Here is a 144179-nt window from a genome sequence, read left to right on the forward strand (position 1 = left end):
CAATGACGTGTGGCGCTGGCGAATGGCCGAGTCGGTACGACGGAGGAGCGTGGGCAGATGCCGTGGCTTGTTTAGTCGTTTGAATGCACATCCGCTGCCGACGGTGACTGGGATTTCCTTGAGATCCGAGGGACAGATTTCCTTCGCCTCTGTTCCGTGTTACTCAAAGTGAATGGAGTCGTCGAATTGTTCCTTGGTGGGTTCTGTTCACGTTAATAGAATACCCGAGTGCACTGAAAACAATCTAGATTGTTTCAGTTACTTGTTACTCTATTTGTTCTGGCCGCCTGATATGATGACACGCACAACAAATAGACATGAAGCCGTGCTCAATACGTAGCTAGAGGTCATGCCAAGTAGTACGTCAGCCTGTGCCTGACGTTCAAGAGCGGGGCGAAATAATTTTTGCTATTCCCCTTTTTTTTATGTTATTTCTTTATTTGTTTGTTCTAGAGAATTGGCTAATCAAATTTTATGAGCCGTTACTGGGCAAGTGGTCCCATAGGTTAGTTCTGCTTGGGTTCATTTGTACCGTGTATAATTAAAGGTTTATCTATAACCAGTTGGGCAGATATGTTTGTGTATCTGATGCGCCAGATTGTTGAGTGCCGCTGATGTGTTTATGTTTCAGATAATTGGCAGTGGTCGTCCAGAGCAAACTCCGGTCGGGGTATCACGGTGTTAGAGGGAAATTTAAGGACCGGGATCAGTGTCTGTGGTTACGGTTGTTAGTGTCCTGCAATTCCATCTTTTCAGTGGAGCGTTGTGGTTTGCTGGAAGCTTGATCGTAGTTCAAAGTTGAGTATAGTTCCACTTTACCTTCTGGTCTATCTGTATCTGGTAGAAACTTATAGTCTGCTTGCGTCCATCACTAATTTTCAACGTAAAATTGAAACGGCTCCATTTTAACACTATTTAATATGCTATTATTATATTCTGGCCCTGAAATGTATGTGAACCTCGTGCCTGTGAGTAATACTAAGGAGAAGTTTAGCTGAGTATATTAATTGATAATACTTTTAATTTGTTACAATTGCTTAAGATCAGTCCACAGAAGATGGCTTAGTTGTTGGAAGCAGTTTTAGAATAGGATATGAGTTATGTGAAAGGCAGTCATGAAGCATTCAGTTATGTCAGTTAAATTTGATAAATGGTGGTTTAATGAACATTGTTGAAATTAGTCAAAATTGGTTGAGTAAAATTTGAAAGATCTGTGTCTATCGCACTTAAATGCATTATTGTTCTAAACTGAGTACTGCTGCTGGGTCTGTAGGGCAGGTGCCTTTTATTATAATCGTTGTTAACGTTGGTTTCATTAACAGCATGTGTTTGTAATTAAAAAGTGTATGGCAACTACAAACTGGTTGCGTGTTTAATTTCGATGTGTCAAAAGGAATAACACATCAACTAGTTTCAGGCCGAGATCCATTTTCAGATCATCCTATATTTAGAAAACCAAATTTACAGTTACGCGTTATACAGTTATTACCAAATTATTAAGAATATGCCAAAGATACAGAACATATCTCTTTAAACTTACATAACAAAGTCGGCAATGGCATTTCCGAAGATGTCAAATACGTGCAATGAACATTCACAGTGCAAACGGATAACTGGCAGTTTACTCCTTCCGCTGTCTTGAGGGAACCTCAGGAAGGGGGTGCCCTATGAGGATAGAGGAAATCTTTTCATTTATTAAAATGCTCTCCAGCCATTAAGAATACAACAATTCATACAATAACTGCACAATCTGAACTCTTTACTGTGGCTTAAAAATATGGATAACGCAATCTGAAATTATCTAACACTGAATAGACTTCGGTGGATTTATTCTACACAGAATTTGTACTACGTTGATGCAACTGAGGAGAAGTGACGCGATTGTGATTCTGTTTGCCTTAACAAGCTGGAGCAGCAATACAGTACCCCTTTCCTCGATGCGTGGCGCTGTCTCAGGTGATTGCTGTGGTTCAAGTATCTGCAGAGCAGCGATGTGCAGCACCTGTAATTCCCCGTCGCGGGCACGAAATATGCAAACTCGTGGCTGGTGGTCTGTTAGACGGATCGCAACTACTCCCTACTGGAGCCCTGAAATCTACGTAGACTCCGGCGTATGACTCGCGTTCGCCGGTCATACGACAGACAAATTTAACTGACTCATATGGCTGTGCTCACAAAGAGATCAATTGTCAAAGCGACAGACCTGTCGCGAATAAGATTCCCCTTCCCACAGCGGGTTGTCCGAGATGACTGAGGTATAAACTGTTGATGCAGCTGTCCTTCAAGTCAGTGCTAGTGCGAATTCAAGCCGAGGATAAGTGTCAAAAGAGCAACCCAATCACAACAAAAGTTAAGGACAGAATCCTCTCCACCTTGGAGTCTGATTCAGAAGACCACTCCAGACTGGAGTCTTAATCAAAAGACCAAGTTTCTACTGTCCTCACTATCCATCAATTCCTGGTAAACTCCACAAAAGCACTCCCACAACCACCCCCCCCCCCCCCACCCCCCAAGGATTTCGTGCCAATCACAAGACTCCATGAGCTTCATGTCTTCACTCTAAATCGTCTGTTCCACTCATTGGCCAATCCTAATCAAAGTTAACAATATTCTTCCCGTTTCAGGAGAAGCGGCGAATCTCTAACTCGCATAATCCCACACAGAGAGAAGGAGGCGTTGTGCTCTGGACTTGTTTTTTCCCCATGGCCACTTCAGACAGCGTGTTATTTTTTGTTCCCATACAGCTCTAAACTGAACAACACATTTATCACGGAGATCATTTACTGGCCTGCCTGAACGTTATTACGTGTCCGACCAAGATCCCTGGTTAAATTAAGAGAAGTGCTTTTGTGTCCCAACATCATTTCAGAACCGCCATAAATGCTGCATTCCGTCCAAAATTGTTTTGAAGGCCTGAGGCTTCCCAAGAAAGTTTGCAGGCCGAGGGGCAAATCACGTGATACCTCTCTCGATAGCGTCCAGTCCACAGTGAATGCAGAAACTCACCAATTTTTATGACCGCCATCCCTGTTCACAAAGGGCGTTTACGACACTGTCGTAACGTGTTGACCAGGCGATCTAAATTTCTCCCACGCCCCCTGTGCCTGCTGTGACAAGAGGCACCTAACAAGTAGAATCAGGTACACCGTTTTTTTCGCCTCTATCTTAACCACTTAGGCTATCTGAGCTTGGTTTCCATCCAACCAAAATTATCTTTTTGCCACAAGCTACGCGTATAGTGTACACTGTCCATTGTCGTCATTGCTCGCAGCTGCACTTGATACCTCAGGGACTATAGTGTAGTGCGTATTTGCAATGTAGGTATCATTACTCGCCGTTGGCACCACGTATAGTAACAGGCATCCCTTGCATAGAGAAGTAACTGAAATTCAGAATTAATAATTCACCATTTGCGGATGGAATCCCAGTTCGGATTTACATAGAGTATTCTATAACATTGGTTTGCAGTTATTGCACATCTCTCACCCTGCGAAAAAACCTGAGCGACTGGAAAAAAATCAGGTAACTGCTGCATATCGGAAGAGTAAAAGAACGGACCTGGGAATTTACTAAACAATATCTGATAAGTTACAGTATTGGTAAGCAGGGTACGTGGGCTGCTGGAGTGGAATGTTGTCCCCATTTGAGGACACAAAAATTTGTTTTCACCACGTTAATGAAAACAGAGCACTGGTAACAACACAATGATTAATTATCATTTGCAAATTGCGGTGATCTACACCGATTATTCAGTTGTATAAAAGCGATGAGAATATTTCAAAACATTTTAAACGAAAAACAGCCTTATGGCTCCAACTTGAAATTAATAAAAAATTACTTTACATAAATATAACTTTAACATAACCGCAGATCTGAGCTCACTAGTTGTGAAATAAAGTCAATTATAAGGCCTTGTGAATATGAAAAATAATAATTTGTGAAAGCTATTAGGTTTCAAAAATACTCAAATAGCAAGATCTCATAAATACATGAATTAACTATTATGGAAAACATTCGGCAATATGATGTTATGATAGCCTGAAAGATCTACAGAGCATTCAGCACATTCTCGACTTTTGGCGTTCACATCGGGCGCGCGTCTTAATTCCATTCTCGAGAGCTGAAGTGACAGAAACAGGCAGGAGGGCGCGCGCACACCAATAACGGCTTCTAGAACACACAAACCCAGTATTAACACACAGTTCACTAAAATACTAAAACCAACAGCCAAGCATTGGGTAGCGCCAAACGCAGGAAGAAATATGAAACGTTATAGTGTGAGGACCGCAGTTACTACGAGGCTCGTCCACAAAGTGAGTTTCGTTTCTATTTCTATTCGCGGCAGCGCTACTACCGCAGTTCCGAGCATGCGCGGCAGTTACTCTGACTCAAGGAGGAAACATGTACGCCGTTTTCAGATCGATGCTGCCGATGTGTGTTCTGTAGTGCTTCTTTATAATGTCAGCCGTAATTGAAAATGCCGCCGCGTGTGAAATCAGATCTGTAATTCCTTTTCTAAACGCAAAGAAAGTTAAACCAAACGAAATTCATCGGCAAATCTGCGAGGTTTACCGACGAAATGCTATCAGTGATTCAGTGGTTAGAAGATGGGTCAGACTGTCCAATGAAGGACGTGATCAAGTGCACGATGAAGAACGAAGTGGACGCCCGTCTGTGGTTAGTGATGTACTGGTTCACACAGTTGAAGGGAAGATTAACCACAACCGTAAGTTTACACTTAGTGCCCTTACTATGGAAGTTCCGCATATCTCACGATCACTATTTCATGAAATTGTTACTGAAAAACTGAAATTTCGAAAACTTTGTTGACGGTGGGTACCCAAAATTCTTACTGAACAACACAAAAAACAACAGATGGGCAGTGCACTTCAGTTTTTGACACAATGAAGAAGGCGGTGGTTTTCTTTCTCGGATAGTCACAGGAGATGAAACTTGGGTACCATCGCACGACACCCCTGAAAGAAAACGGCAATCAATGGAATGGAGGCACACTTCATCCCCAACGAAGATTAAGCCTAAGCAATCTGGACACCTCGAAAAGTCATGTGCATCGTTTTTTGGGGCAGAAAAGGCATTTTGCTGATTGATTTCTTAACACGCGGCCAAACAATTACAATGCACATGGTTACTGTGAGACCATTAAGAAACTGCGCCGCGCAATGCAGAACAAGCGCCGAGGATTACTGTCGAAAGGTGTTCTTTTATTCCGCGATAATGGCCTACCTCTCGCGGCGAATGTGACCAAACAACTCTTACGGGAATTTCATTGGTACGCGTTTGATCATCCTCCGTACAGCCCGGACCTCGCTCCTAGCGACTTTCATCTCTTCTCTACACCTAAACTCTGTCCTTGGTGGTCAGCACTTCAACGATGATGACAAGCTGAAAGAACATGTTACCACATGGTTGAAAACACAGGCGGCAACCTTCTATGTAGAAGGCATACAAAAACTTGTGCCACGCTATGACAAGTGCCTAAAAAATTTCGGAAACTATGAAGAAAAGTAGTCTAACAGTTGTAGATGTTTGTACAATAAATATTTTTTATTGTGTCTGTACACGCTTGTTTTCTATAACCAAACGGAACTTACTTTGTGGACAACCCTCGTATTAAAGCAAAAGTTCATTACACAGTCTCCAATGACGTGAAATTTCACTTGATAAGTTTATAAATCACAACTAGCTTACGGTGAAAATAAGCCGACAATTCGCACACAACCTTAAATACCAAAGCACCGTTTGACGGCGCAGAATTGTTACTATTTTAGTTGCCAACAAGGAAGAAGTTTGCAATTCCAATTTAAATTGGCGGTTGAAGTTTCATACAGAGAATAAACTTCGATTCATATAGCTGACCACTTAACATATTAACAATGATAATACAGAAAGGAGTCGCCTAATATCGGCCACAGCTGTAATTCCAAATAAATTAAACTGATCCAGGGCACAGCTCAGTAACATGGACTTGCAATACGTAGTATCCCGGACCCACATCCAAGTGGTTTTAGGAATGACTAGCGAAAATCAAAGTGGCTACACTTAGCAGTCACATCCAAAAGTTCCACCAAGAAATAGCTCACCATTTAAAGTTAGTCCAGGAGCTCGCTGTTAACGTGCACGCCAGGATAAACACATGCACTCTCCTCAGGCTTCGAGATATACACGACTCTTAAACAGAGCCATGTCCACCGGTGACTGCTTCCCCACTCCAGTTCCGCTCGCCGCCAGACCCAGGCGCCGGAATGTCAACACTGTGCGTCCTCGTAGTACACCAAGCGCCGGCCGGAGTGGACGAGCGGTTCTAGGCGCTTCAGTCTGGAACCGCGCGACCGCTACGGTTGCAGGTTCGAATCCTGCCTCGGGCATGGATGTATGTGATGTCCTTAGGTTAGTTAGGTTTAAGTAGTTCTAAGTTCTAGGGGACTGATGACCTGAGAAGTTAAGTCCCATAGTGCTCAGAGCCATTTGAACCATTTAGTACACCAAGCGCCGACTGACTACTCGCGATGCTCCGTGCACTGTCTTCCATCTGTCACTGCCGCTGACTGAGCCTCACCTCGCGAGCGTCGGCCGTCCTAAATAGAGGCGCCAGCCAACCGGGACACCCAAAGCGCGTAATTTCGACGGAGAAACTATCCTGCCAAGAGCATCGCAGGAAGTCACGGCTCAATACCCTCAACATCGATTTGCTGCAGAAAAAATGGTTCAAATGGCTCTGAGCACTATGGGACTTAACAGCTATGGTCATCAGTCCCCTAGAACTTAGAACTACTTACACCTAACTAACCTAAGGACAACACACACATCCGTGCCCGAGGCAGAGACTGTTGAAGAATGTACGAGCATACAGAGTAGGTTCCCAGATATGTAAGTGGCTTGAAGACTTTCTGAGTGATAAAACCCAGTACGTTGTCCTTGATGACAAGTGTTCAACAAAGACAAATAAGAGAGGGCTTATCATACTCCTCTTGGCACATTCCTTACGATAAGGAGTATGATAAGCCCGCTCTTATTTGCTATAAGGGTGGTCCATTGATCGTGACCGTGCCAAATATCTCACGAAATAAGCGTAAAACGAAAAAACTACAAAGAACGAAACTTGTCTAGCTTGAAGGGGGAAACCAGCTGGCGCTATGGTTGGCCCGCCAGATGGCACAAAGCGAAAAAAAGTGGTCCAACTAAAACATTCATATTTCTTTCCGTACTACACGAATATGTAATAAAAAAAATGCGGACTCCTATTTAAAAAAAACGCAGTTGATATCCGTTTGACCTATGGCAGCGCCATTTAGCGGGCCAACCATAGCGCCATCTGATTTCCCCCTTCAAGTTAGAAGAGTTTCGTTCTTTGTACTTTTTGTTTGATGCTTATTTCGTGAGATATTTGGCCCGGTCACTATCAATGGACCACCCTGTATACATAATGATCGTACAGACAAAATGAGTAGCAAATTGCAGCTCTTTGATGATGACTCTGTGACGACGGGAATGTGTCGTTGTTGAATCACTGTAGCCGGCCGGAGTGGCAGAGCGGTTCTAGGCGCTAAAGTCTGCAACCGCACGACCGCTACGGTCGCAGGTTCGAATCCTGCCTCGGGCATGGATGTGTGTGATGTCCTTAGGTTAGTTAGGTTTAAGTAGTTCTATGTCTAGGGGACTGATGATCTCAGATGTTAAGTCTCATAGTACTTAGAGCCATTTGAACCATTTGGCTTGCAGTGCATGCACGTAGATGTAGATGTAGGGAATGACAGAGCCTTGATGTATATGAGGATGGTGGTGAGGTGGGAACAGAAGTGAATTTGATACGGAGTTTTGGTACCTGAAAGAGTGGGTCTGTTGCACATTGATGGGTAGTGAGTCGTTTTATTTTTAGTAGCATAATTAAATGAATACTTAGGGGGAAATTGTGGGGTGGCTCATTTAGTGAAGAGTTTAGGGGTTTCAACAGATATGGATATTTGTGTTATATGGGCAAATGAGGGTCATTTAGAGGGTCATCGCACGATTCGTCAAACGAAGAATAGTGTGGTAAATGTGAAAAGAGAGTGAAATGCTTTCGAGGGTGTAAAAGAAAGTCCATTTTATTCGTTTGTATATCATTACAATGGATGTACACTGTGGTATGATGTTCATCCTCTGTGTCCTTCACACGGTATCCCCCTAAAATCGAGTTGTGATCTATGGCAGATGGAACCACAGTCATCATGCGAGCGTCCACCCCGGCATGCGCGCCAGGTGCTCGTCGACGTGCGGGTCGAGCCTCAGCGAGACGGCCGGCCCGCCAGCCAGGAGCGCCGCCCATTGGCCGAAGGTGCCGTAGTCGAGCAGCGACTGGTTGCAGGCGGCGAGCAGCGCCAGGTCCTGCTCCGGGGAACCCCCGCGCGCCACCAGCACGTCGCGGCTGGCGCCGCCGTCCGCCAGGTGGCGCTCGCACCAGGCGGGGTCGTCGCTGGCCACGGCGAACAGCGCGCGGCCGCCCTTCCACAGCCGTGCCCTGGCGCGGCACAGCGCCATGCCCGCCGAGAAGTAGGACTCGTCTGCCGGCAGCACCGGGCAAGCACACACAGTAAGTCCTCCACCAACCTGCTCGCTAGTACATTTCCACTAAGCTACGCTTGTCAGCAAATTTCACTACCCCTCCAACTCCTCACTTGTACCTAGTAGATTCTCAGCCAGCCATGGGACAGTCAGAGTACTATTCAGAGATCTTGTAGAAATAACCAGACTCGCCGAAGGCGCTGCAGGCGCAGATTGTTCTGAACCTTCAGCTGGACATTTCTGTAAAATTTCCATCAGTGGAAGTGTGCTATGGTCTCTAAGGGCACAGATCGAACATTATACAGGGTTTTAAAGGGGGGGCTCCATATGGTTCCCAAGCTGTGCAGCGACTGTAAACCATAAAATTACCAAATAAGCAACAACCAGTCGCAAGATCATGTTTTCTTTATTTACTTTTGCAAATCGATTTCAACTGATTAACAACCACCATCGGTGCTACAAATACAAGAATAAAAATAAAAATAATTAATAACAGTGACCAAATGAATAAATGTGCATAAAGCAACGTAAAACCAATTAAATGTATGTAGACGCATTAAACCATTTAAAATGCACATACAAATTCACCTTTCTACATGTATGTTCCCTGAGTAATAACACTGTCTTAAACAGACGTCAAACATAGAGTGATACATAGAGAATTGACTATGACAACGAGAAAACCGAAAGGGGGCGCTGCATGGCAAACCCGCCCTCTGTGCAAAAAATATAGCTAAAATAAAAATGAGAAGAAGAAATTACATTCAAAGTGTGGTAATATATAATGAAAAATTTACATATAGTACAGTTATATACGCCATTTTTTTTCCTTCATTGTAATTTTCATACCTATACAGTTACATAGGTAGGCTGGCAGCAGCATCGTACCCTGCTCTTCAGCCTTCGATCTTTCAATGAGAAAAAACATTAAGAAGATACATAATAGATAGAGTGACGGGTAAAAAAACAGTAGACACACAAAAATACAAAACACGGAGCAGTTCACACTCAACGTAAATTACACTGAAACACGTTGGCACTGGGCACAAACACTGATGATTCGACAGCACAGGTGAACGTAAGAGTGCGACGGTGAACACTAACACAAACACGACAGCACATACACGAGAAACTGATGGCGATGATCTCCGGCGCGCGAATGTCCACGTAATGTGTGCGAGTCTGGGGACCTGCCAAGAAGGGAGAGGGGTGAGGGGGAGGTAGAGCGGAGAGCGGAGAGCAAAGATGCCAGTGGCACAGGAGATGGGAGGAGGAGTAGAGGGATGGGGGTAGGGGAAGCCCGGCGGAGGAGTGGGGAGAAAGGGAGGAGGGATGGAAGGGGGAGAGAAGGGAGAGAGGGTGCCAAAGGAAACAAACACAGGGAGGGAGGATCAAAGTTGGTAGGAGGGGTAGATGGAGGGGAGGAGGGCATCATCAGGGAGGGGGAGCTGGCGGAAGCAACCTTGGGAGAGGGTGCGGAGACTGGAAAGATGCAGAGCGGGTGGAACATGGAAGTACAGGCACGGCAGTGGACAGGGGCGGGAGAGGATGGGAGAGACAAATGGGTGAGGAGGATCGAGTTTGCAGGAGGTGTAGAGGATCAGTATCCGCTCGTGGAAAAGGAGGAGGTGGGGGATAGGAATTAGGTCATACAGGATCCGCGTGGGGGAGGGGAGACGGATGTGATAGGTGAGGCGAAGAGCATGGTGTTCCAGGATCTGAAAGGATTTGTAAAAGGTAGGGGGAGCAGAGATCCAGGCAGTGTGGGCGCAGCAAAGGATAGGGAGAAAGGGATTTATAGGTATGGAGGATGGTAGAGGGGTCCAGACCCCAAGTTTGGCCAGAGAGGAGTTTGAGGAGACAGAGGCGGGAGCGTGCCTTGGCTTGGATTGTCCAGAGGTGGGGGGTCAGGAGAGGCGATGGTCAAGGGTGACACCAAGCTACTTAAGGGTGGGGGTGAGGGCGATAGGACGGCCATAGATGGTGATGTAGAAATCGAGGGGGCGGAAGGAAGGAGTGGTTTTGCCTACTATGATCGCCTGGGATTTGGCAGGATTGAACTTAAGCAGCCTCTGGTTGCACCAAGTAGTGAACCAGTCAAGATGAGATTGGAGAAGGTGTTTGGAGCGCTGCAGGATGGGGGCAAGGGCAAGGAAGGCAGTGTCATCGGCGTAGTGGAGAAGATGAATGGGGGTTGAAGGTGGCGCATGTCTGCCGTATACAAGAGGTACCGAAGAGGGGAGAGGATGGAGCCCTGGGGCACACCGGCGGAGGGGAAAAAGGTGTAGGAATCCATGTTGTGGATGGTGACGTAGGAAGGATGGTGAGAAAGAAAGGAGCTGATCAGGCATAGTTAATAGGAAGGGTGATGATTTGGATCTTGAAGAGGAGACTGGAATGCCACACGTGGTCATAGGCTTGTTCAAGATCAAGGGAGAGAAAGATATTGGAAAGACGGGAATTAAGCTGTTCAGAGGGGAGATGAGTGAGGTGAAGAATAAGGTCATCGGAAGAGAAGGATGGCCGAAGGCACACAGGGATGGTGAGTTCAGGGGTGGTCGGAAGGGGTCGGGCCTTACATCTTTGGGAGTAGGTGGGATGTGGGAGATTGCAGGTATTACAGGAGGGAGGGGACTGAAGTTTAGGGCACTGCCGGAGGAAGGCGGGCAGGTGGGGGCCTCGCGGCACTCAGCTGTTCTGTGCATGTTGTAGCGCAGACACCTCTGGCAGCGAAGGGATCGAGGAGGGGAACGGGAGGGGTCGACCTTGTATCGCTGGTGGAAGAGGAGGGCAACTTCCTTCAGAAGACAGTCAATGGAGGGGGCGTCCTCTGAGAAAACGCGCATAAGGCGGTTGGGGCTGGCAGAGTTAAAGATGCGGCGGACCGCCCGCACCTCCAGTGAGGGATGCGCCTTGAGCTCCGTCAACACCTCCTCCTCCGTGATCATCAGACTAAGCCGAGTGATCATGGCGGTGAGGGTCGGCGGGCGACGTGGGGGTTGGGGTTGGCGGGTAGGAGAGGGGGAAGGAGCAGGAGTGAGGGATGAATTAGGGCCAAAGTGGGTGATGGGGAGGCGGGAGAGGATGCCAGTATGGAGGGTGGGGCTGGGGGAGGAGATTAGGTGTCTCTTCTGGGAGTGAGGAGGGAGATGGGGGCTCTAGGAAAGTGTTGGCGGAGAAGGAGTGAGAGGTTCTGGGCCTCGAGGAGTGAAGGATCGGGATGTGATATGCGCCAAAAAGCGATTGTACAAATAAGTAAAAATAGGTACAAGCATAGGTGAGACGCACACCACATAAAAATTTTTAAAAAACTTTTTAAAAATTTAAATTTAAATTTAAGTTTATCATATTATTGAAGAGCAAAAGTTAATCATAATACCAAACCGTAAAAACGGTGTTGGCATCCATCTAGCATGCAGTAACTGATATTCAGGAAGATCGGATTCTTTTTTTTCCCCAGCAGATGGCGCCACATTGCTGAATGCACATGTAAAGTAAACTAAGTTGAGATAAGAAAATTACGGACATGAACGAAACAAACTTATTAAAGAAACAAGACCAAATTTAGAAATAAAGTGCTAGCACATTTCATACATGGGAAAATTAACACAGGCTCTATAGGATGAATTGAGAACTCGTAGGGGCTCTTACGGAGTGCTCGTATATCATGAGACGTAGAGCCACACCATATGTCTTGGTTTAGTCGACAAAGACGACAAAAGCCCAACTAAAGGGCGTCAACGCAAACTTAGTCACAATAATCTAATTCAAATTACCGATTTGTTTATCTACCGCCCCACCCCAACCCCCAATCACTCTTCCCTCCTCCACCACTTCTCGCTTTTCGTTGTCCTATCATTTCCATTCCCATCTAGCAAATGCTCGGCGAGGCGAATAACGCATTTATTCATTTGGTCACTGTTCTTAATTTTTAAAATTTTTATTCTTGTATTTGTAGCACCGATGATGGCTGTTAATCAGTTGAAATCGATTTGCAAAAGTAAATAAAGAAAACATGATCTTGCGTCTGGTTGCTGCTTATTTGGTAATAATATTATCCAGGGTGTTAGCGGTGAAGGTGGAGAGTTCCCGCACACACAGCACATCATTTGCTACCTGATGTTTTCTGCACAGTAGTAACAGTGCCATGAATTGGACTACACCTGTTAGTATAGACCATCCGTTTCGCGTCCACGTGTCCACACCTTAATACCTCACCTGCTGCCCAGCGATATGTAAACTTTAATAACTTGCTAGTGTCGCAAATACTTGGAGGTACTAATTATCCTAAAAACCTACGCTTGTAGCAGCTACAATTATTAGTCTGCAAATGAAGTAAATACTGATGTAACGTTGTTCAGTACTCTCTCCTCTGTCAGCAATAGAAACATCTGTACTTATCCTCCAACAACTGCGCATATTGAACTTCCTGGCAGTTTAAAACCATGCACTAAACCGAAACTCGAACTCCGGACCTTTGCCTTACACGGGCAAGTGCTCTATCAAATTCATTTTTTATCAGAATCACTTAGTATGTTTATGAACATTCAGATGATCATAGTCAAAACTATCATTTAACGTGAGCTGCAAACTCAGAAAAAAACTGAAGGTGATAATGCAAGAGAAAAAGATACTGAGTGAACAGGAAACTAAAGCACAATCTGTTGTCCACTATTTTATATTTTTTTCTATTTTTTGATTTTTGATTTTTTTATTGTAAGTGAGAAAAGTGAACAAAAACGGCCTTCACGTGATTCTGCATCTGGAACAGGGAGAAATCAAAGTCCACAGGGGACTGAACCAACACCCTGTCAACTAAAAACAAGAAAAAGCATTATATAAAAAGTTATCGAGTTACCAACCAAGCCAAGTAATTAAAATTACTCGAGCTTAAGACTAAGCAGTCCTTCGCGATAGTCAATTGGTGTGACTGCCCTTATATACACTAGCTGCATGCTGCGATGTCATTGCTGCTCACACCATCGCCATATACTGGTATATTTTGACTCGGAGTTCGATCCGCCCGCTTCTACCTCGCGATCGTTGGATCCCACGCCGTCCTGTTCCTGCAGGCCACCGTCTTTATTTATGGTGTTATTGGTGATTTTTATTTCAATGGCTTCTTTAATTACACGATGCCGGAAGTCATTTGTGCGAGCCACGGAGGAATTTTTCTTAGATTTTGTCTGGTGTCCGTTTTCTAAAGCATTCTCAGTAAAGAAGATTCCTTCGGATAGCGTAGATGATAAAATCTCTTCGTGCGTTGTTCTACAGTGCATACTGTTTGTCCAACGTAAGACTGGCCACATTCGCAATTTATCTTGTAGACCCCTGTCGTTCTGAGACCTGCTGCATCTTTATGTTACGGCGTAAAGTCAACTGCCTGCACGGCAGTCAGGAACGAAACAGACGGCTGTGAGAAGAGGCTAGCCAATCGCACGCTGACCGACCCCTCTCCAGGACGACAACGCGACAGCCACGGCCCATATGCGAAGAGGACATAAGTGCCATGACCGACTGGTGATTACGCAGTTCGATAGCAGCATCAACTCTAGTCTCTTTGCTTGTACTCTCTATGTAGTACAGACTTGGGATAGTTTATACTGAAGGAGACTGATTATATTTCAGCTGTGGTGTGAGCGGCGTCAGTGGTTTCCATTGGAACGTTTCTACGTAACACATGCTTTGTATAACCTTTAAATCTAAATAGAGTAGAACGGCTGACCGAATAAAGTGAACATTTCAATTCCAATGTGTTTTTTAACTACCAAAAAGAATCTCACATAAAATTGGCAGACGCCACTGAGTCAAGATTATTTACGAAACACTGATTACATAAAATCATAAGTAACTTAATAAATCATTAGCCAACGATCTCCCATAAATATTGAGAAACACTACTCAGTCAAAATATTTAAGAAACTCTCTCACTGCATAAAATCATTAAGAAACTAATAAACCACTAGTTACGATCTCATATAAAAATTGGCAGAAGCCGCTAAGGCTGAATTAGACCATAACTTTAACAAAATAACTCTAGTTCAGGCACATTATTTAAGACCCTTTCAGTTCCGATACTTTAACATTACATGTAAAATAACAGTGGACACACAACCTCAATTTAAACACGAATACTTAGAACATATTTATTAAAACGTAGCTTTGGCAATCTTGCAAATTACTAGACTACAGAAACTTGCAGAGCGAACCACGAAATTATTCAAATGCCCATTGGTTTTTTACGATGGGCTTTTAGGGCATACGAAGTTACAACTTTGTACAATCATAAATGTGTAACGACTGAAGTAAGGCCCAAGTTTGTAAGGCCGAAGTTTAACCACAAACGGTGGAACCGACTGAGGGAAGTAATACTTAACTTCGAACCAAGACGTGGCTCCGTTTACATTCCCACATCGAGAAGGCCACCGAAATGTGAACCCAGCAAACGCTACCGAAGGGGAACACATGAGTTCACGCGAAGTCCACCGCCTGTAAGCCAAACTTTTAATCTAAAGGGAAGCTCTGCGCTTTGGTTGCCCGCTGCCTCAGCTCACTGAAACGCAGAGCACACCCGCCAACAGGAAGCCAAAAAAAATTTTCTTTACTTTAACATTCAAGATTGACCGGTAAATTAATACTACAAAATCAAGGCTGAACCTCAACTAATTATGGAGCTAGACTATAGGTGGTTAATCTCCCATAAGTTAGGTAATGAGGTATTCAATTCGTAAGCGTACATTAGCTCCACAGGAGATGCGCGAGTGGCTTCATGCTTGGCCGAATTGAAGGCCATAGCACCCGAGACCAAACGCGAGAATTGGAGGCGCGCGAGGAATAACATCCAGATCGCGCATAACCGACAGGCAGCGTGTTAGAAACAGAGGGAGGAGACCCTTTACTGGCAAGGTGGGGGACCGCGTGTACATTAAAGCTCTTGTGGGCGGCCTTGACAAAGTAGCTAGTCGCAAGCTGACACCACATTTCCGGGGACCTGGCTGGATAATCAAGGTTTTGAGTCCAGTAAATTTAGTGGTTAAAGAGATATCCTAAGGCAAGCGTTTCCGGGCTCACCTAAGTCAAATAAAGGCTGCCTGATCTCTCCCTCAGTTCATGGTTCCTTCCTTGTCTGTCCTGCTAGAAGACGGTCCGGGTGGAGGGACAGGGGTAGTTCGTGTTTATGGGGGAAAGACTGAGCCATGGCGGGACCGGTGCCAGTAGTATCTCTGACATGAGTACGATCGATTTGCTAGTACAGAGGTTTGTCTTGGGGCTTGGGCCGGCCCGGGATACACGCGAGTTGCCGACCCCGAGTAACAGGAACAACGCTTTGAGAACAGTAGGCGACATCTCTACTCTAATTACTAAGAGCGGTTAGTTAACTGTGATTGTGATCGCTCTTGGTATAAAAAGACATTGCCGGCCACGTAATGTTATGTGTGTTCGATTTTATTTGATGCCTCTTACTAAGCGTGTGCTCTGCTTCCGCATAATATTGATGTATTTGCAGAATATTAGTCCAATACCTATTATTAGCAAGTGTTTAATTTTCTTAAGATATCTGTTAATCCATGTCAATATGTCCTCTGCGGGTAATCTGAGTTTTTATTTCTAAAGGTTACCGTGTTGAGCTTTACAGGCCCACTTAAGGTGGCCAATACGTGTGTCGTTAAGTTCTAGTGAGTGTCGGTTCTCGTGAGCCAGTGCATTTTCCACTCTTAGCGTTTGTTTATCAGGTACTGTTTCACTTAAAGAAAGCACTAGCGAGTGAAATTAGTTGTTTTTTAGCCTTGATTTTGTAGTGTTAATTTACTGGTCAATCTTGAATCTTTAAGTTAAGAAAAGTTTTTTGGCCTCCTGGTGTCGGGTGTGCTCTGTGTTTCAGTGAGTTGGGGCAGCGGACAACCGAAGCTCAATGCTTCCCCTTAGATTACAAGTTTGGCTTACGGGCGGTGGACTTCGCCTGAGCTCGTTTGTTTTCCTTCGGTAGCGTTTGTTGGGTTCACATTTCGGTGGCCTACTCGATGTGGGGTTGCAAACGGAGCCACGTCTTGGTTCGAAGTTAAGTATTACTTCCCTCAGTCGCTTCCACCGTTCGTGGTTAAACTTCGGCCTTACAAGCTTGGGCCTTACTTCTGTTGTTACACATTTATGATTGCACAAAGTTGTGACTTTCTATGCCCTAAGAGCCCATCTTACAAGCCAATGGGCATTTGACTAATTTCGTGGTTCGCTTTGCAAGTTTCTCCAGTCTAGTAATTTGCAAGATTGCCCAAGTTACGTTTTACTAAATATGTTCTAAGTATTCGTGTTAAAATTGAGGCTGTGTGTCAACTGTTATTTTACATGTAATGATGTTAAATAATGTGTCTGAACTAGACTTGTTTTGTTAAAGTTATGGTCAAATGCAGCCTTATTGGCTTCTGCCAATTTTCATGTGAGATCGTTGCTAATGGTTTATCAGTTTATTAATTATTTTATGCAATGAGAGTTTCTTAAATATTTTGCCTGAGTGGCGTTTCTCCCTGTTTATGGGAGATCGTTGGTTCATGATTTATTAACTTGAATATGAATTTATGTAATGAGTTTTTCGTAAATAATCTTGCCTGAGTGGCGTCTGTCAGTTTTATGTGAGATTGTTTTTGGAATTGAAATGTTCACTTTATTGGGTCAGCCCTTCCACTCTCTTTAGATTTAAAGGTTAAACAAAGCAGGTGATAAGTAGAAAAGTTCCAATATTGTTTGTCGCCCTTTGCTTGCACACATCTGTGAAAATTGACAAAATTAAGTATTGTAATTTTCTTTTTGTGATAAACTCGTTAATTCGACTATTTGATTATTGTGTAGTGAACCGAGTATGCAGGCTTCCGAGACACCACATATTTGACGACGAGGCTGGACGAATACCAACGCGACGACCTGTTCACGTTTCGCACCTAGAGCCTGGCTACCACAACTTTGTTTTGTCGTGGGATTTTGTGCTTTGCTGGGGCCCTAATTCTACCATGTCTTTTCTTTCCGGGGGTGTGTTTACGTGTTATAACAGTGTCTCTTTCAGTGTTTTTGTTAATCAGTGTTTTCAGGTGGGCGTTGCAGAAATTTTCTATGCTTCGGTGCTTATTTTTTATTGCTTGAATTGTCTGTTTATTGCATTTGCCTTTTCTAAAAAGAGCCGCAGCCACTTCCAGTGTTCCGTGCTAAAAGCACTGTGCCCCTAACGTAAGCAGAAAACTTTAATTACCGAAGCTCACGGACGAATTGACCAACGTCAGTTGAAATTAAGTACACATTAAAATACTACTGTCCCTTTAGTGCTTTTGTTTGCTAATCAGCACGAAAGATACACTCATATTATTTGACGTTTTTGTATCCTGCTGTTAGTTGCTAGAAGCTATTATTATAAAATAGGTAATGGTCCACCACAGGCCTCCGTCTTAGCCCCCTTATTATTCTATCTATATCTGCCCATTGCCAGGTCAACAAAGTTCTGCTACGTGGACGATATCGCTCTTGCTTGTAGAACCAAAGATCTCGGACAAGCAGAGACACTTCCCACAGAAGTTCTAGCCGTTATGAGCTCCTATTTCAGAAAGTGGCGACTTAAAGCCACTACAAGTAAAACTGAACAACAGACAAGCTAACACGGAGCTCAGAGTAAAACTAACCGGAAACCCTCTTTGCCAAGTCTGCAGCTCGTGGTCGTGCGGTAGCGTTCTCGCTTCCCGCGCCTGGGTTCCCGGGTTCGATTCCCGGCGGGGTCAGGGATTTTCTCTGCCTCGTGATGACTGGGTGTTGTGTGATGTGCTTAGGTTAGTTAGGTTTAAGTAGTTCTAAGTTCTAGGGGACTGATGACCATAGATGTTAAGTCCCATAGTGCTCAGAGCCACCCTCTTTGCCATAACAAGTACCCTAAGGTGGTACATGTGCAGTTGCAGTGACGTGAGACCTTTCATAGTTTACATACGATTCTGACAGGTGACACACACGTACGTAAGCATCCTGTCTGATCACTTGCACCCATTCATGTCCATTCCAACGGGCTTGGGCAGTTCATGTGGTGTCCTGCCCACTCGACTCTTGTGGCGTGCCTAGGATCCTGAGCTCTCGGGTAGCTAGACGACATACAAGCAAATCACAGTAATGGCTTCTTATTACAATAAAGTAGATTAACAATACTTAACTTTGGGTCGCAAGCAAATGGCGACATGCAAATAATCAGTGTCATTCGATACATATACTATCCATACAAGTAATTCAAACAAGTCATATGGCTCACAAGTTACAGTTGTTCTAATGCTTCTCTTCTAGTCCGGGTCTACTAGTGTACGTCTTCTACTGTCCGGCAGAGGCTGGCAGAAGCAGGGCGGGTAGCCGCTCCTGTCGTGGTGCGGTCCTAGTCAGCGATCTATTGGCTGACGTCGTCTTATAGCCATCTCTGCTGTTGCGTTCTTCATCTTCGTGCTGGAGCTTGTCGTTACGCTGGACACAGTCCAGAATTGCTACACAGTGGCGCCAGGAATACTCTTCTGAGTTTAAAAAGTTCCGCTGGTCACCAAACTCCCCAGACATGAGCATAATGGAGCGTATCTGGGACGCCTTGCAACGTGCTGTTTAGAAGATATCTCCACCTCCTCGTACTCTTACGTATTTATGGACAGCCCTGCAGGGTTCATGGTGTCAGTTTCCTCTAGCACTACTTCAGACATTAGTGGAGTCCATGCCACGTCATGTTGCGGTACTTTTGCGTGCTCGCGAGGGCCCTATACAATGTTAGACAGGTGTTCCACTTTCTTTGGCTCTTCAGTGTATGTCTTTCCTGGACGGGAATATAAACAACGTACGAGTGACGTACGACGACGACATATGGAAGTTTGAGTCCGGCTGTGATTCATGCACGGCTAGCCGAATCGATTAAGGCAACCGCTCACGTAAAGCGAGAAATCTAAATCCAAGTCTAGGTTCGGCACAGATTTTCATTGCTGTCGTTCCAATAGACAGCCGAAGGTGGTTCATATTCGCAACTGCGAATACCTTTCCTGTACTCCAAACTATCTCGGCAACAGTTAGCCGGGCAGTATCCTGCGACAAAATTACGCCTTCCGTCCACATTCCTGGGCTTATTTCAACAGTGGTACAAGTCCATTTTCGTTTATATTGAGATACAGAGTCCTAAAGTTAAATGAGCGCTGAAAAATCTGCAGTTGAGATACCAGAAATATTCAAGCATATGGCATTTCACTAGAGATGATCTTTCTTTCTGTATGTTTGGCTCATTAATTTCAGAAGCATTATAGACAGAAAAGTGCAGGTAATGGACTTGTACGACTATTGAAATAAGCCCTTCATATGTAACATGCCTAATCGTTTAAATATTTAGTGGTAATGCGAAGAAGCGATGTGAAATTGAAAGAGAACATAATATCAATATTGGGAAAGGTGAATGTAAGACTTTGATTTTTTGGGAGGGTTTTGGGAAAGGGCACAGACTCTAGAAATGGAAATTTTTGCTGGACGATAGTGCGATCAATTCTGTTCCTGTTCCACTGTTTCTCAAAATAATACTCATCATAGCAGACATCGAAACAATTTAAGGACGGTGGTAAGAGGTCGGTATAGCCCACATGAATGTGTAAGAGAGATGATGGGGAACGTATTGGAGTCATTAGTAGGAAGACAACATTGTTTTCGTGAAACACTGTTGAGTAAATGTAGAGAACCGTTGTAGGAGGAATAATTTGATATAGTTGTGCTGCCACCTTCGTGTATCTCCTGCAGCATCTTGAGAAAAAGATCTGAGTTATTGGTACGCGTTCGAAGGAGTAGAATTCTTCAATTTGTGACACTACAGCATAGTGTCCCAACGTGTAACATGACATCACTTTTGGGCTATTGAATTCTATGCTTTTTCGTAAATGTAATGTTATAAACGAGTAAAACATATTTTCTAACTTGTTATAACAGAATCATTGGCAAAATCAAGTATATGATTTTGTATGAAGCCTGTGGTATTGTCTGAATAGTAAAAGAGACTCTTTGGAGCGCGGTAGAGACCAATGAGACACTAGCGACCATAGGGGAGACGAGATTTAGCTGCGAGGGGAAAAAGAGGACATGTGTGTGGGGGGGGGGGGGGGAGGGGGCGGGCTGGGGGGGGGGGACTAAGTCGTAGTTCTTATTCGTGCATCAGTGCCGTGTAGCAGTGAGATGCTATTTTCATGAGGCACAATCTAATGATGATTTTCGAGGAGGCTTCAGGAGGAATATAAACGAAGAATACTCTGTTAGACCAAAGTACGGATAAAAAATATTTGCAACGGGAAGACGACGCATGATCATCCTAATGGTGTCTACCGAGCTAATTCGTCGTGGCAGTACGTTCACAGAAAATAAGACTGAAGCATTTCACACACCCTGGTGTGTAAAAGACTTGCCTTGGTTTGAAGGATTTTTTTTATTTGTATAATACAGTACTTGTGTAAGCTTTAATCATAATTTTATAGTGGTCATTAACTAACGTCACTAACAATGGAAACAGGGTACATATCCTATTATTCTGTTAACCCATTAAATTCCGATAATCACGTTATGAATGAGAAAATATAGTATATGGATATAATTTTGCCAGACAGTACCGTTCAATATTCTCTAGAATTACAAGTTCATTTCCATATGTACAAAGATCTTGATTGTGAACTACAATTAGCGTACTTAAATTTTAAAGTAATATTTGTGATGTATCGGGAACTACTGAATCTGCCCGACTGTAAATAGTTTTACCTTCATCTCAGTTATACGGATTCCATTATCAGATTCTGATGTGTTTATGTATCGATGTCTTGTTTGCAGTATTTTGCGAGTTGCTATGTAATTATTTAGAGTCATTTCTGTGTAACTGTTACGTTCTTGAGAGCGAATTTTGAATATTTGGAAGGTGGTTAAGCCCGGGTTCCCGCGTTCGATTCCCGGCGGGGTCAGGGATTTTCTCTGCCTCGTGATCACTGGGTGTTGTGTGATGTCCTTAGGTTAGTTAGGTTTAAGTAGTTCTAAGTTCTAGGGGACTGATGGCCATAGATGTTAAGTCCCACAGTGCTCAGAGCCATTTGAACCATTTGAAGGTGTTTAATCAAAGTCAGGTTATGCTCTGTAATTACACTGACGCGTAATGCAATAACTCATTGTGTTGATTTTTTCTATAATTTCTTTAAAGAACTCTTATGTTTTGAATATATAGTTGAGTTTGACTAGCTAATTTTGTGATCACTGGCCTTTGTAAATTACTTCCCACATGAATAATGAGCGTTGTCTGCCCATACACTTCCTAATCACTGTTGTTAGTGTTACATCTGTCCTAGGTATCATGCCGATGTCACATTTTCGTTATCACCCCCTGGTTTATGAGTCGTGCAGGTCTCTTCACACCATATCCCCAACTCGCCTATCGCAGCTCAATGTCCCGGGAAGATTTCTGTTTCACGGTGCAACAAACCATATCCATGAAGATCAATCGTTGCTCCCCGTAAGTGGTCGGTAACTTGATGTGGAGCCCTTCTTCGTCACGGGCGTAGTCGTCTCTCACGCAGCATTTGCCACACAGCGATGCGCTCATTGGTCGCCTTCAGCTCCTTGCTTAAAAACCTAAAAGAGCTTATTAGATGACGCTGTTCGGTCTACCTACGCGCAAAGAGGAGAGACGCAGGAATACGGTGGCTGTGAACTTAGAATAACTAACTGATGTGATAAACGTTTAGTAAAAGGAAATTACAGATTAGATTTTCAAGACTTTTTCCATCGTAATTCCATAGGAAGGAATATTAGGTTTTATCGTCAATTTGTCGACGGTGTCATCGCAGATAAGAAAAGTCATTCGCTAGTACCGCTGTATCGGCACTCAGCATGTTGCGTATCTAACCGAAATTTGGAAGATACTGTCGGTAGTTTATTACTTTTTCTTTCTCTTAATGAGATGCATTTGTCAAATAATAATGTGCCCAGAAATGGCTTCTTTAGTTCAATAAGTCAAAAAAAAAATTTATGAACTTTTTGATGCTTTTGAAGTACAGTACACAGAGCCACAGGGACAACCATAAGGCAAGTCTCATACCAGACTGAATACTTTACTACTACATTTTTTTGAGTCTGGAACTCATTTGTTAAAATTGTAGGTTTGGTAACAATAAGAATGTGACGGCACAAGAGAGTAATCAGAAGAAAGATGTACAGATGAAGGTCCGAATTGTGTTAAGGGGAGATTGTACCTTCGTAGGGGGCAAAATATTAAAAAAAATTTCCTCATGTACTTTCCTAGGAGTGTATTTTACTAGAGAAATATGTTTGCTAAGGCCATTTTAGCTATTAAAGGCTTTAAATATTCATTTGCTTCCCCAAAGCCACTACACTGGGTTAGTGGAGTACGTGTGGCGTGCACATGGGGCTTTTTAAGTTAGAGACGATTGCCTGATAAATTAGCCAGATGTCCTCACAGAATGTTCCCCGTCGCAGATCAGTGATAGATAAGGTTAATACGATTTCAGTAAACTGCAGGATCATACAGGTTCCCACGATTAGTATTGCTTACTGAAGGTTATAAAGCACAGATAGTATTAGGCGGAAACCGGACGTTAATGAGAACGAAATCATAATTTCTGATCGGAATATTTATCCCGGAGATAGATTAGTCGCCAATAGTGGCAGCATATTTATTGCAGTAAACAATTCGATAAAATGTAGCGAGGTTATCGCGTATTCCAATTGTGAATCTTGGTGAAGTTAAGTATCAAAGGTCTGTCAAAAATGGTAATCGGTTGCTTTTACAGACCGTCTGGATTAGGAGCTCTAGTAGTAGAGCGTTTCAGACAGAACTTTAAGAATATTGTTAGTAATTTTCCTGATCATGCCGTTGTAATACGGGGTGACTTGAACTTGCCAGTTATACATTGGGAATGTCATAGTATCAAAACTGGTACCAGAGACAGGGATTCGTGTGACATTGTTCTGGAAGTCTTGTCCGAAAATTACTTCGAGCAGATAGAGACATAACTGGTGAGTGTAACGTCTTAGACCTCCTGGCAACAAACAGACCTGAACTTACCGAATTAGTTAACGTAGAGGAACGTATCAGTGATCATAAGACTTTGACAGCATCTATGACGACGGATCCTACAAGGAATGTTAAGAAAGGTAGGAAGATGTATTTGCTTAGCAAGAGTGACAGGATACAAATTTCAGAGTATCTGAGCAGTCAAAATGGTTCAAATGGCTCTGAGTACTATGGGACTTAACTTCTGAGGTTATCAGTCCCCTAGAACTTAGAACTATTTAAACCTAACTAACCTAAGGACATCACACACATCCATGCCCGAGGCAGGATTCGAACCTGCTACCGTAGCGATCGCGCGGTTCCAGACTGTAGCGTGTAGAACCGCTCGGCCACCTCGGCCGGCCTGGGCAGTCACATCAAATATTCAGTGATGAGGATGAGATGCGGAAAACAAATGGAAAAAATTCAATAGAATCGTCTAATGTGCCCTGGACAAATAAGTTCCGAGCAAGGTCTTAAGGGATGGTATAATAGTCATGCAACGTAAACAAAGATAACTTCACCTCAGAATCAGGAGAAGCAAAAAACTTAACTGACAAGCAAAAACTGAACGAAGCGAAAATGGGCGTAAGGAGAACAATGAGAGAAGCGTTCAGTGACTTCGAAAATGAAACTTTGTCAACTGATCTGAGTAAAAACCCTAAAGGGTTTTGGTCGTATGTGAAATCAGCATGTGGGTCAAAAGCATCTATTCATTCACTCAGTGACCATACTGGCACCAAAACGGAAGATGACAGAGAGAAGGCCAAAATACCGAATTGGGTTATCCAAAACCGTTTCAACGCAGAAGATGTTATCACGGCCCCTCCTTTCAATCGTCGTACGAATGTCAAAATGGCAGATATTGAGAGAAGCGTTTGCGGAATGGAACAACTACTGCAATCGCGTAGTAGTGGGAAGGCGTCAGGACCAGATGAGATACCTATAAAATACAACAAAGATTGTACGAAAAAACTTACTTCCCTTCTAGCAGTAATTTATCGTAGATCGCTTGTGCAAGGAACGGTATCTAGTGACCAGAAGCAAACGCTGGTCATCCCCGTTTTTAAGAAGACCCGTAGGACAGATGCAAAAATGATAGACCTACATCATTGACTTCAATATATGTTTTTGCACTATGGAACATATTTTATGTTCAAGAATTATGACGTTCGTGGAGAAGGAAAATCTCCTCTATAAAAATGAACATGGATTTCTCAAACAGAGATGCTGCGAAACTCAGCTCTCTCTGTCCTGCAAGAGTTCCACAGCGCTGTGGACAATGGTTCCCCGGTTGATGCCGTGTTCCTTGAGTTCAGGAAGGCATATGGCACCGTACCGCACAGCCGTTTGGTGAAAAAAATACGAACTTATCCGATATCGTAGCAGATTTGCGACTGGCTTGAGTACTTCCTTGCAGGCAGAACTCAACACATCGCTTTTAACGGTACAAAATCGACAGATGTAAACGTAATTTCCGGTGTACCCCAAAGAAGTGTGATAGGACCGATACTGTGTACAACATATACGAGTGATATAGAAGAAACTGTGTGATGCTCTCTAACATTGTCGCAGAGGACGTGGTTGTCTGTGACAAATCAGCAGCCCAGAAGATAGTAACGATTTGCAGAATGACCTCCAGGGAATTGTTGAATGGCGCAGGATCTGGCAGTTGACTCTGAACGTAAAAAGATGTAACATATTGCGCAAACATAGGAAAAGAAATACACTAGTGTATAGCTACACTATAGATAACAAACCGCTGGAAACGGTATTAGCCGTGAAATATCAAGGAGTAGCTATCTGGAGCGACCTTAAGGGGAGCCGGAGGTGGTCAAATCCAAAAAAATTACGATTTTTTTTTTGCTGCCAAAAATTAATTGGAACATTCCTCTTTAATGTAAACTTTGAAATATTGTTCTACTCGCCCTAGAAGTGGAGTTATTACCATTTTCCCCCACGCCTGCAGAGGAAATGGGCGGCCGCTGAATGCATCTAACACCCTCTCGTGACTTCCTGGCGAACTGCTTGGGATTTTCTCGGCCAGTTACGCATACAGCTCCTTATGTTACGCATACAGCGAGTGTGCAAGGGTTGGCTACATTGTTTTCTGTGACGAATATTACCCGTATTTCCTTACAGCTTACTCCTATTTTCCTCAGAATTTCGAATATCTTGCTCCATTTAATATTGTCGTACACTTTTGTTCTGGTTACGTTGCCACGTTTTAGTAACCGTGTATATAAGAAGAGGAAGAACGTAGGGAAAAGAAAATTAACACTAATACCAAGTTGCGATACTACAACGTCTCTTTGCTGTTTACCGTTTCGAATCAGTTTGGTGTTCCGCCTGTTATTGGTAGTATTATACTTCTTGTGTAAAGTGGGTAATATGCAGTATGTACAAGAATCAGGAGGGCATAATAAAACCAATCTTTCATGACTTAGCACAGCCAGAATTGTTACACAAATGTCTACACGGTAAGACGCAGCATCCTAATGAGAGCGTAAACAATTTGAATCCTAAAAGGGTGTTTGTAAGCATAAAGACACTGCACTTTGGCATTTATGATGCAATAGCAACCTGCAACCAAGGGAACAGCGTGAAGTGTGAAGTTCTGAAGGCATTAGGATTTACAGCGGGGGTGAACACTGTACGAGCACTAAGAAATATTGACAGAGAAAGGATAAGAGGAGCAGAAAGAAGAGAAAGGCATATGAAGTATGATGGAACAACAGGCCAGAAAAGAAGACAGAAGAGGAAGCTTTTGGAGGATGAAGAAGAAGACCCTGATAATCCATTCTATAGTGCAGGAATGTATTGAGAAACTTTGATAGCCATTTCCCGTAAATTAGAATTTTTCGAATATAAGGAACATTTTCTCAAAATCCACTCAAGCTAGAGAGATGAAATTTTTATACAGCACTCCTAGTGGTAAAACTTACATTGTGACACAGCCATTTGGCAACATTTTCAGTAGTTTCACTTCAGTTTAATTATAAAGCAATTATTTGTAAAAATATTTGGGTCATTAATAAAAAAAATAATTGGAAGGAAACTAGAAAAGATATTCCAAAATCCCTCTGTCATAAGTGCAATACTAAACCACTCTATATGGAAAAAAAATTCAAATTTTTCTATTTGGTAGTTTATTCATAAATGTTCCTCAAACTTAGTGATTTTAACATGGGCAGCATAGGCACCTCCGGCTCCCCTTAAGTGGAATGACCATATAAAACAAATAGTGGGAAAAGCAGATGCCAGACTCGGATTCATAGCGAGAATCTTAAGGAAGTGTAACTCATCCACGAGGAAACTGACATAAGACGCTTGTTGGACCCATTTCTGAGTATCGTTCATCTGCCTTTGGATCCCTACCAGATAGGACTCATAGAAGAGACGGAGAAGATCCAGAATGATTGCGGCACGTTTCGTCACGGGATCGTTCAGTCGGCACCAGAGCGTTACGGAGATGCTCAACGAACTCCACTGACATACGTTACAAAAGAGGCGTTGTGGTTAAAGAAGACATTTACTATTGGACTTTCGAGAGGGACAACATATTGCTCCCCCCTACGTACGTCTCGCGCAATGACCATGAGGAGGAAATATGAGAAATTAGAGCCAACACAGAGGCTTACCAACAATCATTCTTTCCACGCACTATTCTCAAGTGGAACAGGGCTGCAGGGCTCATTTAGTGGTAGAAAAAGTACACTCCAGCACATACTGTTAGGTGGCTTGCGGAGTATGAAGTAGATGTAGATGCGCATGTGTCCAACTTCTGTGGTTGTCGTTTTTAGAGACATCCAATCCTTTTCAACTGAATTTCCTGCTTTGTCGCAGTACCTACAGCCTTAGAGAACTTCAAACACGTCTCACCACTCCTTAGTAGCTCAGCATCTCACTTCCTTCAAGACTGGTCCTTCCGAGCGATTTTTTAGTTTACTCTTCATCATTACTAAATAGTGATCTGAATGTGTGTATGCTCCTAGGTACGCCTCTCAACCCCTCTCTGATTTCGAAATCTCTGTCTCACCATGTTTGAATCTGGAATCTTCTCATATGTTGAGGTCGTTTCCGAGTGCAGCTCCTCCTCTCGTGATTTTGGAACAGTGTTTCGCCATAACTAGCTAAGATCTGTTTTTGAACTCAGCCTTCTTCCTCTCTCATTCCCCTTGAAAAAAGGGCGTACGGCTTATTTGGCCTAGGATCCACTTCTGTGGGACAACGGACAAAGCCGGTCCAGAGCGGAGAAAATCTCCTACGCAACCTGGAATAGAACCCGGGGCCAGGTGATCGAGATTCATTGACACTGACCGCAGGACCACGAGCTGCAGATATATTTCCCCTTAACTTTGTTCCTTCCCCTGCTACAGCGTTCCAAACCCTCACGATTATTAGATTTTCGTCTCCCTTTACACGTTGTATTATCCGTTCAATGCTCTCAAAAGTGGTTCAAGTGGCTCTGAGCACTATGGGACTTAACATCTGAGGTCATCAGTCCCCTAGAACTTTTTTTTTAAAAAAAAAAAAAAAAAAAAAAACTTTATTAACACGATACATTACAACTCTTTTTGAATACAAAAGATAACCCACCACCTTAATAATTAGTGGGTCTATGTATTATACTACTTCTAATACAGCAAGTTCTACTTTTTAGTATTTTAACTGGCTAACTTATGGACAAGGTTAATCTGTTGGACTATCCTACTATTCTGTTATATTCTGCAGCGATTACAGGTGTGCCAGTTGGTGTTACAAACCTACTATTGTAAGGCCTGCTCACTGAGCTAAACCCATGTGAGCGTGCCCCTGGCACTGGGCTGGCCAAGTCTGTTTATTCGCTGCAGTCCCTATTTCTTAGTGTTGTTAGTGTTCTAAGTTTACTACTACTACTAATGATATTGGTTCTATATCTAAGTTGAGTGCAATTGTCGTAGCCTGATGGGTGATGCACTCGCTGTCCTGGTCCAGTAGTGCGGCGGATTCCAGTCAAGGGAGACTGGCCTGCTCCGCACCCGGCGGTATGGCGAGTACATCTCAGTCTAATCCGGGTCGATATCATCTTTCTTGATTTCTTAAGAATTCTCGCAAAACCTTATGTGATACCTCGTTTGCCAATTTATTAAGGATACTAAAGGTATCGGCACGTCGTATCAGGGCATAAGTATCGTGATCTGGTAATTGCGATCGCAGGTCATGCGCCACATCATCATATAGCGGGCAGTTATATATGATGTGTTCCGGTGTTCCATCTTGAACGCCACAGTCACACGCTGGTGTAGCTCTTTTTCCAAACCGACATAGGTATGTCGGATATGGTCCATGTCCCGTGAGAAAGTGCAATAGTCCCCTGCTTGGCTCGAAGTAGGTCATCCCAAGTCGTTCCTTGATGTTTGGCAGCAACTGAAAGACCCTTCTACCAGCTTCTTCGTTCTCCCAAGATATTTGCCATAACTCTTCCCCTCTTATTTTTATGGCAGGTTTGTTTCCTACCTGAACCCCTAATATGTCCCTTGTCTTGTCTATTTTTACCCTTAGTCACCCAGTACCATGCGGCCTGCTCCCTTATTTTTATGTCTAACGAGCATAATCCCATTAATACCAATAGGGACCCCCCAGGTGTCGTTCTGTAGGCACCTACAGACCGCATTATCATGTTTCTTTGCACCCTTCTCACGGCCATGGCCGGCATCACCCTCGTGAGCCTGTGGGCCCAGACCCCACACGCATAACCTACTATTGATGAAAGGATGCTGTTGTGATATAATTTGATGAGAGCACGTGGCAGGTGGAATCTTTTATGACCAATATTGATAAGGTTGTTCAAGGTTTCTATTGCGCGTAGTGTGATGGTTTCGATATGAGATGTGTAGTTCCATTTTTCATCAATGATTACTCCAAGGTATCGCGCTTCGCGACGCCGAAGAACTGGAATTCCATCAATTCTTACTGTGGGATTCCTAATCAGGCTGCCTTTTAAGAGAAGGTATGTTGACTTATTTGGTGCAACTTTCATTTTGGCTTCTTGACACCATTCAGCAAGTATGTTAATTGCCCTTTCTACTTTTGGTTCAAGTTCTTCTCGGCTACGGCCGCCGACCAACAGGAGGAGGTCGTCCGCGTAGGCTATCACGTCTAGCACGTCCTCACAGAGTTGTAGGTTTTCTAACAATGGCTCTACATTTACGTCCCAAAAGAGTGGCCCCAGTACGGAGCCCTGGGGACACGACTTCGTAATGGTCTTGCTTATTTTGTCACTAGGCGATGATAACCAGACCTCCCTGTCCATGCAATAGCTCCTGAGACAGCCGTAGAGGGGCGCTGGGCACTCCTTCTCACGCAGGCGGGAGAAGAGCGAGGGCCACCACAGGTTGTCAAAGGCGCCACTGATGTCCACCATGATGCCAACCACGTATTTGTGCGGGGCAGAGCCACAGACCTCAGCCGCCAGGGCGATTGCGTCAGACGCCGATCGCCCCGGCCGAAAGCCGAATTGCCTGTCGCTCATCCCGCACAAAGTTCTGTGTGCAGCCAGTCTGTCAGCCAACAGCTTCTCTAACAGTTTCCCCATTATGTCTAGGAGACATATTGGTCTATAGGACTTTGGCTCCATAGGATCTTTGTCCTTGCCCTTCTTAATAATGACCATATTTGCCCTTTTCCAGATCTTTGGGAATTTACCAGTCCTGAGACATTCATTGTATAGCCCTGTAAGAGGTGCTATCAGCTGTGGGGCGAGGAACTGTACCACATCCGCTACTATACCATCTGGCTCTGGTGCTTTTCCCTTTTTTAACGATTTTATTTGTACAGCAATTTCTTCTTCAGAGAAGGGGTACACCCGGGTGTTGTTGGTGTACTCCTGCTGGTCTGCCCTACGGATTTGCTGCTGGGTCTCTGTTTCTCCGTCTTCCTCATCATCTGGAAGCAGAGTCCTCAGGAGGACCTCAGCGGTCTCCCGCCAGGACTCTGTAGTTCTTCCATCCTCTCTGAGAGTGGAGAGGACCGCTGGGGACCTTATCTTCTCCCTGACCAACTTGTAGGGAATTCCCCACGGGTCAGTTTCGAGTTGTCTAAGTACATAATCCTCCCAGCTACTCATTCTAACCTGTTTTAATTCCTTCTGGAATGCTTCCTTTGCTTCTCTGTATTGCTGCAACCAGTATTGTTTTTCGGGCCAGATGGCACATCGCTGGTAATACCTCCTCGCCCGTCGCACAGACTGGCGCAGACGTTCGAGGTCAGCAGTCCATGGCGATGGAGAGGCCGCTACGGCCCTTCTCCTAGTTGGAACAGCAGCTTTTACCGCCCTAACCACTGATCCCACCAGTTCTTCGGCGTACCTATTCACGTCCAGGTCACCCTCGGGCAATGGAGGAATGCTACACTCTCGAGCCAGACGTTCCCAGTTGGTTTTGTTATAGTTGTATTGTATTTCCCACCCCAGGTCCCAGCGGCACTCTTCTTGACTGAGTTGAAAAACAATTAAATTGTGGTCACTTGTGGTGACTTGGTCCTTAACTCTCCAACTATGTATGTTACTGCTGATGTTGGATGTGGCCAGGGTGACGTCAATGTTGGTCCCTAAACCGCCTCCACCTGTATAGGTGGGGGGATTTCCTTGTTTATTGGCCACAACAAGCTGCTGGGCCATGATAAACTCCTCAGCCTTTCCGCCATTTGCGTCTCTGGTGCCGCTGTACCATAGGGGGGATTTCGCATTCATATCTGCCGTGATAATGACCCTTTTTCCTTGCAATACCGTGGTAGTTTCCGCAAGATGGTCTAGGTGGTCCTCAAAGTTCCCACCGTACTGAAAGTACATATTTACTATGAAGACCAGGCCAAGAGGCGTTTGTAATTCCACCACATAACAGTGGCTGTTTGACAGCTGTGTTATTGTTGTTGCTCTTAGCCCTTTATTTGTGATTATTACTACTGCTTGGGGTTCTTCCCCGTTGGAAATGACTTGCCAGGAGGCTGACATGAAGGGGATTTGCCCAGCTCGAGAGTATGGCTCCTGTAGACAGATTACGTCCAGTCTCAACTCCTCCACTATTCTTCGCAGCTCCTGCATGACAAGGCGACTATTGTGGGTGTTAATTTGTCCTATTACAACTTTTGGTGGCATTATGGGAAATATGTATGAAAATTACATTCGGGCCAAGGTTTGCTCCAGTCTGATGCTATCCGCCCATTGGCCAGGACAGACTGTGCGTATATTTCGTCTAGCTCGAATCTTTCCCCTCTCCTTTCAAACACTTTTTTAAGTAAGTCACGCAGGGCTCCGAAATCAGTGGGAAGGTTCATTGACCTCAGCTGTATTCTGTCTACAGCTTCCATTGTGGAGAAAGTGACCTTTCTTCCGTATTTGTGCCCTACGCGCACAACGTGCCGAAGTGCTGTAGTGAGGATGGCCGGCTGCTCCAGGCGGGAAAGCTGCATAGCGAATTATAAGTTTGGGTAGATTCTCCTAGGGTGTACTCCTGTGGGTCTTAATGTTATTGTTTCCAATTGTGTGGTACTTGTAACAGAGCTATCCTGTAGAATTTCTTTAGGGGTGGCGTCTTGTGTAGGGGTGGCGGTGTTTGTGTCTTGGAGTCTTGAATCCTTAGGTGGCGTGCGAGTGCTTAGTGTTGTTGTGGGGGGTTGCCTTGTTGTTACTGATCGGGCGACAAAGTTTGCCGCTTCAGGGTTGAGTGTGGAAGTGACATCTGGAGGATCAGAATTTAAAGGTTCAAGCTGTCTGGTTATGTCTTTTGTGGGAGTTTTTTGTTTGTCTGCTTCGTCTGCTAGTTCTGTTTGTGTACTTACGCTTCTCATAGTTATTTCTTTGATGTTCTGTGTTTGATTTATGAATTGTTTGAATTTTCGTGCTCTTTCGGCATCTCTTCTTTGTTTGCTAGGTGATTTTCTTTTCTTAGCTATCCTGTTTCGATTTACAGCGTCAGCCATAATCAGTTCTGGCTATTAAGCGCTGTTCTAACATTTTGTAGGTAGGGCAGTTTCTGCCAGATGCCCCGCAGGACTTTTTACCTCTACGTGTACATGGCACGCAAACACTTGTTCTGCTGCAGTTTTTTCTTAGGTGATCTTCAGAACCACACCTGGAGCAAGCCGGCTTCCTAGTACAGTATTTGTGTATATGATCAATATCTGCGCAGTTGTGGCAACGAGGTACCACCAGGAAGTCCTTGACATTTATGGCATGAAAGCCAATGTATACCTTGCCCATAGTTGTCAATCTTTTCCAGAGAGCCCCTGAGACCTCCGCCACATGGTGGACTACATCTCGATCCCTCGGTCCTGTCCTAAATCTTAATTTAAAATCCTTCATAAAAGTCTCAATGTTCATGTCATCTAGGTTTTGTTGGTATAAAATATCACAAAGGTCTTCGTTGGTCAGTGAGACTGGAACATCGTATAAGATGACCAGTGGGTTCCTCTTTCGTGGGGGCTCGCATCGGCCTGACTTGCAAAGTTTCTGGTTTGCCAGTATCTTCTCTTTATCCTCCTCTGTGGCGACATCTACGATAACTACATTTTTAGTTGCCTTAACTCTATTGATCTTTATCTTGTCTTTGGCTGGATTTATTGTGGTTGCAAAGACCTCCTGAACTTTCTTAATGTCCTGTCCTGGGAGTGGTCGCAGAAAGACCGCTGTGTCAGGTCGTCTCGACACTCTCGCAATCGTGTGATGATGATGATGCTTTGGTTTGTAGGGCGCTCAACGGCGCGGTTATCAGCGCCCGTACAATTTCCCAACCTTTGCTCAGCCCAATTTCGCCACTTTCCGGGATGATGATGAAATGATGAGGACAACACAAACACCCAGTCATCTCGAGGCAGGTGAAAATTCCTGACCCCGCCGGGAATCGAACCCGGGACCCCGTGCTCGGGAAGCGAGAACGCAACCGCGAGACCACGAGCGGCGGACTCGCAATCGTATCCTTGGTAGATTGTGGCTTTGTTGCCGCTTGCGCTGCAACACCAGCCCATGACTTTGTTGGTTGCTTCCGAAGTCTATCATTTTCCTTCTATAACTCCTCTATCCCCTATCCTCTATCCTGCCCCTAGAACTTAGAACTACTTAAACTTAACTAACCTAAGGACATCACACACATCCACGCCCGAGGCAGGATTCGAACCTGCGACTGTAGCGGTCGCGCGGTTCCAGACTGAAGTGCCTAGAACAGCTAGGCCACACCGGTAGGCTCAATTCTCTCTAATAGTTTCACTGTCTCTTCATCTTCTGCTTCTAACGCCTGAACTGTTATTTTCACTGTTGGTTTGCTTCCCTTTTACTTTACTGGCCCAAATATATTCATACTGAGTCTTTGAATGTCCCTTTCTTGGTTTTCTAGTTTGCCTACTATTTTCAGATTTGACATTCCACTCTCTGACTCATAGAATGTTGCTCTATCGGTGGTTATGCTCTCTTTTTCTCACGATGCAAAATCCCTTGGTGGCCCGCTCCCAGAGATGAAAGAATCTTTTACCAGTGGACTGCTCATAATGATACTTCTTCATCTACAGGCCAAATGCCCAGTGATTACCCATTGCCTTTTGCTTCGTCATGCCGTTTATCATTGCTGACTGCTCTATCTTGTATGGCAGTTTCGCAACACTAGGGTAAGAGAGTGCCACCAATCTCTATCCACTCTTCCCACCTCTTTGACAACACTGCTGGCTGTATGAGGCTGACTAATTATGACAGAAATCATAGCAAGCCGATGCAAACGATTTTTATTCAGAATATAAACAGTGTATGGGTTATAAGCCAGGATCCAGACTGTTCAGTTTTTAAAACCAAGTAAGCTACCCCTAGACCAGGGGGAAGACAGCCAAATACTGAAAAGCAATATCAGAAGTGGATAACATGAGGGGGAAGCGGGGGGGGGGGGGGGGGGAGGGGTGCTGGAGTGGCCACTCTGTGATTAGCTGGCACTCCTCAGTCAGTGCTTACCTAACTGAAAGTGCCATCTGCCCACGAACCACTTTCGTGATAAAACTCACTTCGTATGTCGTGTTGACGGCGTTCACTTCAGCTGAATACTTGGCTTGCTGCAGCTGTGAGGTAGAAGACGAGGAATGTCATCTTCGTACTGGTTCCTACCCTCAAACATTTAAGCCGCAATTACATATTAATTACAGTTGTGAGAGGTTTGTGCGTAGAATTACTATAAGAGAGGTACGTGTTACACGTTGTGAAGTTTGTAATAGCTGGCCGGTGTGGCCGAGCGGTTCTAGGCGCTACAGTCTGGAACCACGCGACCGCTACAGTCGCAGGTTCGAATTCTGCCTCGGGCATGGATGTGTGTGATGTCCTTAGGTTAGTTAGGTTTAAGTAGTTCTAAGTTCTAGGTGACTGATGACCTCAGATGTTAAGTCCCATAGTGCTCTGAGCCATTTGAACCATTTTGAAGTTTGTAATACCTTTTTAATGTTATGCTCACAGCGTTGGTAACATCTGATTGAAAAACATAACTGTATTTAGTCACATTTTTAAATAGTGTGTTCTTAGTTCTGTCAACCCAGTTACAATGTGCGAATGCAAACAAAACTCAAAAATGGTTCAAATGGCTCTGAGCACTATGGGACTTAACATCTATGGTCATCAGTCCCCTAGAACTTAGAACTACTTAAACCTAACTAACCTATGGACAACACACAACACTCAGTCATCACGAGGCAGAGAAAATCCCTGACCCCGCTGGGAATCGAATCCGGGAACCCGGGCGTGGGAAGCGAGAAAGCTACCGCACGACCACGAGCTGCGGACGCACCCCGCTTGCCAACAGCACTCGGCAGACCTCAACTATGACCCATTCAAGAGCTGGCCAAGCCTGAGAGCGCTGAACTTTGGTGATCTGACGGGAACCGGTGTTACCACTGTGGTAAGGCCGTTGGTACAATATGTGAATACAGGGTGGGCGAATGAAAACTGGGATGGAAGATATTTACAGTAATGCGGATGAACGTCACAGAAGAAACTGGAAATGGCCACCGTTGACGTTGATGTATAGGTGTGCTCAGTTTATCAAACTATGACACACGTGTAGGAGCTCTGCCTGAGGGACAGCAGCAACAGCGTTTTCTGTGTTCAGCTGCAGCTCTTTCAATACGTAACGATTATTTGAGTATACCTCATCCTTCAATTTACCCCAAAGGTAAAAATTACAGGGAGAGAGATTGTTGCGATCGTCGTGGTCCAGTGGTTGCACAGCCACCAGTGAGTCTCCTCTACTCACTGGACACTTCAGGCTATCGTGCCAATGTTATCAAGGTGCTGCATGCTGTTACCCGTCTTGCTGAAAACACAGCAGTTCATTTTCTGTGAGCTCATTCACATGTGAAACAAACAGTTTCTGGACATACTGGTCGGCTTTAACCTTTTGGCGAAAGAATCGTGCTACAATGCGGACACCAGTCGTGGCGCACCAAACGCCAATCTTGAGATTATGCAAGAGCTGTTGAAAGTACTAATGGGGTTTTCTGGCGCATAACGGCACATGTTCTGTGATTTCACACGCTCAGCCGGGATGAACCAGGCCTCATCTGAAGATAGGAAAAAGTTATGATGCAGAAGTGCTCTTCCACTTCACTCAGAAATCACCGGCACAACTCAATGCGGGGAACTTCTTTTGGACACTTTTTAACTCACGCACGACACTAAACTTATAAAAACAGAAACGCAGGTCCTTTTTGGTAATGTTTCGATGCGATGATCAATTCCAACTTGCACAGATTGCTTCTAGTAAACTCCAATGGGGATATTCATCGTCCCATTGCTTACAGTCATTTCGATAGCGTCAACATCGACTTACTCATAAAACTCATCGTCACATACTTCTGGTCAGTTCCAGTGGAAGAAGCATCTCCTGTTCCTTTTGTTCGGTTTCAACGGGACGATGAATTTTATAAGCAAGTCGAAGCTGTAGCCTTAGGTAACGTATTAGGTTCTGTAACAATTAATTTTTATATGTAAAAATTAGAACAAACTGTTCCCGCATAACATCAAGCGCCGGCACGTCAGCCTGGAGCGTTACAGCAGAGAGGGCCGTGAGACGGCATCAGCCAATTGTACCCTGACTACGACGACACCACGACTGGAGCGGCATCTACACGAAGAGAATACAAGCAGTGGAAGAAGAGCCGTCATACAAACGCTACAGCAGTGACATGAACTGTTTTGTTTTGCTTGCATTGATATTGTATATGAAGGATCTGCGCTAGCAGAATACAAATGCGGAAAACACAAGTCAGAAAACAATTTATAGGACTCACCAAAACGAAACTATTAACAATCTCCGAAAGTACAACAGACTCGATCCCAACTGCGGATCGTCACAAATGTTGAATATGCATGTTCGGTATGGTACAAGTCCAGTCAAGTCAGGAACGTGGATGTGGCTTTAAAGGAATCTTGCCGGATTATCAGGGGTTGCTTAAGACCTACTTCTGTGGACAAACTCCACTGCCTCGCTGGCATAGCTCCTCCTGAAATCAGCCGTGAGGTAGCTGCGAGATGTGAGAAAAGTATGGCCACAACGAAGGAAGCCCATCCACTACATGGTCGTCAGCCCGCACATCTTAGTGTGAAATCAAGAAAGAGCTTCTTGACAACTACTGAGGTTTCCATCGAGAATCCACATATGCCAAGGAGCTCGCGATGGCGGGAGAAATGTCGGTATTTGGGAGAATGGATGGCTCCAAAGGAAGAACTTCCCCTGGACATTCGGAGAAGCTGTCAAATGCAGGTCTCTCAGTAGATTACGATCAAACACAACGAGATGTAAGACCCATCTGCGGACTTGGGGTTTCTCTGTGGACTCAGTTTTTTCCATTATGGCGTTGAGCAGACCAACAGCCATTTCCTTCTGTGTTCTTCATCACCAACCAACTGCACCATGCAAGACCTTATGAGAGCTACACAAAATGCACTTGAAGTGTCCTATGTTTGATCTTCTTTTGTGTAAAATTATGTCATTTTTCTGTACTTTTGACACGATAAATAAATAATCGTCACAAATGTAAAATAAAAAATAATAATAGGAAAGACCCGACTCTTCACAGGGGAGATCACAATAAAACAATTCTACAAAATGTCACGATGTTCGTCGACTGCACCAAGTCCATCTGCAAGACATCGGCCATCTAGAAGAGGCATCTGGCCGTGGAAGCCGGGATAGCAGCTGGCAGTGCGCCGCCCTGTAAAGCCCGCTTGGCTGATGTATCTGCAGGAACTATTTGCGATTACGTGTCTGGCGTATCACAGTAGTTCCTGGGCTAGCTAAGACCTCTGGTGAGCTATTCTGCAGGCTTCACGAACGGATAGGGGTCCCTGGCGGCGTTGGTGGAGACCTGGAGTTGTGTTGTGGCCGCTGGTAAATATTTGTGTTGACAACACAGACGACGTGGTTTTCCTGGTCAATATACGCCCTGTGATTCAGGCATCCCGTGTTGGTTGGACGTGAAGTGGGATGCCGGTGCAGCAGGCACTACGATGTATGAAGTGGATGGCGGCAGCAGTATACACCGAAGTACACTGATTATTCGCATGTCGCCAATTGCTTGCGACACACCTTTGTGAATACGCAGAGTTAACTGCTGTCGTTTTAACTTACTGTGATAAACTCCATCAATACGATTTGATTGATTTGTTGTCTGGCGATCCGAGAAAACAACTTCCTAGGCACGCTATATTAGACGAGTGGGGAGGATACTACACAAACAGCTCTAGAAAAGAAAATAAGAAATCATATCGACGGTAACGGTTTGTCGGCGATATATCTGTTAATTTGTCACACAGTAAATAAGATTTAGAAGAATTCTTTTGTTTCCAGAATGAGATTTTCACTCTGCAGCGGAGTGTGCGCTAATATGAAACTTCCTGGCAGATTAAAATTGTGTGCCCGACCGAGACTAGGAGACTAGGAGACGAGATACTGGCAGAAGTAAAGCTGTGAGTACCGGGCGTGAGTCGTGCTTCGGTAGCTCAGATGCTAGAGCACTTGCCCAGGAAAGGCAAAGGTCCCGAGTTCGAGTCTCGGTCGGGCAAACAGTTTTAATCTGCCAGGAAGTTTCAAGTTTCAATTCTTTTGTTATTTAAATAATAAATCTAAACACCCAGTTTACAGTCGAAATCGAAAATTACAACGAAATATCCTTTTCGATATTTTAGTTATGAGATAGACTAATCGAAGTTTTGAACATAAAACTTTTCGGTAAGTCAACCACAAGGATAGAGATTTGCGTAAGACCTGCAACCATCATCATCAAGAAAAGACGGGCGCCATTAAAACTCTCGTTGATAGAGGCAAAAGAATTTACACACCGGAATACTTGCACTCGTAACTAAAATATCTTAGCAAGCTTTCAAGGAAAATGGCTATTAATCAAAATAAGCAAATACAGTTCTGAGACCAAATAACTGTAAACTGAAACACAAAAATAAAACATAACATTGGAAGAACTCATTTTTCGCTCCCCTTTTTAAAGAAACGTGAAAACAAATCGGTTTTTAGAGCAACAATGGTAACAGGTCACGCCCTGAAATCTGTAAAGGATGAACGCTTTCCTCTGTTAGCACGTGAGGTATATAACATTCCGTGTACGTGTTGTAACTACCAAACAGATGAGTTTCTGTGGACTTGGGAAAGTAGAAAAATCAGCTGTAGCAGAGCACGTTCTTCAGCCAGGATATTGTGAAATGAAATTTTCCGGAATCAAATTTGTATTATAGTGACGTCCTATTAGCCACTACTATAGAGAGAAGTTGAAAACACTGACAAGGAGAAGGAACCTGTTAAACCATCAGGGAAGCCCTTGAAACTCAGTAATACACTGCTGGAAAAAAATTAATACACCAGGAAAGATAACGTCTATTTTGATCCAAGGACGGCATATGCCAGCTCAGAGATAGTAGATGTGCTGATAATGGTTTCAACATCGAGCGTAGTGGCATAGCTAACAGGACGCCATCTGTGTCTACCCTTTAATAGACGAATCCTCACAGCCAGAAGGCTCAATGTGGTGAGAAAGAGTAAAGGAAGCAGGCAATCATGCCACTGAGGCGCACTCGTGCTTCATCCAACCAATTGAGAGAGTTTGAAAAGGGTCAAATGGTGGTCTTCCGAGTGGCTTTACGGTCCTTCCGGAGAACGGCCACACAAATTGAACACGCTCCGTAAACTGCGCCACAATGCACACAATCAGTGGCCACGTGAACTTTCTAACACCTGTAGAAAAGGTTCTGGACGTCACGCAGCACAGACACCCGCCAGTATCGTCGTATTTTAAGGGCAGCAGTAGCAGATTGTACAGCTACCACAGCACAGAAGAGAGGGTTTGCTTGCCCAGACGTGTCAACACGAAGTGTTGCGAACGGGTTATTAGCAGTGGCACTGTTAGCATGCGCACCTCTAGCCCGTCTTCCACTCACACCACACTATCGACGTGCACGGCTCGACTGGTCCTTTCTGAGGATCACTTGGAAGATGGAATAGAGCGCCATGGTCTGACTGGTCCTTTCTGAGGATCACTTGGAAGATGGAATAGAGCGCCATGGTCTGACTGGTCCTTTCTGAGGATCACTTGGAAGATGGAATAGAGCGCCATGGTCTGACTGGTCCTTTCTGAGGATCACTTGGAAGATGGAATAGAGCGCCATGGTCTTCAGCAATGAAAGATTCTGGCTTCACATAACTGATGACCGTTGCGCGTACGACGTTGTCATGTTGAGCGCTGTCTCGTAAAGTACATTCGTCCAAGACACGCTGAGCCCATAGCAGGCATCATGATCTGGGATACGACAAGCTGCAATTCCCGTTCACCTTTGGTGTTTCTGGAGGGGACAGTAACCAGAGCTCAGTACGTGTAGAATGTTGTTAGACACATTTTTTGCCGCTCTTGCTGTAGGAAGCTGATGTTTTGTTGCAACAGGATAATGATCGCCCACGCACTGCTCATGAAACTCAACGTGCTCTGCAAGACGTGCAGCAATTTCTCTGGTCAGCACCATCTCCGGACTTGTCTCCAGTCGAGCACGTGTGGAATATGATGAGACAAGATGTGACTCGTGCGACTCGTCAGACAACAACTCGTACATAACTACGTCAACAGGTCGAGCAGGCGTGGTACAATGTATCCCAGGACGGTATTCACCATCTGCGCGATCGAATGGATGCCAGAGTCAGCGGATGCACTGCCGCTCGTGGAGACTGCATCACTTACTGAGCCGTGCGCGGCTCGTGTTCATGCCGTTTATTGTTTGTCATCTTCTCTTACGGTACTGCCGTCTCGTTTATTATTCCATTTGTTGGCGTCACTAATTTCCTGCCTTACCTGCCCGTGAGAGGCAGCAGCAGCGCTTATCGATAAGTGCATTGTCGTACCATTTCTGGAGCGACCGATAGTACTTCCGGCTCGTCGTATGTCTGAAGGACATTCCGAGATGCACCAGCAGTTCAGTTGGGACGCAGCAGCACTGAAGTTCAGTCGGGGATGGAGCGCCAGTGAGGTGTGGACAGCCAGTGCTCGCAGACCGCTGGCGACATACATGAACTGTCCAACGGAAGGAGATTGGAGCGGGACGACCGTTGGTTGGTCGTTCGGTTGATCGTCTCATCGGGCTTCGTGTATTAGGTCTTTTAACCGTTTCTGGGCCTCGTCAGTTGGTCAACTTGTCGGACGTGAGTCGGTTCCTTCCTTGTCCAGAGATGTCGTGGCCAGTGGGCAGGAGTTACTTGTGCATGGGTGGGTCCGAGCAAGGGTGCCCGGGTCGCCGTGTCTCCGAATTCCGAACAGACATAGAGTTGGGTCGGGTTGGAGCTGCAGTCAGCTTCGCACAGCCAAAACTCGCCCCACCGTTGTCGACACACGTAACTTGAGTGGGAACGACCTGGGTTGGTCGATCGGTCCGTCGTCTCATCGGACGACGTGTATTTGGTCTCCGACCGCTTGTGGAAACTCTCTGTGGGTCGAATTGATTCGTCCTTGTTGTTTCGCAGTGATTGCTTTTACGATTGTTCGAGTTCTTGTGCAAGTGTGTTTACGTGGAACCGTGTGTAGCTTCTGTGATTTCCACTGAGCAGATGAATGCTGTCTGCGTACTGGAGTAGTCAATCGGTCGGTTGAAATAGAGCAGCGAGTGTGACGGATGGAAGGGAATTGATTAGGCGGTTGGTTGGTTCTTGAGCCGTCCCTAGGTCACGTTGCCACCCGATAGTTTAGTGTTGCGGTTGGCTGCCTGTCTCACCTAAACGGTTGTTAGAGTTTCCTCCCGAGGCCGACCCTTGGAACACTTCTGAGCACCACTGTATGTTGTTGGTGATTGTCATTTTGTTTGGTCGCGGGTACTGTGCCAGGCCTTCAGCCGTGTATTAATATTGTCTGATTTAAGCGTAGTTAGTATATGGGCTTCAGCCGAACTTCATGTTAACTACTTTAAGATTAGGTCTTCAGCCGTGTTTTATTTAAAATTCTTGTTGCTCTTTATTTAGACCTTCAGCCGTGTTTGTTGCAGAATCTGTGGCTTTAATATGTGAATCCTTGTCTGTAAATTTTCTCTTTAATTATCGTGAATTCGTGAAACGGCCTTCAGCCGTGTTCTGTAAATGTTCATCTTAAGGTTGACTTTAATTATTTTTGAGTAATTGTTTGGGCCTTCAACCGACACGATACTTCAAGTTTTCTTAAGATGTTTTTCTGTTGTACTGTGTAAAAATTTATCCTTAGAGCCTCTTTTATTACATTAAAAAAAATTTATTGGGCTTTCAGCCAAAGAATTAATTTTAATTTTCCTTAATATGGCCTTTAGCCGAAATTTGTAAATGCTTGACTTTTAAAGATTTTCCTTAGCTGATTTGAAATATTACTTCGGCCTTCAGCCGAGAAGATATTGCAATTGCGTACTTAAGTAACGCTTTCAGGCGTTTCTCTAAATCCTGGTGTTTTATGGGGAATTATTTAAACTTATTTGGAGAAGTTACTTGGGCCCTCAGCCACGAATTTATGTTTGTTGTTTTAAAGAGAAACTGTGCTTTGGTTTCGAGGAATAAAGTTGTGTATTCTTGTATAACTAACAGTAATTGATCTTGGCCTCTTTCCACAACCTGATCTTCTCTGTCCTGCGAAACCAGATTTCACTTACTAATTTCAGTGTTTCAGCACGGGTCGATACCTGTAACCTTAAAACTACTGGTGTACTCACACGCACTGTTGCAACAATAAATACTGAATGAACTTAACCTCTAAAAGGATGTAAGACTTTTTTTTTTTTTTTTTTTTTTGGCAGTTTGTATGGACAGTAGCTGTACAAAATCGATGCATAAGTTTTATCTTTGTCAGACGATATTTTGATAGATAAGTTATATCTCTTTTATCTCTGACAAGGATTGTTAGTGCTTGTCATGTGCAAACTACTTACACGCCCTTCTCTCGCATCATTTAAGTCGGTCTCGTACGTCGGATCCGACGGTCGGCAAGACTCAGCGGAATCGCGTTCAACTCTGAAGATATCCAGTGCAGCTATGAATGAAGCGTCAGAAAGAAAAAAGTTCCATAGATCATGGCCATATAAGTCGGAAAATTGACCAATAGCTAAGACAATCGGTCGTGAAATCATCCGTTGTACCATATTCGCAGTTCATCTGAATCAACGGTCAGTTCAGTTCATCTGCACTTTTTTTTCTACTCTTTATATAGAAGATAATTATAAGAATGAGACTGAAAGAAAATATTAGCCCTCCTCAAATTCATCAGTTTAAGAAGTTACCAACTGTTCGATTCTTGCCACTGGGGTTCTATAACAGTATCGAAAACACTCAAAAGGCAAATCCATAGATTTTCATACGTTGTGCTCCTTGTATCAGTCCTGAATAACGCAGAAAATATTCTGAAGACTAATATTTATCTTTTCGTCTATGGAATTCATAGTTTCTTCAACTGTATCCAATTTGGAAATCACCAACGTAATTCCGAGTTCAGAAATTCTTACAAAACGAATAACAGAAATAAAACTTTCATCTATACAGACGGTGTATGGTAATTAATGGCGAAGACTAACGCGGATGACATTCTAAGATATAGCTAAACTTTACCTAAAGTTCCGTGTTTACTCTATACGGGGCAATTGGACCCGACGGAACGCCGTGCCAACCTCTGCTAGTAGCGTCATTGAATGCGCTATGGAAGGGCTTATGGTCAACTTACAGCTCTTCGGATTGTTTTCGGGTTTCTTGAACGTGGAACCGTCGAGTAGCCCCTCAGTTGGCCACACAAGGCTGAGTGCGCCCCCTATCAGTCGTCCCACCAAGTACGGGAATCGAACCCGGGTCCTCCGAATGGCAGTCAGCCGCACTGACCACTCAGCTAATAAAAGCAAAAACTTTCCCATAAGTATTGGTTTGCAAACTAGGCGTTTTTGAAATAACTCTGAATGCGTAGTTTCGAGCCTTTAGTGACTTCGCTACAAAATTTAAGCTTTTCAGTTGTCTTCATCTAACAAGGCTCCAATTCCACCCATGACCCATGGTTGGGTAATGTGGTAGTTGCATGATAGGGCACCAGCGAACTCTGCTGCTAAGATAAGACGAAATCAAACGTGCCAGGGTAATCCAAGATGGAAAGGTCGAGCAAGGATGGTATCCTGATCTCCAGGATTACGTGACCTCATTGATCCTGTTTATTTTTCTTTGTTTTTCCTTTTTTTAATCTCGTGTCATCTTGGAAGTGAAGTGTGCATCCGTCGTTGATTTTGTTTGTGAACTGAAGCTTCGAATTTTAGACTCTTGTCAAAAGTGACGTTATTACCTGGGGAGTACGAAATAATTCCCAACTCACTTCACAGACGAGTGTAATATTTGCAGCCGTAACGCTAGGACCAGTTGCGGAACACGACCTTTAATAGATACGAATGTATGGGAATTCTGTGGAAATTCTGACTTGTTGCGTGCTGGAACAATATTGTATTTCTTGTTAAGATAGCCACGGGTGAAATCTGAACCCACTTACGTAGTTGTGCAATCTAAAAGTTTAATTAAGCTCAATTAGGGCAGACTTTCAAGCTGAAACCAGTCGCTGGTCGTAGCCATATATGAGCAGTTATCTCGCAAACGGTTCGCTTGTGGACGCGATGTTTACGTGAACACGTTTGCTCTGTTATCGTATATTTTCACTCGTATCGGTTTTCAGTGTTAATTACGAAACCTGATCATACCAGAACTGACGCATTGCGGGAAAACGAGTTTGTATCTCCAGAGACATACTATCATAAGTATCAGTGTACCTCAACGAATAAAAGCACAAATCAGTTTATTAATAAACAGTTTAATATTCAGACTAAGTCGTATTCATTTACTTCTCCTACCAGTCCTCTTGTCGCCCACCCTGTCTCTTGTGAACATATGGTATGTTGAACTGTGTAGCGTCCTATGTCAGTGTCAGTTCCCGGCCGGAGTGGCCGAGCGGTTCTAGGCGCTTCAGTCCGGAACCGCGCTGCTGCTACGGTCGCAGGTTCGAATCCTGCCTCGGGCATGGATGTGTGTGATGTCCTTAGGTTAGTTAGGTTTAAGTAGTTCTAAGTTCTAGGGGACTGAAGACCTCAGATGTTAGGTCCCATAGTGCTCAGAGCCATTTGAACCATTTGAACCAGTGTCAGTTGCAACGGGTTACGGCTCGTTTTCCTTGTCACCCGATATACCGGGACCACACTCGCACCTCTGCAGTTCATTTTTTGTGCAACTATTTGTGCTTTTATTTGTTGAGATATTCTGAATGTCGTCGTGTTATGCTATGAAGATGACAGCTTTTTCTTTCGAAACGTGCCAGTTTTTGTACTACAATTGTTGCATATTATCAGTACACCAGTTTTCACTGTCAGTCATTTTTTTGTTGTAATACTACACATTTCGATGGTCACGCCGTTATCTTCAGCTTATGTAGTTACATTCTTTTCGGGGTAGTGCAGAGCGCATACATCTTTTACAACAGCTAAATGAATAACAGATTGCGTGTAGTCTTTTGCTGGAGATAAAATGATATTTTCGGAAATAGAGGTGCTATCGTTAAAAATATAAATTATGCGAGATTTTTATTTTGTTTTAGTTTCTCTATAAGCTTACACTGCCAATGGCCTTGCCACAGTGGTAACACTGGTTCCCGTGAGATACAAACTCGTTTTCCCACCATGCGTCAGTTTTGGTATGATCAGGTTTTGTAATTAACACTGAAAACCGACATGAATGAAAATATACAATAACAGAGCAAACGTGTTCATGTAAAGTTAAGCGTGGTCGGACTGGGCTAGCACTTAGATGGGTGACCATCCGATCTGCCGAGCCCTGTTGGCAAGCGGGGTGCACTCAGCCCTTGTGAGGCAAACTGAGGAGCTACTTGATCGAGAAGTAGCGACTCCAGTCTCATAAACTGAGATACGCCTGGGAGGGCGGTGTGCTGACCACATGCCCCTCCATATCCGCATCCAGTGACGCCTGTAGGCTGAGGAAGGCACGGCGGCCGGTCGGTACCGTTGGGCCTTCCAAGGCCTGTTCGGAGTTTAGTTTAGTTTAGTTTATAAGCGTACATTACTCTTGAATGACTTCCGGTTTTAACTGTACCTGTTCTTTTTATGAAAAAAACTTTTTTATCGTCAGCAAAATACGAGACGAAACCTTGGTAGGGTATGTTTGTTTCTGGACCATTAAGAGCTAGACGTTAGTGTAGCGGTGCCGCGGGAGTAGCCGTCCGGCATGAGGTGCCTTCCACGGTTCGCGAGGCTGACCCTGTAGGAGACTCGAGTCCTCCCTCGGCCATGGGTGTGTGTCTTGTCCTTATCGTAAGTTAGTTTAAGTTAGTTTAAGCAGCACGTAAACCTAGGGTCCGATGACCTCAGCAGTTTGGTCCCATAGTAACTTACATGCCACCACCAACATAGTGGTGCGGCCTAAAATATCGGAATATTAGGCGTAAATGAACTACATGTGTACGAATGAAATTATGGTTATGCTTGTAAATGCTTAAGTTAAGTGACATTGTGGTATCCAAAAAGTGACTCGTTACAGTATCATATGCACCCAAACTATCAATTTAAATCACAGCTGCAGTTTGTCATCCACAATGAATAAAATGAAATATTTCTTTTTCACTTGGCCTATTGCTGTGAAAAGGCGTCTGTGCTCTGCAGTGAAACAGAAAATTATGAAAACACTTATTTCTCCACGTGAATGTGACGGTGCCATCGAAACGCGTAGTGGTTAATTAAATTAGTGGCTCAGGCAGAAATCAGTATTATTTATAATTAATTACCTGTAGGAACTTTGTAGCGGTTCTAGGCGCTCAGTCCGGAACCGCGCGACCGCTACGGTCGCAGGTTCGAATCCTGCCTCGGGCATGGATGTGTGTGATGTCCTTAGGTTAGTTAGGTTTAAGTAGTTCTAAGTTCTAGGGGACTGATGACCACAGATGTTAAGTCCTATAGTGCTCAGAGCCATTTGAACCATTTTGTAGGAGCTTTCATCTGTCCTCACCCAAACAGCATTCATGCTCACACTATCTGGGTCGTTGCTTCGACTGTGCCAATTACAGTGATTCATTCTCTTACATATGCCTTCATTTTTAATTTATCCCTTAGAGTCAGCCAACTGCAACACCTGCACAAATCTATCTCCATTGACAAGAAGTTCCTCGTAATTCTTTCATTTAATTCCCATGTTTTTGCTTCAAACGTTGCTACACTGTCTACAGTTGTTTTAAATAACCTAATCCTCGGTTCTCATTTGTGTGTTCCATAAAACTCCATTTAATAGTTTGGTGTTTTGGCCAAGACGGTTCTTTATTTCACTTTTACTGGGTCCATTTTTGTTATTAATGGCTTGCAAATGTTTGTTGCTATCCCAAAATCTAATGTCAGGCATTGACCCATTTCTCCAGCAAATATATTCCGTTTTCACTAAATTAATGGTTAAATGGCTCTGAGCACTATGGGACTTAACATCTGTGGGCATCAGTCCCCTAGAACTTAGAACTACTTAAACCTAACTAACCTAAGGACATCACACACATCCATGCCCGAGGCAGGATTCGAACCTGCGACCGTAGCGGTCACGCGGTTCCAGACTGAAGCGCTTAGAACCGCACGGCCACACCGGCCGGCAATTAATGGTTAAACCCGATTTTCGATATTCTCTGTGCAACTGTCTATCCATGTACTTCATATCACCCTTATCCTCAGAAAAAATTACTTTATCATCAGCAAAATGCACAATGAGTAACCTGTCGTAATTATAGATACACACGTATTTCAACAGGAACGTTTCCATAACCTTAAAGCAGAATACATGTATAATTTAAATAATCTAGGTACTGCCGAGCCCCACTGGCCATTGGAATCTTCCTGACATTTTGTACCTATTTTAACTACACAAGTTTGGGCGAGGACACATGGCCTAAGAAGATGATGGAATGGATGTCAACTATTAAAAGAAGAAGGAGAAGAAGAGGAAGAAGAAGATACATTTAAACAACATGAGAGGAGTGAGTCGGAAGATCTATGTCAGAGGCGAATTTAGGCGGAAGATTGGAAAGACGGAACACTCTGTAAGCTGCGATATGAAAAAGAATTATATGTATCCAATCGCAATTACATAGCATTCCTCATGATCCCATCCTTTGTAGAAGCAATAAATGTGGTTGAGTCGAATTCTTACTTTAAATTAGATTGTTGCCCACTGCTTCGCCAGCAGACGCATATGTCACATATGTTTCACACATATATGTATTTCACGTAAGTTTAACATATTTCGTAGATATTTGTAAACATATTGAAAAATGATGTTGCTGGCAACTATCTGATTCTAAGCTGTTTTCACCATGCGACTTTAGAAAGGATGTTAAATTTATCTGCGATATTTTAGCAGCGTGGCATGATGTTTGGCCCCGAAACAAACTAACTATATTATTTACTCCCTGCTGTACTTATTTTCACGATATGATTGATGCACTGAACAACAGAAGTAAGACACAGATTATTCTTCATATTTTTAAAGTATTCCTACTCGACCATTTACCGAAATTAAATACCGACAGGTCGTTTTCGCACGTTTCTACATGCCACTACTATCCATCGTCATCCATAGCCATAGCGGTAGTAGGGGTGTTTCACTACCACTCTATTTGCATACAAATAATGTTTAAACTGGTGCGGGCGTTCCTCAGTTCTGCTTTTACATCACGCCCTTTCATCCTAACACTCAGCCGCAGCTGGCTAGGGGTGTGTTACGGTCAGAGCAAATTTTGTAGATAGCTGTGATACATGGCAGACATTCGTTCATATGTTACAGAGATATGTGATATGTCATTGTCTTTGTAACAACCCCCCACCTCACTTCAATTCTAGCGTTAAAACGTCATCGTGATTGTCACCAATTAGTCTAGAGTTTTAGAAAACTATGGGTTTAATACTAATAATGATCGTTACTGAATATCTCTCCAGGTTACGACTTCCCACCTCCACGCCTGGTGCTCGTTGGGGTGCATTACCCCCAAAATATTTGTATACACATAATTATGAAAATAATGTATCATGAATACAAAAACTGATTGAAATCGCTCCAGTCATTCCTGAGTTAAGCTTCTATGTCACCCTCTTTAAACCTCCATTTATACGGGTGGTATATTTGTAGGTAAATCTCGTCCCAACAGAAACCATCGTGGGCGTGAGCACAACAACTCACCAAAGTTTGATCGCAATGACATATCACATATCTCTGTAACATATGAACGAATGTCTGCCATGTATCACTAGCTATCTACAAAATTTGCTCTGACCGTAACACACCCCTAGCAACATGCGGCTGAGTGTTAGGATGAAAGGGCGTGATGTAAAAGCAGAACTGAGGAACGCCCGCACCAGTTTAAACATTATTTGTATGCAAATAGAGTGGTAGTGAAACACCCCTACTACCGCTATGGCTATGGATGACGATGGATAGTAGTGGCATGTAGAAACGTGCGAAAACGACCTGTCGGTATTTAATTTCGGTAAATGGTCGAGTAGGAATACTTTAAAAATATGAAGAATAATCTGTGTCTTACTTCTGTTGTTCAGTGCATCAATCATATCGTGAAAATAAGTACAGCAGGGAGTAAATAATATAGTTAGTGTGTTTCGGGGCCAAACATCATGCCACACTGCTAAAATATCGCAGATAAATTTAACATCCTTTCTAAAGTCGCATGGTGAAAACAGCAAATCATGAAGACAAACATACAAACAAACAAATGGTAAAAATCACAACAGTCTATGATGAAAAGTATTTGTTTTATACAACGACCGGTTTCAATCTTAATGATCGTCTTGAGACTGACCTGGAAATAATGGGCATATTAATGAATCTATTATAATCATTATGCAGACGACATCTTGGTGATGCTAAATAGTAGCGTAAACGATACTGATGTCTTCGTGCAACGGTTTTGTTCTGTGCATACCAAAATTAAATATATCGCCAGGTTAGAACAAATAACACTTTAGCCGTTTCGCCTTAGGTATCACTACAACTAACAATAGACAGGGTTCCAGCACGTATAGCATACTTACTTGCAGAGCTAGCATTATTCATATCAAATTCTGCCACCCAATTCGGAATGAAAGACCTATTCCTTTACTTTCACGGTTTACCGACTTTTTCACCTGCGATTAAATAGCCGAGAAATGTATTGCATGTTGATATTCCTGTTGTTCCTTGTTTATTTACGGTTTGTCATTTTTATTTGTAGTTCCCCGTTTCTATTTGAGTTTACATATTGTTATTTTGTCATTTGGATTTAGTGAGTGCAGCTAAGGACGCTAGAAAATGGAGTGTCAAGTGGAAACATCGGAACATTTCCGACATATTCTTCTGTTTGAGTTCAATAGACGGGTGGCAGCAGCGGATGCAGCCACAAATACACTACTGGCCATTCAAATTGATACACCAAGAAGAAATGCAGATGAGAAACGGGTATTCATTGGACAAATATATTATACTAGAACTGACATGTGATTACATTTTCACGCAATTTGGGTGCATAGATCCTGAGAAATCAGTACCCAGAACAACCACCTCTGGCCATAATAACGGCCTTGATACGCCTGGGCACTGAGTCAAACAGAGCTTGGAAGGCGTGTACACGTACAGCTGCCCATACAGCTTCAACACGATACCACTGTTCATCAAGAGTAGTGACTGCCGTATTGTGACGAGCCAGTTGCTCGGCCACCATTGACCAGAGGTTTTCAATTGGTGAGACATCTGGAGAATGTGCTATCCAGGGCAGCAGTCGAACATTTTCTGTATCCAGAAAGGCCCGTACAGGACCTGCAACATGCGGTCGTGCATTATCCTGTTGAAACGTAGGGTATCGCAAGGATCGGATAACGGGTAGAGCCACGGGCCGTAACACATCTCAAATGTAACGTCCACTGTTCAAAGTGCCGTCAATGCGAACAGGAGGTGACCGAGACGTGTAACCAATGGCACCCCATACCATCACGCCGGGCGATACGCCGGTACGGCGATGACGAATACACGCTTCCAATGTGCGTTCACCGCGATGTCGCCAAACACGGATGCGACCATCATGATGCTGTAAACAGAACCTGGATTCTTCCGAAAAAATGACGTTTTGCCATTGGTGCACCTCGGTTCGTCGTTGAGTACACCATGGCAGGCGCTCCTGTCTATGATGCAGCGTCAAGGGTAACCGCAGCCATGGTCTCCGAGCTGATAGTCCATGCTGCTGCAAACGTCGTCGAACTGTTCGTTCAGATGGTTGTTGTCTTGCAAACGTCCCCATCCGTTGACTCAGGGATAGAGACGTGGCTGCACCATCCGTTACAGCCATGCGGATAAGATGCCTGTCATCTCGACTGTTAGTGATATGAGGCCGTTGGGATCCAGCACGGCGTGCCGTATTACCCTCCTGAACTCACCGATTCCATACTATGCTAACAGTCATTGACCTCGACCAAGCCCGCATCTCGTGGTCGTGCGGTAGCGTTCTCGCTTCCAACGCCCGGGTTCCCGGGTTCGATTCCCGGCGGGGTCAGGGATTTTCTCTGCCTCGTGATGGCTGGGTGTTGTGTGCTGTCCTTAGGTTAGTTAGGTTTAAGTAGTTCTAAGTTCTAGGGGACTGATGACCATGGATGTTAAGTCCCATAGTGCTCAGAGCCATTTCAACCATTTTGAACCTCGACCAAAGCGAGCAGCAGTGTCGCGATACGAACCGCAATCGCGATAGGCTACAATCCGACCTTTATGAAAGTCGTAAATGTGATGGTATGCATTTCTTCTCCTTACATGAGGCATCACAACAACGTTTCACCAAGCAACGCCGGTCAACTGCTGTTTGTATATGGGAAATCGGTTGGAAACTTTCAAAAATGGTTCAAATGGCTCTGAGCACTATGGGACTTAACTTCTAAGGTCATCAGTCCTCTAGAACTTAGAACTAATTAAACCTAACTAACCTAAGGACATCACACACACCCATGCCCGAGGCAGGATTCGAACCTGCCACCGTAGCGGTCGCGCGGTTCCAGACTGTAGCGCCTAGAACCGCTCGGCCACCCCGGCCGGCTGGAAACTTTCCTCATGTCAGCACGTTGTAGGTGCCGCCACCGGCGCCAGCCTTGTGTGAATGCTCTGAAAAGTTAATCATTTGCATATCACAGCATCTTCATCCTGTCGGTTAAATTTCGCGTCTGTAGCACGTGATCTTCGTAGTGTAGCAATTTTAACGGCCAGTAGTGTATTTGCGCCGTATACGGGAGTAATAGCACTGGACAGGGCACAGAAAGGAAATGGTTTTCCCTTTTTAAGGAGGATCGTTTTGAAATTAGAGACTCTCCACGTTCCGGAAGACGTTCGGGGTTCGATGAAGATCGTTTAAACGCATTAATCCACTATGATCTATGTCAGCGTACTCGAGAAGTGGCAAATGTGATGAACTGTGATCATTCCACCATCGTGCGATATTTGTATGCAATGGGGAATGTTCAGAACGGGTGTATGGGATTCGCGTGCTCTAAGCGAAAATCACAGAAATCGGCAGTGCATCTCTACTTGCTCTTCATCAATTGGCTCGTGAACAACACTGTCCATATCTTTCCTCTACCGTTACTGGTGACGAGAAATGGCGTCTTTATAATAAAAGAAGGAAAGGAAAAAAATGGTCGAGCCCAAACAATGCAGCAACTCCCAGTACAATGCCCTGCGCGCATCCACAAAACATAATGTCATGCATCTGGTGCAGCGACGATGTGGTGCACTAAGAATTGCTATCCCGAGGTGTAACCATCACTGCTGATATTTACTGTCAGCATCTGAAAGTTCTTGCAGACGCAGTCCAAGAACAACGACCAGGAAGACTGCGTGAAGTGATGCTAATCCACTATGACGCCAGCCCACAGCCTGCTAGACTGACAAAAAACACTATACAGGAGTTGGGTTGGGAAGTCATTCCACACCCACCTTATTCACCTGATCTTGCGCACTCAGAGTTTCACCTTTTCCGCTCTCCATCGAACAACCTTCAAGGACCTTCCTTACCCAACGAAAATGCGCTTCAAACATGGCACGACAAGTTATTCACCTGAAAACCACGTGACTTCGACATTCGTGGAATCGAAAAATTACGCCAGCATTGCCAGACTGTTGTAAATAGCAACGGAGAATATATTATTGGTGAATAAATTCTCTGTCATGCATATCTTTTATTAGAACTCCACGAACTTATGCACCAGTCCAAAACGTGAAGAACTAAAACTATCAAAACAACTAACCTTGGAAAACAGGTACACAGAGGGCATTGTCATGCAATCACACAATAACATAAGAAAAAAGAAACAAACAGGAAGCGAAGAAAAGTAACAAAAATTTGTGTCTTAGAAAAAGTTCCTCAACAGCTAATGAAGCAAGTGAAGAACACAATCGTCAGTTGCTGTTTTAAAATAAATAATACAACTGTGCCTAAGACACAAGGTAAGTGACAAACGTAATAAACTTTTAAATTCGATCATCTGTCATGATTGTTAAAAATTTTATATTGGACAGACAGGCAGGAACTTTAATATACACATACACAGAAAAAAAGTGAAACCCGCCAGGTTAGCCGAGAGCGCTAATGCGCTAATTCCTGGACTTGAATCGGCGCGCCGGCCCCGGATCGAATCCGCCCGGCGGATTACCGACGTCGGCCGGCGTGTCGGCCAGGCTGGATGTGGGTTTTAGGCGGTTTTCCACATCCCGCTAGGTGAATACCGGGCTGGTCCCCACATTCCGCCTCAGTTACACGACTCACAGACATCTGAACATGTTCGCACTATTCCATGGATTACACTAGACGCAGACAGCTGGGGTACACTACTTCTCTCCCAGGGGGGGAGGGGGGGGGGTATGGGGTGGCAGCAGGAAGGGCATCCAGCCACCCCTTATAACTAACCTTGCCAAATCTGTTCCTAACCGTGCCAACCCTGCGAATCCGTGGGACAAGGCACCAGCAAAAGAAAGAAAAGAAAGATACACAGAATAAAAGTGAATTTGTAAATCACCTCATTGAATACAAGCGTACTGTAGCCAACATAAAGCAATTCGTTCAGATTGCACCAAAGGGCCGCCTATGGAGCCTTTTGCAAGAAATAAAGGTCTACGGGAACGAGAAACGTGACCCCACAACACTTCTGACTGAACAATACGCCCATGTTCCCTCGGCTCTGTTTTTGCAAGCCCGTTATGCGTGTGACCATTTTTTTTGTTTTGAGACGTAGCTTTAAATCAACTTCATTGTGTACAGTACACGTCACAGCCACCTATTCAAGAAGTATCATTTATAATATGAACTAACATTTTGAACCCTAGCTCTTTTTAATTGCATTTTAACTCTCACACATGAGAACAGTGTTATAGCGAAGAATGAAATTTTTTGAGCAGGCATAGCGCTCCTGCACGGTTGCGTAAACAGTTTAAACGCTCGGGAAAGCTCTTAACACAGACAAGCAAATGCACTGACGAGAGAGGGCGTCATAAACACCTGATTCAGAACCTTGACACCACCGCAAAGGAGACATAACGATATTCTATTAAGGGGCAGCGTGGAGTAACTACTCCTCAAGACTACAAGAACCTTGCAGGAAAGAGCGCTCTGAAACTCTCCATCAGACAACGCTGACAGGCTGTCCTTCCTAGTACTAATGGCCAAAGTGTGCACATTCCGTCTGCATCACTGATGCCAACGGAAGGCCAGTTCCATTACATGCAGGATACGACAAAGTGTTGTCAGCCGCTTCCAGTTTGGAGTTTGCTTCTATGAGTCTGCAACCGTCTGGCTGTGGGGGATAACTTCAACTATGTGGGCTGGCATTATTGCAGTCACAATGGTGACTGACTGAAGATGAATGTCGGGCTGATCTTGTTGAACAAAAATAACGTATCTATCTGACTGCAGGCTGCTCATCATGGGATCAAGGTCCGCCCCTGGCAGCTGAGTGGTAAGCGCGACGGAATGTCATACCTAACGGTCGAGATTCGATTCCCGGATCGGTCGGAGATTTTCTCCGCTCAGGGACTGGATGTTGTGCCGTCCTTATCAGCATCATTTCATCCCCATCGACGCGCAAGTCGCCGAAGTGGCGTCAACTCGAAAGACTTGCACCAGGCGAATGGTCTACCCGACGGGAGGCCCTAGCCACACGGCGTTTCCTTTATGGGATCAGGGCAGCTGGTGGCGCCACTCTTCAGCAGTGCTTGTACCACCTTGCCAGCTAAACGCCCCGACCGCTGCTCTGGCTGCCCTCAGTTTTGCTGTTGGGACTTCCGCCTTATGGCCTCAAGACAACCGTCATCAGACATATGAATATTTCTGGGGCTTAACCTGTGAGCAACTATGACAGTATTGAAGCTTCAGCGGATGTGCTCAGTCATGCTGGGCTGTGGGGACGTGCAGACCACCGCAATGCCTGGCACGAGACAGCAGAACTGACCGTGGGCAACACCTGGTGCTTCGACCACACATTTCGCAACGAGCGCTGACACGCTACTCAGAGCATTTCTGCAACACGGGCGCAGCGAGGCTGCTCCCAGTTCGCTCAGAGGTGGAGACTGAACCACTGTAAAACTCTCAGCAGCAAATGGATTATAATTTCATGCTGTTTCATTGACCCCACTGGCGTGGCTAAGGTCCTCACCACCGCCTCGTTGCTCGGTCGTCCTGAACCTTCATAGCGCATAACATTCAGTGGATCCTCTACGTAACATTTTACGGTGGACCCAAGTTTAAACACTAGCTCGCCTTTAGTTGCGTTTTAAACTATCTCATTTTGCTCCGTGCAGAATGTTAGTAATCATATCCTTGATAAAACATTCTCGGGTTTCAAGCCGCGTCAAGTGGTTTACTGCCCACGAGCTTTCGGCAGAGATCACCTCTGTCATTATTAAGTAGATGACTGCTTTGTGGTTGTCATTGCCGTGCTTGTATAGCCGCGCCGTTGCTCGTGACGTCACTTGTGCTCGGTCCCACACCATATATGGTCATCCAAGCCTCAAAGGAAGAAGACCTCTGAAGAAGACACCAAGCAGGTTGCATTCTTACAGGGAAGATTAGTCGGCTACTGAAGAGGCATAAAATAGACACAACCTTCAGGCCTCTGGCAAAGATCCGGCAACAAATGAAATCTATGAAAGACGATGTACGCCTTTGAACTCCAGGAATTTAAAAAATGGTTCAAATGGCTCTGAGCACTATGGGACTTAACATCTGTGGTCATAAGTCCCCTAGAACTTAGAACTACTTAAACCTAACTAACCTAAAGGACATCACACACATCCATGCCCGAGGTAGGATTCGAACCTGCGACCGTAGCGGTCACGCAGTTCCAGACTGAAGCGCCTAGAACCGCACGGCCACACCGGCCGGCCTCCAGGAATTTACAAGATACCGTGTGGATGTGGGCAGTTCTATGCCGGCCAGACTGTTCGCACTATTGAACAGCGCCGCATAGAACATGAAAGGTGTTGCAGTCTGCACTATCCCGAAAAGTCAGCTGTAGCAGAACATGCTCTGGAAAACGGACACCGAATTGCATTCGATGAGACGTCTATTATTAAACGGACTAATGGCTTCTGGGATAGCGTGATAAACGAGGCCATAGAGATTAGAATTTCTGACAACACCTTCAGTAGAGACGGTGGATTGCAGCTGAGTACATCGTGGGATCCGGTGTTGAGGGAATTGAAGCGGGCTCGGCGGTCGCGCGGTGAAAACATTACCATATATGGTGAGAGACCGAGCACAAGCACGTCAGGAGCGACGGCGCTGCTATATAAGCACGGCAATGACAACCACAAGACAGTCATCCACTTGACAATTTCAGAGGAGATCTCTGCCGAAAGCTCGTGGGCAGTAAACCATTTGACGCGGCTTGAAACCCGAGAATGTTTTATCAACGGATATCGCAGCGAAAGCATGCATTCGAACAGATCATATCCTTGATTTCGTAACACACTGTTGTAAACAGTGCATACCCTCACCGACGCCTAGTGGCCAAGACGTCTCTGCTGTAAGCTTAGTGTGTTAATGACAGCCCTATATTGCGTGACATGAGTTTTCACCATAATTTTGTCATGATTTCATACGATGTCACTATGCGAGTCATGGCTATATACACTGCCGGAAAAAATTAATACACCCATTTAGAGATTTCCAATTCACTCAAGATTTATAGTTGCAACAGTCCATATGGAGTACATGAAATGGTTACATTTACAGGGCCGGCCGCTGCGCCCGAGCGATTCTAGGTGCTTCAGTCCGGAACCGCACTGCTGCTACGGTCGCAGGTTCGAATCCTGCCTCTGGCATGGATGTGTGTGATGTCCTTCGGTTAGTAAGGTTTAAGTAGTTATAAGTCTAGGGGACTTATCGCCACAGCAGTTGAGTCCCATAGTGCTCAGAGCCATTTGAACCATTTTTTTAAGTCTAGGGGACTGATGACCTCAGATGTTAAGTTCCATAGTGCTTAGAGCCATTTGAACCATTTTTGAACATTTACAGATCAGCAGCATACGCGCTTTTGAGGCAACAGGTATCGACTCTCGCTGAAACACTCACATTAGTAAGTGGTGTAGCCTCCTCTGGCGGCAATGCGCGCGCTGACTCTGGCATCCAGTCGATCGTACAGATGACGAATACTGTCCTGGGATACGTAACACCACATCTGCTCGACCTGTTCAAATAGTTCTGTAAGAGTTGTTGGTCGACCAGTTGCACGAGTCACTCCTCGACCCATCACATCTCACACGTACTCGATTGGAGACAAGTCTGCAGATCGTGCTGGCCAGGGAAGTTGCAGCACATCTTTCAGAGAAAGTTGAGTTTCACGGGCGTTGTTTGGGCCAACATTATTCTGTTGGAACAATACCTCACCTTCCCGTTGTAAGAAAGGCAAATTAACGGGTCTGACAACAATGTGCAAGTACCGAGAGCTGGTTATCGTCCCCCTCCAAAACCTTCCAGGTGAACGAGGGTTGCACCTGATCAGATCCCAGCCTGGGCGGGGCCACTTCGTCTTGGAAGAATGCACTGTACGAGACAGCACTCAGCAGATGTATGCCGTACACGCAAACGACCATCAGTTGCGTTTAGGCAGAATCTGCGCCGCGCGGGATTAGCCGAGCGGTCTAGGGCGCTCGCTGCAGTCATGGACTGTGAGGCTGGTCGCGACGGAGGTTCGTGTCCTCCCTCGGCCATGGCTGTGTCTGTGTTCGTCCTTACGATAATTTAGGTTCAGCATTGTGTAAGGTTGGGGCCTGATGAACTTAGGAGTTAAGTCCCGTAAGATTTCACACTCATTTGAACTTTTTTTTTTTTTGCGGAATATGCTTTCATCATAGAAGACCACGGCGCGCCACTCCACCTTCCAAGTGATCCTCTGACGGCACCAGTTGAGACGTGCACGTCGATGCTGTGGCATTAGTGGAAGACATGCTAGAGGTGTGCAGAGTCCCACTGCTAATAACTGCATCGCAAATATGCGTGCTGCCACGCCAGGGCTCACAAGCCCTCTTGTCTGTGCTATGGCAGCTGTACAAATGCCACTGCCACCCTTACAGTACGTCATTCCTGGTGAGTGTCTGTGCTGCGTGGACGTCCAGGACCTCGTCTGCGGCTGTCAGACTGCCGACGTGACCACTGAACCCAGTGGTGTTGTACAACTGACGCAGCACGTTCAACTTATCTAGCAGTTTTCCTGGAGGGTCATCTCGCCACTGGATAGGCCCAAATTTTACCCCTTTCATACTCCCTCATCTGGCTGCGGGGAACACGAGTGCGTCTATATAACATGGTTACCTGCTTTCTTCACACACTTGCTTCACATGAGCCTTCTGGTTGCGAGCATTCCCTATCAAAGGGCAGACACAGATGGTGCTCTGGTAGGCCTACCTATAGCACTACGCTGTCTGTTGATAGACGATGTTGAAACCATTTTCGGTACATCTGTCATCCCCCTGGTGAGATACGCTATCATCAGATCAAAACCGAAGTCGTCTAATTTTTTTTCCTGCAATGTGTCGTGCCCTACTGGCCATTAAAATTGCTACACCAAGAAGAAATGCAGATGATAAACGGGTATTCATTGGACAAATATATTATACTAGAACTGACATGTGATTACATTTTCACGCAAATTGGGTGCATAGATCCTGAGAAATCAGTACCCAGAACAAACACCTCTGGCCGTAATAACGGCCTTGATATGCCTGGATATTGAGCCAAACAGAGCTTGGATGGCGTGTATAGGTACAGCCGCCCATGCAGCTTCAACACGATACCACAGTTTACCAAGAGTAGTGACTGGCGTATTGTGACGAGCCAGCTGCTCGGCCACCATTGACCAGACGTTCTCAGTTGGTGAGAGATCTGGAGAATGTGCTGGCCAGGGCAGCAGTCGAACATTTTCTGTATCCAGAAAGGCCCGTACAGGACCTGCAACATGCGATCGTGCATTATCCTGCTGAAATGTAGGGTTTCGCAGTGATCGAATGAAGGGTAGAGCCACGGGTCGTAACACATCTGAAATGTAACGTCCACTGTTCAATGTGCCGTCAATGCGAACAAGAGGTGACCGAGACGTGTAATCAATGGCACCCCATACGATCACGCCGGGTGATACGCCAGTATGGCGATGATGAATGCACGCTTCCAATGTGCATTCACCGCGATGTCGCCAAACACGGATGCGACCAAAATGATGCTGTAAACAGAACCTGGATTCTTCCAAAAAAATGACGTTTTGCCGTTCATGCACCCAGGTTCGTCGTTGAGTACACCTGTCTGTGATGCAGCGTCAAGGGTAACCGCAGCCATGGTCTCCGAGCTGATAGTCCATGCTGCTCCAATCGTCGTCGAACTGTTCGTGCAGATGGTTGTTGTCTTGCAAACGCACACATCTGTTGACTCAGGGATCGAGACGTGGCTGTACGATCCGTACAGCCATGCGGATAAGATGCCTGTCATCTCGACTGCTAGTGACAGGAGGCCATTGGGATCGAGCACGGTGTTCCGTATTACCCTCCTGAACAAACCGCTTCCATATCCCGCTAACACTCATTGGATTTCGACCAACACGAGCAGCAATGTCACGATACGATAAACCGCAATCGCGATAGGCTACAATCCGACCTTTATCAAAGTCGGAAACGTGATGGTACGCATTTATCCTCCTTACACGAGGAATCACAACAACGTTTCACCAGGCAACGTCGGTCAACTGCTGTTTGTGTATGAGAAATCGGTTGGATACTTTCCTCATGTCAGTACGTTGTAGGTGTCGCCACCGGCGCCAACCTAGTGTGAATGATCTGAAAAACTAATCATTTGCATATCACAGCATCTTCTTCCTGTCGGTTAAATTTCGCGTCATCTTCGTTGTGTAGCAATTTTAATGGCCAGTGGTGTAGTTTCAACTTATTTTAAGTCCAAGAACGCAGGTATGTTTGTTAGTTCCTTCTTAGACAAAGGAAATCGCTCTACAGCTTGTGATGTTGATAACTTATCGTAATGTCATTTTTGATAAATATGTACATTCTTTTTTAGAGCGATCTGTAGTTGGTCATTGCAGTTCCACCTATCACTGAATAAAACAAACACTTATAGGTATTGACTGTTGTTGTTTTTGAATATTGTCAAACTTTAGATCTTTCTTTTCTTCATGGTGACCGCGTTACCCCTCATCAAACAAATATTCTTCTTATGTTACGTGTGACACACGGGAGACGGACGGTTTTGAACTGCGTAGTATGAGGGCGCGGTGGTGGGAGGTGGTCGTGGTGGGGATAGTTCCGATCCACACAAGACGCCATTTCATTTACTCAGTCACTATGGAGCAGTGGGACTTGCAACGCAAAGGCGCTGCAGTCATGGACTGTGCGGCTGGTCCCGGTGGAGTTTCGAGTACCTCCCTCTGGCATGGGTGGGTGTGTTTTTCCTTAGGATATTTTAGGTTAAGTAGTGTATAAGCTTTGGGACTGACGACCTTAGCAGTTAAGTCCCATAAGATTTCACACACACATTTGAACATTTTTTTTTTTACTTGCAACGTCGAGTGTTTGTCTATGACCGTTTCGTGAAAAGTGGCGAGTCTATTATTGCTACGCAGCGATTGTTTCGTGCGCGGTTTAATGTCGGTCGACATGGAGCTGTTCCGAGCCGTAACACAATCCTGAGATGGGTGGAAAACTTCAGATCAACTGGAAACATACTGGATAAGAAGCATCCTGGCCTTAGACGCAGAGTAACGACATGTTCAAAGGGTAAGGCAAGCGGCAGTCAGAAGCCCAAGACTGTCAGCTAAACGTCATGCTAGTGAGTTACGAATCAATCGTGAATCGGTTAGACGAATTTTGCATAAATAATTAAAATTCCATCCCTAAAAAATGCTCATAGTCCAACAACTTAAGGGAACTGATTTTTCTGTAAGAGAAGACTTCGCCTACAAAATGCAACTGATTTTGGGATCGAATGAAAATGAAATTTTATTGATGAGCGATGAAGCTCATTTTCATTTAAACGGGACCGTGAATATGCAAAACCCACGTTACTGGGCTCCAGAGCATCCACACCCTATGCATCAGCGTCCTCTAAAGTAAGAAAAAGTAACAGTCTGGTGTGCTCTTGGCTCTGTTGGCATTTTTGGACCTGTTAATTCGGTTCGTTACATTCGTATCCTTGAAACTTTCTTGAAACCAGAACTAAGAAGACGACGAATCCCTTTAAAACGCGTTTGTTTCCAGCGGGATGGGGCAACATCGCAAACCGCAAACACTTCAATGATAGTTCTTAGACGCATGTTTCCTGGCCGGATTATCTCACGTTTTGTCAATGTTCCTTTGCCTCCCAGGTCTCCCGACTTGTCAGTATGTGACTTTTTTCTGTGGAGGTACCTTAAGAACTGTGTCTGCAACCACAAACCATGAAATTTGCACGAGTTGAAGAACTCAATCATTCAAGAAATTGCTGCCATCCCTGCAGAGATTTTAGTCCATGTGATGGAGGATTTTGAGAAGAGAGTTGAGTCGTGCATTCGAAATGATGGACATCATCTTGACGACATTATTTTTTCACAAATAACTTTGTTAACTAAAATGGCAAATAATGAGCTTTGATTTTGTGTAAATAAACATCTATTAGGCGCACTACAAATGTAGTCGTGTGGACATGTTGGGAATGTGGGTCTCACGGGGAACGTGCAAGGGATAAGTCCCTGCAGGTGCACTATCCTCTGTGCCTTCGGTGGCTCCGATGGATATACTATACATAAATTGCTTTATGTTACTTTTTTAACAGTCTCCGAATTGTTACAACAGTGCCGCCCGTCCAACCTCATCGAACGTAAGTATCCACAGTACGTGTGGCGACACATATGGAAGGCGATCCATGCGCGTTTTTTCGAATCAGACGTTCAATGAGCGTGGTACATCACCGTGAATGGCAAACAAGTTAACCGAGATCGTCTGCACCGCATCCATCTCGCCGATTCATCCCTCTGCCCCCACTGTGGAGTGAATGACACGGATGTCCACCGGTTCCACTGTGGCACAGCGTTCGACGTCTGGACACTTGCGCGGCGAATTTTGGCGTTTCTTACTCGACAGACACCAGCTCAGATCGACGTCCACATGCTTTTATACCCCGATAAGACTTTCTACCCCTCCGCGAAAACTCACTCTGTGAATTGGATCTATGGCCACACGATCCGCTATCTTTTTACTTCTGGCGACAAGTCTACGCTAGGATATTGGACTCATCTCAACGAAAGACCCTGCGTCCTGATACGCAACCCACGCTATAAGCAATATTTTTCCAACTTCTTACGGAGCACCTTCGATGACCCAATTCGTAGCTGGAACGTCCAAGCCCTGAGAAGCTGAAAACTGTATTAACCGATCCGAACTGAATAGATCTGCTACTCAGAACCCACGCCTACGCAATGAGAAGACACGTTTGGACGAGCTGGCCTGCTGTAGGCGGAGACACTTCAGGCGCTCCTGTAAGAACTGGTCTTTAACTGCAAGTCGCACGACGACTTTATATAATAATAATAATAATAATAATAATAATAACCTTTTCGTTATTTATTCCTTATAATCTGTTCTTAAAGGAAAAAGAAATTTGATTTTGGCTTTTAGAAACGTTTTTTTTTCCCCAAAAGATTGCTTCTTCGCCATCAAGACGAAGGAGACTAATTTTTGTATACTGGAAGGAGAAACCAGTATAATTGGAGTATTTGTTTTCTTTTGCAAAAAAAAAAAATGGATAGAGCGTCTGCCATGTAAGCAGGAGAATCCGGGTTCGAGTCCAGATCGGAGCACATATTATCAATATGTCCCCAATGAAGTATATCAAGGCCTGTTTGTAGCTGTTGTTGTTGTTTTTGTTGTTGTTGTTGTGGTCTTCAGTCCTGAGACTGGTTTGATGCAGCTCTCCATGCTACTCTATCCTGTGCAAGCTTCTCCAGCTACCAGTACCTACTGCAGCCTACATCCTTCTGAATCAGCTTAGTGTATTCATCTCTTGGTCTCCCTCTAAGATTTTTACCCTCCACGCTGCCCTCCAATACTAAATTTGTGATCCCTTGATGTCTCAGAACATGTCCTACCAACCGATCCTTTCTTCTAGTCAAGTTGTGCCACAAGCTCCTATTCTCCCCAGTTCTACTCAATACCTCCTAGTTTGTTATGTGATCTACCCATCTAATCTTCAGCATTCTTCTGTAGCACCACATTTCGGAAGCTTCTATTCTCTTCTTGTCTAAACTATTTATCGTCCACGTTTCACTTCCATACATGGCTACACTCCATACAAATACTTTCAGAAACGACTTTCTGACCTTTAAATCTATACTCGACGTTAACAAACATTTCTTCTTCAGAAACGCTTTCCTTGCCAATGCCACTCTACATTTTATATCCTCTCTACTTCGACCATCGTCAGTTATTTTGCTCCCGAAATAGCAAAACTCCTTCATTACTTTAAGTGTCTCATTTCCTAATCTAATTCCCTCAGCATCACCCGACTTAAATCGACCACATTCCATTATCCTCGTTTTGCTTTTGTTGATGTTCATCTTATACCCTCCTTTCAAGACACTTTCCATTCCGTTCAACTGGTCTTTCAAGTCCTTTGCTGTCTCTGACAGAATTACAATCTCATCGGTGAACCTCAAAGTTTTTGTTTCTTCTCCATGGATTTTAATACCTACTCCAAACTTTTCTTTTGTTTCCTTCACTGCTTGCTCAATATACACATTGAATAACATCGGGGAGAGGCAATAACCCTGTCTCACTCCCTTCCCAACCAATGCTTCCCTTTCATGCCCCTCGACTCTTATAACTGCCATCTGGTTTCTGTACAAATTGTAAATAGCCTTTCGCTCCCTGTGCTTTACCCCTACCACCTTCAGAAATTGAAAGAGAGTTTTCCAGTCAGTATTGGCAAAAGCTTTCTCTAAGACTACAAGTGCTAGAAACGTAGGTTTGCCTTTCCTTAATCTTTCTTCTAAGATAAGTCGTAGGGTCAGTATTGCCTCAGGTGTTCCAACATTTCTACGGAATCCAAACTGATCTTCCCCGAGGTCGGCTTCTATCAGTTTTTCCATTCATCTGTAAAGAATTCGCGTTAGTATTTTGCAGGTGTGACTTATTAAACTGATAGTTCGGTAATTTTCACATCTGTCTTTGGGATTGGAATTATTATATTCTTCTTGAAGTCTGAGGGTATTTCGCCTGTCTCATACATCTTGCTCACCAGATGGTAGAGTTTTGTCAGGACTGGCTCTCCCAAGGTTGTCAGTAGTTCTAATGGAATGTTGTCTACTCCGGAGGCCTTGTTTCGACTCAGGTCTTTCAGTGCTCTGTCAAACTCTTCACGTAGTATCATATATCCCATTTCATCTTCATCTACATCCTCTTCCATTTCCATAATATTGTCCTCAAGTACATCGCCCTTGTATAGACCCTCTATATACTCCTTCCACCTTTCTGCTTTCCCTCCTTTGCTTTGTTTGCAGCTAGGGTGTCCATTTAATTATCATTTAAACAAACATGCATTAATTTTAAAGTTGGCTGAGTATTATTTCATTGAAAACCGTCCGTCCCCCGTGTGTCACCCTGTATTAGAGTGAGACTGGAGCTTTTCGGACGAAAGACGCGTCTTTGGCACGTTGCCCGGTTTCAGACTCACCGGCCAGCGAGCGGTTGTAGACGCGCGGCAGCCAGGAGGAGAAGTCGGTGCGGCGCACGTGGACGCCCACGAAGGTGACGCGCGCGCGGTCCGGGACGCCGCTGCGCCTGCGCAGGGCCCAGAGCGCCCGCTGGGCACCTGCCTCCAGGTCCGGGCGCAGCCGGAAGTCGCTGGCCCGCAGCTCGTCGAGGCGCGCCAGCACCGGCTCCGCCAGCACGATCCAGCGGTGCAGCAGTAGCGGCCGCCCCGCGAAGGCCGGCAGCGCGCGCGACAGCGGCTCCAGGCGCCAGCGCTTCACCGGCTCTGACGCCTCCAGGCGACGTCTGCAAGAGCGTGAAACATTTGACTTGCTGCCAGTAATTTAGTTTGAAAAACAGCCGACAGGGGCGCCACCGACAGTAATTGCTGAATATGGCGATGAGTCAGGCAGGAAAGCCATTTTCTGCGCTATAATTTGCCCGTTACCAATCGGCAGGTAGTTGTGTAAGGAGATTCACAGCACACCATCTGTTTACAACAGCTTAGTAGCATAATGAAATGGTACAATAAATCTGAAGAGGATGGTTGTTGGTGCGATGCAAAATGTCCTGGCAGACTGTGCGTGACAGGAAAGACGGTGGCCAGTGTGAAGGACACTGAGCCGTAGTTGTGTCCGGCTCTTAGAAAAGCGCGCCAGGTGGAGTGCTTTCGTTTCGCGTCTAGTGTTTGCGGTGACGCTAGTGGTTTGGTGAGCTGTTTGGATCGTTACCGCCCTCTGGCAGGCGTTGGAGCAGGTGTACGATCGCGTGACGATTGAGGAATACTTACTGGGCGGTGACCGAGAGAGGTGGTGGTACGAGTGGTTCCCTGTTGTTGGGGGTCGTCAACTACTCGCCACGTGCGTTGGCCGACCTCTTGGGACCGTATGTCTTCTTATCGGCCGTTGAAACCACTGGCAGCGGTTGGCTCTGACGAGTATAAGGAAGTGCAACATGTTCCCAGTGCTGTTGTGGAGTGTGGGAAATTGAATACTGTTTTTATGTAACTGAAGTCTATGAGTTTCTTCACCAGTGGTTTTGTTGGGATCTTCCCACTGCTGTTTTCGTTTGCCTGTCCGTGGGAATGTGGTAATTGCTTCTTGGTCAGGCCGTTTCATTCATGCCTTCATTGGTTGATTTAGGTTCGGAGTTGTGTGTCTCTGGGCTTCAGAGTCTGTACAGGCACTGCCCTTGCTACATCTTCTGGTTTTGGGTAACTCGGGGAGATGGTAGCTTGTAATGTGAGTTTTGGGGGTTCATCTGCTGTGGCCCTGTAGATCACCAATAACTATTCCGACTTTTGTGACCTAGGCCCCTTAGGACGTGTCACTCCCTCACCGAGATAAGAAAATTTTTTTGTAACTGCCTTTAATGTGAAGGTTTGTGTGCTTGCTTATTCACATTGATCTTGTAACGTCTGACAGGTATAATATAACTTATTTAACTGGCAAGAGATAACTATTTTAATTTTAGTACAAACTAGCTACTTAAAAGTTTTTTTAAAGGAATTGTTCTCTTATATATATATATATATATATACGATAAGTTTAAAATCTTATTATTGGGCAGTTGTTAACGTCATACCATGCAATATCCTTTACATAGAGAAAATTTGCCAGCTATTTAAAAGAGTTTTTTTCAATATTTGTCTTATATATGATGATGATGAGTCCCATACTCCTTTACAGAGCGTAGGGGAGCGACGCGGGAGATCCGCGATATATATATATATATATATATATATATATATATATATATATATATATATATATGTGTGTGTGTGTGTGTGTGTGTGTGTGTGTGTGTGTGTGTGTGTCAAGATTAAAATCATATTATTGGGAAGTTGTTAATGTTATATATTGCAATCCGCTTTTCATAAAGAAAATTTGTCAGCTATTGGAAATTGCTTTTGAAATTGTTTTCTTAAAAAATGACAGACTTAAAAATTTATTATTGAGAAAGTCTTTTAAAATAAAAAGGTATCTTTAGCAGTGTGTGTTATTTCACCAGCACCTCCTGGCCCCTACTTCCACGATAACGATTTTGGAATAACATGTGTACTTAAATTGTTGTTTGTGAATCGTCCTAATTGACGTTTCAGACACGATGTTGCGAAGTCTACTTATCGAGTTTGTCTGAAGCTGAACACCCCTCATACAACAGTGCGGAAAATCGTTTGTAAGCAATTAATAGAGAAATTGTATACACTACACCTGTACATTTAATATTTTGTAAATTATTTTCGATTTATATTTATATTACATCACCTTTTATGATGCACAATTGGATTATTTATCATTTCATTGGCTGATACTGACTAGCACCACATACTAAAAAATTCCGTAATACTTTATTTCTGGGAGGTAATTAGAGCTCAGCATTGACAGAAAAGGCGACGTGAGTTACACCTTCCTCAGAAATCACCATCGGCGATAAAATGGGAAATTTGTAGTAAGTTCCTATGTGACCAGACCGCTGAGGTCATCGGTCCCTAGGCTTACACACTACTTAATCTAACTTAACTAAGTCAGTTTAACTTAGCTAAGGACAACAAACACACCCATGCCCAAGGGAGGACTCGAACCTCTGACGGAGAGAGCCTCGCGAAACGTGGCAACAAGCCTCAGACTATCGGCGAGAAGAAGAGCTGGGAAGAGAGCTGTCATGTTCTGCAGGGGTGGACATTTACTGCTTTATGAGAGAGCAGAGCGAGAAGGTTGCAGTATTCAGAGGTGGAAGCCACAGATCCCCTGTAGCGAGGAAAGAGTATGTTAGAGGTTGCACTCCGATGGGAAGAAAAAAAAAGTATTATAGCGTACCCAGCCAAAGATTGTCGTGGATGGAACAAGGCAAAAAGACATCTTTTTAATGCAAAGAAATGCACAGTGTCACAAACGATGGATGCGAGGTGACCTCTAATGAATCTTCTCAAGGTAAATGCTAGGGCATGTTTCCCACTGAAAAGCAGATATGCATGTTTGACGTTAGAAGTGCTAAAGATGTAGAAAATCTTCTGAAAGGAGTAAGAGCTTCAGACAATTGTCTGGCAGATTCATGACCCATGTGGTGGGCTGTAATGTTTTTGTAACAGCTGCTGGGATTCGTTGCCTGAGTCCAAAGTTAGGCGCCATGTGTACTGGAGAGGGCGGGCGTATGGTGTCTAAAGGCACTTTCCTGCAGGTATCGATCGAAGGCACTTCTTTCTGGGGATTGATCGAAGACACTTCCCTCCGGGTGTTCGACCTAGAGTCCGGTGGCAAGAGCTACCCTGGAAAATCTGGCGGTTAGATATTGTTGTTTTTGCTTTCAACACTAGGAGTTAGTGAAATCGTTTCTCTGTGAACAGAATAGTTATTCTGTTTACTCAAGTGAGACTCTTAACTTCTCTGAGGAGTGTGAAACACACTGAAATACTTCTTTACTTAGAAATACTTGAGTCAGACTTACATCCCTGGCTGTGGAGCAAACAGAAATCTCGACTCGTGTTCGTCTTGTACTGAGATAATTTCAGCACTAGCAGCTTGTGGACGGCATACTGCGTCCACTTTGTAGGCAGAGAATTGCAGGTACACCACGTACATTATATGTATTGTGACCAACATCCAACGAGCAGATCGTCAGTGCAGTACATATGCTGTCCTTATTTCAGTGCGTGACACGCGCACTCTTGTTTGTTGGATAGGTAAACACTCACGGTAAATGTAATGAGTTCCATATGTTTGACTACTGAGCTTTTACTGAAAGTGCAAGAAAGGGTCTAGATCTTCTGTTTCTCACCGCTAATCAGTATCAACCAACTTTGCGTCCGTCTAATATAGGAGGGGGTGCGGGGGGGGGGGGGGGCGCATTCTACAGGAAGTCAAACATACGTTCTGCCCATCTCGAAATTACACTTCGGGAAGAATCTCACATTCTGCGCTACATATTTGTACAATTTTTTGCACTCTAAATGTTTTTTGAGAGTAAGTCATTTACATTATCCAAGTCATGATTCTTTCTAGTAACAGCCCCATAGGAATGAATTCGTTTGATGTTCTAAACTGAAGTAAAACCACAACACAATGCTTCGTTTTCTGGAAGTCCCTAGGCATGTCAATGGAAGGGTCGTTATAATCATTTGTAGGTGTGAGAATTCCACTGCAGAGACAGTAGGCAACCTCACATACACACACTACACTGAAGAGCCAAAGAAATTGGTACACCTGACTAATATCGTGTAGGGCACGCAGAAGTGCCGCTACGCTACGTGGCATAGACTCGACTAAGTCTGAAGTAGAGCTGGAGGGAAGTGATACCATGAATCCTGCAGGGCTGTCCATAAATCCGTACGAATACGAGGGGGAAGAGATCTCTTCTGAACAGCACGTTGCAAGGCATCCCAGATATACTCAATAATGTTCATGTCTGGAGAGTTTGGTGGCCAGCGAAAGGGTTTAAACTCAGAAGAGTGTTCCTGGAGCCACTCTGTAGAAATTCTGCACATGTGGCGTGTGGAATTGTCCTGCTGGAATTGCCCTAGTGCATCGGAATGCACAATGGACATGAATGGATTCAAGTGAACAGACAGGATGCCTACGTAGGTGTCACCTGTCAGTGTCGTATCTAGACGTATGAGGTGTCCCATATCACTCCAACTGCAAACGCCCCCACCATTACAGAGGCTCCACCAGCTAGAACAGACCCCTGCTGTCATGCAGGGTCTATGGATTCGTGATGTTATCTCCATACACTTCCATCCGCTCGATATAATTTGAAACGAGACTCGTCCGACCAGGCAACATGTTTCATATCATCAACAGTACAATGGCGGTGTTGACGGGCCCAGGCGAGGCGTAAAGCTTTGTGTTGTGCAGTCATCCGGGGTACACAAGTGGTTCGGTTCCGAAAGTCCATATCGATGGTGTTTCATTGACTGCTCGCACGCTGACACTTGTTGATGGCCCAGTATTATAATCTGGAGCAATTTGCGGAGTGGTTGTACTTCTGTCACGTTGAACTTTTCTCTTCAGTCGTCTTTTGTCCTGTTCTTGCAAGATCTTTCTCTGGCTACAGCGATGTCGGAGATTTGGTGTTTTACCGTATTCCCGATATTCACGGTACACTCGTCAAATGGTCGTACGGGAAAATCCGCACTTCATCAGTACCTCTGAGATGCTGTGCCCCATCGCTCGTGCATCGGCTATAGCACCACGTTCAAACTCACTTAAATCTTGATAACCTGCCATTGTAGCAACAGTAACAGATGTAGCAACTACGCCAGACACTTGTTGTCTTATACAGGCATTGCCGAACGCAGCGCCGTGTTCTGCCTATTTACATATCTTTGTATTTGAATACGCATGCCTCTAAGGTGCGTCTAAAAAATTCGATGAATGGTCTCAGAAAATAAAGGGAAGCAGAGTTTCTAACGAAGTAGCTTTACTGGCCTTCAGGGTGATCAGTTTCTGCTACAACAATCTTCTGATGTCGATTGTAAGCTTATTGCAAAGCGTCAGTAACTGTGTCTAAAAAACGTCGTCTGAGAAAATTTAAGTTTAATAAGACGCTGATCCCTGTTTCGATAGCAACGGTTTCAAACATCGCGAATTTCTACACGAAGGAGGCAGGGAAGACGATGAACACCATGCGTTTGCCTGTCGTTTGGTGTTCGGACCGGATTGGCAGCACCAAGTTTCATTACCTTCAAATGTGGATATCCAACAACACGACGCTTCGAGTGATTCCACAAAAAGCGTTTTCTGACAGTTTCCAACAGCTTTACAACCAATGTCAGAAGTGTGTTACAGTTAATGGTGATAGCAGCGAAGGCCAGTAAAGATATATTGTTTCTAATTCTTGCTTCTTTTATTTCCTGAGGCCATTCACCGAACCAGTTTCTTTGGCGCTTCAGTGTATACGGTACAAATAATGCGTGGGTTTGTACATATCCTACAAGCCGTAAGCCATGACGACAAATTGGGCAGTGCGCAGTTCTGCACTGATATACACGACCGAACCATCTTGAAAATGGTGACTCCACACGAAAATTAATCTTCAGGGACGAAGCTTCCTTCAGGAAAGGTCAAACGCCACAGTAAACGCACATGGGCGACGGAGAATCCATATGCAACTGCCGAACGCGCTCGGGATTATTAGAAAGCGAACGTTATCCGTGCCGTGCCCAAAAGGACAGTCTGAGAACCATTCGTCTTAGCTGAGGGGCCTGATATCATGTTGTAGTTACGGCTAATGCCACAACCTGAAACGGATAGCAGCGATTTCATCTTTCAACAAGATGAGACACACATTTCCGCAGTCGCGTACGACATTACCTGAACGAGATGTTGTTAATTCTCTGGATGGACCGCGTTGCGTCCGCTAACTAAGCACTACTCGAGTGGCTACCACGGTTGCCAGACTTGATGCCCTGCAACTTTTTCTTACATCAAGGACAGGGTTCACGTTCCACCTCTAGTACAGAACTTCGAAGACTTGAGAACCAGCATCATTCTTATGTTATATGCTTGGACGGGTATTGGCAGAACTGGAGTCCCGATTAGATGTGCCCCGTGTGACTAGGTATGCACTCATAGAATATTTATGATCACTGTGAAACAACTTTGGGAGATTGTCTTTCGCACATTGCATCATTATTACGTAGATCTTACACATTTATTCGTACCCATTTGTTGAAATGTTACATAGAATTTATAATCACCTTTACGCTTATGATTAGCACGTTTTCCAATCCTGAAACCATTCTGTAACTCGATTTTTTGGGTATCTTTTAGGGAGTTTCGTTTTTATTCTCTTCTATTTTTGTAAGACGACAGGCCTTCAAAGCTAGCCAAGCCCGACAGCGCTTAACTTCGGTGGTCTGATAGAAACCGGTGTTACCACTGCGGCAAGACCGTTGGCATCTTCGTGTATTATCGTACACTATTGGCCATTAAAATTGCTACAAAAAGAAGAAATGCAGATGATAAACGGGTATTCATTGCACAAATACATTATACTAGAACTAACATGAGATTACATTTTCTAGCAATTTGGGTGCATAGATACTGAGAAATCAGTACCCAGAACAACCACTTCTGGCCGTAATAACGGCCTTGGTACGCCTGGACATTGAGTCAAACAGAGCTTGGATGGCGTGTACAGGTACAGCTGCCCATGCAGCTTCAACACGATACCACAGCTCATCAAGAGTAGTGACTGGCGTATTGTGACGAGCGAATTGCTCGGCCACCATTGACCAGATGTTTTCAATTGGTGAGAGATCTGGAGAATGTGCTGGCCAGGGCAGCAGTCGAACATTTTCTGTACCCAGAAAGGCCCGTACAGGACCTGCAACATGTGGTCGTGCATTATCCTGCTGAAATGTAGGGTTTCGCAGGGATCGAATGAAGGGTAGAGCCACGGGTCGTAACACATCTGAAATGTAACATCCACTGTTCAAAGTGCCGTCAATGCGAACCAGAGGTGACCGAGACGTTTAACGAATGGCACCCCATGCCATCACGCCGGGTGGTACGCCAGTATGGCGATGACGAATACACGCTTCCAATGTGCGTTCACCGCGATGTCACCAAACACTGATGCGACCATCATGATGCTGTAAACAGAACCTGGATTCATCCGAAAAAATGACGTTTTGCCATTCGTGCACCCAGGTTCGTCGTTGAGTACAGCATCGCAGGCGCTCCTGTCTGTGATGCAGCGTCAAGGGTAACCGCAGCCATGGTCTCCGAGCTGATAGTTCATGCTACTGCAAACGTCGTCGAACTGTTCGTACAGATGGTTGTTGTCTTACAAACGTCCCCATCTGTTGACTCAGGGATCGAGACGTGGTTGCACGATCCGTTACAGCCATGCGGATAAGATGCCTGTCATCTCGACTGCTAGTGATACGAGACCGCTGGGATCCAGCACGGCTTTCCGTATTACCCTCGTGAACACACCGATTCCATATTCTGCTACCAGTCATTGAATCTGGACCAACGTGAGCAGCAATGTCGCGATTCGATAAACCGCAATCGAGATAGGCTACAATGCGACCTTTATCAAAGTCGGAAACGTGATGGTACGCATTTCTCCTCCTTACACGAGGCATCACAACAACGTTTCACCAAGCAACGCCGGTCAAGTGCTGTTTGTGTATGAGAAATCGGTTGGAAACATTGCTCATCTCAGCACGTTGTAGGTGTCGCCACCGGCGCGAGCCTTGTGTGAATGCTCTGAAAACCTAATCATTTGCATATCACAGCATCTTCTTCCTGTCGGTTAAATTTCGCGTCTGTAGCACGTCATCTTCGTGGTGTAGTAATTTTAAGGTCAGTAGTGTATTTATATTGTTATATGTGCCGCTCCCATGTACCACATTATAAATTTTAAAAAAATATTAAAAGTTGAATATACTAAGATCTTTGCAGAAAGGCCTTCGGACAACACCATTCTTGTGAAAATGACCAGCGATTGGAAGTAGTTAGGCTTCACAGAGCTATCAAGACCAGCCCCTCCTCCCCTTCATTGGTGGGACGTACCTGGCGGGGCAGTCCTCCGGTAGGTCCTCGAGCGCGGGCAGCGACAGGTTGTGGAACACTTTGGAGAGCGCCCGCAGCAGCGACCGCGGCACCACCGCCGTCTTGTTGAGCTCCGGCAGGACCCTGGGGAGGGCCCAGACTGCCGCGTACTCCCACAGCTTGTTACCGAGCCGGCCTCCGTCCTGTACACTCACCAGGTCGCCGTCAGGGCACTCCAACTTCTCTTTCAGCCCCTCGTTCTTCTCCCTAATTACACCAGCTTTCTTCTGAATGACATTCTCGCTCTTCACCTTCGCGACATTTTTTGCTTCTTTATACTGAGTTGAATGTTCTTGTAATTTCACACTTTCTCCTGCAGATTTCCTTTCGTCTTGTTCTTTTATCACTGATTGTCTTTCTTCTACGTGATTCGGATTCTTATCCAGTACCTTCCCTTCCGTCTTACCTAGCTTATGGAGGCTGTCAGCTGACGTTACTTCTAAATCCTGAATAAAGACTTGTTCGTCTTTTTTCACTTCATAATTGTTGCCATTACGAGAACCCTCGTTAGTCAAACTCCTAGAAGTGACATGTAGAACGTTGTTGCCCTCATTTGACTGTGCTGCATTTTGTGATGAGGACTTTTTCTCTGTGGCATCACTTCCCTTTTGTATTGTTCCAGTATTTTCGTCATAGGTATCTGTAGGCTCGTGCGACATTGTCTCACTGACGCTTAAGTACCTGCGGCCAAACAGTTTCTGACCTCCGACCTCAGGCGTTTCTAGAGCGTTGTAGCGTTGTGCGTGCCTGCCTGTGCCCTCGTAGGAGTCTGGGTCCCAAGCCGCAAATTTGCTTCGATAATTAATATTATTGCTAGCCATAGCAGGTGAATTTCGGTAGTCTCCATTTTGGTTAAACTGCTCTGGAGATCTTGAATAGTATAAAACTGGTTGTTGCATTTCTTCCCTTGTGTGAAACGAAACCTCTGGATTTTTACTTTTGGTGACTGGTGGATATTCTTGAGGATACCTCCACATCATATCTTCAGGGATATTAACAGGTCTCAGCGGTGACTGGACCTGTATTGTCCTGTGCTGAAGTCTTTGCCGTTGTGTAGGAGAATGACCGTAGGCTTCGAAAGTTCCACTGTCTCGCCATCTAGGGTCTACATTCGCACTGACATCGTTCGACGGTTGTTTGTAGCCCGTGGGTGCACCTTGGGGAGAACTCTGGACTGGCTCCATGTTACCTGGCAGCTGCGGTCCTGGCTGTAAAGGCCACCACTCAGCTGGGTAGTCATACTTTACCCCTGGTACGCCACTATTCACCGCTTGTATCACTGGTTTCGTTCCCCCAGTGGAGTCCCGTCCCACTTGGGAATCAATAGCAGTGTAATTATTTCGGGCCTGGTTCGTCAGTTCCAGTGAAACTCTGGAAGGAGCTGTCCTCTCGTGCGTCTGCTCTTCTCCAAGAACGGCAGCAGCTGCGTTGCTATCGAGTATACCAGAACGGAGTTCGTTTGCTTCTGGTGCTTGTACATCAGCTGGACCTCCCTCTCCAGCTCCCTCTTGATCGGTTTGACGGAAGGGAGTAGCTACTGGTAGATCTGACCTTCCGAATTGTGCAGTTTGCTGAGTGTCGTCAGAGTTTTCTGATCCTTCGTCTGCTGCACCGTCGTCGCCACCCAGCTGAGACTGCTGAGGGCCTGTGGCCACCGCAATTTCCGACACGCGCGGCAGCGCCGAGCCGTACAGCTGCAGGAAGCGCTGCAGGATGGCCGCGTGGGCGGCGTCGCCGTCGGCGGCAGCGGCGTAGGTGCTCTGTAGGAGCGGCTGGGCCGATGCACCACTGGAGGCGTCACCGAGTTCCCGGGCGGAGGCCGTGGTGTCCGCGGGGCGGCCGGGAGAGAAGAAGATGCTCACCAGCCACAGGCAGCAGGCTACTGCGGCGCACCACGCCACCACGCGTTGCCAACCGCCAGTCTTCATTTTCGGCACTGTACTTGCCATACCCGGTTGACACAGGCTGGCTGTTTGTACGCAGTCAGTTGCAGCCTAAAACTGTAAAAAAGGGAGAAAGTAATCAGGACTTGACACACAACAGACAGCGTATGTTTTCCTTTTGTTGTTATACACCTGAGGCTTCAATTAGATTTTTAACACACATGTGGCGAGGCAACAGCAACTGTACGCGAAGGAACTTGCCCCCCTTCTTGTACCGTAGGTCTCTAGAAGAGCGCAGCGTTCCAAAGGATTGGAAAAGGCACAGGCCATCCCCGTTTTCAAGAAGGGACGTCGAACAGATGTGCAGAACTATAGACCTATATCTCTAACTTCGATCACTTGTAGAATTTTGGAACACGTATTATGTTCGAGTATAATGACTTTTCTGGAGACTAGAAATCTACTCTGTACGAATCAGCATGGGTTTCGAAAAAGACGATCCTGTGAAACCCAGCTCGTGCAATTCGTCCACGAGACTCAGAGGGCCATAAACACTGGTTCACAGGTAGATGCTGTGTTTCTTGACTTCCGCAAAGCGTTCGATACAGTTCCCCACAATCGGTTAATGAACAAAGTCAGAGCATATGGACTATCAGACCAATTGTGTGATTCGATTGAAGAGTTCCTAGATAACAGAACGCAGCATGTCATTTCAATGGAGAGAAGTCTTCCGAAGTAGGAGTGATTTCAGGTGTGCCTCAGGGGAGTGTCTTAGGACCGTTGCTATTCACAGTATACATAAATGACCTTGTGGATAACATCGGAAGTTCACTGAGGCTTTTTGCAGGCAATGCTGTGGTATATCGAGAGGTTGTAACAATGGAAAATTGTACTGAAATGCACGAGGATCTGCAGCGAATTGACGCATGGTTCAGGGAATGGCAATTGAATCTCATTGTAGACAAGTGTAATGTGCTGTGAATACATATAAAGAAAGACCCTTTATTATTTAGCTACAGTATAGTAGGTCAGCAACTCTTTCTACAATTTTTACCTCCCACACTTGCCTCCGTTACTAAATTGGTGATCCCCTGATGTCAGAATGTGTCCTATCAACTGATCCCTACTTTTAGTCAAGATGTCCCACAAATTTCTCGTCTCCCCAACTCCACGCAATACCTCGTCGCCGTCTAAGGGTGCCGGCACGGTAGCTCAGCGTGTTCGGTCGGAGGGTTGCGTGCTCTTTGTAATAAAAAAAATGAGTCAAGGAATCAACGATCAACTTGAAGACATTTCTTGTGACGTCCGCCCAGACCAAACGCAACGTACTACATCGAAAAAAAGGGGGTAGCGTCTTTATACATCCACACCTACATCCATATTCCGCAAGCCACCTGACGGTGTGTGGCGGAGGGTACTTTGAGTACGTCTACCGGTTCTCCCTTCTATTCCAGTCTCGTATTGTTCGTGGAAAGAAAGATTGTCGGTATGCCTTTGTGTGGGCTGCAATATCTCTGATTTTATCCTCATGGTCTCTTCGCGAGATATACGTAGGAGGGAGCAATATACTGCTTGACTCCACGGTGAAGATATGTTCTCGAAACTTCAACAAAAGCTCGCACCGAGCTACTGAGCGTCTCTCTTGCAGAGTCTGCCACTGGAGTTTATCTATCATCTCCGTAACGCTTTCGCGATTACTAAATAATCCTGTAACGAAGCGCGCTCCTCTCTGTTGGATCTTCTCTATCTCTTCTATCAACCCTATCTGGCAAGGATCCCACACCGGTGAGCAGTATTCAAGCAGTGGGCGAACAAGTGTACTGTAACCTACTTACCTTTTCAGATTTTCTAGTATCCCTACCAAGTTCAAGCTTCTGACAGTCAGGGGTCAGTGAAGTGAAGTGGAAAGAAGACAAGGATTTCTGGTCAGATGAGTGCAGGGTAATGTCAACAGCAGCAGCATAATCAAAAAGTCTTCGGTCCCGGGTTAGAATCCCGCGCTCCTAAAATTTTGATTAATAATCAGCATTGGCGGCCGAAGACTTCCGGCTTAAGAAGTCACCCTTGTTAGAGAGGGCGGGGGAGTGGGCAGAGGTTCAGGGCCCTCTCTTGTCTTTGGGATGGGAAACTGCCCCTAAAGCCGGAAGAATCAGCAGTGATCAGCGACATGAGGGTGCAGAAGGCAATGGAAACCACTGCAGTAAAGACACGTAACGTGCATCCACAGGACATGTGGCATGTAACTGAAGAAGTGTCATGATAATCTCTCCATTGGCAAAAGTTTCCGGAATAGTCCCCCATTCGGATCGCTGTGAGGGGACTACCAAGGGGGAGGTTAACACGAGAAAAAGACTGAATAGCCAACGAAAGGATAAAGTTCTAAGAGTCGGGATGTGGAATGTCAGAAGCTTGAATGTGGTAGGGATAATAGAAAATTTGGAAAGGGAAATGCAAAGGCTCAATCTAGATATAGTAGGGGTCAGTGAAGTGAAGTGGAAAGAAGACAAGGATTTCTGGTCAGATGAGTATAGGGTAATGTCAACAGCAGCAGCAAATGGTATAACGGGAGTAGGATTCGCTATGAATAGGAAAGTAGGACAGAGAGTTTCTTGCTGTGAACAGTTTAGTGACAGGGTTGTTCTTATCAGAATCGAGAGCAAACAACACCGACAACGATATTTCAGCTATACTTGCCGACGTCGCAAGCTGAAGATGAACAGATACACAAAGTGTGTGAGGGAATTGAAAGGGTAATAAAGTATGTAAAGGGGGATGAAAATCTAACAGTCATGGTGGACTGGAATGCAGTTGTAGGGGAAGGACTAGAAGAAAAGGTTGCATTAGGTTGCATTAGGCTTGGGACAAGGAATGAGAGACACGGAAGACTAATTCAGTTCTGTAACAATTCCAGCTAGCAATAGCGAATCCTCTGTTCAAGAATCACAAGAGGAGAAGGTCTACTTGGAAAATGCTGGTGATACGGGAAGATTTCAGTTAGATTACATCATGGTCAGACAGAGATTCCGAAATCAGATACATGATTGTAAGGCGTACCCGGGAGCAATTACAACTCAGATCGCAATATAGTAGTGATGAAGAGTAGGTTGAAGTTTAAGACATTAGTCAGGGAAAATCAATACGCAAAGAAGTGGGATACGGAAATGCTAAGGAATGACGAGTAACGGTGGAAGTTCTCTAAGGCTATACAGGGTGTTACAAAAAGGTACGGCCACACTTTCAGGAAACATTCCTCACACACAAATAAAGAAAAGATGTTATGTGGACATGCGTCCGGAAACGCTTAATTTCCATGTTAGAGCTCATTTTAGTTTCGTCAATATGTACTGTACTTCTTCGATTCACCGCCAGTTGGCCCAATTGAAGGAAGGTAATGTTGGCTTCGGTGCTTGTGTTGACAAGCGACTCATTGCTCTACAGTACTGGCATCAAGCACATCAGTACGTAGCATCAACAGGTTAATGTTCATCACGAACGTGGTTTTGCAGTCAGTGCAATGTTTACAAATGCGGAGTTGGCAGATGCCCATTTTATGTATGGGGCAATAGCCGTGGCGCGGTACGTTTGTATCGAGACAGATTTCCAGAACGAAGGTGTCCCGACTGGAAGACGTTCGAAGCAATTGGTCGGCGTCTTAGGGAGCACGGAACATTCCAGCCTATGACTCGCGACTGGGGAAGACCTAGAACGACGAGAACACCTGCAATGGACGAGGCAAGATGCTGTGATATGCAAATGATTACCTTTTCAGAGCATGCACACAAGGTTGGCGCCGGTGGCGACACCTACAATCTGCTGACACGAGGAAATTTTCCAAACGATTTCTCATACACAAACAGCAGTTGACCGGCGTTGCCTGGTGAAACGTTCTTGTGATGCCTCGTGTAAGGAGGAGAAATGCATACAATCACGTTTACGACATTGATAAAGATCGGATTGGAGTCTATCGTGATTGCGGTTTATCGAATCGCAACATTGCTGTTCGCGTTGGTCGAGATCCAATAACTGTTAGCAGAATATGGAATCGGTGGGTTCACGAGGGTAATACGGAACGCCGTGCTGGATTCCAACGGCCTCGTACCACTAGCAGTCGAGATGACGGGTATCTTATCCGCATGGCTGTAACGGATCGTGCAGCCACGTCTCGATCCCTGAGTCAACAGATGGGGATGTTTGCAAGACAACAACCATCTGCACGAAAAGTTCGACGACGTTTACAGCAGCATGGACTTTCCGCTCGGAAACCATGTCTGCGCTTACCCTTGACACAGACAGGAGCGACTGCGACGGTGTACTCAACGACTAACCTGGGTGCACGAATGGCAAAACGTCATTTTTTCGGGTGAATCCAGGTTCTGTTTACAGCATCATCATGGTTGCATCTGTGTTTGGCGACATCGCGGTGAACGCACATTGGAAGCGTGTATTCGTCGTCACCATACTGGCGTATCACCTGGTGTGATGGTATGGGGTACCATTGGTTACACGTCTCGGTTCGAGCCCTGCGAAACCCTACATTTCAGCAGTATAATGCACGACCGCATGTTGCAGGTCCTGTACGGGCCGCTCTGGATACAGAATATGTTCGACTGCTGCCCTGGCCAGCACATTATCCAGATGTCTCACCAAATGAAAACGTCTGGTCAATGGTGGCCGAGCAACTGGGTCGTCACAATACGCCAGTCACTACTCTTGGTGAACTGCGGTATCGTGTTGAAGCTGCATGGGCAGCTGTACCTGTACACGCCATCCAAGCTCTGTTTAACTCAATGCCCAGGCGTATCAAGGCCATTATTACGGCCAGAGGTGGTTGTTCTGGGTATTGTTTTCTCAGGGTCTGTGCACCCAAATTGCCTGAAAATGTAATCACATATCAGTTCTAGTATAATATATATTGTCCAATGAATACCCGTTTATCATCTACATTTCTTCTTGGTGTAGCAATTTTAATGGCCAGTAGTGTATTATGATCATTACCCAACGCGAAGTTGGATGCCCTCTGGTAGCGCTGCGGACACGTGAAGCCGTAACAAAACTATCTAAGTGGAGCACAAACAGAAGGGGCATCTACCCTATCGAAGATACGGACTGCAGATAGGGAAATTTACTGAGATAGGAGACTTTGACAAAGGGCAGATTACTATGACTTTGAACGAGTGTCTCGAACAGGGTGAAACTGCTCGAATGTTCATTTGTTGCTGTCTTGTGCATCTACGGAACAAGGTAGAGGACAGTGAAACTACCACTAGGTGCCAAATGGTTGGACGTCCACTACTCTTCACAGAACATGGGGTTTGGAGGCTTGTCTGTTCCGTAACGTAGGATGACGGATATCGGTGGGGTCTTTGCCGACAGAGCACAGTGCTGCTGCACGTACAAGTGTTTCTGAGCACACAGCTCATCGTATAGTGCTGAACATGAATCTCTGCAGCGGATCACCCCTACATGTTCACATGTTGACTCAAGGACATAGTCAGCTGCGACTGCAGTGGGCACGGGACCATCGGGATTCGACCGTCGATTAATGGAAACATGTCGACTCTTCGAGTGAATCACATTTTTGCTTCCCTAAGTCGCTCGTCGACTCCACAAACGCCGTCTTCGAGGTGAACAGCGGCTTGAAACGTGCAGCGTGCCACGTACGCAGGCTGGTGGAAGCAGTATTATGCTATGGGAGACTTTCTCCAGCATTGCATGGGATCTGTGATACTAATCGAAGACATATTGACAGCTGCGAACCACCTGCATCCCTTCACGAGTGATGTCTTCCCCGACGGCGACGTCATCCTTCAGCACGAGTAACATAGAGATGCTCACTTTCTAGATTAATGATTAAAATGAACTTTCTACATAGTGAATAAAAGCTGTTACCTGAGTTTTCATGTTCTGGTGAAAGTCAGGTTTATGATTCGTCGTTAGAGAGACTGCAGAAAATTAGACTGCAGGCTCAACTTGTGAATACGTAAGTATACGTTCGATAGCGCTCTGTTGGTGCGATGTTATTACGTCACCAATAGCGCCGTTTGTGCCATTATATCCGGATCAGAACTGCTACCACATCAACAACCAATAAGAGAACGCACTTGGACGCACCTCCTGTTTCGTTCCCCGTTGTCAAATCTCTGTGCTACTGCAGGTAGCGGCTACTGTAGCCAGTTGTAGACGACCTCGTGGCCGGTATCGTAAACAGTTGTCGTTCTATGTTTTGTTTCTCTGTGCGGCGAGTTTATTTCGCGCTACGGAACGTCTGAAGCTTGTAGCGGAAGTGTACAAAAAAAAGTGTGACTCCTTAACTGGAAGTTCAGCGATCTGCTCATGTTTTGCATGGTCAGGCACGTGAATTGGTGTGCTGGATGCGAGAATATTTCGAGAAAGAGACAGACAATAGTGCAGCACTACTGCCACTAACGAAGGGCAAGGTAGTCGAAAGAACTGCAGACGCCTTGAAGACACACAAAAATAAAGTCGTCAGAATTTGTAAGGGGTAATACTGCGCGGAAGGGGAAGAGCTTGGTTCATCCAAACTGCGGACACCTGGAAACAAAAGAAGGACAGAAACACGTGTAACAAACTTGCACTCTTTTCAACAAGATGCTGTCCGTCGCCACATGTATGGATGTTGTTGTTGTGGTCTTCAGTCCAGAGACTGGTTTGATGCAGCTCTCCATCCAATACAGTAAAGCTGCATGCCCTCGGGAAAAATTACGACTGTGGTTTCCCCTTGCTTTCAGCCGTTCGCAATACCAGCACAGCAAGGCCGTCTTGGTTAGTGTTACAAGGCCAGAACAGTCAATCATCCAGACTGTTGCCCCTGAACTACTGAAAAGGCTGCTGCCCCTCTTCAGGAACCACACGTTTGTCTGGCCTCTCAACAGATACCCCTCCGTTGTGGTTGCACCTACGGTACGGCCATCTGTATCGCTGAGGCACGCAAACCTCCCCACCAATGGTAAGGTCCATGGTTCATGGGGGGGAGGGGGGGGGGGAGAGACACGAGACACATATATGGATATTACGAGAGAAAAGAACATCCAAGTATTAAAAAACTGTGCATTACTCTTAGCAAGGCAGTTATTCAATGGCACCAAAACGTCTTTGTTGATGGTTGTCAGAGCCCTTCGTTTTCGGTATAAAAACATTAATGGACGGAAAATTATAATGGACAGAAGCGACATTGTAGTGTGGTGTTGTCGGTTTTTGAGAACTGTCGTTAAAATGCCATTTGAAGATATTGTGTGGCTTGACGGCTCTGAGCACTATGGGACTTAACATCTATGGTCATCAGTCCCCTAGAACTTAGATCTACTTAAACCTAACTAACCTAAGGACATCACACAACACCCAGTCATCACGAGGCAGAGAAAATCTCTGACCCCATTGGGAATCGAACCCGGGAACCCATGCGTGGGAAGCGAGAACGCTACCGCACGACCACGAGCTGCGGACTGGGGCTTGACGAAACCGCGATAAAAGCCGGTCATTCTGTCAGAAAACATTGGGCAGATGATAGCATATGCGGAAGTTCTGCTATTCCGATGGGAAAGAGCGCAAGAATTATTGGCTTGCGTGCTGTAACTGCATCTGGTTTTGTACCTAACTGTCTCCTCGTTTACAGATCGAGGAAAACAAACGACTACCACGTGGAAATGAACCACAATAGCTTTTGAAGTGGTTCAAAGGGCAACTACTGGAAAACTTAAATCGGCCGTCCGTCATTGTAATAGATAAAGCTCCATACCACATAGTTATTAAAGATAAAGCTGCAACGATGGCAACGAGAAAAGCCAACATTTTTGAATGATTGAAACTCCAGAAATTGAAAATTCAGGACGATTTATGTAATGCTGAGCTAACGGAAATAGTAAATAAAGATATGCGACAGTTTCAGCAGTATATTATGGACGAGGTAGCTAAAGAACATGGCCACAGCGTTCTTAGGCTTCCACCATAACAATGCCGCTTTAACGCTATTGAAATAATTTGGGCACAAATTAAAAATTACGTTGCAACGAATAACGAAAGCTTCACAGTGGCAGAAATTCAAAGACTTTTAGAGATAAAAGTGGCACAAATAACGTCAGAGAACTGAAGAAATGTTGTACACCACACCGAAACGTCTGTTAAAGAAGCGTGGACAAGTGAAATTAATGTCGAAATAATATAGAAAATATAATAGAGAAAATATAATTATATCCTTGGGAAATTCCAGTGGCTCGTCCACGGACCAGAGCTCAAATGGTTCAAATGGCTCTGAGCACTATGGGACTTAATACCTGAAGTCATCATTCCGCTAGAACTTAGAACTACTTAAACCTAAGTAACCTAAGGATATCACACACATCCATGCACGAGGCAGGGTTCGAACCTGCGACCGTAGCAGTCGCGCGGTTCTTTGAAGCGCCTAGAATCGCTCGGCCACCGCGGCCGGCACCAGAGCTCAGATAACGACAGTGTCGAGAAAGAAAGTGATTAAGAACAAAGTGACATATACCCTTTACCTTAATTTGTCATTATCTTTGTGTTCGTATTTCGTAGCTTTGACTTAATGGTGTCTACTGCAGTTGCACAATAAGTCTCATCTCATTATTAAGGAATACTCATCTGCACAAATATGACAGTCTACATGCACCCTACAGTGACTGGTAAGTAATCAAGCAGTTTATATTTTTTTAGCGTTTACTGTATTAACATGAACGATTCAGATCCATTTTAACACCCCTGCTCATTGTAAGAGCAGTGCTCTTCCTGTTGCTTTTGTTCAGATATACAAATAATATGAACAGAGTATCATTATATAAACGGGAGTGTGTTTGTTAAACCACAAGGATATAACGATCCTGCAAAGCGAACTCAATGGCGCACGTTAAAAGGCGGCGTGAGCAGATAGCCCAACAAGGACCCGCACAGTTGTTGCTGCTACAGCCATAATGCGCGAGCACGCACCGGCAAACCGCCAACAGCACCCCCTTCCACGCCCAGCTGTGCTTCGCTGTCAACCACTTTGTTATTATGATCCGGGTGTAGGCAAGACTGGGTGGCCGCCTAGGACAGCAGAATTTTAGGGGCGGCTAAGGGAGGAAACAATTGACTTTAAATCAACCAGCTAAAAACTTGAGCAAACGAGAAAGGAATGAAAGACAGTAAAAATTAAAACTCCAAATTGTTTTAGAAAGCATACGGAACAGTTACTCAATAAGCCTTTGGTGTATGTGTTGTTCTTAGCGTAAGTTAGTTCAAGTCTAGGGACCGATCACCTCAGCAGTTTGGTCCCTTAGGAATTCACGCACATTCAACATTCGGTAAGCCTTTACTTACTTCGCGGCAGGAAATACACTGCCTCTATGTACCTATCTAACTAAAGGAGCCGCTACTAAGCAAGAAGCGGAAACAAAAATGAGCTTGATTCATGTCTGTCGAGCGCTAGTGGGGCACATGCGCTGGCTTGCCAAAGATTAGCAATGAATTTATGAATTGTATCATTCTTGTCCAATAAACGTACGATGAATCTGAGTGATACTTTTCGTGTGAAATCAATATAAAATAAGAGTAAATTGCTATCATTCAGAGTATTACTTCTGATAAATTTTAAATGTTATTCATAATTGGGGGGGGGGGCGGCAGCATAGAAAAAAAGGATACATTTTGATTTTGTACCGTAATTTCATCGTGATTGTGTGCAAAAAAAAATCTGAAGCCAGAAATTTATGGTACAGACGAAGGAATATTCCAAGTCCAGCAGCTTTGCTTGAAGAAACAGATTAATGAAAAACTGTACTTACGAAGTTTTTTTTAGCTTAGGGTTTATTGTCCACTGTGAGTAACTCAATCGCCTATAAGCAGTCGCCAGTCCCTAATTTAGTACCACTGACTCCAGGGAAGGGAAAGAGCCAGTGCCTTTAGACAAACACAACATCCATGCTGCCAAACCCGGACCCATCTCGGATGAATGATAAGAGTCCAGACGTTTTGACCACTGCGTCACAGTGGCAGCTAATATAACTTGTACGTGAGCAAACATGATATCATCAATGTGTATTAGTCATAAGCTGTTGTGTATTGTATTGCATTTTCTTTGTCTATGTTGTACTTAGCTCTGTATAGTATCCTGTCCTGTGTGGTTAGTTTGTTGATTAGTCAGAAGATGAAGGCTGATTGTAATACAATGTAAATCTTTCAGAGGTGATTACTTGTTGTAATTATTCAATGTGGTTCCATGTACTTGTTTGTCGAATTTATTATGGGCTGATACTGTCATCTTGGTGCCCACTTATAACGTCACAAAAAGTAGAAGGAAGAACACAATGTAATGTACAGTCGATATTGAGGTCGTCAGAGATTGAGTAGAAGTTCGGAATGTTTAGAGAATGCTTTTATTTTTAAGCTCTTGGAATGGTTGGCACTATTGAATCGAGATTACCTCAGGGGGACAATCCCCATCGACCAATGTCGACGCAAGCAGACATTCGGATTCTGGGGGACCTGCCAGAAAGTGTAAAAGGGAAGAATTGGAGCTCCCAAGAACCTCAAAGAAGATTAAAACTAAACAGTCTTTCAGAATTGGAACCACAAACGTACAGCCAATGATTAAGACTGGTGAACTTAAACAGGTAATAGATGAGATGAAAGAGAAAAGCATTGGAATACTAGCGACGCAAGAAGCAAGATACACTAATGAGGATACAGTGGATTCAGAAGGCTTCTTACTACTGAAAGGGAAACCAGGAGTTAGAGTGGGAAAGGAAGCCGTGCACCGAGATGCTTTGGTACGGGGTTCATAGTAGACCAGAGATACGAGGATGGCATAACTGAAATAAAGAGCAGGCCAGAAAGGATATCAACAATGACATTTCAAGCAGGGAACAAAAACTTTACAATAGTAAATGGACGTGCACCTAAAATAACAAGAACAGGAAAGACAAGAAAGTTGCAGACAGTTTCTGGGAGGAGCTAGATGATACACTGGAAAACATACCATGTAGACATGTAAAGATACTCGTAGGATATTATAATGCACAGATTGAAAGAGAGAAGCAACATAAATGGTTAGTGGGCGAGTACCCTGCACACCAGCAGACAAACAAAAATGGAGAAACACTAATTGAACTGTATTGAGAACACAAAATGAGATTGATGACAACACACTTCAGGGCCAAACCGAGTAATAAAAAGACATGGGCGAACTCATGCACACGCCTTTGGATCCCAAACATGGACAGACTGCCACTAACGAATAGAAGAACTGGAAACATGAAGATAGACAATTTAAGACACAATCGATCCAAATATGGTGGAGAAACAAGGAATATGAGGAAGCAGTAGAGACTCGCAGGAAAGCCTGGAGAGACTGGAGCAGCAAGAAGGACCCGGAAAAAGCAGAAGTTTTCTTAGGAGGAAGAAAGCAAGCGGCCTGAACGATAAAATGGACCAGAAGACAGAAGATGAAGCAGAAACTGGACGAGATTGAGACCAACTTCAGGGAAAACAACAGCAGACATTTTTTCGGGAAATTCAAAAAGAGTCTGATTGGATGCAAGGGTAGAGACCTATTTATAAGAGATAAGAAAGGGGAGCTGGCTGTTAGTGCGAAGGAGAATTGTAAGATTTTTGCAGAGTACTTTCGTGACCTGCTGAACTATGAACCACCTGAAGACGAACTGGGATTGGGGACTGACACAGATGAAAGAGAGCCACGCCCTCCAACCAGGGATGAAGTCGCTCATGCCATAAGCGATCTAAAGAATGATAAGGCAACTGGAGAAGATGATATAGCAGCCGATATGATAAAGTAGCGAGGCAACAAAGCAAAATAGCAAAACAAAGCAATAGACAACATGACCAACATAATTCATCACGTTTGGAGAACAAAGAAGCTACCAGAAGGGTGGAAGAATGCAATTGTAGTACCAATACATAAGAAGGGGGACAAGGGAAATGCAAACAACTACAGAGGAATATTGCTACTAGACGTCAGATACAAGGTGCTGTCAAAACTCTTGCTCAAGAGAGTAGAAGAACAGGTAGAAAGTACAGTTGTCGACTACCAAGCGGGATTCAGGAAGGGAAAAGGATGTATAGAACAGATATTTATCCTGAAGCAAATGATAGAACATAGGGCCTTAAAAAACAAGACAGTATTAACGTTCGTGGACTTCACAAAGGCACATGACTCCATCGACAGAGAAACTCTTGTTAGGATCCTGAAGAACTGAGGACTAGATGGAATTACACAAGAACTCATAAAAGAAATTCTGACAGAAATGAAAGCAACGGTGAGATTCAGAGGAGCACTGTAAGAAGTATTTGAGATCAAGACTGGTGTTAAACAGGTAGATGGATTGTCACCATTGTTGTTCGATATAGCACTGAACGAAGTGATCAGGCAGTGGAGAGCAATAAACGAGGAAATGAGAATACCAAAGACCCATGTGGTGTCAAAAAGTACAACAAAATACTATGTCCCAAAAGAGTTGGAGAGAGATGGATGCGAAAAACTAGGGAACAGCTGTACCGGGACATGAGAACACTATCTGGGGAAATCAGACTCAAAATGGCAAGGTAGGCTGAACATATAATTAGGATGTGTAGGGACAGAATGACGAAGAGAGTGTGGGAAACAACAGGGAGGACAAGGGAAAGACAGAAACTAAGTGGGTTGTTGAACTCCGGTAGGACTGATTGGATTTGGGGATCAAGTTCCAAGGAAAAGAAAATTGGAGGAACAAATATACACTGACTAATATGCCAGAGATCAACGACAGAGAATACAGGAAAAGATTAGTGTGTCATCAGTGGAGCCGACAGAGAAAAGGACACTGATGATCTTGGAAGAAGAGTGAGAGAGAAGAAGAGAAAGAAAAAAGAAGTTCTGGGAGAAGAAGAGGAAAAAGCAGTCCACGAATGGGCTACCCATGATCCTACAGAGGCCGTAACGCAAGAAGAAGAAGAAGAAGAATGAGGAAGGAAATCGATAGTGTCTGTTTCAAACGAAGCAACCCGCCATTTGCCTGGAGTGATTTAGGGAAGTCACAAAAAACCTACATCTAGATGGCGAGGGTGGATTTGAACCATTGTCTACATCTACATCTACATCTACATCTACATCTATACTCCGCGAGCCACCTTACGGTGTGTGGCGGAGGGTACTTATTGTACCACTATCTTATCCCCCCTTCCCTGTTCCATTCACGAATTGTGCGTGGGAAGAACGACTGCTTGTAAGTCTCCGTATTTGCTCTAATTTCTCGGATCTTTTCGTTGTGATCATTACGCGAGATATATGTGGGCGGTAGTAATATGTTGCCCATCTCTTCCCGGAATGTGCTCTCTCGTAATTTCGATAAGAAACCTCTCCGTATTGCGTAACGCCTTTCTTGAAGTGTCCGCCACTGGAGCTTGTTCAGCATCTCCGTAACGCTCTCGCGCTGACTAAATGTCCCCATGACGAATCGCGCTGCTTTTCGCTGGATCATGTCTATCTCTTCTATTAATCCAACCTGGTAAGGGTCCCATACTGATGAGCAATACTAAAGAATCGGACGAACAAGCGTTTTGTAAGCTACTTCTTTCGTCGATGAGTCACATTTTCTTAGAATTCTTCCTAGAATTCTTCCTGGCGCCTGCTTTTCCCACTATTTGTTTTATGTGATCATTCCACTTCAGATCGCTCCGGATAGTAACTCCTAAGTATTTTACGGTCGTTACCGCTTCCAATGATTTACCACCTATGGCATAATCGTACTGGAATGGATTTCTGCCCCTATGTATGCGCATTATATTACATTTATCTACGTTTAGGGAAAGCTGCCAGCTGTCGCACCATGCATTAATCCTCTGCAGGTCCTCCTGGAGTACGTACGAGTCTTCTGGTCAAGGTCAGACAGAGATTCCGAAATCAGATACTGGATTGTAAGACGTACCCAGGAGCAGATATAGACTCAGATCACAAGATAGTAGTGATGAAGAGTAGGCTGAAGTCCAAGACATTAGTCAGGAAGAATCAATACGCAAAGAAGTGGGATACGGAAGTACTAAGGAATGACGAGATACGTTTGAAGTTCTCTAACGTTATAGATACAGCAATAAGGAATAGCGCAGTAGGCAGTACAGTTGAAGAGGAATGGACATCTCTAAAAAGGGCCATCACAGAAGTTGGGAAGGAAAACATAGGTACAAAGAAGGTAGCTGGTAGTATGTTAATTCAATAGGCATTGTTCCATTTAAAAAGTGAATGGGTGCACAAAAATTAAACATTCTGAATATTACTGTATTTCAGTCCTTTTATTAGCTAACAGTACGAGCCCCTGACTACTAACCGATTCTGTGAAAACCGCGCATCAGTAGCACTTTCCAGTTCTGCAACATTTGCGGTACATGTTTCAGGTGATTCATCTTGTGTATACGAATGTGTGTTAGAATACGTTTTATGTTTCATGTATTAAGGTTGCCCATTTTAAGCAAGAATTGTTATTTCTTTATCTGTGGAGAATATTGTTTACTTGTGCGTCAGCTAGCACAATGTCAATTGTTTTATGCTATAAGTTATCGTATACTGACTAATAAAAGGATATTTAATATACCCACGCTTGGACAATCTCCAGCTAGACACCACTTCATCCAAACCCTGCAATACAGCTACCATGGTTGCGATGGCTACAAATTTAACACATATACGGTTAGCTGCATACTGCTCAAAATAGCTACACCTTTCATTTTATTTGAGACGTCTGCCTTCCGGCTGGTTTGATGCGAATTCCTCTCCTGTGCCGGCCTCTTTATCTCAATGAAGCACTTGCACCATACGTCCTCAATTATTTGCTGGATGTATTCCAGTCTCTGTCTTCTTCTATAGTTCTTATCCTCTACAGCTCCCTTTAGGACCAAGGAAGTTATTCTGTGATGTCTTAAGCGATGTCCTACCATCCTTTCCCCTCTGCTTGTCAGTATTCTCCAAACATTCCTTTCCTCACCAATTCTACAGAGAACCTCCTCATTCCTTACCTTATCAGTCAACCCAACTTTCTACATTCGTCTGTGACTCCACATCTCAAATGCTTCAATTCTCTTCTGTTCCGGTTTTCCAACAGCCCCTGTTTCACCACGATACAATGCTGTGCCCCAAACGCACATTCTCAGGAATTTATTCCCCAAATTAAGGTCTATATTTGATACTAGTACACTTCTCTTGGCCAGGAATGCTGGCTAGGAATGCCCTTTCTGACAGTGCAAGTCTGCTTTTTATGTCCTCCTTGGGCTCCGTCCAACATTGATTATTTTCCAGCCTGGATAGCAGAGTTACTTGACTTCCTCTACTTCGTGATCACAAATACTGATGTTAAGTTTCTCGATTTTTTCATTCCTACTACTTCAAATTACTTTTGGGTTTCTTCGATTTACTCTCAATCCATTTTCTGTCATTAGACTGTTCATTCCATTCACCAAATCCTGTAACTATACTTCTCTTTCACTGAGAATAGTAATGCCTTCAGCGAATCTTACCATTTATATCCCTTCACCTTGAATTTTAACTCAATTCTTTAACCTTTCTCTTATTTTCGCTATTGCTTCTTTGATGTATAGAATGAACAGTAGGGGCGAAAGACTACATGCTCGTTAGTTGAAAGACTTCACCTCGTGCTCTTCCAGTATTATTGTTCCCTCTTGGATCTTGTACATACTGTATATTATCAGTCTTTTCCTATAGTGTATCCCTCTTTTTCTCAGAATTTTGAATTTATTACACCATATGATATCGTCAAACGCTTTTTGTAAATGGGGAAATTATATGAAAACGTATTGATTTTTCTTTAGTCTTGCTTCGATTATCATGTGCAACGTCAGAATTGCCTTTTTTGTACCTTTACCTTTCCTAAACCCAAACAGAACGTAATCTAAAACATCCTCAATTTTATTTTACATTTTTCTATACTATTTCATTCAGCAACTTGGATCGTGAACTGTTAAGCTAATTGTGCGACGATTCTATCACTTCTTGGCTCTTACAATCTTCTGAATTGTGTGGACGATATTTTTCCTAAAGTCAAGTGGTATATCTCCAGACACACCAACGTGAGCAGCCGTTTTGTTGCACTTCGCCCAATGATTTTAGAAATTCTAATGGAATGTTATCTGTCCCTTCTGCCTTATTCGATGTTATGCCTTCCAAAGCTCTTTTCAATTTTTTTGCTACTGCTGGATTCCCTGTCTTTTCTATATCGACTCCTGTTTCTTCTTCTATCACGTCATCAGACAAAACTTTCCCGTCTTAGACACTTTAAGCATACTCTTTCGATCCATACGCTCTCTCCTCTGGATTTGACAGTGGAGTTCCCACCGCACTCTTGAAGTTACTACCCTTGACTTTAATTTCACCGAAGGCTGTTCTGACTTTTCTGTATGATGAGTCAGACCTTCTGGCAAATATCTCTTTATCGATATTTTCACACTTTCCATGCAGCCTTTCCGCCTTAGCTTACCGCGCTTCCTATTTATTTCATCCTTAATTGTCTTGTATATCTGTATTTCTGAATTTCCCTGAACATTTTTGTGCTTCCTTCTTTCATCGATCAACTGAAGTGTTTCAGCTGTTACCCGCAGTTTCTTTGTAGTTACGTTCTTTGTAACTATGCTTTTCTTTCCAAAATCTGTGATTGCCCCTGTTCGAGTTGTCCATTCTCTTCAACTGAATTGCATTTTGAGCTATTCCTTGCCGCACTACCTATCGCCTCAGAGTACTTCAAGCTTATCTCTTCATTCCTTAGTGTTTCTGTATCCGACTTCTTTGCGCATTGATTCTCTTAAACGTCAACATACTCTTCATCACCTACCAAGTTTTGATCTGAGTCTATATCCGGTCCTAGGTACGCCGTACAACCAAGTATCCTACTCCCGTTACACTATTTTCTGGTGCTGTTGATATTACGCAATACTTACTTTGTACCTGACCAGAAACCATTGTCTTCTTTCCATTTCACTTCATTAATCCCCACTATATCTAGATTGTGCCTTACCATTCTCTATTTCAGGTTTTCTAGCTTCCTTATCTCGCTGAAACTTCTGACATTCCTCGTTCGAACTCGTAGCACGTTATTCTTTCGTTTGTTATTCAGTATTTTTCTCATGGTCACCTCCCCCTTGGCAGTCCTCTCCTGGAGATCCAAATGGGAGAATAGTAAGGAATCTCTTGCCAACGGAGAGACCATCACGACACTTTTTCCACTACAGGTCGCACTATGTGTCTTTAATGCAGTGGTTTCCATTGTCTTCTGCATCTTCATGCCGTTAATCATTGCTGACTCTTCCACCTTTAGGAGCTCTTTCTCACCCCAAGGGCAAGACAGTGTCCTGAACTTCTGCCCGCTCGTCCGCTCTCTTTTACAAGGCCGTTGGCGGAATGAAGATGACTTGTTATGCCAGGAGTGTTCGGCCGCCATTGTTAACGATTTTTATTCAAAATTGAAGTGGTGGCGGGGTTCGAACCCGGGATCGAGAGCGTTTTGATTACTACCCCTAGACCAAGGGGCTATTTGGCTCTATCGACAACAGAAAATCTGGCAAATTAAGCCTATAATACGCTCTCGAAACTGCTCATGTTCCATCGTTTTAGGCTCCAAAATCAAAACCAACAAAAGCATACGCATCATTGCCGGAAGATTATTTGCAATAACAGATGCTGCTGTCTTCATCGCAAACAACACTATCACCAAAATTCAGCGCGTTTTACATGGTATATAGTTAACTTAAAGGAAAACTGTAGTGTGCTTGTATAAGCTTACCCACAAAATGATAAAATACGAAATGAAGCTATCTTCTGTTTGCGAAACGCACATGATAGTGCATACAGCAGCTGTATATATCACTGGATGTACATGCAAATTTATATCGTTGTACGGTACACAGTATAGAGAGACATCATGAATACTGAGTTCCGTAAAAATGAAACTGCAGGGCGAAATTCGCGAGAGATACATGTGAAATGTCGAAAACAGAAAACCTGGCAAAATTATCTAATAATGTCCTTTCAAATTGCTCTTGTTTTGTATATTATAAATGCGAAGGTTTTTGAGTGTGTGTCAGTATGTTTGTTACTTGTTCGTGCTGAAACAGCCTGACGCATATGGATGAAATTGGGAATGGAGATAGCTTATATCCTGAATAACACGTAGGCTACCTTTTTTGAGGAACTACTCATACTTCATTAGTCCACTGTTTGAGAACGAGAGCACTTAGTGTCAAACTTTGCACGTAATATCAAGCCTTTACGAAACTTGTTCTTGCTGATTACCTCCCACAGAATAATGAAAGGAAAAAATTATATCGTTGAATACATTTTCGCTGTTCAGGCAGTGAACCTGCCAGACGAACCATGACGTTTTAATTTACTATGTCTTTACTACTACCTACATTCGTGCCACTTTTTGCATGCTATGTTCACATATACCAGTGAACATACCACCGAAACTATATCATTGTACGACACATAATTCAGGATATGTGACGTCATAAACACTGAGCTGAGTGAAAAATTGCCGCATCATACATGACGTATAAAGTATTACTTTCTCACTACACATTTCACGAACAGCTACTGTATGCATCACTGGGTGAACTTGCAAATTTATATCATTGTACGGCACACAATTGAGTTAGACCTCATGAACACTGAGCTGCGTGAAAATGAAGCTGCAGGGCGAAATTTGCGAGGGATATAAGTGAAATATGTGTACAAATACGTGTGAAATATGTTAGATATCTGTGAAATAGGTCTGATATGTGCGTAAATGGGCAAAGCCATGGGTAAAAATCTCATGTCAAACCCTGGAACGATTTCAACCGCATTTGGTGCACATACCACAAGGGGAGGTAAAAAAATGTCCATTTGAGGGTGTTGCGGGACTCCGATGCGGGTATATAAGCATCGACATGTAGGCGAGGGATTAGTGTGGCGATCCTGTCTTTCGATGTGGTTGCGGTAAATACGGAAGCGTGGACTATGATCATGTATTACCAAATGCACCCAAACAGGACCAACGTGCTGTTATTCTTTTCTTGGCTGCCAAAAGACAAACACTGGTCGACATCCATCGGAGGATGAACAATGCGTGTGGGGCAGCACATGTACCTAAAGCGACCATTATGGAATAGTGTGTCAAGTACCGTGTTGCTTCATGAAATGTGTACCCCACATCGGAAATATCGCAACACAGAAGTTACTCCAACTGAAGTGGGAGACGCTCGAGCAACTCTCGTCGTGACCTCTCCCCATGCAATTACCACTCCTTCGGTCCCTTAAAGAAGACCTTGATACGTCACGATTCCTGTCAGACGATGATGTGCAGCAGGGCGTTCCGGACTTCTTCATGCAGCAAGATACGGTGTTTTACCAAGGTGCAGTCTTCAAAGCCGTCCATCGGTGGGATGATTGCCTCAGTGGTCACGGCGATTTTACCTTATTGGCATACTGATTCCGGAGTGTAGGCCTTCGACGAGAAACTTTTTGATCGCTCCTTGTGGTTAGGTTCTGAAAATAAATACTGTGAAGGCAACAGCCAAGAGCCTTCTGTTGGGGTGGAGAGAGAATAGGGGAGGTGAGGATGACAAAGAGGGAGAAGGTTCAAATGGACACAGGTAGGGGATGTAGCAGATGGACAGAGGGAGGGTGGGGGAGTAATTGAATAGAGAGAGGAGCGGGACAAAATTGACAGAGGAAGCAAACAGGAGAAGATGGACTGGGAGGAGGAAGAGGAGAAGATGGTCAGAGAAATAAAAGAGGAAGTATGGGCAGAGAGTGAATGAGGGGTGGAGGAGGTGGCAGCAACAGAGGTCAGGAAGAGATGGACAGTGAGAGGGAGAAGGAGCAGATGCACACAGTTAAGGGGGAGTGGGAGATGGACAGAGGGTGAAGGAGGAAGTAAACAGAGAGAGGGGCAGGAGAAAATGGACAGAGAAAAGGAAGAGGAGGAGATGGACAGTGAGAGGGTAGAGAAGAAGATAGACAGAGAAAGGAAAAAGAAGAAGGGGGAGGAGAAATAGATGGAGAAAGAAATAGGAAGAGGAGAGGGGAGATGAGGAGATGGACAGAGAGAGAGGAGGAGGAGAAGTCGAACAAAGGAAGAGGAGAGGAGATGGACAAAGAGGGGTGGGGAGATCGACAGAGAGTGGAGTGGAGGAGGTGGAAAGAGAGAGGGGGGGCAGGAGGAGATGGACTAGAAGAAGATTGGGTTAAATACATACGTTGGCAACGCCGTTTACTCAGCTACCTCTGCATACATGCAGAGAACAACATATCTCGGAACGTTGTTTACAGTGAGATATTGCAGTAGATTTCCGGCTCTTGACGTACACCAAAGAAAATTATGATCCTTCCTGTACTAAACAAGTCTGTCGTGATACTATTTACTCCCATTTCTGGCACATTTTGTAATTCGCTACTCGTTCGCGTAAAGATGCTTTCCGTTAACATGAGTTTTGTCAACTTCCAAATTTTGTGGTTCTTTTCTTTTCTTTTCTTTTCTTCGACGTCGCTGGATTTGCTGGGCCGCACGTGGCTCGTGCCGCAAGAGTTCTAAGAGACAACTTATGTGACCTCCCAACGTCGGTACGCTGAACATGGTATGTGGGTAAATACGAAGTTCGCAACGAACCAACGGCGGCATGCGATTCATTTGGCAGACACTCCATAATGTTTAAGCTGTGCAACAGACACTGATGAACATCGTTTAGCATGTAGTGGGGCGGCTCCGGTGTGGCACTTGGCACAACAGATATTGGCGTTTCTGTTACGCACCGCCCCACACACAAGTTCATCGGCACACTCCTTCCCCCCCACACCCTCCCCCCAAGAATCTTACTTTCTGGTCCATAAAACAAATGCAGTGACATGGGTACGGGGAATGGTTGTGGGCTACGTCTACAACGAATCGCAAAAGGACGAAATGGACTTTTGGCATTTTCTCCTGGATGGACACGTGAAACTGCAACAGCATAAGAAATATAGGCACGAATTCGCTAATTATCTGTGGCGGACATTTGCCGACCCGCCGGCCAGATGGGGTGTGACGGGTGAGAGATGAGAAAGACGAAGTAAGACAAGACAGACATCGATCACACTTAACGGAACCTTAGTTATTTTCGAGAAGACGACCCTTTACGCCAACGTCTGGAGAACAGATCGATAGATGGCTCTTTTGCTCTATCGGCCGTCGGGTGGTGATCAGGTGTCGCCCCCGACTTGAATTTCATTTCATTGCAAGAGGAGCATGTTTCTTTTGTATTTTTACTTTCAGCGATGGCGTCATCTCATTTTCATTTGGATATTTTCAGTTTTATTCATATACTTACTTAATTAATTTCTAATTAGCAACTATTTGTCAAAATATGGACATGGTAGACAAAAAAAGTTGGTAGAGCACTTTCCCGCGAAAGTTAAAAAAAGATGGTAGAGCACTTGCAACAAAAAAAGTCGGATAAGACATCAGCCATATAAGCAGGTGATCCCTGGTTCGAGTCCCGGTCGTCTTAAAAAAAAGTCAGTACAGCACTTGTCCGCGAAAGGCAAAGGTCCCGAGTTCGAGTCTCGGTCCGGTACACAGTTTTAATCTGCCAGGAAGTTTCACACCAGCACACACTCCGCTGCAAAGTGAAAATCTCATTTTGGGAAAATATGCATTGTTATTGTAAATGCAACACAGGTACAAAGATAAATGGCTATAAAAACTCAATTTAAATGCAATTACTCTGCAAGGAGCCACCCGATATCACAGGTGCCTCACCAAAATACTCAGGAAACATCCCTCAACAAACTCTCGAAGTTGGTGCATTTCGGGTTCATCCCTCCCCGTGCATCCCACCTCGCGTCGTACAAACACAGGGAAGGCTACTCTTTGGATGTTCGTTTTTGTAAGGAACAACTTCCGGATCGAATAATAGACGAGGGATCGAATAATAGACGATAATATCCATAGCTCGTTGTTTCTAATCCATCCAGCAAAAATATTTTTACTTATTTTTAAAACAATTCGACAGTCCTGCTGTATGAAAATCAAATCGCAACTACAAAACTTCATCACACCGATTAGAAACAGAATATTATTATATTTTACTGGCGTCCAGATGCTCTTACATTTACAATAGCTGTCCACACACTTACAGTTAAAAAAGATATTTCGTAGGTAATTGAACACACACTTTTTACTTTTATTAGAAAATATTTTTATCTTCGTACTGTCCAGCCTTAAAGTTAAAGCTTTTGAAGCTCCATCATCTTACATACACGAAGTTAAGTTTGCTTCAGACACTGACGTTAGTTTACAATTACGAATAGCACAGCCCTTACCGTTTGCGTTATCTAAATGCTGTACATGCTTTATATCTCTCCGTGCATAATACCTGCTAGTCCTACGCCTCGTTGTATTTTGAGAGTACGGTGATTTCTTCACTACTACCAAAGTTTTCCTAATCAGGTAATTGTTTGAGAGCAAAGTAAATTTATTTATTCTGAGTTGACCATTTCTCAGACTAACGTTAATGTGAAGCTGGATATAATACATCCCAACATCGCAACAACTGCTACAATGAATTCTTGGTAACGCTGTTTTCGTTGTTGGTGTAAAACTTTTAAAAATATATGACCCTTGCAGGATGTGAACCACTGTCGTTTCTATTCGCTGTCTCAGGCGCCATGCGTTGGGCCACATACCACGTGCTACTGGGGGCACAACTGTCGAGTGTCTTGTATAGTGGAAATCAGAGCTAAGATTTGCCAAGAACAATTTTATTGTATGTAAATTGAAAGGGATCTCTCCTATCAGATGCAGCGGTACATTAAGCAGAACCAGCAGCGACGAGCGAAATTGTGTACTGGGCCAGGATTCGAACCCAGCATTTCCTGCTTACTAGGCAGGTGCGGTAAGCACTACGCCATTCCGGACACCGTATTACCGCAACTGCACGGACTATCTCGCTACGCCTCACGGCCGGTCCAGGCTCCAATCGAGCGCTACTTATCACACAGTTCCTGTCCATTATACTCCTGTTCGCTGCTTAGAAATTCCCACAGGATGTCAGATGTATTTGTGCATTCGCAACGAAGAAAGTGGGTCCACTGCCCAACCAGCCTTTTCAATTATTTAAATGTGTAGTATCTGTCCCCTCGAAATAACAGACACCACGCAGATCCAGCAGCCGTGAAACACTGTTTGTAGATTGAAGTTACGTACAGTGTTTCACGGCTTCTGGATCTGCGTGGTGTCTGTTATTTCGAGGGAATAGACACTACGCATTTAAATAAACAATTTTATTGTGCTTTGGGTGGCATTTCACGACTGATAGTCGACAACCTAGATATAAGATACGGACTCATTTGCTATAGTTCTGCAGTTCCTTAGGTTTTGAGCGAGTGTAATGATATTGCAGGGAAAATAATGTCCGTCCTTGCAAATATCGCCGCTCTAATTGAGTGGAGCACGAAAGCATCAATTTTCGTAATGTTTCCACCATCAACGTTCACGAAATTCCTATTTGTTGGTATAAAAAAGTCGTTAATCCGTTTCCCATCAGTAAATAGCTAATCTATTTGCAGAAAAAGTATGTAACAAGGTATTAACTTCGGCTAACACTCCTTAACACCCATATAGCCTCGTCTCACCCATAGTCTGTCGCGTCACCAGAGCTCCAGAGAATAACACAGATTTTTCGATCTCGTGACCAAATCTTGATATTAAGTGATTTTAAGCTTTAATTACATAAAAATTACAGGTTTTTGTGACAATATTGACTGTAAATGCGTGTTGAATATTATAAACACTCAGAATAACAACAGTCCCAACCATATTTTTACGATTCGAAAATAGCCTACTGCCGCTTAACTAAACATCCAATGTAGGTTTCCGTCACAAATCCACTGATGGCACCAGATGGTAGTGACATAGATCTCGCCGCGACTGAAGATGTGGTTGGATTGCCTGAATGCGAAAGTGATACTGAATGTGATCCAATAGATGTGCATACTGTTCTGTTCCACTTTGCTTTGACTAATTAACTGAAATCCCACACCTGCACTTCGAAGCCTGAACAGCTGTGCAATACTATCAGGTCAGCAGAAACAGTTAGTTGTTCGTATGGCGTAATTATTGTAAACAAAGGGAAATACTGCTGAAGTATGTCTGCTCTCTTCTGGTCCTGTTTTACAGGGTGTTTCGAAAAGGACTTTACAACTTTGAAAATTCATATAAATTGTAGTGTCAATTTGTAGGGAAATACATCAAGTTTTGTCTCACGCAGTTCGCTAGTGCTGAATCGCACCTTAAGGAGAGCTGGCAGCAGTTGCGTTTAAGAAGTCTGCCTTCACTGGACCCGAGCGTGTTAGCTGTATGTTTCGGTTTGAAGAATCGAAGTCGGCGACAACAGATCAGCGTAATTTCTACGCTAAAGATACTCCTAGTAGGCCTATAATTTATGAGTGTCAAAATGTTTTATAGATACAAGGTGCTCGATAAGATACGGGAAATCTTCAGGTCACCCAAGCACATCTGACGACGTAGTTGAGAGAGTGAGACAACGTTTCGTGAACAGCCGTATGAAATCGACCCGGCGTGCATCTCGCAAACTGGAAATCCCAAATACGACTGTTTGGCGTATGCTGAGAAACCGTTTGCATTTGAAACTGTACAGATTTACGACTGCACAAGCAGTAAAAGGCACTGATAAAATTTGTCGCAGGAATTTCTGTGCGGGTATGTTAAATCGATTACATGAGGATGAAGATTTCTTGGACAAAATCATCTTTTCTCACAAGTGAACTTTTCAGTTGAGTGGCAGGGTTAACACACATAACTGTAGGAATTGGGGCAATGAAAATCCACATCAAACATTGCAACATGTTCGTGATAGCTCCAAACCGAACTTTTTGTGCACTGAGCAAGAACAAAGTGTATGCCCGCTTTTTTTCTTGAGAGAACCATCAATGGGATAGTATACCTACACACTTTTTGATACCATAGATCAATGAGGATAATCAAGAACGAAATGTTTACTTCATGCAAGATGGTGCACCACCCCACTACACGGCTGAAGTCAGGGTTTTTCTCAGTGACCGCTTTCAGGTCAATGGAGTGGCCTTGATGAGCCAATTGCAAGGCTCACACTTTCTCCAGATCTGAAACCACTCTCAACCTGAACTTAGAGCAAGAATTTACGCCACCACTGAGCAAATTACACCCGTAATGCTACAGCGAGTCTTGGAAGAATAGACTTCCAATGGGATGTGTGCAGGATAACCAACGGAAGCCACATACGACATCTTTAGTTTAAGGTAACAAAAAAAAAAAAAAAAAAACCTGATGTGTTTCCCTACAACTTAACACTAAACCCAGCTCTATATCTTCTTTCAATAAATTTTGCTTCTTTGCGCTACCAAAGTTTCTCCTTCATACATTGAATAGATCATCATTCAAATGTCTCTTACGGTAAGACGCGTAGTTTTCCATTACAATGGCTCATATGATTGTTTTTGGTATTAGCGATGTATATTCTAACCACCTATCTGTGCAGTTTTGAGCATTCGAAGTTACGTACTTCTCTTGCATGATCAGACACACAAGCGATTCGTAAGCAGTCACATTTGTAGACTGTGGGCATTTTCCCAGAATCCTGCCAGTGAACCGACGTTGCGACCTACCTTACACATGATTAATCATTCAATTTCATATCTGTGCAAATTGTTGCATATATTGGTTTCTACAATTCGAACAGTTCCGAGCATGTAGTGTACTTCTTGACAGTTTTACATTTTCCGCATGCCGCCTTCACGGTGTAGCAGTTTCAATGGGCAGTAATGCATTTTACAACCCAGAAAATACCAATGCGTATGTTACCTGCAATTACAAGACACAGGGTTTTGGGAACAAATATTGAAAAACCGCGAGAAATGCTGGCCTGGACATAAATGCAGATGCTAGTTAAGCCTGCACGTTGTGGTTTTGTATTTTGCCACGAATGGCACCTGTCTGAGCCCCTCAATACTCTGCAAGTGTCAATTGTGGTCAGAAAAGGGTTCTGTGTATTTGTGAGTGCATTATGTCCGAGTTAGTGAATTCAGACGTCGGCAAATTGTTGGTTCTCTTATAGCAGGTGCTTCCGTAACCAAGGCAACCGAAGTGTTCGATGTTTCAAGAGGTACCGTATCGAAGATATCTCCCGCTTACAGGGAAAATGGAGAAACAGCATCACCCTAAGTCAGGTCGCCCACGGAAGTGTGTCTTAAGTGAGCATGACAAACGATGATTGAAGAAGATTGTGACGAAAACTAAGCGGAAGACAGGTGCAAAGGTCACTGCAGAACTGAATGTTGCACACGTGAACCCTGTCAGCATCAAAAACACAAGAAGGGAGCACCGTAAGCTTGGAATTGCATGGCGAGCTGGAATAGCAAAGCAACACATCGGTGATGCAAATGCCCGTAACAGAAAAACGTGCCGCTGAAACCATAAAACCTGGACTATGGAGCAATGGAAGAATGTCATTTACTCTAATGAGTCTTATTTCACACCGTTTACAACTTCTGGCTTGTTTACGTCCGTAGAGTGAAACATGGCGTTGGTTCGTAATGATTTGGGCAGCCACATCGCGGTATTCCATGGGCCCCACATGTATTTCGCAAGGACGCATCACTTCCAAAGATTATTTGACCATTTTGGCTCACCAGGTCCATCCTATGGCCCAACGTCTGTTCCACAATTGTGATGCCGAGTGTCGTCTTGGCTCAAGGCGAGATGACTCTGAAGACACAGCTCGCATCGTGAACCGACAATGAACTGCCTCATCTCCCTTGAGCACCACAACATTATTGAGCCTTTGTCACCTACTTTGGAGAGGCGGGTGAGTGATCACTGCCCACCTCTATAGTGTTACTTGAAACTGACACTGTTTTGCATACCCATCTTTATCCGTTCCAAGATGACTGGAAGTTGTTTTTAGTGCCAATGGTTTTCCTACACCAGTTTTGTTCCGGAGTAACCACAAGCGCCGGCACGAAGATGAATAATGCAAGAGGAGAGAAGGCTGTGAGAGGACGTCAGCCAATAGGACGTCACCACGACAGGAGCGGCCTCTATAAAAAGAGAATATAAGCGCTGCTCCTGTCAGACTCGACCGAACATTAAAAGACGAACATTAGCAGAGGCACTAGCAGAGAGACCTGGAAGAGAGTGAAACACACATCAAAAAAAGTTTTGTATCACCTCGGTTCCGGAACCTGTACAGAAAATTGGAATACAGATGAACATAAACACCATTTCCGCCCTTTTTATTGCTCATGAAAACCACACATCGCATGTTGTGCCATTGCCGGCCGGTGTGGCCGAGCGGTTCTAGGCGCTTCAGTCTGGAACCGCGCGACCGCTACGGTCGCAGGTTCGAATCCTGCCTCGGGCATGCATGTGTTTGTTGTCCTTAGGTTAGTTAGGTTTAAGTAGTTCTAAGTTCTAGGGGACTGATGACCTCAGATGTTAAGTCCCATAGTGCTCAGAGCCATTTGAACCATTTTTTTGTTGTACCATTGTACAGCGAGACCTTCAGAGATGGTGATCCAGATTGCTGTACACACAGGTACCTCTAATACCCATTAGCACGTCCTCTTCCACTGATGCATGCCTGTGTTAGTCGTGGCATACTATCTACAAGTTCATCAACGTACTACTGGTTCCGATTGTCCCCCTCCTCAACGGCGATTCGGCGTGGATCCACCAGAGTGCTTGATGGGTCACGTAGTCCATAAACAGCCGTTATCAACCTATCCCAGGCATGTTCGATAGGGTTCATGTCTGGAGAACGTGCTGGCCACTCTAGTCGAGCTATGCCGTTATCATGAAGGAAGTCATTCACAAGATGTGCACGATGAGGGCGCGAATTGTCGTCCTTGTAGACGAATGCCTCGCCAATATGCTGCTTATATGGTTGCACTATCTGTAGGAGGATGGCATTCAAATCTCGTACAGCCGTTACGCCGCCTGCCACGACCACCAGCGGCGTACATCGGCCACACATAATGCCACCCCAAAACAGCAGCGAACCTCCACCTTGCTGCACTCTCTGGACAGTGTGTCTAGGGCTTTCAACCTGACCGGGTTGCCACTAAACACGTCTCCGACGATTGTCTGGTTGAAAGCAATCCACCACTCATCGATGAAGAGTATGTGGTGCCAATCCTGTGCGGTCCGTTCGGTATGTTGTTGGTCCCATCTGTACCGCACTGCATGGTGTCGTAGCTGCAAAGATGGACCTCGTCATGGACGTCGGGAGTGAAGTCGCGCATCATGCAGCCTACTGCACACAGTTTGAGTCGTAACTCGACGTCCTGTGGCTGCACGAAAAGCATTATTCAACATGGTGGCTTGCTGTCAGGCTTCCTCTGGGCCATAGGTAGCGGTCATCCATTGCAGTAGTAGCCCTCGGGCGGCCTGAGCGAGGCATGTCATCGACAATTCCTGTCTCTCCGTATCTCCTCCATGTCCGAACAACATCGCTTTGGTTCACTCCGAGACGCGTGAACACTTCCCTTTTTGAGTGCCCTTCCTGGCATAAAGTAACGATGCGGTCGCGATCGAACAGCGGTACTGACCGTCTAGCCATGGTTGAACTAAGACAACACGAGCCGTGTATCTCCTTCATGGTAGAATGACTGAACTGATCGGCTGTCGGACCCCCTCCGTCTAATAGGCACTGCTCATCCAGGGTTGTTTACATCTTTGGGCGGGTTTAGTGACATCTCTGAACAGTCTACGTGACTGTGTCTTTGTTACAATGCCCACAGTGAACGTCTGTTTTCAGGAGTTCTGGGAACCAGGGTGATGCAAATCTTTTTTTGATGAGCAAGTGTGAACAACTTGCAAGAACATCGTATTAGCGAAGGACTTTGATTAGCTGGTTGTCACCCATCACTTGCGACACCATCGTAAATCAAAGTTAAGTATTGTCAGTTTACTTTATTGTAATAAAAACCATTAATGTGATTTACTTGAACTGTTGTATAGCTGTCCGAGGAGGCAGCATTCTTTAGGCGAATGGGAAGGTCCCCACACTTATAATTATAGTAATGTGTTGTGTTTGTGGTGTTTCTGTGGTGTCACCGCCAGACCCCACACTTGCTAGGTGGTAGCCTTCAAATCGGCCGCGGTCCGTTAGTATACGTCGGACCCGCGTGTCGCCACTATCAGTGAATGCAGTCCGAGCGCCGCCACACGGCAGGTCTAGAGGGACTTCCTAGCACTCGACCCAGTTGCACAACCGACTTTGCTAGCGATGGTTCACTGACAAATTACGCTCTCATTTGCAGAGACGATAGTTAGCATAGCCTTCAGCTACGTCATTTGCTACGACCTAGCAAGGACCCATTATCAGTTACTATTGATACTGAATCATGTACCGTCAAGAGCGACGTTCACCATTAATGGATTAAAGTTAAGTATTCCACCAGCTGCGTCCGTTTTTTCTAAATTGTAATTTCCTTGTCCTGTTCCAGACCTCACGCCAGCCTGCGTGAGCTAAAACGCGTGCCTTTCGGCTTCCTCTAGTAACACGGCGTTGGCTCTCCTGCCAACCCACAACACTTTCCATACTTTGTTCCATCGTCTGTAATGGCCTTCGTATGATAAAGCATCATAAATTATAGAACGGAAACATAATGCACGTTCGTATTACACTGTTCTGCAACTTACCGTCATCCCACGTCCCTCTGATATCTGAGAGACTGAAGTAAGCAATTGCCGCCAGTTATTGCTCGCTACTCGGTCAGCGATGGGCGACGGTATGAAGGTATTACGGAGCTCGTCAACCTCTTTCTGCCTGGTACAGTTGGGACGCAGAGCTGATGCCGGTCGGGCTTTCTTCGCGTGCGCCGCTAATCTGCATTGCGCGTGCCACGCCAGACCAGAACGGACCAGAGACCAGGCCACGCAACGAGATAAACGCCCGCGACACGCTGTGTGTGTGTGTGTGTGTGTGTGTGTGTGTGTGTGTGTGCGCACGCGCACCAGCCTGCCGATTTACACAGCACTAAATTCTCTGTTTGTGTTTGCCGTGCTCGCATTGTTAATGCGAGTAAACATGCCTGAAGGAATTTTATTATTTCTGCAGGAAAATACTTCAAATACAGCGCATCCCGTGTACACCGACAACGTTGACTCTGCGTCCTCGCTGAAATGCGCTTCGGGCGCTCTGCAACTCTGAGCGGAACAGATCCACTAACTCGTTACGCATCAGTTAATTTATTGTGCGGAGAGATACCGTACAAGGAAACATCGAGAAAATTTCCGTTTTTGGTCAATACAAGTCAGCATTTTAATCGTGTATTCAGTGGTTATTCGTGCAAGTTAGAATAAAATGGGACAAGATGGCGCCGTTAAAAGGTTTAGCTGACGATAAACCAAAAGGAACCTAATCAGTTCCAATAAAATTTTTAACTAATTTTGGCTAGTGTACAACAGAGCAAGAAAGGCGTATCCATAAATTAAACTATAGTACGCACTTAGTAAAATAGATTGCGAGTAGCGATCGCGCTCTGACGGTACCATACAAAACTAACTACGTATATATTTCGTTCTATGAGTGAGCATACGATATAACGTCCCCTTAGAAAAATTATGAATGACTGTGATAGTAAACTCCTATGTTATTTGATACAAAGATAGCTGAGTAAAACTGAACGTACTTAGACAGTTCTCTCTTTACTTATTCTGATCGTTTCTAAACTGACAAACAATATTTTAGCGCAACGTAATCGGACTTTCAATAATCCCTACAAAACAATGGCCCTGACTAACAATAACCTGTACCCTTCATGAATCACTTACCTCACAAAAATCTTCGTTACTCGAACTACTGCAACACAGCGAGCCCCAATACTGCCAGCTAAATAAAAGATTCTAACTACTGAAGGCACTAACTACTGATAGGCATAGTCAGCAAACGAATGATTTTGATAGAGAACAAACTCCACATCCACCACTGCTGGCGGCTCACCTCCAACTGCACAACGCTACGCGCTGTTCACATCCAACCGCCCAACACTACAATAGCGAATATTCCAACAATGCCAACCAGCCACAGACTGCACACAGCACAGTCAGTGATTTTCATACAGAGCGCTACGTGGCGTTACCAACATAAAAACCTAAACAGCCTACTTACAACGAGTATCAAAATATGTGACAAAATGGGTTTATTTTTTGACCCACATGCTTAAATTTTTTACACCGCCAGAGGATCGTAGACCTCAGTATTTTAGATAAATTTCAACGTGATACCTCTACCCATTCCTGACAAAAGGTTCTTAAAGGACGACCGTATGTTTTTATTGCAATTAGTGCAGTGACTTAGAAGTTTAAATATTTCACACTTCCAAGGGACCGTAGACATTAATGTGTGACATAATTTCAACTTGATACCTCTACCCATTCCTGAAGAAAAAGGATCGGACAGACAGAAAGATAGACAACGAAGTTATCATATAAGGGTTCAGTTTTTACCGAATGAGGTCATCATCATTATCAGTTTTCTGCTATATTAGCAGGTCCTTTACCTCTCCATTTTCTGTGATCCATTGCTTACTTCTTAAGGCTGCTGTATGTTGTACCGTCCATCACGTCCTCCAGTATCTCTTCCTTCCTCGCTTCCTTTTTCCATCTACATAACGTTCTAAAACTGTTTTTGTCAGTCCATTATTCTTTCTTAATGTATGCCCAATCCAATTTCTTTTTCTTCTTTTTATTACATCTAGTAACTGTCTTTTCTCTCCCACTCTTCTCAGTACCTCTTCATTTTTTACTCTGTCCATCCAACTTCTTCTTTCCATCCTCCGCCGTGTCCACATCTCAAAAGCCTCCAGCCTTTCTCTGTCTTTCTTCCTCAAAGTCCATGTTTCAGCGACATATAGAAGAATACTCCACATTTTATGAGTCTCTTCCTCAGTTCTCTGTCCAGACCGCTGCAGAAAATTCTCCTTTTCTTATAAAATGCCTCTTTTGCCATTGCTATCCTTGTTTTAATTTCTGTGGTGCACTTCCAGTCGGTGTCTATCCTGCTTCCAAGATACTTAAAATTTTGCACCTGTTCTAGTATTTCTCCATTCAGCGTAATTTTTATTTCTTTACTTAATCCTAGTGTCAATACTTTTGTTTTCTTTGTGTTAATTTTCACTCCATAATTTTTTCCGTTAGCTTCAATGGTGTCCACCAAATTCTGTAATTCTTTTTCCCCTGTGGCTAGAAGGACCATGTCATCAGCAAACCTCAAGCACCCTACTCTTCTTCCTCCAATTTCTACTCCTTCGTCATCTAATGAGCATTGGCCAATCATATTTTCCAAGTAGAGGTTCAAAAGAGTAGGTGATAGACAGCATCCTTGTCTTACTCCTTTTCCTATTCTGATCCAGTTTGTGCTTTCTCCTGTCACTTTAACTGAGGCTTTTTGATTAAGATATAATGAGTTTACAAGTCTTCTGGTTTTCTAGTCCACTCTCATGTCCCTCATAGTCGCCAGCTTGCCCCAAACCACATTGTCATATGCTTTTTCTAGATTGATGAAGCACATATATAGGTCTCTTCCTTTATCAATAAACCTTTCTCCCAAGATTCGTAGGAGCCCTATTGCATCTCTGGTGCCCGTATTCTGTCTAAAGCCAAACTGCTCCTCGCCAAAATTCTCCTCCATTACTTTTTCAAGTCTTTTATTAATTATTCTTAACATCACTTTGGCTGCATGAGAAATGAGGCTGATTGTCCTGTGCTCACTGCATTTCTTGGTTCCTTGTTTTTTCCGTAATGGAATCATTACTGTTCTCAGAAAGTCCTCAGGCCATTCACCACTGCCATATATTTTATTACATAACCTCAATATTTCTCTTATTCCATCTTGGTTCAAGCATTTTAATATTCCTCCCGGTATCGTATCTGTACCTACCGCATTGCCATTTTTCATTGCAGCTATGGCAGACTTTACTTCTTCCATTATGATGGTTAGTCCTTTCTCGACATCACTTACACTGTTGTGTGATGCAAGATCCAGAGTTTCTGGTTTGCGATTTGTGTCATATAGCTCTTTCAGATATTCTTCCCATCTCTGGAGGACATCGTCATGATCTTTGTACACTACCTCTTCGTCTTTACTCAAAATTTCCATAGTAGCACTTCCTGCTCTGTTTTGTTGCCATGTCATAGTCTTTGCTCTGTTGTATCTTCCCTTCCTGTACAGTTCTTCAGTTGCATCACATTCCTCTTTTAGCCACTTTTTCCTAGCCTGCTCTGTTTCTCTTCGCAGTTCATTATTTAACCTTCGGTATATCTTTCTTGCGTCTTCAGTGTCCTTGTTTTTAAATTTTCTTCTCTCCTCCATCTTGTAAATAATTTCTTGTGTGACCCATGGTTTTTTTTATCTTTTTCCTTTTACATATCCTATATTTTGCTGTCCTGCTTTAATGATTCCTCCTTTCAGTATATTCAGTACTCGTTGACATTATCAGGTGGTTCTTTGTCTCGCAATGTTTTTAGAAACTCACGTGAGAGCATTTCTGTAATTTTTTCTTTGTTGGATCTTATCTTCTCTAGATCCCGCTTCTTCACCATGGTCACCTTTTTCAGTTTTTTCATTCTTATTTCTGTTTCTGCTATAAGTAAGTTGTGGTCGCTATTAATATCTGCACCTGGCAATGTGTGCACCTTCTTGATTCCATTCCTGTATCTTTCTTCTACCAGTATAAAATCGATTTGGTTTCTGTTTTATCCCCTGTTGATTTCCAAGTGTAGAGCCCCCTCTTGTGCTTCTTCAACCATGTGTTTGTCGCTGTCAGCTGCCTTTCCCTGCAGAAGTCAATTAGCCATTCGTCTCTATCATTTCTCTTTCCAAGACCATGACTGACTACTATGTTTCCCTCTTTCCCTTTTCCCACAACAGCGTTCCACTCTCCCATTACTATTTTGTAGCATTTTTTTTTATTTTCGTCCATTATTCTCTTTATTACATTGTACGTTTCCTCTACAATTTGGTCATCCTGTTCTGAAGTTGGCATATACACCTGGACAATCTTTTTGTGCTCCTTTCAGCCTTACACCAATAACCCGGTCATTTGCATAGTCCACATATTCCACACATTTAGCCAATTCCTTTGTCATAATCATTCCTATTCCATTAATTCCTTTTACTTCTCCTCCTAAGTTGTACAATACATATTCATCTGACTGTAGCTCTCCACGTCCATTCCATCTTACCTCAACAACTCCAACGAGGTCCGTATGGTTCTTTTCCATCTCTCTTTTAAGGTTTTCTAGTTTTCCTGCTTGTAGCAGAGATCTAACATTCCAGATACAAATTCTCGTTTTGATTTTTTGCCTCATTTCTAGTTGTCCCTCCTCCCCTCCCCCAGAGATCGGAATGGTGGACTATTTTACCTCTTAACACTGGTTAACATGAGAGGAAGCCATTTTTGCGCATAAAATGGAGACTGCATTATTCAGGGAAGATACTCTGCGGTGGTATTCCGTTGCCTTCCGCAGTTCTGGAGGCCGCCCCTAAAACGGGATACGGACACCTTTCGCAGCCGCCCTCTCCGGGTCAGAAGCTGCCTGAGAAGTATAGGTTGGAAAATGAAAGACCCTTAGCCCTCGAAACCTAATAGCGTCAGGGTCGGAGAATAACAAGAGCTGGCCGAGGGTGGCCAGATAGGAAAGATAGAAGTGAGGACCCTGCTATAAGTACATGGAAACAATGTCAGGACAGCTCAGGGCCTGTGGTCGCCAGCCACGTTCTCACTAGGTGTGGGTCTCTGAGGGAACGAAATGAGGTACGGAACCTTAAAAAGGTGGTGTTCTAATATGTGGGAATGAGTCTTGAACTAAGAAAGACAAAAGAGGAATACAGTCGCCTGAAACGAAATTTTTAAGAAATGTTTAAGAATCAAATACACTCTAAGAAAAGGAGAAGAAGAAGAAATTATCCGAATGGGACGGAAATCGGTAGATGTGATGTACATGTATAGACAAACAGATAATCACAATTTCACAAACTGAGCAAGCCAAAACCCTATGGTCAACCTCTGGTTCTTATGCAAGCAGTTGTTAGGCTTGGCATTGATCGACAGAGTTCTTGGATGTTCTCTTGAGGTATATCGTGCCAAAATCTATTCAAAGGGTGCGTTAGGTCGTCAAAATCCCGACATGGTTGGAGGTCCATGCCCATAATGTTCCAAACGTTCTCATCTGCAGAGAGATCCAGCATGCTTGCTCGCCAAAGGAGAGTTTCGTAAGAACGAAGACAAGCAGTAGCAACTCTCACAATATGGGGACGGGCGTTATCTTGCTGAATTCTAAGCTCAGGATGGCTTGCCATGAAGGGCAACAAAACGAGGCGTAGAATATCGTCGGCATACCGCTGTGTTCCAAGGGTTCCACGGATGACAACCAAAGCCGTCCCGCTGTCAAATGAAACAGCACCCAGACCATCACTCCGGTTATAGGGCCGTATGGCGGGTGACAGCCAGGTTGGTACCCCACCGCTGCTGTCCAGGACGTCTGAATCCATGTTTCTGGCCTGGAATCGAATCGACTGAAGTAGAATTGTCTTCAGCGGTGAGTATGCTTCAACGTAAGCCCCGATGACCAGCAAACATATGTCAGGAGACGCCCCAGACGGCAGTGGGATGTCAACCTGACTGTCGCCCACCATACAACTCGACAACCAGGAGTAATGGTCTGGTACACTATTTCTTTTCATAGATGGATCTTTTGGTTGTCATCTGCGGCATTCTTACAGCACAGTGATACGTCACTCGTCAAGCCTAACCACACTGGGCTACATTTCAACAAGATAACGCCCGCCTGCACAGGACGAGAGTTTCTGCTGCTTGCCTTCGTGCTTGCCAAACCCTACCATGGCCGGCAAGCTCGCTGGATCTCCCTCCAATTGAGAACATTTGGAGCATTATAGGCAGTGCCCTCCAACCAGCTCGGAATTTTGATGATCTAACGCGTCAATTGGACAGAATTCGGCACGATATTCCTCATGACGACGTCCCAGAACTGTATCAATCAGTGTCAAGTCGAATAATTGCTTGCATAAGAATCAAAGGTGGATCAACGCGTTATTGATTTGCACAATCTGTGAAGCTCTTCCCCTTGAATAAATCATCCAGTTTTTCTCAAATTCTAATCATTTGTTTGTCTATACATGTACATCATATACACCGGTTTCCGTCCTATGCGGACAATACCTTCGTGGTGCATCTTTTTTTCTTGTTTATTTCTTTTTGTCTTAGAGTGTGTTAATACGACAGGTCTTCCAAAATGTGGGGATGGATGGAAGACCCAATATTCACTGTCCAAGTGATAGTAATGTGCCAAGTGAGCGCATTGTAAGCAGGCCTAAGCGTCTGACCAACTTTCTCCAAAAATCGAGTGGGAACCAGAATTCAAGAACAAGATCTCACTGTACCAAATGAGCTCCAGCAATGTTGAACAGTGAATGCTGGCTCTCCTGTCCATCACCACAGTTAGGTCTCAGATGCCTTAATTTATACACCAACTTGAAGATGTGTCTCGTTGTTGGTATGTTTAGTGAAACCGAGAATGTGAGCAACCATTATTGATGTCATTATTTATTTGTTCCATATATTCTAATTCCTGTCTTTCCGTAAAATTTTCATCCTCCACGGTCCCTCTCGTCAGTGGAAGTTATTCCTATCCCTTCTTCTGTTATTCCATGTCCTATCACACGCACTCATTTCTATCCTATCGGTACACTTATCGTTCAGCTCCCTTCTGTACCACCCACTGTCCATGATACACTTATACACAAATCTGTTACAATGGCTTAGCGACGGGGAGAAGGACAAGGGGGTCTGCCATGCCCTGAACGTCACTTGCTAAGCTCCGACAAACAAGATTTTCCGGAAAATATGTTAACATTACAGTAAAGTCCACATATTATGTTACTATATGTGTCCCTGGAGAGGGACGCCAATAAAATGTAGTGTCGTATAACGGGCGCCATGTAAGGGGGGGGGGGGGGGAGGGAGTAGCAGGCGCTAATGAAGTGTCGTGTCCCTGGCGCTAGTTACGTTCGCTTCCCCACTGTGCTGTTTTCCTTAAATTAAGACCTATGTTTCATACTACTAGACTTCTTTTATACAGGAAATCTCCTATTACCTATTCTAGTCTGCGGATTCTTCTGTCTTCGTTCCCTCGTCCATATTTTTTTATTTTTTATTTTGCTTCCAAGATAGTAGGATTTTTTCTCTTCGTCTGTTAATCGGCCCACAGCTTTAACGTTTCGCTTCTCGCTATCTCATTTCTCCTGCTCCTCAATACTTTCGTCTTTTTCAGTTTACTTAGAACCGATGGTATGTTCTGAGCAGACTGCTCGTCCCTTTCAACAATGCATACAATTCTTCCTCACTTTGACAGAGGATAACAATGTCAACAGCCCATCTTATGATTGAAATACTTTCTCTCTGAGTTTCAGCCTCACTTTTGAAACTTTCTTTTATCTTCTTCATTGATACTTTAATAGAGCGGTCCTACAGTAGAAGCCTTGCTTTGCTTTTTTTTAATTCGTCTTTCGCCTTCATTGTTCCCTCTTATTGAACATTACCCGCCTTTCTCAATAGTGTACACTAATTTTTTAAGGATTCCAAACGTCTTACATTACTTTACATTGTCGAACGGTTTATGTATGTCAACAAATACTACGGAAGTGTTTTAATTTTTCATTATTCATTATCAAGCGCAACGTCAGAACTGCCTCTCTGGTGCCTTTATCTTTTATAAAATCAAACTGATCGGCACATATCAAATTCTCAATTTCATAGTCTATTCTTCCGAATATTATTTCAGTCAGTAACTGGAAAGCATGACTGTCAAACTGATTATGCAATAATTTTTTTCCGTTGCTATATCCGAAACTAAAAGGAGAAGGTAACAGAGAGGGAACAATTAGAGTGGTAGACCAGGATAGATTAAAAAGGGGCGTGAGACAAGGATTCAACCTTTCTCATCATCCACTGAGTCCCAATGTCATTACTGTAAACTATTAGTGACTTTTGTAAGAACACAAGATTTTATTACTCGGTATGAAGCCAAATACGCAGCTATTTCGGCCGCTATTGGCTGTTAATGACGTATTAAAATGTATCCCTTCCGTAATTCTTCTCTAGGGAAATCATTCGGGATGACCGTATCGAGGTTTAATATGAGCAATAACAGCACAGCACATGCGGAATTTCGATTCATTATAACTGCATAAACAAGCATCATACGGGCAATATATCGCACCCACAGGAGTCGTTACAGAGGGGAAACAGTAGCTGCGTTGTTTCTGTTTATCTCGTATTTATTGCAATGCGATCTGTAATAGAGTCACGATAATATGTGTCATCCAAGTATATTAAACCGGCCGTTACCAATACGTTGCCGTTGTTCCTGTAGCACTGATGTATTTATCGCCCCAGGAAGCTTTCCATGAATCTCGGTTATTGTTAAACATTGTGGATGTTTGTGTTGGGCCTGGGTATTTAGTTTCGTGCTGGGCCAGAGTATTTAGTTTCTCTGTTATTGAGCTTCGGCTTTGACAGTGACACATCTCGGGTGTGTGGTCGGCAACGTTTATAGGACGTCCTGTTCACTTGGCTTGTTGTAAGACTAACAAATAGAATACACAGTGTGTGCAATAACAGAGAGGGCACAATTAGAATGGTAGATCAAGAGAGATTAAAAAGGGCGTGATAGAAGGATGCAACCTTTCTCCTCTTCCATTCAATCCCAATGTCGAAGAAGCAACGAAGGAGATAAAAGTTCAGAAGTCAGCCTAGATTCAGAGCTAAATGATGTCGATGAGAACATTTTCTGATGACGTTGCAGTCCTATTTGAAAGTTAGTTAGAATTACCATATCTGTTGCGTACGATGAACAATCAACTGAACACAGAATGATCCAAAAACTGAGAATTACGAGGCAACGTTCTGGAAACTTTGAAGCTACACCGTAACATAGAGAAACATTACAATAAATTACGAAACTTTTTTCTTTCTAATCTGTCGGAGATTAGTTTACATACAACCAACATCTAATAATATGGATTGTACAAGTGTCGATTAGAAAAAATGGGTAACGGCATACAAAGCACATGGTAGCCTGTAAAGGATCATACTAATACGTGATGACTAGTAACAAATGCTATTTCTTGGATTATTAATGGTAAAAGAAATCTGAAATCAAATTGTTACATTATCATATGGCTACAAGGTTGGTCTCTATATATACTACAAAATATGTAGGTTGGCATAACCGCCTAACAGGCAGCAAATGTGATGGTATAGCAGCTTTCTGTAGGAACAGACATCCAGTTTGGTTATAATATGTTAAGGATTCCATGATGTCTCTGTAAATTATTGTAACTGCTGGTGATACTTGTTAGAAACGGGTGGTTCAGTTTTCTTAATCGCTTGCACGAAGTGAGTGTCTATACTACTCCCGTGAAAACGAAGGGTAACTCAAACAATGTCTTGAAATTAATTCGTTGGACCAAGTTGGGAAATCTCTACTGTCTGACGCATTTCCTGTGGAGGTGACAAGGGAACTGTAGAAAGTTCCGTCTCTTATGATAGCTATTAGCTACCGTCTGGCTCGCGTCCATTGTGTGAACAACGACCTTCTGGAGGGTATAGATTGGTTATTATAGAGAAAGCTAACTCTGTGCTGCAATTTTTCTTCCAGCTCTTCTTTACATGTCATGTGCCCTTGCTTTTAGTTGAGGGATGTAGAAACATGGGCAACACTGTTGAAAGGACTAGATCTACTTCATGTGCAACAAAAATTAAATAATACCGAGAATCATAGAGCTACAATTCCTTAGAGGCCGACTGACACTCTCCGGGCACTGTGGCTCTTGCTGTGAACAATCAGTTACTAGATGAAATTGCTACTAGCCGCATTTGTAATTTTGACTGCTTAAATGCGCTATATTATGGTCCATCTCCCAATCACTAACACTAGCTCTGAAGCAGCTTGTAATATGGTCTGCAGCAGATGCAATAATCCTCACTTCGGGACGTTTCAAAACCTTTTATCTTAGAATCGCCTGCAAAAATTTTACAAATGAAATTCCAGCTTCTGCAGACATGTGAATGCGATTAAGACTACACAGTAAAATATTGATTTGGAAAATATCGTTGTATCGCAGCTTATTCTTGAGAAGTTTGAGCTCGAATAGATTTGCAAATTTCAAGAAAGCAAGCACATTTCTATGAAATAACTGTAGAAATGTGCATTGCAATAACAATACTTCCTTTTACGAATGTGTGCTTGCAAAGCAGCTATTTACTTGAAATATGGAACGTAGCCCAAATAAGCCCAGTTTATAAGAAAGGAAATAGATGTGAATGTCATAATTGCAGCGGTGCTTCTGAACACATGTCATAAACTGCATTCTAGAAATGTAACAAAGGAACTGTCGCCAACTGCTGGAACTATATTATCAGATGCTCAACATGCTTTGTGCAAAGGAAGGTCGTGCTCAGACTACACTTTCACTACGACTTAACAAGTAGAACAAAAAAACCTTGTATTCCATTTACCAACTTTTCTTCGAAGGAAACAGAAGCAAAATATGGAAATTTTTAAGAAACAGAGGGATCTCATCTCATCTTATACAGCCTGTACAGGGTTTATATGAGAATAAGAAAAAACATTAAAAATTCCGGACAGCAGACATAACATACCTGAAACAAACCAATAAGTTAGAGAATGCCATCCCCTTCAGTCATTCTTTTCAATATATACGTCGATTACATAACGAAAACTTGGGTCAAGACAATAATATTTCTATATTAAATAAGTTTGTGATGACGAAGTAACTGTTAACTATGAAACGTCCCCTTAGAAAAATTATACATGACTGTGCTTAAACTGACACACAATATTTTTTAGCGCAACGCAATCTGACTCTCAATAATCCCTACAAGAGAATGGCTCTGACTAAATTAACCTATACGTTTCACAAATCACTTACCTCACAAAAATCTTCGTTACTCGAACTACTGCAATACAGCGAGCGCTACTACTGCCAGCTTAATAGTGTTCAAAAGTCATAATATATATAGCAGTTCATGACATCCACTCTTACAAATTTACTGTTTCTGATGGACACACATCCAGATCATCCATTCTCAAAAATCCGCCATCTCACTTCCCCACATCCACCACTGCTGGCGGCTCACCTCCAAATGTGCAACGCTATGCGCTGTTAACAGCCAACTGCCCAATACCACAATAGCCAACAACAGTAACAAAGAAATCAAATACACACACTTATTGATCAATGTTGGTCAAAAGCTAAAATTTTCTCACAGTCCATAAAGACAGTCCTGATCATTCATCACAGTAAAATTGCAGTGTTTTTCTCAAAGTCTGAGCAGTAAAAGAAAAAGCACACGGAAGTAGTGGATTTCCATGCAGTCTTGTAGAAGTAGTGTTGGTCCTTCCAACGGAAAGACTGTGCTGACTCTTGACATGCAGACAGGTAATGGGCACAACAGAGCAAACCCACAGCAGAGTCAGTCGAAGTTTTGAAGAATATTCGTAGGTAGGTCATCACAGAGCAGACCCACTGTAGTCCTGGTAGAGAGTATGGTATTGGTGGGCCACCAGAGGAGCTGACCCACTACAATCCTTGTAGAAATAATGGTATTGGTGGGTCATCAAAGGTGCAGACCCACTACAGTCCTTGTAGAGATGATCAGCAGCCATCTGTTGCAACTGTGCAGGTGCACAATCACCATCGAAGAGTCTTGCGGACAATATAGCAAGTCCATAAACCACCACTTGTGCACTCACAAAGTTTTTTGAATTGTCCTTAGAACCAGCAATACTGTTAATCAGTCCCTTGCTGAATTATCAACACATGTGCGAACACTATCAGTCCCTACTTCTCACATATTGTCCATATACTATGACCAACAGAAACATGTGCAGTGAAATGTATGCTCACAAGTTACTTTATTTGCTGAACTGGTGTCCATTAAAATTTTATAACATGAGAATACAATTACAAAGATACAGAAAACATCATTAAAGAACATAACAATACAGATAACATTTGTAGTACAGGCTATACAAAAGAATAGAAATAAACAGATACATCAGTTTTACAGGAATTATGACATAAGTACATATGTAAAAGGTCAGACTAACTTTCGAAACATCAACTTCATGCATGAACATCAAAACAGAACAGAATAAATAATGTCTAAACATCTTTACCAAGTAAATAACATGGTATTAGAAAAATTCTACAACATAACTCTCATCAGCTGAACACATAAAGACAGGAAGAACACAAGGATAACACAAAAGGAAAGGACAGGGTTTGTTTTCAGTGTACCATTTGGTACTGCAGTCCAACCCAAAACTTCATTCCACAGATCTTTCGTCTTATTTCAACATGTGTTTCCACCAAAAAAAATTCAATCCCAGAATGCTTTCTGTATTTATATGTTCACATATTTCCTACCTCATTATTTATTTTCCATTATCTTACCTCATCATTTATTTCCAAGAAAATCCTACCTTAACCTGTTGTTCCTAAACCCTACTTTTTTGTTGATATCCTCTTTCAAAGTACTTTTTTGGCCAAACCATTTTTTATAGCTTCTCAATGCATTTCTTCCAATTCATCACCACTCTTTATTTTATATAGCCTACCCCTCTAAGCTAACTTAAATCTACTGAGTTCAGATGCTAAACTAAGGGATGAGGCAATGAAGCAACACAAAACAATTAACACAAACAGCAATGATAAAAAAAATGCAAATTGGCAAAGCAAGCAGCAGTAAATGTAATAACTTATATCTAAACATGACAAAGCTCAAACAGAGAAAATATTACAGTAAAAATGTCCATGTTTAATACCTATGTCACATCTTAACACTAGAGTGATGCATCACGAGAACTTACTCTAGCAGACAAGTTACCAAATCGTAAAAAAATTATTTATGCAGTTCCTGTGAAGGGAAATGATTATTTGTGCTCTCTTTTCTAAGAAAGTACATCATAAACGTATTCTTTACTGGGTCTGTAGACAGAAAATAGTGATATTAGTATGTCTATTAAATTTTATTTTAACCAATGCTGCAGTGCAGCTAGAAACTAGATATTAAATGAAATGAGCAAATATATATATATATATATAAAGCAACATATGAAATGTCATTCACTAGGCAAATAGCGTCTCCAAAAGCAAAAAAATCTCTCAACTAGAAAGACAGTAGTCATAATCAGGAGTATAGACATAAAATATTTCTCATCATTTCTTTATCCATTTCAGTAAATGTCATAAATTAAGAGCTCCGCAGTGTAATCATATGTTTTCAAGTTTGGGCGTGTCGTATTTACAATGCTTTCTACAAAGAAATGTCAATAGCGGCGATAATGACCTCTTTTTTTCACCTAATGGCTTCCTTTTGTCAGACGACTATCTCTCAGCTGGGCGCCCAAAACACATTACGTCAAGGTCACTTACCTCTCTTACCGAAATATTTACGACAGCAGTTTCTGCTACAGTGACAGTCTCAAATAAAAATTTCACAGGTCAAGAATTTGTGTTACAAATGTGTAGAAACAAAATCCTATAAATATAACAGAGTCCAAAATATTTTCGCCGGCATTCTGATACATTCACGCATATACACACATTTCATAACTCTTAAAGTACGATTCTTGGTTTCCAACATTCTTTTTCACAAACCAGAGTCCCTAACCACTATTCATTGCGCCTTACGTTATTACACATATACATATTTGTCGACACGTCAATCTTGCGTCGACACTTCAATATTTCATCATAATAAATACGTATCGTAATCAGATTCATGTATAGCATCAGCTTATTGATCATAAACATACCTCAAATGTATAATATGCATTGTTGTCATAATAATAATATCACAAAAACTCAGCCAAATCTCAAAGACATCATAGCTTTCTGCAATAATTTTAAAACCTACAAAAATTCTCTGCTCATTTCAATAGTATCATCTACCTCAAATGTACTTTAAAAATCATGATCCCATACCAAATACATCATTCAAGCTCTCATAGTATCACAATGGTTCCGAAAAAATATGAACAGTTGACAAAGTACAGACAAAATACAATTTTATAGGTGTGAAGTTATCCAACTGTGTAATTGCGTAAACATCTGTCACTGACGTAGTAAAAAAAATGTTTGTCTCTCTGAGTTAAATGATCAGATAGCTGTGTAATTCAGTGTTAGATAAATATGGTACCAATGTGTAAAGTTGTATAAGCAAATACCATATTAGCAAGGGCTCCTTGTGTTTCCAAACACATGGTACACAAAGTAATCGTGTACCCCCCTGAGGATTAATGTAATTATACCATCGGGTGCTACACATTACAGCAATGGAATGAAATGTATCATGGAAAACTTTCTTTGTAATTCAAAATTCTTTAAAAATAGATGTTTTAAGTACAAAATTAATCACTCAAATACGTGTACTGCAGCGCTAAATTGTGTGTCTTGTTGTAACATAATCTCTGTCATTATTTAAGGGTAAAAAATGTGCCAAGTGTCATAACTATCGTCGTCCGTAAGCAAAGTTCTGTAGAAGTCAATGTACTTACCTTGTGATAAACGAAGTGAATTGCTATACGTATAGATATCATAGTTGTTATGCTTATTGCCGTGATGAAGTAAGTACTGTACTGTAACGTATTGTTGCGCTACAGAAAAGGATGTCTCATTGTAGCTATACCACAAAAGTTACTACTAAAACATGTTTTACTTTCCAGAATAATACATGAAAACTGTGCAGATATAAAACAGATACACCGCAAAAGCAATAATGTAAATTGTGTCACACATTAGTACCATCGTGATATAATCGTGTAGCTGTCAAAGAAACTGAATACTAAGACATCTTTAATCTCGCACAAAGTACTTCAAATAAAGAATGTCTTTTCAAGTAAACCAAATTGTTGCACTAAAATCTCATTAACAGTATATGTTCTAAGTATGTAAGCCTTATAATCGTTACATAATTGTGCAACTAACAAGCAAGAATGTACACACACAATAACACTGTGATGCCTGTCCAATATAACAATGCATTCGTAATTTCTGTTTAAATAAGTTCTCTTGGTTCTTGACTGGATATTTAACTTCAAACATTGTTGCATGTTAACAGTTTCTCAGTGTGACAAATTGTACTAGTAGCGTGAAGTCAAAAATTTTATGGCAAAGACTAATTAAAAAGCAGATTTTCTCTCAATAAACGGTTTTACATGGAAATGTGGTGCAATCCTCTACCCTTTCTAGTGCGCAAAGTTTCAACTTCGAAGTAATTATCATGTTGTATACGTCGGTAAGGAATGCAAAATTTTTTCTAAGGGTTAGCGTCTATGTTATTTTTCGCTGAGCCAGCCGGCTCACGTGGCTGCCTGCGGTGCGAGTCATTGTCTGTCTCTTTGTTGGCGCGCGTCGTTATTGGGATTAGGAGACCTAACTTCTACAAATTCATCTTGTCGAGAGGGCCCTGCCCTGTTTGAATCCCGCCAGTTCTGGTGCAATTCAGGTCTGTCGTTACGATTATATCGTCTCTCGTCATGTCGGTAATTTCTGTAATTAATGTCTTGTTGGTCACGTGGTGGAGAACTTCTCCCTGAGTCGTAACTGCGGGGAGGACCGTTGTGTCTGAAGGTATTCTGTCTCCCTTGATAATAATTGTTTTGGTTCCCATATTGTCTGTTTCTATGGTTGTCTCTGTCACATTCATTACTATGGAAATGCGATCTTTCTCTGTAATTATTATTCTGCCAATGGTTGTCATACGGGTGGTGTCTGTTTTGTTCACGATTTGCACTGTAAGAATAGCCTTGTCGTGTCCAGTTATTATTTCTTTCCTCGTGGAATTGTGACAGATGTGACCTGTAATTGTTGTGTTCCTGTTTTCGCGTTCCGCAATTGTCAGTGTCAATTTCTAATTCTTGTAAGAGTCCCTGAAAAGCTTCAATGTCGTCCTTGCAACGTCCTGCCAAAGTAATATGTCGTAAATGTTCAGGTAATTTGATTAAGCAAATGCGGATGAGTTCTGAAGGGCTGTATGGGTTTGACAGGTACTGGTTCTTGTGCAACATGTCTTCAAAATATTTCACAAGACTGGAAAATTCAGATTGTTCGAAATGTTTCATCATTATGATGCAATGTTTTACTCGGTCTTGTGTAGCTTGAGACCAATATGCTGAGAGGAAGGCATAATAAAATTCTCCTTCAAATAAATGGTTCAAATGGCTCTGAGCACTATGGGACTTAACATCTATGGTCATCAGTCCCCTAGAACTTAGAACTACTTAAACCTAACTAACCTAAGGACATCACACAACACCCAGTCATCACGAGGCAGAGAAAATCCCTGACCCCGCCGATAATTGAACCCGGGAACCCGGGTGTGGGAAGCGAGAACGCTACCGCACGACCACGAGCTGCGGACAAATTCTCCTTCACTGTGGCAATCGTGAATGACCAATCGCATTCTTATAGCTGGTTTATTCACTAAATAGCCACACATAAATTCTAATCTGTGCTCTAATGACCAGTTGGGAGGAAAACAATGATAGAATTGATGAAGCCACGCTTGTGGACGAATGTCGCTGCCGGAATTCTTAAATGTTTTGAATTTACGTGTAGTAATAAACAGCTTATAGTCAAAATCATCTTGTCGGCGAGTCGCATATCGGTCATTGTTACTTCGTTTCGGCGGTTCCATCTCAAAATTCGGTGTACCTTGCCAATTTCTTTCATAATTTCCAAAGTACCCCGTGTTATTATTTTGTGGCTGTTCCGTATTTCTATGTCCCTCTTCCCGTATTGGAGCGCGAATGTCCTCTGAAATACGTAATTCTTGTATTACCTGTGTCAGCTGATCTTGTACTTCCCGGATTTCCCTGTGGTGTTGCGTATTAATTTGATTCTGATTTTGTTTGAATTTCCTAATTTGTTCGCACTCTTCTGTGTCATTAAAGACTACCGGTTTTGTGTCATTCAGATTATCATCTACCTTCGTAGATAAATTATTTAGCTGATCTGAAAGTTCAACTACTTTCTCTGATAATGAACTAATTTCCTCCATGTGTCTTTCTGAACCAATTTTCAGAGTATCTACTGTGTCCTTTAAGTTTTCCTGAGTTTTTGCAAGTTGCGTAACTGAATCGGTAGATGCAACTGAGTCAATTTTAGCTTGCAAGGTCTCATGATTCTCATGAACAATAGTTTGCAGTTCTTTTATGACTGCTTTGTGATTCTGTAATGCATTTTCATGCCGCGAAAAAATAGGTTGGAAATGCTCACAAATTTGTGTTTTTACGTCATTACAGACTTTTTGACATTTCGATCCGATTTTATGCAACTCAGTTGTTAAATCTTCAGGTGTTTGTTCAAGTGTGGTGTCTAACTTTTGAAGATTTTGTTCCATTGCGTCTAACTGTTGCTGCGTTTGTCTCTGGTGTTGTTCCATTGTGTCTAACTTTTGAAGATTTTGTTCTATTGTGTCTAACTTTTGAAACTTTTGCTGTGTTTGTCTCTGATTTTGTTCCATTGTGTGTAACTTTTGAAGCTTTTGCTGTGTTTGTCTCTGATTTTGTTCCATTTGTTGCATTAATTGCAATAATAAGGTATTAGTGTCTGGAATCTGTTTCTCTATGCTTTTTGGCAGCGCATTTTCACCGGCAACATTCACATTTTGACATGCAGAAAATGTGTCTTGACTCATTTGAGAAAACGGTGAGGACCCAAAACCTGAGTCTACAGCATTTGCAATATTGTGTTCTGTCATTTCGGATTCCTGAGGCGATCTGTTGCCGACCGATCGATCGATAATGCTTCCCTGTTCACTATTTGTTTCACTGTCTACACCATTATTTGCCGCCCGCTCCATTTCCCTATGCACAATTACCAAATTACTACTTCGAATGTCTGTTAAATCATTACACAGTGGTGCTGATAAGCGACGCTCGTCGTCACTATTATTTCTCAGTTTACTTTGGAGCCTAGTGTTACGTTTTTCACACGCCATTATTGTCGCAATATTTCACACGATAACACAGAAAAGCACAATTTGAAGAGCAAAAATAAGAGAACACATTAACATAGCACTGAAAATAATATCCAGTTAATTGCAAGTGCAGCTGCGAAATACTTGGTGCAAATCTACATGCAAGCCACAACTGTTTTACTGTACAACAATGAAAGACTGCAACTACAAAGGAGATTCTCTCGACAGTTACGCGCTACAATTATTATGCAAACTACAAGAAAAAATCAGATTCCAGTGAGGTATCCTCGGCTAAGGGTCGACATATGAAACGTCCCCTTAGAAAAATTATACATGACTGTGCTTAAACTGACACACAATATTTTTAGCGCAACGCAATCTGACTCTCAATAATCCCTACAAGAGAATGGCCCTGACTAAATTAACCTATACGTTTCACAAATCACTTACCTCACAAAAATCTTCGTTACTCGAACTATTGCAATACAGCGAGCGCCACTACTGTCAGCTTAATAGTGTTCAAAAGTCGTAATATATATAGCAGTTCATGACATTCATTCTTACAAATGTACTGTTTCTGATGGACACACGTCCAGATCATCCGCTCTCAAAAATCCGCCATCTCACTTCCCCACATCCACCACTGCTGGCGGCTCACCTCCAACTGCGCAACGCTACGCGCTGTTAAACAGCCAACTGCCCAACACTACAATAGCCAACAGCAATGCAAACCAGCCACAGACTGCACGCAGCACAGCCAGTGATTTTCATACAGAGCGCTACGTGGCGTTACCAATAACAAAACCTATACAGCCTACTTACAACTGAAGGGAAAATAACCTACAAGAAGTTGTTCTAATTTAAGGAAATTAGCCAGAAATTGCAATCTGAACGCCTCCATTACTAAGACAAAATCAACGGCGATTTTAGGACACAGGCCCATGTGAGTTAAGATTGAAATGAACAAGTACATCAGAGAACAAGTTAATACACACATCAAAAAACGTTTTGCATCACCCTGGTTCCCAGAACTCCTGAAGACAGACATTGACTGTGGATATTGTATCACAAAGACAGTCACTTTGACTGTTCAGAGATGTCACTAAACCCGCGCAAAGGTGTAAACAACCATGCATGAGCAGTGCCTATTAGACGGAGGGGGTCCGACAGCCGATCAGTTCCAGTCATTCCACCAAGAAGGAGGTACACGGCTCGTGTTGTCTTAGTTCAACCATGCCTAGACGGTCATTACCACGGTTCGATCTCTTCCGCATTGTTACTTTGTGCGGAAGGGCTCTCAACAACGGAAGTGTCCTGGCGTCTCGGAGTGAACCAAACCGATGTTGTTCGGACTTTGAGGAGATACAGAGAGACAGGAACTGTCGATGACATGCCTCGCTCAGGTCCCCCAGTGGATGACCGTTACATTCTGGACAACTCGTCGAGCGAATGATTTGGCCATCCACATCACCCGACATGTATCCCGTCGGACACTTATGGGACATAATCAAGAGGTCACTTGTCACGCAAAATCCTGCACCGACATCACTTTCGCAATTTTGGAAGACTATAGAGACAGCATGGCTCAGTATTTCTGCAGGGGGCCTCCAACAAATGTTGAGTTCAAGCCACTCAAGTTGCTGTACTACGCCAGGCAAATGGAGGTGACTTTTGTCACCTCAGTGTGTATTATTTGCTTCTTGCAGCTCTGAAGCGGACTTACAGCTACGAAGGAACAAACCACTCTACTTTCACCATGAGAGGCGTCACACAACATCAATTTGTTTTGTCAGTGAATTTCACTGACCGCAGTACACGGTAGCTGCAGCGCAAGTCGAGAAGATATTATCATGCAATTTACTGCGAGAAATAGGAAACACTGTACTGGATGCGATAATTGCTGCAGTCTTCTAACAAAATACTGCAAATTAACTGTACTGCGAGATTACCTCACTTTACTACCCAATTATGAACTAGCTAACATCGCTTTACAAGATTTTATGAATAAGGATATTTGCAAATTCATAAATCTAGATGTCCTGCTTGTCTTGTATAATGAATTCCTCTCCTGTGCCAACCTTTCCATCACCTGCAAACTTCATGCTCAATTGTTTCGTGGATGTATCCCAATCTCTGTCTTACTCTACAATTTTTACCCCTTTACAGATCCCTGTAGTACCATGAAAGTTATTATCTGATGTCTTAATAGATGTACTGCCATTCTGTCCCTTCTTCTTATCAGTATTTTCTATGTATTCCTTTCCTCTCCGATTTTTTGGAGAACCTCCTCATTCCTTACCTCATCAGTCCGCCTAATTTTCAACATTCGTCTGTAGCACCACATCTCATATGCTTCGACTCTCTTCTGTTCCGATTTTCGCAAGGTCTGTGCTTCACTATCTTACAATGCTGTGGCCAGACGTACATTACCAGAAAATTCTTTCTCCAATTGAGACCTATGTTTGTTACAAGCAGACTTCCCTTGGATAGAAACGGTTTTTTGCCAGTGTTAGTCTTCTTTTCATGTCTTCCTTGCACATTGGTTACTTTGCTGCCTAAGTAACGGAATTCCTTAACTTCATCTATTTTGTGATCGCCAGTTATGATGTTAAGTTTCTCACCATTCTCATTTTTGCTATTTTTCGTAACTCTCGTCTTCGATTTGCTCTCAGTTACTTTAAAATAGAGAAATGTGTGGGTTATTACGAGTAAAACTCTGCATTTGTGCGCTGTGGATGGCTGGTTCAAATGGTTCTGAGCACTATGGGACTTAACATCTGAGGTCATCAGTCCCCTAGAACTTAGAACTACGTAAACCTAACTAACCTAAGGACATCACACACAGCCATGCCCGAGGCAGTATTCGAATCTGCGACCGTAGTGGTCGCGCGGTTCCAGACTGAAGAGCCTAGAACCTCTCGGCCACTCCGGCCGGCTGCGCTGTGGATGTTTGAAAATAATGGGTTGGGTTGTTTTGGGGGAAGAGATCAAACTGCGAGGTCATCGGTCTCTTCGGATTAGGGAAGGAAGTCGGCCATGCCCTTTCGAAGGAACCACCACGGCATTTGCCTGGAGCGATTTAGGGAAATCACGAAAACCTAAATCAGGATGGCTGGACGCGGGATTGAACCGTCGTCCCGAATGCGAGTCCAGTGTGCTAACCACTGCGCCACCTAACTCGGTCTGAAAATAATGAATCTACAGACTACAGCAGCACAATCCATTCAGGTAATTGTAATCACCACTTTCAAAAGAGTTATAAATGTGGTATTATTTGGCAAAAATGTAAACATTTGTTTGAATCAATGCAGTAGTTAAAGAGTCATATATCGCAAAATAGAAGTTACTGGTTTGTATGTTCTTCCCTTATCTGTTATCGAAGTTCGGGTATGGAGTCTCATTTAAATTATTATAAAACAGCTAATGGAACAGCTCGTGGTAGAAATCTGAGTAATTTGATCACTATGGTTTTCAAATTAGATATTTGCCAAATAATATCATGACTCTTGCGAACCTTGTTAACCTTTAAACATCAGTCATACACAAATGAGGATATTCGCAGTTAAATGACAATAGTGGTTTGTAGAACAGGCGTGTCTCCGTATTTTAAAATAATTCGTTTGAATTTCACCCATTCGATGTGGGATACTGAATGCAATATACACTTGCAAATACGAAGCTCATTTATTACACACTAGCCACCTAATACTTTAGATTAGGCTAATGTGAATGGAGATTTAAGGAACGTTCTTCAACTGTTTAATTCGTCATATGTAATTACTAAAGAAGAGGAAACAGTAATTCCACACTTCAGCTATATTACGTTTTGGTTGGAATGGCAGTGCTGTCAACAACACGTATTGTTGTATTAGAACAAAATAATAAAAATTGCTTTATTTTATTGAGTAACCACATATGCGAGCAAATTTTCTAAACGCATTACACTATTCTTATTATTGGTACTGTTCGTAATTGTAGATAAACTTGAAGAATACACAGGAAAGAAGTTTCCAATAGGTAATTTAATTCTGCTGTAGTGGTAAGGTAACTGCACAATACCAAATTTCATTCACCCTACTGCATCATTCCTCATCATGAGAAGCGGAACGTTCGCAAAAATTGTCACACATGCAGACAGCTCCCTTTGTTATTTGTTCTTGCTCTCTGTCATGTTAAAAAGAGCGTTGTGTCCATGCTGCAACTGTCCGTATATTGCTACTTCATCAAGGATTTGGATCACTGTTAGCAATGTCTGGTTGAAACCATGGTCACTCTACTCGTCTCTTCTGGTGACAAGATCGTGATTTTGTTAGCACTCTCTCAGAAGGTATCAAAAGCTTGGGTTTTCACTCTCTTGCACATCGAAAGGTAAGGACGTTGGTCTCCCATCCTACTACTTCATTTACAACCATTCCATGTGTATCGTGCGTCCAAATGTTTTAACGAAGACGAAAATGAATACGGAGCGACTCCAATGGGATTCGTTTCGACACACATCAGCTTTTCTCCGTTACGGTCTTGAGAATTTCTTGCATTTTACCATTGTTGATGGGAGGACTGTTGCAAAGAAGGAGAAGAACGTTATTTACCTAAGGTGTATTGCAGATTAATCCTTTCTAAAGTTACTAACTGAATTCAAGCATTTCACACAATGCAACGTAATCAAACCAGATAAACCATGTAACAATCGCCTTAAATACAATTTGTTTCCAGATTTATCATTGTTCTGTTTTATTTTATCACACTAACCTCAAACTAACTTAATCAACGTAATCAAACCAGATAAACCACGTAACAATCGCCCTAAATACGATTTGTTTCCAGATTGATCATTAGATTTATTGTAGTTCTGTTTTGTTTGATCACACTAACCTCAAACTAACTTCATCGGGAATGTCTCAACACAAGCATTATGCAAATAAATAGACAATGGCACGTTTGTGTTGCGGATGGGCCTTTTATAAGTTCCTTAGATGTTATGTGTCTTACACATAACTACTGACAATAGACGACTACGAAATGTGCACGATCAGTGTAATTCCATGTGTTGATGATGAACATTTGTTGCTCTACGTGAACAGACTTCCCTTGGATTGCCACCACAACGCGGTGCGTAGCGATTTATGAGCACATTGTGACAACTGCCTGAGCAATAGATGTCTGGAGTTTAACATTGTACAAACATATCACCGACAGCAACGTGACGTTTCACAGCCACCAAAAATTGCTTTACACCATCTCAGTGGCTTTTTTCTTAAAAAAAAAAAAAAAACTTGATCTGCATTTATTACGGCGGACGACGTCTACTATTCTTATAATATGAGAATGGTGGAAGAGATAAATAAAATTTGAAGGAAAACAGTGTGATTTATTTAAGTATTAAGTAGTTGGCGCCTGTCTAGATGTATGTATGGCAACGATTATAAATCAGAGTTCCTGCATTCATGAAGGATAATATGCACGTATTGCGCTTCCTGTATATCGTTCAAGGAGTACATGGATACAACGTGAAAGATTAGTTCCCATACAAAAGTATCCATGGGTTAGTAGTACTGACAATCTCTGCTTTCAAAAATGGTTCAAATGGCTCTGAGCACTATGGGACTTAACATCTATGGTCATCAGTCCCCTAGAACTTAGAACTACTTAAACCTAACTAACCTAAGGACATCACACAACACCCAGTCATCACGAGGCAGAGAAAATCCCTGACCGGGAATCGAACCCGGGAACCCGGGCGCTGGAAGCATATCTGCTTTCACCGCCACACATAACTCAACAGTATGTAGGGACAAAGTAGATGCTGACTTCTGCAACTATGTGAACTCATGATAGAATCCAAACAACATTTTCCAGAAGTCTTGTAATCCAACACAATTTTGAATAACAAGGAGGAATCAGTTGCAATACTAGTACAGGGTCTATTTAGGGCTCACTTATTCAGTAACAGTAGCAGTCACCCATGTCCACGAACAGATATTTCCCTTATTAGACAACAGAAAAATGAGTTGTTAGTGTGTCGGTTGACAGACTGCAGTGAAAATTGGTAGTGGTGATGCAAAGCGTAAGCATCGTTTCATTAAGTTGCAAAAGAAAGAGCTTTCTGATTTTTTTTTTTTTTTTTTTTTGACAAAAAGCTTGTCAACAATATGCAACGCTCGGATATAGGAGCTCGAGACATTATAAAGAAACACCGCACACCTACCTCTATACAGAGTCGAACATTAGAAATCTGTTATGTTACTCCATTCCCCTTATATTCATTCCTGCTGCACTTACGCTTTTGATACAAGAGTCCGCCGAATCTTCCGTCTGACCATTCCTAAAAGTTGAGTTCGAATTATCATCTTGCAAGTTATGTTCCTTTATTCCAGATCAAATCACATATTCCAGTTACAGTGCAATCAAATCGAGTCTCAGTTTACAAACTCTGAGAATGTGAAGGAATTTTGTGCAAAATCATTATATACAATTTAGTCAGTTTATCTACAATACACTTTGCTTTCTTGGTGTAAAAATACACAAAAAAATCGTCTTCAGCCTCCTAATGCGCGTGATTTACTTTTATGAGCAGTTAGGACCCATCTCAAGATCACTATGGTCTTGCGACTTTGTAAAGCTCCTCAATGGATGGTTTTTAAATTGACATCTTATGATATTCTACGTTCCGATTGCTCATAAAAAACTTATTTATATTGCCTCTTGCCATCAGTGATTAGTAACGCAGAAAAACGAGATTACTTGTCTTCTGAACACATTATGCCATCACTGGTAGTGTTGATGTAATATTTTAAGTACAAATGTGTCATAGCAAGTAACTGTGCGCAATAGAAATTGCTGACAAGTATGTTACCGTAATAAAAGCGCGAAAAAATGCCATACAAACAGAGGTGTCAGTGCGTTTTTAATTTTTTCCTTTAGCGGATATTGTTTGATTGTTTGGTTTTAGCATACATGAGTTTGCTTCGTAGATATTAATCAGCCTATAACGCTCTATTGCAAGTTTGCGTCAAATATAACACTAACACAAACTAGCGTTACCCTCTGGGAGGACTTTTGATGTTTTGACTGTGTGTTTAGGCCTACCTAATGGACAGAGAGTATCGAACAGTAATTTCGTATATGTGGCAATTAATAGAAAAACTTAACAAGCTTTATTTTGTGGCCAATGAAAGTAGAGAAGTGCATGCAAATGAAATAACAAACGGTCGCCGCCCTAATTAGGCATAATAATTTGAAACATTATGTTCAAGGAAATTGAATACGAGTAGCTAAAGTGACATTCATTAACACTCCCTTTGAATAGTGCACCGGATACATACGACTACAGGGCGAACTAAGTTGTAGATAGCAATAGTTACCATTTGCACATATCAGCAATTAGAGGAAAATAAATGATACTTCCCTCTTAATAATAATAGTTACTATTGCCATCATTAATCAACACAGCACTACGATGTTACTATATGAAACACTGGACTAAAGTTGGGCATGAAAAGAGTTATGATTTAACCAACATATAAATACCACAACTGAAATTAAATAATACTACATAGACACTTTTTATACCCTCATTTATGGGAATGCATCAGATTTCTTTAGTAACAACAAATATCCCAATTATCTGTCTCTCCAGGCATCTCTGTGATTATTACAAAACCAAAGTGCAATTCACTAATATTGATTCCTAAACCCACTTAAAATAGTTTATATTTTCATCCTTTAAATCAAAATACTCAAACACAGAGCTCAATTAACCTCAACAAATAGTTCATGGTAACAACCAGTGCTAAATTAGGTTTCATAATAGTTAAATTTATTTGCTTTTTCACCACCTGTGAAGAGGTATTTTAGATAGCAACATTCACACACTGGCACTGAACTTTAGCATATTTAATACAGAAACAAGTCACCATTTAGTTAGGAACAGGATACTCGGTTTCTGTACGTTTAGGATGAGATCCTGCATTTGTTCATGATTAGGACAACTTTAAAGTTCAAAAACAGGTTTATAACACTTGAATTATTATTGAGAAACACTCACACAAATACACTGGCCCATGCTATAATTCATATCTGTGTTTCTGAAGTTGGTCGAGCAGTGGTGCAATAGTGGTGGCAAGCAATGTGGTGGCTAACTGGTCTCACACTCTTGATGTTGAATGATCTTTACAATTTCTCCTTGGCGACGAATATTTATCATTTTAGAGTCATTCTGTAATACCAAGAGCACCATGCAACAGCCGAAATCACATCTGAGGCAAATTTCCATATAACGGCTTCCAAATGCCTCACTTGGCACCCTCAATGTTTACTGTACAATGGCTAGCCACTGATTGTGTAGCATATCACCAAGTAGCTGCCCAGATCGCCCGCCGAAACCACCTTTTACCATCTGCCAAGCCACTTCTGTAGCAGAGGGGGTTCCCTACAGCTTTTATACTTTACAATACAAATTTCCTAAGCATGAAACAGTTTCCAGTATATAGATTTTCCATTGTGAACAGGCTTATATTATAAAATTTCATTAATTTTAAACATCCTTTAGCTTTTACAATACATACATAACAGACTTTAAATTTCCTCTCACAAATTAATGACCTTAATTAGTAAAGAAAAACCACTTCATAGTCACATACACTTAGTTACACACTACAACCTACTTACAATCGATATTGGTGTTACAACCTCATACCTCTAGCTCTTACATTTTTCGCAAGAATAGCACTACAGGACAAAATGAAAGCTGAAAAAATAAAAGGCGGATGTCATGGATAAAGACACTTTTCTGATAATGTCCTTCCAAAGATGTATGTATCAGTAATGCCCTGTCATTATCTGCATAGGCACCATTCGCACTGTCGACAGTCTGGGAAACTGCACAATAGTGGAGGCATTCACACCAGCACTGTAACGGGAGACTACAACTCTACTGATATTTACCTTCATTTCCTATCTAGGTTGGCCCCCTTCCCTACATGGAACGCATCTGTAAGATGGGCATATGTGGACCCACATACATCTAACAATTGTTTGTGATGTGAAACGTTGAAAGAAAGCGTGTTTTCTGACACAGCACCTAAAATTAGGAGCACGTCATGGCAGTTGGATGTTTTTGTAGATTTTGGATTGCTACTCAAGAAAAAAAAAAAGAAATCATACAAAATTCCTCTCAAGAAAAGTTAACCAGAATCTACAGAAACAGCCTACTATACTTATCTAAAATTAACTAAATTTACATTTTTTTTCGTTCTATTTTTTCTTACATTACCCTATTTTAAGAAAATAGAGTTTACTTAAAAATCCTCTTTTTATAAAAATAATTTTTGTTTACCTAAAATTTTCCTATTCTTTTCTTCTTTAGCAGACATGAGTTTATTACGAATTAATGATTTTTCATGTTGTTTGAGAGAATGCTTAACTGCATTTCTTCGACATTCACATGCAACTTTATTTTTATGGCATCTCAATACACATCTTTTTGATACATACTTATATGAAATTCTTAAATATTACTTTTATCTGTCACTGACTACACTTCTTTATCTGAAAGTTGTTGTTCATTTAAATGATGTAAATATTAGTTTTAAACCAAAAATTATTTTTAAACAAAAAATTCCACATCACATTTCATACAAGTAGTACGTGGGTACATTGAGTGCACTCAAGATAAAATAATGTCCATACTTTTGAGGACGCTACCGCAGTGGGGAGTAATGATAAAAATAGAAAGTAATAATAAAAATTGAAGATAATTTTCTTAATTAAACTAAAAATTTCAGATCATGAATTTCATTATTGTTATTTTCAAGTTTTTTCCTTCCTTTATATTTCAGGTTTATACTTCCATCTTCAAAATATTGAAAATCCCAGCCAGTATTTAATTTATATCTGTTTGACAAAATAATTTTGGATTTGTCACTGAGCTCCATACAAATTTTCTCTTCATAGCTAGTTTTCAAATATTCACATCCTGTTATGTAATATGTTTCATTTACTTCTAGCTGACTAATTTTTTTCAACAAACTCGAATTGCTAGCATTGTTGAGCTTCTTGAGTAGAGCCTCCATTAATATAGAATACATTTTTAATATTTTATTTTACATTCTATATAAACAGATAAGAAATAGTAGTAATTATATATAATATGCCTGAATTAAAGTCTTTATTTTTAAAGAAAGATTATGAATGTGAAGAGTATACTGCTGATGATAATAATAAATAATTCCCATATGGTAATGTATCCATCCTATTTTCCAGAACATATCTTTCATCATCATAAGGACTAAATGCTCTCTTGTTTACCTCAAATGTGTAAATTTCATGATGACAATTCAAATCATATTTATCATTCTGTATTGCTCTATATTCTTGAACAAAAAATCTGTATAGTCTTCTCTATTTATTTTATTTTTAACAACACAATTCTTCACTCTTTCAGATTTTTTTCTCCTCCTTTTCATCAATTTTATAAGAATACATTTTGCTCTGAAACCACAAAATTCTTCCATCATTTTTCCATTACATTTCCTTTCATTTTTCCTAAAACTTTATTTTTGACTTGTGGAATATTGTATATATTACTGATGGACAGTCACCTGTGTTGATGCGATTAATCATTGATTTCATATCTTCATAAAAATCTTCAGTGCGCATTTCGAAAATATATCTGTCTGTATTTTGATAACACATTTCACTATTTTCACCATTTTGGTTTCATAATTCTATAGTGAAAATCATATATCAGTTCCTTAGATAAATCAAGTATGCTCACATCCACATAGATGGGTTTATTAAATGTAATTTTTGTCTTATTCATAAGGATGGCAACAAAATTGTTATTAAATACAGATTTTGCTTTAATGGTTGGTTTTGCCACAAATTCATCACACTTTTCTCCATCTGCAACTAATCTTATGTCTATTCTTATTCTCATGTTCTCCACCATTTTGCCAAATGAAGAATTATTCATTAACTTAGAGAAATCTTTTTCAGAATCATTCTTCTCTTTCATCCTCATTTCTGTGTTCAAGTCCATAATTTGTTTAGTCAGTCTGTTTGCTTAAATTGTTAAACTGTATTTTTTTGGTTATCTTCATTCCTAGAGACAAATTTCTGTAGTGAACTACACAATGATGTTTATCATCCACAGTAGTCAACAACTTGCTTATTTTTGGAAGCTAATGGTATATCTTTGCCTAGATCATATAATTTTCTAGTATGTACTAGATCTCCTTGAAAGATACATCCAATTTTAGAAGTGTCTTAAATCTCACTTGTAGAATCGAAAGATTCTGATTCATCCGATTCAAAACTACTATGTGGTAAATACTGACTCACAGCATAACCATACAGATTGTTTGCATCTAAATATGCTAAATAATTTGATATACTTTTTAAATCATAATCTTTATAAATTTATTATTTGCTGTTACATATATTTTACAACACTGGGATGTATCACTCGTTATTCATTTTTCAACCAGAAGAACCATATCACAATCATGTAATAATTCTAATGGTTTTTCAGTCGTTTTTATCATTGCATTCCAAGACAAACCTGGAGCTGTAAATTACCAACATGGATCCAGATCATACGCTTTTATGAAATTTTTGTAAAATTGTCAAACATTTCCTGTAATTTTCTTTCATATTTGGCACAATAGATGTTTTATATGTAAATATAGAACATGTATGGTGTGAACTGTAAAAGAAAAAAAGGGGGAAATATCTACAATATTACATCAAAATATTACAACACACTTCATAAAACAGCACAAAATTGACTGGAAATCAGTGTTTCAGAATTTCATGTGAAATATAACAAGAACAGTCACCAGGTACAGTAACACCAAATGTTATATACACATCAGGATAATGCAGATGTACTTGAAAAAGCAAATCTTCCAAAGCACCTGCAGTAAATGTTTTAAGGAGTGATACTGGACCCTTACAATCTCCTTTCAAGTTAAATATTTCCTTGCAAGCCCAATCATCAAATAACAATTTTTTTAAATCTTTTTGATTGCAAATATTTCTTCTCCTTTGGTAGATAGTGTCTTCTTGTTCTGGTAACTCTGGATCATGAACTGATTTTACAATAGCTGCTGCTCCACCAGCTAGTGAACTAACTGCACCTAATGCTGCTAACAGAAATGGAAAAATCCCTCCCTTCCCTCACCCCCTCTCCCATCACAAGTTGTAAGCTCTTTACCACTCTTCTTTTGTGTTAAATATTCAATAATACTTTTTTCACAATAGGTGAACAATAATGTTATAAGCAAATTTCCACCTGTCCTGTTTCTCTTTCTTTTTTGTGCACTAGTTAAACAATTATAGATGCTGTGTAATTGATCACTATTGAGCTTAATTTTAATGGCTTTAACTTTAGTTTTGCCACTAGGTAACAAAGCGTAATCAATGCTTAAATTATTCATTCAAACGGATAAAAATTTACAAGGATGAATATTTATAGATAGCACTGAAATGGCACTGCTCAAATTTTCATAAACTTCAACCATTTTCATCAGCTGACAATTTTTTGCATAATTAAGCATCATAATCATGCATTCTTTCTTTTGTAGCTAACCGAAGTTCTTTATCTTTCTTCTAAATCTTTATTACCTCTGTAGACAATATCATGTTTTTGTAAGCTTCATGTAAAATACTTATAACAATATCACTTTGTGCTAGTCTTTCACCTAGTTCAGTGAATGGTATGGGTATTGTGGTAGATGCATCAGACATTGGCATATTATTTAAAGTGCAATTTACTAATCCTTTTACATGTTTATCAGATTTGCAAAATGTGTGCAGCAAGTTATACAAAAATATAATCAAGTATTGTATTCCTTTTGAATTATCAACAATGAAATCACAAAATTTATTTGTCAATATCTGTCTTGTGCCAACCTTGTTCAATATGATAATTTTTGTTTCCAGCTAATTCTTCTCTGTTGATTACCATTAATCTATCGATTAGTTCTCTCACATCATTCATCCAAACATATTCAGTTGGTTTTTCTCTATGTTCCTTTATTAAACGTTCACCCACTTTTTCATCTGAAGAATGTAAATATGTTAATTTTGGGTTATCAATATTAAGAATTTCATTTACAGAATAATCTGATAAATTATCTGTATTTAATTGTTTTTTCTTAGGCTTGGGAAATAGACATCAACAATTCCTTTTATCAGTATATTGTGTTATTAGCCTCTACTCGATTTTAATTTATTTTGAGTATTCTCAGAATATAATGATCCTGAATAAAATAATGCATCTGCATAATTTGATAAATCAACTGAATCGAATTTTGTGCTCGTATCATCCATGGTAATTTGTTTTTCAGTTGAAAGATTCATCAGTCCGCCTGTACCTTCATATTCCCTCCAATCGATCATTAACTTATCTCCATCAAATATTGCTGGTAATTTACCTACAAATTGAAATGTGTGGACAGGTCTCAATCCAAAAGCTGTGTTTTCAGTATTGTTGATATACTGTAACATTATTTTTCTTATATTTATTTTTACAGCATTATCCTTCTTAATTTTTTTGACATCACACTAAGCTTGAGCTATCTCTTTCTATCTTTAAACACTTCTCCATACTTCCTGGACGCTTGTTGTAGTTTGATTCAATTAATGTATAGTAGTACTTATTAGGATGATCATCAGACCATTCATACTTTGGACTTACATACCCTGGTACATCTCTAAATTCTTCTAACTGTTTATGATGATATGGAGCCATTTGTTTTTCAACCCCCTCTATTTTATTCAGTTGCTTTCAGAACACTGTCATCTAGTCCTTCAGTTCCTTGCTTGACCTGCTCAACTGCATCAAGTACAGGCTGATCTTTTTTATGTTTGTGATATTCTGTTTTTGCTGGGTTTTTTTCCAAACTTGAATCTTTCTTTCAATTCTTCAGTTTTTTCTGTTCCTTTTAGCTTTTTAACAACATCTTTGTCATATTTGCAAACATTAACTAAAGAAGATCATTAATAAAATATTTGTAGCATCTTATGTTTTTGTTTAACATGATTTTTATGCTCATAAAAATGTTTTATTTCTTTTCACTTAACTTTCTGTTATTAGCTTTCCTACTCATGTCTTCTGTAAAAAATCCAATCTGATCATCATTCCAAAATATACTACAATATTCCTTAAAATTATGAAAAGTAAATCACCACCAACAAACTCATGGTAATATGATCTAAATTTGGGTCATGTTGCCAAAAAATTTTAAAAAACTTAGATTATCCTTAATTACTTGTTTAGGAATTTAGAATATGTCTGAGCTGATACAAAATTCCTTTATGTCTGTCTCTAGTAAAATATTCTGTAACTGCATCCTGATTTTCAAGAATGAATCATTAGATACTTTACATTGTTCTAGTGATATAATTTCATTGTTATTTTCAATAAACAAAGTGATCTTCTCATTATTTCTATATTCAATTTTTATGGCTTTTTATAGATTCTTGACGTTTTGGTTGATCTAAACTTTCAGAATAAATGTACAAATGATTGCTTTTATTATAATTTAACCATTCTCGAGCTAAAATACAATTATCAACCATTAATGTATTTTTAAACACTGGTCCTATTACTGCACATCAAATAGAATTCAGGAAAGGCTTTCATGTTTCTGTTTAGATGTCTTCTATGGAATTCTTAGTTTTGGTTCCCATCTGTCATTTAATTAAGTAATTGTTATTAGTATTAAATGATTCATCTTTTGCAGTTGAGTGGTAAGTTGTCTGTTCAAAAAAAAGAAGATTGACTGTACCTATACAAAAAGTTATAGCAATGTTGCGGTAGATGGCTTTTATAAAACATTCTAGCTCCAAATATTACATCGAAAAATAATAAACTCTATTCTGATGGAGACACAACTGAAATTCTTGTTGTTCAATATAGCTTGTAAAAATTTATTAAATCAAAAAAGTATAACAATCAAACTTTAAATAGTGATGTCACATCATATATGGATAAAAAAAGATAATATTCAAAGTGTATTAGGATTTAGTAACCAAAATGTTGAGAGAAATAAAAAAAGCTGTTGCCAATGATGTTCCTAAAATTATTCCATTCAGATTAAGAAATATAAATTGTAATTTGGCTGACGGCATGTTTGTGAAGCATACTGGTCATTTTCATGAAGAAATTAGTATTTTTGCTTCATTCAAGCATATTGCTGAGTTTAGTGGATTGCTAACTCATGAGTCACATTGTCCTGTATATATTCCAGTTTCTGATACTATATGGGATTCAGAAATAAGTATAATTGATGAAAATAATAATTTAATTAACTTCAATGGTTAAGTAAATTTTGTCCTTATTAAATAATGAAAAAGATCGAGAACTATCAGTTTTACTCATTCCCTGTGAATGAGAAAAGTAAATATAACCTACATGCTCAGAATAAGGCCACTGAAATTAACATAAATATAGGAGATGGATGGCTTCATCCTCATCATGCTCAATTGTACATGACCTTTATGATTGTTACAGCTGATGTATCAGGTTATCCAACATACGATGAAAAATTAGATAAAAATTAATTGATAATTATGTGGCAAAGCTATTTGATTTTATAACCATGAACAAAGAAAGTAAGGTTATGTCTAGAAAAGAGCATCCTTTTGTTTCTTCTTCAGTTTTGTTGTATTTGACTTCATATCTTAATGATAAAATAAGTATGGAAGGACATATACTTAATAATGGTGAAGTCAAGTGTAAGAAAAGTGTGATGCTTTATCCACTAGATATGCTTGTTGCATTTTTCAAAGATTATAAATAAATTTTGTTCATAGATGATTTTCCTGTAATTTTTAATTGGAGTTCCAGTGGTGGAGATGCTCTTAGATGGCCTGTTTGCAGGGATTGTGGAATTGAAATAGAAATAAAAAGTACTCTTCCAAAAGAAGGTAAAACTGTTATAGAATCTGGAAATTCGTGTACCTATTTGTGTGAACGAAATTGTATTTATTCATTATTATTTTTGTGGATGTCTCTTTCTTTTTATTTTGTGTTAGCGTGTTTAATTTTTAAAATTGATGACTATTTGAATTAGAAACTAACAAAAATATTTCGTCCTTTGCCCCTGCGAGCTATGCAACCCAACTTACTTCCATGTATTTCGGGTTAGCAGTTTTCGACCCTCTCCAAAAATGCAATCAGAATTCAATTATCTCTAAAAATAAAAAAAAGTTATAATAAAAACAGATTTCATGCACCTGAATGTTGGAAAACCAACTTACATGAGGAATCTTTCGCTGAGCTGTAGTGCGAAAATCATGGCACTGATGTAACCTCTTTTTAAATTACTGTGAGAATGTTCTATGTTTTAAACATGAATTATTTTCTTTTTAATGTTAATTTCAGTACTGTAATTGGCATTACAAGCTGTTTGCATTTCGCCTCTTCAAATAAAATAAAATAATGTGAGGAGGATCTTACATTTATATTCAAAATAAACTGTTGAAAATACCACATTTTAGAATGAAGTTCAAACTGCTGTCACTAAGTATGTATACAACATTCGAGACTCTTTACTTCAGCCAAACTCTACTACATATGCATTACTGGAGGCTGCTATAAGGCGATGTGCAGAGAGTGTTGCCATTTGGCTAAAACAGCCAACATCCTCGCCTCTGTACTTAATAACAACCCAAAAAATGGAGCATATAAATTTGAAGAATCTGTTGATGATTTGGAAAAAGTGACCCAGAACCTTCAGAAACATCTTACTCATTGCATTGTCTCAGCTCTTCATTCTTTAATTCTTTCATTCTCTTGATATTGGGGTGTGCATAGCATTCAATTTTAATTTACTTATTGTCCCAGCCAAAAATTAAAATACATGAATAGAGTGGGAGATTTTTTAAATTTTTATTGTACTTTTCATTCTATAGATAGAGCAGTATGTTCAAGCAATAATGCATTAGAGAATCAGGGGCTGTTCAGCTAAATAGAAGGTGATCTAGCAGTGAGTTGGAGGAAGTCCCAGTCCACACTAGTGTGCAAACCTTTAAGTGAAAGCAACTTCCACATGATGTGTCACTGCCAGGGACACAGCTCCATGAAATTAGGGTCATACCTAGAGCTGTTGCAGTGCATTGAGGTGATAAAAGTCATGCAATAGCAATATGCTCATATATGGATGGTGGGAGTAGCACATACACAAGGAATAAAGGGGCAGTGCATTGGCAGAGCTGTCATTTGTAGTCAAGTGATCCATGTGAAAAGCTCTCCGACATGATTGTGGCTGTATGACGGAAACTAACAGACTTTGAATGTGAAATGGTAGTTGGAGCTAGACACATGGGACACTCTATTTCAGAAATTGTTAGGAATTCAAAATTCTAGCATTCTGAGATCCACACTATCAAGAGTGTTGAGAATACCAAATTACCTCTCACCATAGACAATGCAGTGGGTGACGGCCTTCACTTGACAACTGAGAGCAGCTGCATTTATGTACAGTTGTTAGTGCTAACAGAAAAACAAAATTGCATGAAATAAGAGCCGAAATCAATGTGGAAAGTATGATGAATGTAGCCATTAGAACAGTGCAGTGAAATTTCTCATTAATGGGCTAAGGCAGCAGACAACTGACATGAGTACCTTTACTAACAACACGACATCACCTGCGTTATCTCTCCTGGACTTGTGACCATATCGGTTGGACCTTGGACTACTGGTAAATTGTGTCCTAGCCATATGGGCCCAATTTCAGTTCATAAGAGCTGATGGTAGGGTTCAAGTGTGGCGCAGAGCCCCTGAAGCCATTGACTACTGCTGTCAACAAGGAACTGTGCAAGCTGGTGGTGGCTCCATAATGATGTGGGCTGTGTTTACATGGAGTGGACTGGGTCCTCTGTTCCACCTGAACTGATCATTGAGTGGAAATGGTTGTGTTTGGCTACTTGGATAGCATCTGCAGTTATCCACGGATTTTATGTTCCCAAAAAATGACGGAATTTTTGTGGATGATAATGCATCATATAACTGGGTCCCAACTGTTCTTGATGTTTGAATAACATTGTGGACAGTTAGAGCAAATGACTCAGCCACACAGTTCACCCTACTGACACCCAGCATGATCCATTCTTGCTGTGACTGATGCATGAAGGGATCACATTGCTAAAAAGAATTTTACAGATACCAGTGACTGTATGGTGGCCACAACTTGGGTTGTACTTGAGTCTGGATTCTTCCTACACATCGATCAGGGTGCCTGGAGATGGTATGGCGAAAAGCCAAAACTGGTTGCAAAAATAAAATAAAATTGGACATAAAGACAGCTGAAGATGTTTCTGATTTGACATTTTATATTGAACTACTGAAGTCCTGTATTGCAATGGATTACCAGAGATTTTCAACTTTCCAGAATGAAATTTTCATTCTGCAGCAGAATGTGTGCTGATATGAAACTTCCTGGCAGATTAAAACTGTGTGCCATACCAAGACTAAAACTCGGGACCTTTGCCTTTTGTGGGAAAGTGGTCCACCATCTGAGCCACCCAAGCTCAACTCACGCCCCATCCTCACAGCCTTACTTCTGCCAGTACCTTGTCTCCTCCCTTCCAAACTTCACAGAAGCTCTCCTGTGAACCTCACAGATCTATCAATCCTGGAAGAGACGAAACTGTGGAGACATGGCTTATCCACAGCCTGGGGGATGTTTCCAAAATGAAATTTTCACTCTGCAGCAGAGTGTGGACTGATATGAAATTTCCTGGCAGATTAAACCTGTGTGCTGGACTGAGACTCAAACTCAGGACCTTTGCAAAAGCCCTGAGTTTGAGTCTAGGTTTGGCATAGAGGAAGTTTCATTCTCAACCTTGTTCTGGGATGCTACATGTCATACAAAAAATTTAAAAGTTTGGTTTATGTGCACACAAAGTAAATTTGATAACATGCTTGAAAATTACAGTGTACTTTTGTCATCTGATGATAATATCACAGTTAACAGTTGTGTCATTTTTAGAAAGACTGAGAGAAAGTATTAGAACAGTCTGGGAGTGAATTTTCAGTGACACTCCAAACTTTAATTTGAAATGGGTGAAAGTTACCTGAGTTGGTGTCAAAAATCTATGAAATGGGTGACATACTATCAGATTTCCAGGAAAGCATTTTCATCACATTACCAAAGAAACAATTACAGAAAAATTGGTCTGATGCTTGCCAGCTGCTGAACAAATAATATATTAAAGAACAGAAAGGGAAACTGAAGATGTAGTGGAGGAAGATCAGTTTGGCATCAAGAAGTGAAAGATCCCATAGAATATATTCCAACATTCTGCTTGGTAATGTACGGCAGACTGAAGAAAAATCAGGAAATCTTCTTAACATATGTGGACCTAGAGAAAGCCTCTGACAGTGTTAAGGTGCAGTAACTTATTCACAATGGTTAGCAGATTGTAGTTAAAGTACAGAGAGAGGCAAATACCCACATTGTGTACAAAACCCAGATTAAACCTGTGTGCTGGACTGAGACTCAAACTCAGGACCTTTGCAAAGGCCCTGAGTTTGAGTCTAGGTTTGGCATAGAGGAAGTTTCATTCTCAACCTTGTTCTGGGATGCTACATGTCATACAAAAAATTTAAAAGTTTGGTTTATGTGCACACAAAGTAAATTTGATAACATGCTTGAAAATTAAAGTGTACTTTTGTCATCTGATGATAATATCACAGTTAACAGTTGTGTCATTTTTAGAAAGACTGAGAGAAAGTACAGAGAGAGGCAAATACCCACATTGTGTACAAAACCCAGGTGGTAGTTGTAAACATGAGAAAGCAAATGAGATAAGTTAGTGTTAAGAAGGTTCTAAGGCATACCAGTGATTAGGTATGCAGATGACTTTACACATCTAGCAGGATTCAGGGAAATGGAGTGAATGACACATTTGGTACTAAATATACAGTGAGTTGATAAAAGTCATGGGATACATCCTGATATGTCTGGCTGCCTTTTTCCCTGTGTAGTGCAGCAACTCGATGTGGCATGGACTCAACAAGTTGTTCATAGTTCCTGCAGAAATGTTGTACCATGCTGTCTCTATAACCATCCACAATTGCAAAAGTGTTGCAGGTGCAGGATTATGTGCACAAGCTGACTCCATGATTGAGTCCCATAAATGTTCAATGGGGTTAATGTCAAGCAATCTGGGCAGCCA

At 42.7% G+C, this 144179-nt stretch overlaps 1 protein-coding gene across 1 annotated transcript; it reads right to left on the bottom strand.

The window, feature by feature from the left end:
- Positions 1-8191: 8191 nt before the first annotated feature.
- On the bottom strand, positions 8192-75940 carry LOC126416912 (uncharacterized). The gene is made up of 3 exons (XM_050084795.1): positions 73953-75940; positions 65414-65736; positions 8192-8561 (listed from the first exon to the last, which is right to left on the bottom strand). The coding sequence occupies exons 1-3, from the start codon at positions 75938-75940 to the stop codon at positions 8227-8229; spliced, it is 2646 nt and encodes an 881-aa protein (XP_049940752.1). The 3' UTR covers positions 8192-8226.
- Positions 75941-144179: the final 68239 nt, after the last annotated feature.

The sequence above is a fragment of the Schistocerca serialis genome, chromosome 8, assembly GCF_023864345.2.
Source record: "Schistocerca serialis cubense isolate TAMUIC-IGC-003099 chromosome 8, iqSchSeri2.2, whole genome shotgun sequence".
Taxonomy (NCBI): domain Eukaryota; kingdom Metazoa; phylum Arthropoda; class Insecta; order Orthoptera; family Acrididae; genus Schistocerca; species Schistocerca serialis.

Coding starts and splice junctions, on each gene's coding strand:
- LOC126416912 (XM_050084795.1), bottom strand. CDS start 75,940: ATGGCAAGTACAGTGCCGAAAATGAAGACTGGCGGTTGGCAACGCGTG. Junction 65,737..73,952: donor CCGGAGGACTGCCCCGCCAG/GTACGTCCCACC, acceptor ACGCTCTTGCAG/ACGTCGCCTGGAGGCGTCAG. Junction 8,562..65,413: donor CTACAACCGCTCGCTGGCCG/GTGAGTCTGAAA, acceptor TGCTGCCGGCAG/ACGAGTCCTACTTCTCGGCG.